This window comes from Phoca vitulina, unplaced genomic scaffold (genome assembly GCF_004348235.1).
Source record: "Phoca vitulina isolate PV1807 unplaced genomic scaffold, GSC_HSeal_1.0 scaffold32, whole genome shotgun sequence".
In the NCBI taxonomy this organism is placed as follows: Eukaryota; Metazoa; Chordata; class Mammalia; order Carnivora; family Phocidae; genus Phoca; species Phoca vitulina.
This window is the reverse complement of record NW_022589735.1, coordinates 1,219,990-1,361,437: the sequence shown is the minus strand read 5'-3', so window position 1 is coordinate 1,361,437 and position 141,448 is coordinate 1,219,990. Positions and strand designations below refer to the sequence as shown.

The 141,448-nt window shown below is 45.2% G+C and overlaps 5 protein-coding genes across 7 annotated transcripts in view; 2 read left to right on the top strand and 3 right to left on the bottom strand.

Moving 5' to 3' along the window:
* The window catches only part of DNAJC18 (DnaJ heat shock protein family (Hsp40) member C18), a 25,318-nt gene extending 22,798 nt beyond the window's left edge, over nt 1-2,520 (bottom strand). The window contains exons 1-2 of the mRNA XM_032425181.1: nt 2,401-2,520; nt 535-721 (exon numbers count right to left, since the gene is read on the bottom strand). Coding sequence (XP_032281072.1) covers nt 535-721; nt 2,401-2,440 — 227 coding nt within the window. The 5' untranslated portion in view covers nt 2,441-2,520. The remainder of the gene's footprint in view (nt 1-534; nt 722-2,400) is intronic.
* Nucleotides 2,521-7,526: 5,006 nt separating this feature from the next.
* On the bottom strand, nt 7,527-16,016 carry ECSCR (endothelial cell surface expressed chemotaxis and apoptosis regulator). The gene is made up of 10 exons (XM_032425182.1): nt 15,890-16,016; nt 12,757-12,801; nt 12,414-12,464; nt 12,194-12,253; nt 11,571-11,708; nt 10,306-10,419; nt 9,816-9,914; nt 9,596-9,632; nt 8,185-8,281; nt 7,527-8,015 (listed from the first exon to the last, which is right to left on the bottom strand). Exons 1-10 carry the CDS (start codon nt 15,948-15,950, stop codon nt 8,007-8,009), a joined length of 711 nt encoding a protein of 236 aa, XP_032281073.1. The 5' UTR covers nt 15,951-16,016; the 3' UTR covers nt 7,527-8,006.
* Nucleotides 16,017-22,534: 6,518 nt separating this feature from the next.
* On the top strand, nt 22,535-24,974 carry SMIM33 (small integral membrane protein 33). The gene is made up of 3 exons (XM_032425068.1): nt 22,535-22,592; nt 23,615-23,637; nt 24,310-24,974. The coding sequence occupies exons 1-3, from the start codon at nt 22,535-22,537 to the stop codon at nt 24,697-24,699; spliced, it is 471 nt and encodes a 156-aa protein (XP_032280959.1). The 3' UTR covers nt 24,700-24,974.
* A 2,554-nt stretch (nt 24,975-27,528) lies between these two features.
* STING1 (stimulator of interferon response cGAMP interactor 1) lies at nt 27,529-32,696 on the bottom strand. Of its 2 annotated transcripts, XM_032425179.1 has the most exons (8): nt 32,633-32,696; nt 32,206-32,306; nt 31,491-31,717; nt 31,181-31,364; nt 30,822-30,930; nt 29,674-29,912; nt 28,783-28,969; nt 27,529-28,224 (listed from the first exon to the last, which is right to left on the bottom strand). In XM_032425179.1, the coding sequence occupies exons 3-8, from the start codon at nt 31,715-31,717 to the stop codon at nt 28,034-28,036; spliced, it is 1,137 nt and encodes a 378-aa protein (XP_032281070.1). In that variant the 5' UTR covers nt 32,206-32,306; nt 32,633-32,696; the 3' UTR covers nt 27,529-28,033. The 2 variants fall into 2 exon arrangements, with proteins under 2 accessions (XP_032281070.1, XP_032281071.1); XM_032425180.1 differs by lacking the exon at nt 31,491-31,717.
* A 33,524-nt stretch (nt 32,697-66,220) lies between these two features.
* On the top strand, nt 66,221-123,024 carry UBE2D2 (ubiquitin conjugating enzyme E2 D2). Of its 2 annotated transcripts, none has more exons than XM_032425172.1 (7): nt 66,221-66,716; nt 107,627-107,690; nt 113,867-113,898; nt 113,977-114,054; nt 114,142-114,247; nt 120,082-120,175; nt 122,096-123,024. In XM_032425172.1, exons 1-7 carry the CDS (start codon nt 66,693-66,695, stop codon nt 122,139-122,141), a joined length of 444 nt encoding a protein of 147 aa, XP_032281063.1. In that variant the 5' UTR covers nt 66,221-66,692; the 3' UTR covers nt 122,142-123,024. The 2 variants fall into 2 exon arrangements, with proteins under 2 accessions (XP_032281063.1, XP_032281062.1); XM_032425171.1 differs by lacking the exon at nt 66,221-66,716 and adding an exon at nt 106,459-106,600.
* The last annotated feature ends 18,424 nt before the right edge of the window (nt 123,025-141,448 follow it).

Below are 141,448 nucleotides of genomic sequence, written 5' to 3'. Positions count from 1 at the left end.
CTATATATTTTGGTATGTTGTGTTTTCATTTTCATTCATCTCAAAGTATTTTCTAATTTTTTGTATGTTTTCTTCTGTGACCTATTTGTTATTTCAGGAATATATTGTTTAATTTTCACATATTTGTGAATTTCCTAAATTTGCTTCTGTTGTCGATATCAGAGAACATACATTGTATGATTTTAATCCTTTTAAATTTATTGACACTTGTTTTGCGGCCTAACATCTGATCTATCCTGGAGAATGTTTCATGTATATTGAGAAGAATGTGTATTCTGATGTTGTTGGCTAGACTGTTGTATAGATGTCTGTTTCGTCTAGTTGGTTTTCCCTGCCTCTCCAACACAGAAGCAGTAAAGTTACCTCAGATTGCACCCTAACACTCCACTCCCACCTAGTCTTGCCTCTGAAGCCAAGAAGCTGTTGTGCTTCCATAATAATAATAAAAGTACCAATAACAGTCAATGCTTATGTAACACATGCTGCCAGGAACTCTACATTAAAATCACTCATTGAATCCCACCACAGACTCACCTTTGTACGCCGAGCAGCTGTTCCTCAGTGTAAGTGGCACTTCCCTCACCCTGTCGGGTTGCATTCCACTCATGCTCAGACTTCTTTTCCTTTTGCACTTTCATGCAGTTACAGCACCCACAGGGATCATGACTTTCAGGAAGTCTATCTTCTGGGTATTTGTTTCTTCTAACTGCATCAATGTAAGCTGCAAAGCAATAGCCCCTCCGTTAGGCCTCAGTCTGATCTGCAATTAACTTTGCTCCCTGCCCTCGCTATCAGGGAGGCTGCTTGTGGCCATGAGTGTGAAGGCCAAACTACTGACATCATTATGACTTTTAAGCATCCATATAAAATTGAATGAACATCTTCCTTGAGAAAACAATATAGTAAATACGGAGGCAACCATGAAAAACTTATAATGCTAGAAATATGAAGCATAATAATGTCCACCATACGTACAGTGGTCATTCAACAAATAATTTTGAATCAGAGCCAGAGAAGGGGCTTAAGAGGCATCTCCTCAGTACCTTGCCTTTCAAAAGGTGTCTACCTTTAGTGCAGTGGAGGGGGAAGCCTATTTTTCTGTGATCCATGGTCAGAAGTCACATTGCTCATAAAATAATTTGTTGTTGTTGTTGTTGCCATGCTTCCCACCACTAAAATTTAAAGTAGGGGTGAGTTCAGTTCTTTTAAACTAGCAGTTATAGAACAACACACTTGGCTAGATATATGGGTAAGACCTACTTCTGACCACAAAGGGGTTATAGTTTAAAGGGAGAAGATTCGATTCATCATAACACCTGGAGAATGTAAAGAAGGCCATAGCAATCCAGTCAAGGAAGGCAGAAGACTCAGGTCCTGTCTGGAGGATCTGGAAGAGGCTTTAAAAATGTCTCTCTCCTGCCTAAAATCCCTTAGTGACTACCCACTGCTCCTTGTCCAAATTTCTTACAGGCTCAGCCTGCCTCTGCAGCCTCCTCCCTCACCACAAGCTCTTTTGCAGCCTATGCTCTAGCCACACCAAATGCCTTTCAGATCAGCAATGCTTTCTCTTTTCTCTGTGCCTTTGCACATGCTGTTCCCTCTGCTTGCAACATTCTTCCTCTAAGTCATCCTGACTAACTCCAAAGCATCCTTCATGTCATCATATGTCACACTTTCTTCCTGAGGCCTCCTCTGACACCCAGGCTGTCAGTGTGCTTCCCAAACCTAAGACCTTGCTGTGTAGCTCAGGACTTAGTGGCTCTGTTTCGTAATTGTCTGTCTACCTGTCGAACTCCCTCAATGGATTGTGAGTTTTGTGATCTCAGGGGCCCAAGTCTGTCAGATCCCTGCTGCACGATCAGCATAATGCAGGGTACATAATAGGTATTGAATCAATACTCTTTGCTTGACTGCAGGATGGAAAAGGCCGGCCTATCGGTCCTGATGTGGGCTGCAGGAACAGGACCAAACGGAGATTGAGAGTCAGGCGGCCTACTTGGGCGGAGCGAGGATAGGGGCCGGAAAAGCAAGCTGTGGGAATCCGCATCACCCTGCTGACCTCCCAGCCACCCTGGCACAGGCGGGACCTGACCACTGCGGGCCCTAAGCTGGGCAAGGGCCGAGACGGGGCGGGGCTGGGGGCCGGAGGCAAAAAAGTCATCACGGGTACTCTGGGCTCCTAGCCAGTTCCTTAGCCTGAGCCAGAGCTCCTGATTTTCATATCCCGGCCCCTGCCCTGGGCCGTCCCCCACCTAATTCGGAACCCTACTCAGGCTCAGCATCTCTTCATAGGCCTCCATCCTTCACCTCAGGCCCAGGGTCTCAGCCCTCAGTAATCTCAAGGAGCTCCATCCTTCTCCCAACTCTGCCCTGTCCCACCCTCCGGCAAGGACCTGGTACCTTCGGTCCAGCGCTCTCCGCTGCCCAGAGTCGCAGCCATATCGGTTCCCAATCAGCAGGTCTGCGGAGCCTCCCCAGCGCCCGAGGCTGAAAGGGACGGGGCGAGAAGCGCGGGGCATGCTGGTCATTGTAGTCCAACTCATAGGAGCCGCGGGACATTGGACTACAACTCCCGGCAGGCTCCGAGGGAGGGGCTGTTGGAGTTGTAGCCGCGTGTGGGGCTCGACCCTTGGAAGTGAGGTCTGTGGAGGTTTGTTGCTGCTGGTTGACTGCTGGGCGACTGCGGACCACACTTTTCCTCGTCTGTAGCGTGGGAATAGTGGCTTCGGCCTCACCTAACACTGGGGGCATTCAGGGAGGCGCGATGAAATCCTGCCTGGGAAAGGTTTTGCAAACTAGAGGATCACAGTATGACTATTCATCTCAAGGATGTCCTTTTAAAATATATGCTAATGCCCGTTCTGTGCAAAGTGTATGTTTGGTCCTGGAGACTGAGAGACGGGTTTTGGGGATGTGAACCCAATCCTGAGATTTTAAGAACCAAGAAAACACAAAAGTGAGGTAGATTTATGTAGAGGGCAGTCTGGGTATGCCCCTCTTCGTGCATTTGCTTTGGCACAGCATCATTCGAGGGACCTCTGGGGTCTAGGGGTAGAGAAAGAAGAAAGGGGCAGGTGTTGGAGCCAGCATTAAAGCCCCTATCTTTGCTGTTCCTTATCCTTCATCCATCCCATCCTACTCCAGGGCATCTCTGAGACTTTTCTCTTCTGTTCCACCCCACTCGTTTCCGTGGCCCATTTGCTTGTTTTCTGAAGGCCCTACGAAATTAGTAAAAGGAAAGTAAAATATTCCTGCGTTTTCCCACTCAGGTCTGCATGGGGCCTAGCAAAGATTAAAAGCAATTCTCATAGTGCCTTACTGACTCGTGCCTGCGGGTGAATTGGGATGGCCAAAGATCAGGTTTCAAAAGTGAAAAATGATCAATTCATTCCAAAACAGAATTCATTGAGATCTTACCCAGGAAGAACACATCAGTATGCCAACTATGATACCAAGCAGCAGCTACTTAGGCATTTGGGGTGGGACTGGGAGATGATCAGCCGGAGACACAAACTGATAGGGTAAATTCCTCCAGTTGTATGCAGTTCTTATTCCTTCCCTGCAGTTAGTGGTGGCTCTAGGATATATGAGCATCAGTATGCTAAGCCCTGTGTGCTTTGCAGACAAGGGACCTGATCAGGGATATACATTAGGTGATTAAACTTAAGAAGGAAATTTATTTGGTTTTGAGAAACTAGACTGCTCTAAAATATGGACAGGGGAAGGTGGGGTATGCCTTAGAGTCTAGGGGCACAGGGCTAAGGTCTGGAGGTACTCAGAAATGTCAGAGTGCTATGAAGTGAGAGGTATCTGATTGATAGTGGGGGTGCTAGAGCACTGTGGGGAGTAATTGGATTGAGAAGGGGTACTGTGAATTCTGGGGCTACTTAGGAGTAGAGTCCAGGTTCAAGAATGCTGAACAAGATTTGGGAAGCTGCAGCCTTTTGGAAATGTCTGGTACCTCAACAAACCTTTTCCATCGTCCTCTGAAACCTCACTCCCCACTTTTTTTCTACAAGACTCATTTAGTCCTAAATCAGTAAAAAATGGCTTAGCATGGTAACCTTGTCAGATATTGCCAGCACACATACCCTTTAGCTCATTTACACCTGAATTAACACTACTAGATGAATGTTTCTATGACTGTAGCACTAGGACTAACTTAGAACTCCAAACCTCAACATTTAGAACACTTCTGTGCCAGTTTTGGCTTAAGCACACCAACCACTCAACAAAACAATTCCCACTATCAAATTCAGTCTCTGTGTTTGTTAAAAGAGGAAGCTGTGGGCTCAGAAGGTTCAGGATGGAGGTGCCTGGGGAAAGTAACCAGCAGGAGGAGTGAGGAAGCAACTGGGAAGGAAATAAGGGAAGAGAATTTGGGAACTCTGAGGTGGTTCTCAAGGAGAAGGACGTAGGTATAGAAAGAAGTTCAAAGAGGTGATAAAGGACGTCCACAAATCCAGAAGGACACCGCTGAGCAGAGCCACACGATGTTGTCCAACAGATTCAAATTGAATTGATTAGTACTAGCCTGGCTTTAGGAAATTATATGCATGTACTAGGCCAAGGGGCCTGCAATGATCCTTCATCTGCTAAACCATTTTATTGAGAGCCGGCCTCTGATTTCTATCAGTTTTCTCTACTTTTAGAAATATTTGTTGAACTGTAGTGAATTTTTGCTGGTGATACTGAGGTTTGCCTTGTGCCCTATATGATTGAGATACTGCCCCATTTATCCCTGGAAGAAAGATACTGAGTAAATGTTCCCTCTGTCCAACTGGGCCTGTGTGCCTGAGCTGGTTTGTTAGTTGCCCTCCTATAAGATGGGGAAAGAAGCAAAAGAAGGACCCTTTACAGTAACCACCCCACCCCACCACCTGTTCCTGCTTTGGGGCCATCTAGTCCTGTGTTAGAATAGGGAGGAAGCTGTCTTGTAAATGGCCACCATCCTGTTGTCTAGACATCAAGGAAGAGACACTGTCTCAGGGAAGTTGCCGGGGCTGCAGAAGGCTGCACTCGGATTTCCTATCAGAGGTGGGTTCTTGTATTTGCATATATAGTAGGATCCTCTAGCAGAACTCCTTCTAAAGCAGTTTGCTGGAGAATTAAGTGAATTCATCCTTGCCCCCTTCTCAAAGGAAAGCTATTTAGCAACAGGAAAACCAACCTGGCTAATGAAGAACTGCAATGTCGGTTTCTGGGTGAAAGCCATCCAATCTCATATTCATACCAGTTCCCACCCTTTCCCCCGCATATAAATACCTTATGACTAACAGCTCATATCTGCAGGACATTGTCCAGAGTCAGGGGGAAGTTTGTCTTAGAATGGAGACATCAACTGAGTTACCTAGAGTGAACCTCATGTTCTTGACCTAATTTGTCCAGTATGATAAGCAGCTGAATGAAGTGCCCATGGCAGCCAGAATAACAAGAACAATTCAAACAGAATGTAGTACTTCTAGACATTGTTATGTCACCTGGAGAGTTCTATCACAATGATGGACTTTTTTTGTGTGTGCTGGAACTGGCTAGGAAGTCGTGCTTTTTGCAGTGTGGCTTAAATAAATATCTCTGAGTTATTTTTAAAAATGCTGTCATATTTTAGGGGCACCTGGGTGACTCAGTTGGTTAAGCATTTGCCTTTGGCTCAGGTCATGATCCCAGGGTCCTGGGATTGAGCTCCCTGCTCAGCAGGGAGCCTGCTTTTCCCTCTCCCTCTGCCCCTCTCCCCACAAATAAATTCTTTTTTAAAATGCTGTAGTATTTTTAAAAATGCTGTAGTATTGCTGTCATAGGTTGGAAATAGACTCTGAGACTCTGAGATTTGCATGCTGAGGGTTTATTGGTGAGTGCTCCTGGGAACAAGAGCTGTGAGGAGTAAGGGAAGCAGGATTGGACAGAGGGGGAAATTGAGGCAAGAGGTCCAGGTCTTTATCCCACCCCCATCAACCAGTCATCAGCCAGCTATGAGCCCTCAGCAGCCAATGCTCCTTTTTTTTTTTTTAATTTGAGCAGCCAACACTCCTAACAGCTGGGGAAACAGCACATTGACCTTGAAGTGAGACCTGGGTGGTGATACTCCACATTGTCTGCTGCGATTGCCAACTAGTACTTCTGCTTCCCACATGTCTCCACATTTACTATTCCATTTTACCTACCAAGTAGCTACCAAAGGCTAGTTAGGAATCATTCTTCCCTCAAGACACAGGGAAATCTTTTTTTTTTTTTTTTTTTTTAAAGATGACGGAGAGAGAGACAGCAAGAGTGGGAACACAAGCAGGGGGAGTGGGGGAGGGAGAAGCAGGCTTCCTGTGGAGCAGGGAGCCTGATGCGGGGCTCGATCCCAGGACACTGGGATCATGACCTGAGCCGAAGGCAGACACTTAACGACTGAGCCACCCAGGCGCCCCAAGACACAGGGAAATCTTAAGTCCAGAGAATGTAGAAGACTTGCCCAGACTCACCTAAGACTTGTCTCTGGCTTCCACCCAGGGTGATCTCTACTCAAAAGATTGTGTTCATTTTTTCTTACGTCTAGAGTTTATAGAACTGTAGAATATAAGAACCAGAAAAGATAGTGAAGACCAAATAGTCCAGCCACCTTGCTTTAAAAGTAAGAAAACAGGCTGGGAGCTGGGGAGTGATTTCGCCCAGCTGCACAGCTCAGCCTGTGATGACAATTCCTGCCCTCAAGAGCCAGTTTTTATGACCTTCGATGCGCTGGGCACCGTGTACCAAATAGGAGCTACAGACGTGACTAGATTTCAAGCCTTGTCCTAGAAGGTTTTAGAATCCAATAGGTTTCTTCAGTTCACTTGAATAGTTGCAAAGAAACAGAGTGAAGCTTTTTGTTCCAGGCTTTCTCTCTCAGATCACCTCGCAGAGCCAAATCCAGAAGCAAATAGCATATTGTTGCACGTTGTTCCGAATGTGTAAGCTCCTTGTAATCTGAACTGCCAACTAGCAGATACTTATAAAGTTAACCCCTCTGTGCAGACACACACAGGTGACTCTTCCACTGAATTTTCCCCAACCAAGATTCATTTCCAAACCAGTGTCATGGTGGAGATTTCTAAGAAAATGAGTAACTGCTTTTCCTCCTTCCCTTTAAAAGACTTAAGAGTGTTTGTCACCCTTTATTCTCTTTCTAGGACACAAAGATTACAGCTGTATGGGGTAAAGGGGGTGGGTTTTGGCTTTTGAAGTCACAGACCTACCCCTGTTCCAGACCTCCCCGGTGTTATTCCAATAGCTAGGACCAAAGCGAGGCATGTCTACCCTGGGGCAGGCAGAGGACATCTGCCCTCATATTACTCAGCTCTCCCTGCTGGACTTCCCTAGTCAGAATGCGCTGTGCCTCTCATGTTCTCACTCTCCAGGTTCAACACGTCTTTACTGGTGACGAATGGTCACTGTTTCCAGCTCCCTTTCTCTCTCCTCTCTTGAAGCGATTAGTCCCTCAGGACCTCATTCCTCCTTAATAATCCGGGGGAACTGAGGCAGACCTGACAAAATGTTCAGTCTACCTCGCAGGTTGCTCGGAGAGCTCCCCACAGGGGCAGAAACTTGGATCCATACCTTGCCTAGGAAAGGAGACCCCGCAGCTGCTAGAGCACCGTTAACAAACACGCACGAGAGCACAGACCTTAAAAGAAATTAGACCGTCAGCCAGAAAATAATTTTAATGCAAAGTAGCAAAGGCCACTCCACTTTGTCATTTTCCTTGCTCTTGCTCTCCAGACTCCCCCTTCCTGTGACAGTGAGCAGGTGGGAGGAGCAGGCTGTGTTTCCAGAGTGGCTGCCCATATGGGAAAGAGTCTCTCCTACTGGCAGCTTGCTCCTAGATCTGGAGGAATGCCAGTGTCCTTTTAGATCTTGGAGTAAGTGTGAAATAATAAAATAATTTATATGTGGTTCGTGCCTCTACCACTTCCATCGCCTTCCTCTTTACAGACACAGGGCAGCTGCGTCATCCTTTGACCCATGGGGACCCAACATTGCTTCTAAAGAACCTGCAAAATAAATACATCATGAAAAAGGGTGAACTTCTCAGGAGTGGCGGGTTAGGGAAGAGGAGAGCAGAGCCTGCATCTCTGAAAGTATCTCCTTTCTGGTTAAGGAACTAGAACCTGAAGGTAAGAAAAGGAGAGAGAAGGGAGAAAGGAACCAGGAAAAATGTACCTTCTCTGCTGTGGGGCATCCTTTGCTGTTATTCATGTTGATATTCTTCATGGAGATCAGGGTGATGCTGTCTTTCTCTCCATTGGCTGTAGAGCAGCTGGGGGTAAGAAAGGAACATGGGGGGGCGCCTGGGTGGCTCAGTGGTTAAGCGTCTGCTTTCAGCTCAGGTCATGATCCCAGGGTCCTGGGATCGAGCCCCATATCAGGCTCCCCGCTCAGCAGCGAGTCTGCTTCTCCCTCTCCCACTCCCCCCTGCTTGTGTTCCCTCTCTCACTGTCTCTCTCTCTCTGTCAAATAAATAAATAAAATCTTAAAAAAAAAAAAAGAAAGGAACATGGGTTGTAAAATGGAGGAGGAGGAGGGCAATGGGGTGGTCAGGCAGCTGTGGGGTTAAGTGTTGGAACTTCCACCTTTGTTTCGATAAACCTGTATTTTGGTGGTGGACCCTAATGAAATGGGAGTGTGCTTGGAAGCCTAAAAAACTTGTATCTAAATCTTAGTTTTTCTGCTTGCTACTTGCGTGATCTTGACCAAGTTACAACCTCTCCAAGTCTCAATTTGTTCAAATGTGTACAGAATGCAGTGTATCTGCCTTGAGGAATTGCTGTAAGGATTTGAGATAATATTATAAAATACCTACCATAGTGCCTGGCACATACAAGATGTTCCTTAAATATTTTCTTATTTAAAGGGTATATTAGAGGGGCGCCTGGGTGGCTCAGTTGGTTAAGCGTCCGACTCTTGGTTTCAGCTCAGGGTGTGATCTCAGGGTCATGAGATCCAGCCCTGCGTCGGGCTCTGAGCTCAGTGTGGAGTCTGCTTAAGTTTCTCTCTCCCTCTTCCTCTGCCCCTCTCCCCTCCTCTCTCTCTTTCTCTAAAATAAATCAATAACATTTTTTTTAAAAGCGGGGTATATTAGAATCTGAATTCCTACATTTTTCATGAGGGGGTTATAGAGGCTTAGCCCACAGGCTGAAGAGTTCCAGTTCATCTCCTGTCTCCTGATTGTTTCATTTTAGGGTCGCCCCTGTCCTGCCCATCCCTAGTCCTGGCCTCAGTGGTGGCTGTTAAGATTCCATGCATGCTTGTGGGAGTATATGCGCAGAAGGTTGGAAGTATCAGTTCTTTTTTTTTTTTTTTAAGATTTTATTTATTTATGTTAGAGAGAGAGAGAGAAGGGGGAGGGGCAGAGGGAGAGGGAGAGAATCTCAAGCAGACTCCTCACTGAATGCAGAGCCTGACACGGGGTTTGATCTCACGACCCTGAGACCATGACCTGAGCTGAAACCAAGAGCTGGACGCCCAACTGACTGAATCACACAGGCGCTCCAGGAAGTATCAGTTCTCTCCTGGAGTGGGGGACTGAGAGGTCAGATAGATGATTCCTCCCTTACACCTCTGACAATCTTACCTTTCAGATAGCCCCGGACTCCCAGGTTTCTGGGGATCTGTAAAATATTCAAAGGCACAAATTGGGGGTCACATGCTATAACTCAGAAGCCCACCCAAGTGGACTACCCTTCGGTCTCATCAGTGGTGCTTATGTGCCATTCTTTTCCTAAACTCCAAATGTAGCTCTTGGTCTCTTAGCAAAGAGGGGCAAGGGGGGCCCTGAGTGGCAGGGCATGTACCTTCAGACTCTTTGTTCTTCCGACACTTAAACCTTAGACTGACCACACTGACTAGGACGATCACCACAACCACCAGGATGACAATAAAGCTGATAACACCTGAACAGGGAAAAGGACAGGGTAAAGGAGAGGCAAAGGAGGGTCAAAAGGGGGCAACAGGAGTCCAAATTCCCCTCCCAGCTAAGTGCTGTGTAGATAGGCTCTGAGAGCAAAGTGAATTCCCCTTCTCTGCTGAATGAATGAGCTCTCAGCCCACTACCCCTGCCCAGAGCGAGCTCCACAGCCCTGCCTCACCCTCCCATAAGAACATGGAACCCAGCAGAGCCCAGAAGAGCTGACTGGAGGGCCAGTGGAGGCTCCTTCCTACCAGGGCCTTCTTCATCAGCCAAGCCCTCCTAGAACAAATAGGTGGGATTTAAACTTGTGTTTCCAGATCCAGAGTCCAAGTTAGTTCTTGGTTCTGCCACTCTTCCCACCTTCTCCCTCTTACCAAATGCAGCCACAGTGAGCACCGTCTCTGATGTGGGGCTGGGCAGGATGGAAGAGTCTTCTCTTGTCCTCAGACTCATGGTGGTTGATATGGGAGTAATATTTTGAGAAGTGTCTAAAATGGAGTGGGGATGGGTGCATCAGTGATGGGACTGGGATGGCCCACCAGAGAGAGAGAAAGCTAGCTCCCCTCCTACTTCCCCAGGTAAAGAACTCAGAAGGAGCTCATGCCCTACAAAAAAGACTTCCTCCTTGCCACTCAGACCAGATCTCATGAGGATGGAGGTCGGAACTGGGTAATGTGGGATCAGGTGAATGGCATTGCTGGTTGCTCATGTTACTAGCTCCAGGGGACTCCAAATATTCAAGATGCCCCCCCGCCGTTAATCTCTTCCCACCATCCCCTTGGGGCCCATTTATGCTCCAGAGATAGGGAGCCAGGCTGGGCAATGTAGAGCAATCTGTGTTTTGCCAAGGGTTGAAGTGGGCGGAAAAAAGCTCACTGGATGTTTATCCCCAGGCACCGATTTAATGAGGCAGGCTGCCAGTTAAGGGACACAAGTTTCTGGCCCTCTTAAAAAGTAGTACTATCACCCATCTCTTCCCCTCTTCAACTCTTTTTTTTTTTTTTTAAGCTTTTATTTTTAAGTAATCTTTACACCCAACATGGGGCTTGAACTTGTAACCCTGAGATCAAGGGTCACAGCTCCAGCGACTGAGCCAGCCAGGCACCCCCTCCTCCACTCATTGTACTGCAGGTCTGATCGCTGTCCGTTTCCTTATCCATCCCTGCACTGCCAAATAAGTCTGTGAGTATAAAAAATTCCCAGAGCCAGGGGGTAGGATGAGAGAGACGGTCAGGGTGCTGTGCTGGGCCTATGCCATGGACCAGCAGGTCCACCCCCTCCCAGCTCTTGCCCCACATTGGCGTGTGAAGGTCAACCTGCCCCAAAGAGTGTGTAGCCCTGGCCAAATGCCTTTTGCCTCCCTTGCCATCATTTTGGGTTCTACCTCTCCCTTTCCCCTCCATGCCTTTATCAGTCCCGAGTCCATCCAGGCTCCTTTTGCCTTCATTGTGACCAGGCCCAAGGCTGTGTCTCTACCTCCCACCAAACCTCTCTCATCCCCAAATCAGGCTGCCACTGATGTGGATCCTGGCCCTGTGAGGCCTCCTTGTGGGGCAGATCCTGGGTCTTCTGAGGAGGTGGAGAAGGACCCCAACCAGACATGACCCCGTGCTCTTGACCCTCAGCCCCAGGTACTCACCAAGTCCTGCTGTGTACTTCTGTGTCTGGGACTGAGTCAGGCCCAGCGGGGACTGGGAGTGACCATCCACAGTGCTGGTGCTCGGTGTCACGGGTTTCCTGGCTACCATGAGGACCTGTGAGGCCTTCTCTGGAGCTGCTGTGGATTAGGAAGCATGGGTAGGCCTGCTCAGGGCCTCAGCCAGCCTGTACAAGGGGGCCTCTTTAGTCCAAAATCTTCCTTTCCTTTACTGCTTTCAATTCCAGAAGGAGCCATCCTCTCTTCTAACTTTGGGCCTTTACCTATAAAGGCCTCTGCCTGGAATATACCCTACCACCCTCCACCCCACACTCCTCATCTGGTTAACTCCCTCTTGGGCCTCGGCTTCCGAGGTCACTCACTCTAGCATGTCTTCCCAGGCTCCTGAGTCTGAAGCGGCCTACGTCTGTGTCTGTCTTGGCCCTTGCAGCCCTTTCTGCTTATGCTCATCACAGCCCTTTCCCCCTGCTTTGTAGTTGGCAACATACGGTCCTGTTTACTTGTCTGTTCCCCCACCAGTCTGTATTCTCCTGTAGGGCAGCAACTGTGTCTGCTTCCTCACTGGGCCCTCCCTGGAGGGCATCTGGATCTGAGCAGCAGAGTACCTGGGGTCCCAGTGCTGGCCAGAGGGCTTGGGCTGCTGGGCTCTGAGGAAGGGCTGTCTCCTGCAAGGACAGAGGCAAGGGGAGGTTGGAGGGGGCAGGCTGGGTGACACCACAGTCCCTTGCCCACCTGAGAACCCTTGGGCTCCAAGCAGATCTGAAGGGCTGGGCAGGGGGCCGGGCGGGGACAGGGACCGGCCCCTCCGCAGCCACACTCACTCACCTATGTTGGAAGAAAGTAGCTTTGTGGTTAGACTTTGATGGCTGAAGGCTCCTGAAATAAATCATCTGAGGCTGAGGGTCACTGCTACGTATAGCTCTGTCTCCCTCTCTTCTTCCCTGTAGCCTGAGTTTTCTAGTCTTTCTCCCTTCCCCCTCCCCCCCCCCCGCCAGCCATTTATCTCTGTCCTCTTCTGAGGCTCATTAGCCTGGGTCAAGCTGGACTCAGCCTTCGATGTCCTGAGACCTCTGGCCCCGGCCCCCGTGACCTGAGCTCTGTGCTCCTCTTGCCCTTCCTAAGCTGCCAGGCCTAAATGCCAGAGTAGGCCCCGTGTGTTTGGTCTTACCCTGAGGGCGAGATGTCTGCATTGTCATGGGCTGGGAGTGGTGGCCTGCAAGAGAGAGCAGAAGACTTTGACTCGCTTGGTGAGTCTCTTGCCCAGCACAGAGCCCACAGAAGAGCTCAGGCTTTCTAAGCCCTCCGTGCTGGAAGGCAGACACACTTGGCAGAGGGCTGCAGGACGTGGCTCTGGCTCACCGGGCTAGCTTCCTCTGAAACCACCCACAACTCAATAGCACCATCACCACCACCTCATGGTTCAGTGTCCCAGAGTCCTTTCCTGTCTCTTTAATCCCACGTGGGTTTTATGCCAAGCTGATAGGAGGTCAGGGGAAGGTTATTTCAAACTAGTGATTTGTCCAAGGACAGAGGGCCAGTGACCTGTGACATCTAGGTAAGGACCTAGGACTTCAGGTTATTGCTGCCCTACCATTGAGCCCTCCATTTCTCCCTGTGAATATTGTCATCTTGGTCCTGCCCCCAAGGGAAAGGGAGGGAAAGATGTGGTGAATAAAATGAGGTTAGGGATTGGGGTTGGTATCTGGGCTGTCTCTCTGCCCGCCCCACCCCCCAGCTAGAAGGAGGGGTGCACACAAGAAGCGAGTTCTGAGGTATATATAGGGGGCAGGAAAGCTCTAGAACATGTGGCCAATTTTGCTTTCATAGGCAGAGGCTACTTCAGAAATGGCCCGTTGTTAGTCAAACCCAGGGAGGAGCCAGTTACCAGGAGGCCCCAGTCAGAAGCCCTCATTGGCTTTTTTGTATGGACACGTGTACGCCTGTGGGCCTCTGGGTCGATGTGTACGTGTGCTTGTGTGCCCCTATGTGTGTCCCCTGTGTGTGTGGGACCTGAAAGGTCAGGTTGTGTTTGCTCATTTTCCACAATGAAATCATTCTTGAAACCTGTGAACAATGTGAAAGGAAAACAACGTGGGGAAGTGGAGCCGCCCAACTGGGTTCCCGTCCCTCTGCCACGGCTGGGACCGCAGCCTCTGGCCTGGCCTTCGGCCTCCCAGGCCGCCGTCCACAGGGAAGTCCCAAGCCTGGGCCAGGGTGAGCCGAGGCGGCCGCAGCCAGGGCCTTCCCAGCCTGCGGCAGCCTGCCACTCTGTTTATTTTCCTTAGCCACTGCCTTCCTCCATGGGGCTATCACTTTGGATGGTGTGGGTTTAATGGTTTCCAAACCCAAGCTTGCCCAAACCCTGGCTGTGTTTTTCCAGGTCACCAGTCTCTGGTAGCCCCACCCCCGGTTTGGGTGGGGACATCAGAGGGGGATTAACACTTGTAGGTGCCCGAGGCTAGAGAGAACTCTGCCCGGCTGTAAATGACCCTGGAAGAACACCTTTCGAGGCACAGCCTGAAAACACCCGGCAGTTACTGATCAAGCGTGTCCTAGGTACCGACGGCGCTCTATCAGGTTGTAACGTTAGCTTTTAGCGAGTGGCCACACTGCACTGCCTTCCTGCAGATGTGGAAACAAAATTAGGGTCTCGGAAGGAGTTCCAAAGTCACAGGCTCCAAGTGCCAGTACCCTGTTCTCTGTCTTCTGGCCCTGTCCCCCTACCAGAACTTTCTGTCACCAGTGGATTCCTCTGTGAGTAGGGGAGAGACTTCAGGAACATCTGTTTCTGCAGGCCAGGGTATCTCTGACCACTGGGCCTGCAGACAGCCCAAGAACCCCACAACCCCGGCCACAGAGATTCTGATTTTCTTGCCTCTCCTCCCTAATCCCTACCTGCTTCATGACCTTCCAGCTTCTCCTTTCTCCCTCACCACCACCCCCGTCCCCTATTTTCCTCAGTAGCATAACTTAGTAGTTAAAAAAATCACAGCTTTTGGAGTCTGACAGGTGTGAGTTTAAGTCCGGACCCGACCACTTTCTCTCTGACCTGGGCCCCTTCTTTAAAATGCAAATGACTTTCATACCTCATAAGTGGTTGTGTGGATAAGAAAATTCATATAAAGCGCTTAACCCCGTGCCTGACAGACAGTCCACGCTCAATATATGCTAGACATTTTTATTTTTGCGCCATTCTCTCCAATCCTCCAAGTTTCTGTGTATCCAAGTCAAGTCTCCTTGTGGGCCTGATTAGCCTCAAAAGGGTTCCTCAAGGAGGATAGTAAGTGTGCTGAGATTTTGCGATGATAGATGAAGAAACTCGCAGGGCGAGGGGTGAGCATGGCTTATGCAGAGTTTACCCAGGGCATTTCAAGCCCTGCTGCTTGCCTGGACAGTGCCCTCTCACGAGTCTCGCCTTTTAATCTCCTCTGCCACTCCTGTGGTTTCTACAAGAGTCTAGCCCCCCCCACACACACACACACACCAGGGGAGAGCCACCCTCTCTCCCCGTCCAAGCATTTTGCACTCTTTGCTGCTGCCATGAGGGCAGGCTCATAAGTCTCCAACAGAGGACTGCTGGAAAGTGAGGTGGGGGTGGGGAAGGGATGACCAAAGGGAAGTTGCTGCCCTGTGAGTCAGAATCTCCTGGATTTCTCATGGTTCCCAGCAACTGCTCCCTAATTAGAGGACCCCTTCTGAGCGGCTTCACACCTCATCAGCTAGCAGAGTCCGGTCTCAGAGGTGTTATTTCCAGTCATCTCCTCTGGGTGTCTTCTCACCCAGCCCCCCACCGGGCGAGGGTGCTGTGTACATCCTCTCTGATAAACAGTTCTTTGTATCTAACCTGAGTCCCTCTGGCTGTGATTTGAGCTTCAAGTCAACATTTGGAATTCCCAAGTTGTTACTCCTCATGTGAAAGAAGAATAAGGATCACCTGTAAAGCCCAAGGTGCAGACAATTTTGTGCTAGAACACCCTGGAAGGAGCTTTCTGGCCTCAGTCTCATGCCAAGAGAGTCACTTCCCCACATTTCAGGAGGCCAGCCTCTGTGGGGACCGCGGTTCACCCTGGCAATTTTCCCACAAAAGGGTTTAACCACATCTCGACTTTACCTTCGCTCAGTAATGACCCCCCTCACCCCCAATTCAACTGGGTCCCGTCATGAGAAGGCTCTGGAATTTCCCTTGGGCACGGGCCTGAATGGAGAGCATATGCCTCGTCCATGGTGAAGGACGGACAGGCGCCCAGGACTACCAGCTGCGGGAGAGGAGCTGCTGAAGCAGAGAGGCAAGTGCCTCTTACCTGGGAGTAGGAGGAAGCCAAGGATGGCCCAGCACAGTGGCGTTGCTCCGACGGTGCCCATGTCAGCCGGGTCTGTGGCGGACAGGCAGCCGCTCCGCGGTGGCTCTGTCCATAGTGGAGAAGAGAGGGAGTGCTGGCGCGGGGTGGGGGGTGGGGGCTGGCTCTCCAGGAGCTTCCTGTCGAAGAATAGAAGGAAACAGATTGGGACTGGCTCCAGGGGCCCTGCTCAGCCCGGCAGCCCAGATGAGGATGTAAGGCTGAAGCAGCAGTGACTGTGTCCGGGGCTCTGCCCGTCCTGGGCTAGAGCTACTGGGGTGTCTGTCCTCCAGGGCCTTTCGACAAAGATCAGCGATGGCCGCGAGGCTCAATGCCCCCTCTCTTCCCCTCTGAGGGGGCCATCACGTCCCTCCACACACTGTCTAGAGGCTTTTGGAGGTTTTCCTGGAGTCTAACTCCAATCCCTCCCCATACTGTTTCAGACCAGGTCCCCCTCTCCCATGATTGAGCCCTAAAGCTCGGCCCACCAGCCATCCATGCTCTGTAGACGCTGAATGTTTCCCAGTCCTCTCCCTCCTCGGGGCTCCCAATGCAGATGGGACTCCCAGCATCTTTCGGGGAGGCCTTACAAACATTGTTCTTCTTTTTTCTTTTTTTAAGGTTTTATTTTTAGGTAATCTCTACAACCAACATGGGGCTCAAACTTAGAAGCCTGAGATCAAGAGTCGCATGCTCCCCTGACTGAGCCAGCCAGGCACCCCTCTGGTTATTCTTAACAATTCTTAATGTTGCAGGGCTGCATTCCCTCCCAAGGCTCTAGGGCAGTATCTTTTTTTTTTTTTTAAGATTGTATTTATTTATTTGACAGAGAGATAGAGAGAGAGCACAAGTAGGCAGAGAGGCAAGCAGAGGGAGAGGGAGAAGCAGGCTCTCCGCTGAGCAGGGAGCCTGACGTGGGGCTCGATCCCAGCTGGGATCACGACCCCAGCCGAAGGCAGACGCTTACCCGCCTGAGCCACCCAGGCACCCCTCTAGGGGAGTATCTGTTCCTTGCCTCTTCTAGCTTCCAGTGACTGTTGGACATTTCTTGGCTTGTGGTCACATCACTTCAATCTCTGCCTCTGTCTTCACATCACCTTCTCCTTTGTGTGTCTCTTTTTTTTTTTTTTTAAGATTGTATTTATTTTTCAACAGAGAAAGAGAGACAGTGAGAGAGGGAACACAAGCAGGGGGAGTGGGAGAGGGAGAAGCAGGCTTCCCGCTGAGCAGGGAGCCCGATGCGGGGCTCGATCCCAGGACCCTGGGATCATGACCTGAGCTGAAGGCAGACGCTTAACGACTGAGCCACCCAGGCGCCCTCTGTGTTTCTCTTATAAGGACACTTGTCGTTGAATCTCGTGACCATCTGGATAATCCAGGATGACCTCCTCATCCCTAAATCCTTAATTTAGTTACATCTGCAAAGACTGTTTTTCCATGTAAGGTAATATTCACAAGTTCTGAGGACCAAGATACGGACGTATTTTTGTGGGGGCCACCGTTCAGCCACTATGGCTAGCTTTCTCCCACTTTAAAGTTACTCTTTTCGGGGCGCCTGGGTGGCTCAGTCGGTTAAGCGGCTGCCTTCGGCTCAGGTCATGATCCCAGGGTCCTGGGATCGAGCCCCACGTCGGGCTCCCTGCTCGGTGGAGAGTCTGCTTCTCCCTCTCCCTCTGCCTGCCTCTCTGCCTACTTGTGCTCTCTCTCTCTCTGTCAAATAAATAAATAAAATCTTTAAAAAAAAAAAAAAAAAAAGTTACTCTTTTCACCTTTGTAATTAAGTATTATTTGTAAATAAGTACTTTGAATTATGTAAATATTACATATTACAATCATTTATTATTTTGATGCACAAATTGTCCCCATTTTGGTCACTGGGGGTCCCTTCAAGCTGGCTTTCGTGTCCTGTTGACATGGTTCCATCATTCTTTGAGCGCTTTCTTACTTTCTGGAATAACAAGGTGTTTCATGTTCATCCTGTGCCCAACCTTGGAATTGGCTGTTTCTCCAAGGAGCCCCAGTTCCTTTTAGTGGCAGATGGTATTTAGAAACTGAGATCCAGACACTGGGTGTGCTCATTGCTACTAGGGGGTAGCTTCTCCAAGGCCCTTCTCTCCCCGGCTTCTTTTTTTTTTTTAATAAACCAGGAATTTTTTTTTTAAGATTTTATTTATTTATTTGAGAGAGAGAGATAGCAAGAGAGAGCATGAGCAGGGAAGAGAGGAAGAAGCAGGCTCCCCGCAAGCAGGGAGCCTGATGCGGGGCAGTCGCTTAACCAACTGAACCACCCAGGCGCCCCTCCCCTCTTTTTTTTTTTAAAGATTTTTAAAAATCTTTAATTTATTTATTTTACAGAGTGAGGGGTGGGCAGAGGAGCAGAGGGAGAGGGACAAGCAGACTTTGTGCTGAGCGTAGAGCCCCATGCCGAGCTCGATCCCATGATCCTGAGATCATGACCTGAGACAAAATTGAGAGTCGGATGCTTAACCAACTGAGCCACCCAGGCGCCCCTCCACAGCCCTTCTGTTAAATCTGGCCTTACTTATGCTTATTTGATCACTCCCCTTGTAAATAACCTTCCATCTCAGCGCCACCCTCCCCTCATGGATACCTTCTACGCAGGCTCTCACCATTCTAGGCCCTTCCTCACTCCTCCTGGGCTCTGACACCCTTCTCTGTGACTCCCTCCCACCCCCATGGGCACATTGCCTAACTTGTTCTGCCTCACCTTTAGGACTGAATTATTCCAGAAGTAAAGGGAAAACAAGAGAAGGAAGATCTTTCCCTTTATTTTCAAATCATAAGCATTTTCTGCTGGCTCACAGTCTTCATCGTGATTATATTTTTTTTTCAGATTTTATTTATCAAGAGAAAGTGTGCCCATGGCGGGGGCAGGGGGTGGGAAGAGGTAGGGAGAGAGACTGGCCCACTCCACGCTGAGTACAGAGCTGGATCCCCCGACTCCAAGATCATGACCTGAGCCGAAACCAAGAGTCAGACTCTCAACCCACTGAGCCACCCAGGCGCCCCTCATTGTGATAATTTTTAATGGCAGCATATTTACTATTCTATGGTCTGTGTAACCACTTCCCTGTTTTTAAACATTTAGGGTGCTTCTGGTTTTTCTTTTTATGACTGATACTGCTGTAGACAGCTATAGGCTTATCACATAGTTCGTTTTAGCCATTCTAATAGATATGTAGTTTTTTATTGTGTTTTTTCCTTTTCGTTTTTTATTATTTTTTTAAGATTCTATTTATTTGAGAGAAAGAGAGAGAGAGAGTGAAGGGAGGAACAGAGGGGGAGGGAGAAGGACAAGCACTCCACAATGACTGGGGAGCCTGACACGGGGCCCAGGACCCTGAGATCATGACCTGAGCTGAAACCAAGAGTCTGACGCTTAACTAACTGAGCCACCCAGGTGCCCCTATTGTGGTTTTTTAAGAGCTTTATTGAGATATAATTCACATACCGCTAAAGGCTGAAAGTTTGTGTCCCCTCAAAATTCATATTAAAATCCTAACTTTCGGGGCACCTGGGTGGCTCAGTTAGTTAAGCGTCAGACTCTTGGTTTCAGCTCAGGTCATGATCCCAGGGTCCTGGGATTGAGCCACGCATAGGGCTCCCTGCTCAGCGGGGAGCCTGCTTCTCCCTCTCCCGCTCCCCCTGCTTGTGTTCCCTCTCTCGCTGTGTCTCTCTCTGTCAAATAAATAAATAAAATCTTTAAAAAAAAAAAAAATCCTAACTTCCAAGGTGATAGTATTAGGAAGTGGGGCCTTTGGGAGAGGATTATGTCATAAGGGTGGAGCCTTCCTGAACAGGATGAGTACCCTTATAAAAGAGACTGCAGGCAGAGAGCCAGCTTGCCCCTCTGAGGACACAGTGAGAAGGCACCATCTATGAATCAGGAAGTGGGCCCTTGCCAGACACTAAATCAGCTGTTATCCTGATCTTGAACTTCCCAGCCTCCGGAACTGTGGGAAATAAACTTCTGTTGTTTATAAGCCACCCAGTTTATGGTATTTTGGTATAGCAACCTGACCACACTAGACGCATACTATATAATTTACCAATTTAAACTGTACAATTCAGTGGCTTTTAGTATTATTCAGAGATTTGTGCAACCAGCACCACGATCAATTTTAGGACATTTTCATTACCACGCAGAGAAATCAGATACCCCTTATAGACCTATAGCTTTTAATAAGAGGGCTGGAAATAGGATAGGGTTGAGATGGGTAGCCCTTGCTCTCGGACTACTTCCAGTGATGCAGAAGTTAAGATGAAGCCCAAAAGGGAGCCAGGTCCCAGATGTCCCCTATCCTGGCAATCTCCTGCTGGCCTGCTCAGAATGTCCACCCAAGTCCCTCTCCTTCAGCTTCCTCGGCAGGCTCCTAACCATGACTTCCTTCATTGAGGAAAGAAGGAGGGAGGAAGGGCTGCTCCTTGCTTTCCTTAGGCAACAGGGCCACTTCTACCTCCCCCAGGGAGTTGGAAAAGAGAAATGACCCCAGTGTACGGAACTGAGTCAGGGGCCTCCAGGCCAGAGGGATGACAGTGGGGAGGACCCCAGAGCCTTTTCATCTGTGGTTCCAGGGCTCAAACATTGAAAGCCAGGACTTTTCTGCTCTGAAATAAGAGCAGATTCTTGATCATTTTAGAACCTGAACCTATCGAAGAGGTTCCATTATAACACAAAGCCAAAAAAGAGACAGAGGGAATAAGTCACTGAACACTTGTAGCTCAGAAGTGCCATCCTCACAGGTGAAGGGTGATGGCTTACAAACCTCCAGGACTCAGGATGGGGGTGGGGGGATGCTTCTGGTTTCCAGTTCTATTCCGCAACCTTTGTCCAGCACCTGTTGTGTAGTACCAGGCACTGTGACGGACTCTGGGACACAGACAGGAATGCCCTGATGCGGTTCAGAGGCTGGGAGGAAAAATGAGCGCCCACACACCTGTATGTCAAAGTGTGACAAATGTCAGGAGCGAGGGAAAAAACATACTGGTGTAGGGTTTAAGGAAAAGAAAGAAAGCTACCTCAGTAGAGTGGGCTGAAGACTATATTCCTGGCAGAGGTGACACTTGAACTAAAGCCATAAAAGATGGTTAAAGTTTAGATGGTGGGAATGGGGGAAGGGCAGCTCACAACAGTGAGCATAGAGATGGACAAGTAAAGGAAGGCTGGAACAATTGTCTAGTCCCAAAATTCCACCCCCTTATCTTTTCTGAGGCCTTTTAGGAGGTAGATCCAAGATTGATGAGGGAGGGAAGGGGGAAATGAGCCTCAGCAGGATCAGGAATTGGGCTGTTGGACTCAGGGACTGGAGCCTCAGTGGCGGGGCCTATAAGAGTGATGGGACATGTGCCTTGAGGGGGCAGGAACCAAAGAGCAGAGGCTGGAGCTCTGGACTGTGGCAGAGCCCATATTCCCTCTGGCTGAAGTCTAAGTGATCCAACGTGGGACATCCAGAGCCTTGGATGGCACTGGTAGGGGGTCAGCCTCCTAGCTGGCTTCAAGGCCAGCCAGCCATTGGACTCACTCAGTTGGCAGGTCAGGTCAGCAGCCCAGTGACCTGGGCTTCAGTGAGCTGGGAGCTCTGAGTGAGGTCCCTGAATGTCAGAGTGTGGAGAAGCTTGGCTGAGGGACAAGGAATCAAGAGGCTACATCTTGCCTCCTGAGATCAGACCACTGGGTGAAGGGATTCCAGGGGTCTCCTGGTCTCCAGCCTGGGATGGAGGGTGGTCCATGCACAGCAAGGGACAGAATGAGGGATGCTTGGTTTCATGGAGTTAGTTGAGACCAAAAATTATCCTTTATGAACTCTCCAGATAGAGGAGAAACTGGTGGGCACTTTTTTTAAAAGATTTATTTTTTTATTTTTTTATTTTTAAAGATTTTATTTATTTATTTGATAGAGGGAGAGACACAGCGAGAGAGGGAACACAAGCAGGGGAGTGGGAGAGGGAGAAGCAGGCTTCCCGCGGAGCAGGGAGCCCGATGCGGGGCTCGATCCCAGGACCTGGAATCATGACCTGAGCCGAAGGCAGACGCTTAACGACTGAGCCACCCAGGCGCCCCTAAAAGATTTTTTTTTTTAAGTAATCTCTACACCCAACGTGGGGCTACAACCCTGAAATCAAGAGCCGCATGCTATATGGACAGAACCAGCCAGGTGCCCCTGGTGGGCACTTTTTGTGACTTGGACACATTGAAGCACTCACATTCTCAAAATGAAGTTACATTCAGACAAATGCAAAGAGACATGTAGAATTCATATTTGTAAAAACCAAAGAAGAAAAAATCCAAAGAGAAAAAAAATACCTTGCACAAGAATGATAAACATCAAATTCAACAACATGGTTACCTGTGGGGTAAGAAGGAGGGGAGAGGTCAAGAAGTGGGGCTTCTTTTTTATTTGTAATATTTTGGTTCTTAAAAAATTTTGAAATAAATGTGACAAACTGTTAAGATGGACAGAGCTGGTGGTTATGCCTAAGAGATTTAGTATATTACAGTCTACACTTTTCAGTGTGTTTGAGATATTGCATTAAAAAAAAATCGAAGAAACAGTAACATCAGGAAATCAGTTGGGGTGGGGAGTGGACATGTCGTGGTGGGGAGTGGGGCGAGATGGGGGTGCTGGCAAGGTGTCTGAGAAGAGGGGTAGGCAGGCAGACCCAGGCTGCTGAAGCTAGCAGGGAGCGTGAAAGGAGGTGCCAAGATCAAGGTCCAATCACAGTTGAGGAAGGGCTGGGCCCAGAGGAGTCCCAGTATTCACGGAAGTGAACGCGAGGGAGAGACGTTGAGAGTGTGTGTGCAGAGGGTGTGTGCGCCAGGTAAGCCCTATAGACGTGGCAGCTCCGGGTAGGGGCCAAGCTGGGGTGGCAGGTTCTTCTTTGCAGGGCTGGCTGCCAGTCCCAGGAAGCCTTGCACCAGGCGGACAATGCACCAGGTAGACTCTTGGCTCATCCCCTCCTGCTAGGCTGCCTGACTCCCTGCAGGGACCCCAACCCTTTCACCAGCCTGAACTTCCCTTTTCCCCCTGTACATCCGGAGCTGCTTCCCCCCTCCCTCCCCTGCCCTGGGAGCTCTGTGGCCTGGGCCCCAGAGAGCCTTAGACTTTTAACTGGGGGTGAGTATTGGGCTTTCTACTTGCAAAGGGACAGTGTTGGGGATGACAGTGTGACTGAGAAACTAAAGAGAGAGTGTTCTGGATAGCCTTCCCTGGACCCCAATTGCCTTCTCTTGGGGCAGGGCCAGGCTGATGGCTCAGGTTTAGGGGAGAGGCTCCACCCTGGAGGGTCGGACCCATGATGGTCCAGCGGGCAAGGGGAGGCTAGGGAGAGAAGGCTTCTTGAGCCTGTGGTGACTTCATCAGCTGGCTCTGACGTTTATCGTTGGGAGGTTTGCTACCTTCATGGTAATCCATCCCACCCCTCCTCAACAGTTAGCAGAGCGGAGACAGACAGACAGTACCCCCAGGTTCTGGCTAGGACCCTGAAACAGGCCGAGGCTGGCGTGGGTTCTCCTCAATCCAGCCAGGAGTCCACACTGGGCACCCCCTCCCCTCCAGGTCCAGATCCTGAGACCCATAAGAAGATCCTATATTATGGGATGAGGTATCCCCTTTGCTTCACCCCAAGCTTTGGGGGTTCCTGCCTCATTTTCCTTTCTCCCTCCCCCAGGGTACCACCCCTCCACCTTCTGTGTGAGTTGAGGGTAGTGGGAACCTAAGACACAATGACTCCCTTTTCCCAGGACTTGAAGAACAGCTGCTCACTGCTGGAGGGCCAGGACGTGGGACAGCAGACAACTAGTGTGCTCAGATTCCTGACCTAGGACGTATTATCTATTGAGGAATTTTACTGGAGGCCTGGGAAGACAGAGCAGTGGGAGGGGACGGACTTGGGGGGGCCACACTTTATATGCCAGACTGTAAGGAAGCCCCTCTCCATCCCTTTCTGAATGACTTTGTCTCCCTATCTCTGTTTTTTTTTCTCTGTCTTTGTCTCTCTGCATCTATTTCATTCCTTGTCCTTTCTTTATCTCTCTTTTTCTTTGTCTTCTTGGCTTTGTGTTTTTCTCTTTCTCTCTGTATCCGCCCCACCCCAAACACACCTGTCTTTTTCTTTAATTCTCTCTCTTCCTATGTGCGGGGTTTTTTTGGGGGGAGGGTTGCTACGCATGTGTTTATCTGTATGTTTCTCTGTCTCTCCATGTCTGCACTCTGTCTCTTTCTTTCTTTGTCTATGTTTCTCTCTCCCTAAGTCTCTCGGTCTGTTTCTCTCTCAGTTCCCTTTGGGTGTCTGTCTCTCCATTTGGCTCTTTTTCTGTGTGCACATGCCCATGTCACCCTCTCTCTCTGCCACTCCCCTACCAGGCTGGCCACCATCCCTGGCCTTCTCCAGCTGTGAACGGCTCAGGGGGTCAAGAGCCCCAGAGGCAACTCCCAGAGGTGCCAGGTGGGGCCTGGGAACCACCGCGAGGGGATGGGCTGCCCCTGCTCACCGTCATTGTCGCTGCCTTTGTCCTGCTGGCCGTCTGTATCGTGGTGGCAGTTCACTTTGGGCCAAGACTACATCAGGGCCGTGCCACTCTCCCCACAGAGCCACCAACCCCAAAGCCGGAAGGCGGCATCTACCTCATCCACTGGCGAGTGCTGGGCCCCCAGGACAGTCATGAAGATGCCCAGCAGGAGCCTCCTGTCCCTGGCTCCTGCCCTGTGCCAGATGGGCCTAGGCTCAGCATTGATGAAGTCACATGTCTGTAGGAGGGAGACTTTGAAAAGTTGGACTGACCTGGCTCAGAACAAGAAACCGGACAGAGAATTAGGGCACAAGCAAATTGGGACCTGGACATCAGAGCTTTGGAAATGCACATATGGACTCAGCTGGAGCTGCTCTCTCTGCAGAATATTTATAGAGAAAACGCTGATGTGGACAGAAGAAATAAAAGAAGCTTGAGGGCTTTGCCTGGAAACACGCTCCTGTGAGCATTGCTAGGGCCCAAAGCTGCCCTTACAAAGCGACTCCCTGCTTTTCAGGGACCATCAGATCCCTGACCCTCCTTTACCAAGTCCTTACCTCCTCCTCTCACCCCTAATCTCCTTTGCTTTTGGTGTCAACATGAGTCCAGCTCGCAAGATTCCCCCACCCACCCTACCCCTGTGCAGGGATCTCAGAGTCTCCCTGTAGAGGTCCTGCCCCCAAAGCCCCCAGGTCCTGTGAGGGCTAGTCATGGAGAGCCACGGCAAAGAACCCAGGGGTCTGCCTTCTCTGGTACTCAGGAAGAGAAGGAAAATCTGTTGCCCTTCACCAATTGGAAGACATCCCTTTGGCTATTGGAGCTTATGCCTCATCAGCAACTTCCAAGGCCCTTGTAAAGCCCCAAGCACCAATTATAGCTCCCCACATCACTTTTGAATGCCTCCTACTATGTTGGGGCAAGATTTTGTCTTGGCTTCCCAAGATGGGATGGGGAATTTGGGGGTTCTCATTACATCCCCTTTTTTGTGTGTACCGGCCAGTTGGAGCCAGCCTAAAACTTATCCCATGACATTGCCCAAATCCAAAACCTTCCAGCTGGTGGGAAAACAAGAAAGGAAGAGGAGCTCCATGCAGCTTGTCTAAGGGAAGGAAGGAATGAGGAGAGGTTTTGCAGGGGGTGAGGGCATGGAGGTAAGATGCAGGAAGGCAGAGCTGAGCCTCCGGGTGGCTCTCTGGAAAGTCACCCTCTCCCTGACACGTCCACACCTCACTGATGTGCAGTCGAGAACGTAAGGATAGGCATTTATGGAGGGGCCTCTGAGTTCTTTACCCTGGGGAACACCTGAGGACAGCCGGTGCACCCTGGTACCGGCCTTGGCGAGACCCTAGCACAGTCAGGAAGGCGAGGATAGCAGACGATGAAGAGGAACAGAGGTGGAGATTGTAATGTGTACAGAGGACTGGCCTGCCTCCTTCGTGAGAGGCAACTATAATGTTCGTGGCTGCTCCTTGGGCCCAGCCCTGTGCCGGCCACCCAGCTCATCCGCCGACCTGTGGCTATCAGACCGTTCACTCCCCATAACAAGCTTGGGAGGAGGCGCCACTCTTGCCCCCATGTTATAGCGGAGAATATCAAGATCCCCAGGCAGACATGAGTACTAAGTGGTGAAGTCACGATTTGAACCTGAGCTCTCAGACTCCACAGCCTAAGCACCAGGTTGGGGGCTGGATGGGTGGGGGAGGGGCATTTTGGAAAGGCCCTTGATTCTGCCCTGGTTTCTAGTCACAGGAATGATTGGTGTAATGTTGGAGGAGCCTCAGGCCTTGGGGGCAGAATGGCTGGGAAAGCTGTGAAGAAGAGATTGTGTCCCCCTTTACTCCTTAGGCTTTGGCATCCTTGGGAGCAGTTGGTTCCTTCTGTCAAACATGTGTCTGTCTGTTGAACCTTTCTCCACAGTGATGTTGTACACAGAAATTCGTATTGAGCTTCTGTGATAAAAACAGAGGTGAGGGGCCCCTGGCTGGCTCAGTCAATAGAGCATCCAACTCTTGATCTTGGGGTTGTGAGTTTGAGCCACATGTTGGGTGTAGAGATTACTTTAGAAAAAATTAAAACAAAACCAAACCAGAGGTGGGAGGTAGGGAATAAGTCGTGGGTAGAACAGAAGGAACTGGTAGAAATGGGCCGCCTGCCCTCCCAAACAGGCCACTACAGCGTTGTAATGGCTCGGGTCTAACAGTGATGGCATAAGACACAGCAGTGCCCGGCTGTGTTGTCCAAGGCCTCCCAGAGTATATCCCGTCTCCTCACATGAACCCCCCCCCCCACCTCTTATCCCTTTGCAGGCTCTATCATCCGGGGACATTCATCCAGTGGCCCCTGCTCCTTTGAGTAGCCCCTTGCCCTGGACGCGGCTGTGTGCCCCTCATGACATCAGCGTGACTGCTCAGGCTGCTCCATATTCCCCAAGCCTCTCACTAGAGACAAGGGCCCTGCAAGGGCATGCAGACACCGTGGGGCATGCTACCCTCCATGCCCTCAGCCTGATTCCTGGGCTCTGTCCACAGTGAAACCAAACCCACCACCGCACCACCCTGTCCTAGAATAAGGAGGGTGTCTAAGGAAGTATGACTGTGCAAATGGATTTGGACATTTCAGATAATAAATGCCAATCACTTGTGTCAGTCAGAGTCCAGCTAGAGAAAGATGGCACGCTCAAATAGGTCATCTGAGTAGTGTTGAAAAAGGGGGCTGTTCAGGGGCGCCTGGGTGGCTCAGTCGGTTGAGCATCTGACTCTTGATTTCAGCTCAGGTCATGATCTCAGGGTCAGCCTCCCCCACATACACCCATGTATGCACTCTCTGAAAAAAAAATTAAAAAAAAGAAAGGGGGTTGTTTAGAAAGGGCAGGTATAAGGAAACCACAAGTGAGAGTGAGTGCTCCAGAGGGGACATTGGCAGAAAACCAGGACCATCGCTGGGTCTGAGCAGCATGGGGAAGGGACAGGTAATGGAACCTGGGGAGAGACAGAGTTACGGAGAACATGGCAGAACCATGACTTTAGGTCGGAGATGCAGAGAGCCCACAGTGACCTTGGTACTGCAGGGAAGGATCTGGGGGAATAACTACCCCAACCTCACCCCCCTCTTTCCCTCTGTTCTTCTACTGGGGCTTCCTGTGGACTGAACATGACCAGAATTCAGAGAGCAAGGGAGCCTGTTGATGCCATCCCAGGGCAGAGGAGGCAGGGAGGGGTAGACAGTCAGTCTGGAGGGTCCAATGGAAGACATCTGACACATCCCTTAAGTTTACCTGGCATTTATAGTTTACAAAAATGTTCCATACAGTCATAATCCTCACAACAACCCTGTGAAGTAGGTAAGACAGTGATTATAATCCCATTTCATAGATGATGACACTGAGGTTCAGAGAGGTAAAACAACTTGCCTAAGGTCGTCTTGAGATGTTAAGTTCAAGGACCTTCTCTGAGAGGCTCCCTGTGGGAGGAAGTGGTTCTGCTGGGCATCCAGCTGCTGAAGAAAGCCCTTCAATGCACAGTCTTGTGGATCAAGAGTCTTGGGGAGCACTGGGGGTTCAGGCCAGCAAGCCCTGAGCCTCAGAAGACATCCGTGCGGAGTGGGAGAGGCTGTTCCAAGCCACTGATGAGGAGCTTGGGCTCCTGGGACAGCGTGGAGGAACTGGGTACAACCGAGGTGTCCAGGCTGCCCATAGTGACCTCCCTTTCCTCCTGCCGCAAGTGCCGGAGAATCTCTTGGGACAGGGAGAAGCTGCTTCCCTCTGCAGGTTCTGGCACAAGGATGGGGAAGGTGGGGGAGGAGTGCAGTGAGGACCTCTTAGGTTCTCACTTGAACATGCCCTGAGACTTGGTGGGCAGATCTTCCAACCCTCCCTCTCCCTCACCTCCCTGTATCCCTCCCCATCCCTGGCCTGGGGCTAGAGTTTCCTGGAATTCTGGAGCTAGAAGTGGTTTCAGAGAGAACAGAATTCGACCTCCTCAGTCTTAGAGATGGTGCTCAGAGAGGGGCACAGACCTGCCGCTGAGGCTGCAGCCCCGGTCTCTTTGTCCTGAGCCTGGGGCTCTTCTGCTTCTTCTGGCAATCCCTAGATGACGTCAGGGGCTCCTAGAGCCCATCTCTTCACACTCCACCCAGGACCCATAGCCAGGTACCCCAGAAAGCAACTGAGTGTCCTAGTTGGAGAGGTAGGACCTCTCCCGGGGGAGGAAGAGGCCGGGCTCAAATGCCTTGACCACTTGGGAAGGCCCAGGGCATGGTGTTGCTCTAGCTACTTCTAACCCCTCGGGACATCTGCCTCTTCCTGCCTGGTAGCCTACCCAGTCCTCACCCGAGTAGACAATGAGGCGGCAGTTGTTCTGCGACTCAGGGGCATCTGCCAGGATGTCTTCCAGTATCCGGCAGAAGAGTTTGGCCTGCTCCAGCCGATCCTGCTGGCTAAAGCCAGCTCGGCCATCCTGGGACATGGCAAAAAGCGTCTGCAAGGGGGTGGCAAACTCCAGGACACAGATGCCCACCTGGAGGAGGCGAGAGGAACGCAAAACTCAGCCAGAGCCAGGGCAGACAGACTCTGGACACTGGTGCCACTGCTAGGGCCCTGCTCCCTCAGCCTGTAGAGATGGCGTTCTGGGAGGTGGCTACCCTGCTGGGATCTATGGTGTCTGGTGGCCTTTGCTCCTAAAATCAGCACCAGGACTGTGCTAGATTTATCTTCCACAGATCCTCCTTCTCGGATCCCAGGGCAAGGCCCACGGAGTCACCTGCCGTCAACTGCTCCTGGGGGCTGGGCTCTGGGGTTCAACCCTGGCCGGGGTTTCCCCCCCACCTATGTGAGATCTTTCAGATGTTCTCACATCTTGGTCTAGGACAGCTTTATGGTCAAGTGCGTGGCTTGTCAGGTTGAAATCGTCCAATTTCTTCCTGGTTCTCTGAGTCTGTACTCAGTTTCCTCATCTGTAAAGTAGGGGTCATAGCAGTCCTCACCCCACAGGTGTTGGTGAGGGTTAGATGAGGTGGTCAGATGAATAGCATCTGGTATGCAGTAAGGGCTCAATTAGTGTTACTGATCATTATCATCATTCAGAGCTGAAGCATGCCCAGCTGGGGAAAGTAAGGCTCAGAGAAGGGCAATGAATTTTTATCAGTGCTTGGCCAGGGGGCAGAATTCTGGTGCTCTGGGCCTGACTCCTCCTTAGCAGCACCCGCCTCCCCGCACACTCACCGGTTTCCCGTTTTCCAGAAGCTCATAGACGCTGTTGGTGTAAACCCGGCCCTTGATGCCAGCACGGTCGGCACTTTGCTGGGGCAGCTGATACAGGAAGCGAATGTTGGGGTCGGCCACACTCAGGTCATCAGGCACCCCACAGTCCAAAGGGAAGAGGATGTGCAGCCGATGGCTCCCTATGACCCGTAGCATGTTGGTCTGCAGCTGATTGTACATGCGTATCCGGGTTGGGAACTCTGGGGTGGAGAGGCCCGAGAAGTCATTCCTACAACCCTATCTCCCACCCAACCCAGGACAGAGACCCAGGTCATTGGTTCCCTCAATGTGTAGGTGCAGGAGAACCAAGGGTCCAGTCTACTTGCACTGTGCAGGAGCCAGGAGGAGCGGAGAATTCAGGAACACTCCCACCCCTCCCTCTACTCCCACCACCTCTCTCTCCCCTCAATTGTCCTTTGTCCAGATTTCTCTGCTCACCCCACTCCTTCCCACCACAGCTTTTAGGGCTCTGAGAGGCAGGAAGTGCCCTGGAAGGTGACATTCCCAGCAATCCCAGGTGCACGGGGTCTGGCCTCTAGCTCCAGACCTGTTTCCTAGCAGAAGCTAGGTGACAAGGGCAGACATCAATGAGATATGGGAGAACCACGGCCTTGGCCAGCAAGTCAGAAGAAATGAGACATGACACATGGGCTCACAGTAAAGTGGTCAAGGATCCAGGCTCTGGACAGACCTGGGTCCAAATCCTGTCTCCTCCGCTCACGAAGCTGTGTGACTTTGGAGAAGTCACTTCACCTCTTAGAACCACAATTTTCGTATATCTCTAAAACAGGGATGATGATTATCCCTTGCCCACAGGGTATGAATTAAAAGTGAAAATGCGCACGAAGGGCGCAGAACATACAGTCAATATTCATTGGAAGAATTCATAGTTAACCTGAAAGAAGTCACTTAGTGGCTCTAAGTGCCATATTCCTCCCTGAAAACCAGGCATAATAATATCCTTCATGCCTACAGGATTGCTTTGCAAATCAAATGATTCCTGAGGAATAAAAATGCTTTGAAAAATACAGCAGGTTCTAGAAACACAAGTTTTATGTCTTACTGTCTGTCATGAAGCCCTAGAAATAGGGGCATAGAGAATGGCTCACCTGGCAGGATCAGCCGCAGGTACCCAATGTAATATGACCATGCCAGCCCATGGGCCACGTTGAAGTTCCTTTCTTCACAGACTGCAGAGACCTCAGCTGGGGCTAGGGCCTGTAGACAGCAAGGTGGGCCTGGGGAGCCTCCACGAAGGATAACCAGAGCCCTCCTCCTCAAGAAGATTTCCCAACCAGCTACCAGCTTCCTCCCTTCTCTGCCATTGACCTCCCATTGCAGGACATTATAGGCTCTACTCTAAGGGCCGACCTCTAAACTCGTCCCACTCCCGATACCGAGCTCAGAGTAGGACACACTAGCTGCCGCTTCCACTTGGCTACACCCTCCGCCTCCCTCTGTGTCTTACCTGGAGCTCCAGGAGGATGTTCAGTGCCTGCGAGAGGCCCAGGAGCGCAAGCGTCCAAAGGAAGGGCCGGCCAGCTGGGTTTGGGAGGGAGCCATAGAAATAGCAGGACAGCAGCAACAGGGCCCCACCGCGAATGGGGCAGCCCAGGCAAGAGCACATAGCCCTCCAGGAGCTGCCCTGGTACCTGCAGGGGACAGTCAAGCTCCAGACTCCGGCCCAGCTCAGCCCGAGAGATTCAAGGAGGGGCAGGGCTGGGGGTCAAGAGAGTAAGACATGTGGGATGCCCAGTCGCCATGGGTAATGGAGTCACCTGGAATGGAGGTGGCACAGCTCCTCAGCCAGATGGCAGACCCCCTTGAAGAGCAGTCCCAGCTGCAGGGAGGCCAGGTGGAGCACCAGCCATCGGAGAATGTGTTCTGGTGGCTCCCCCAGCCCCCAAAGGACTGCCAGGCAGACGGCCAACAGGACCAAGGCTGCCTTCTGGGCCCTGGTCCCTCTGGGCCGCGGGATGGATGGGTGCAGGCTAGAGTGGGGCATCTGTGGGTACCAAGAAACCCATTGCTGTTATCTATCCTCTCCCTCTCCTACCGCTTCGGGACAGCTCTCTTTCTTCCTGGTGCCCAGCCGTAGTCAGAGGCTGGAGATGCCTCTAGGGGACAGGCTGGGCATATAGCATCCCAGTGCTCCTGTCCAGGAGAGATTTGTTGAAAAGGGAGCAGGGGGAGAGAGAAGTGCATGCGCCCATACATCTACAGCCTACCCAACCCCAGGAAGACCACAGGTTGTAGAGAAGAAAGAAGGCAGTGACTGTCCCAGACCCAGACCCGAAAATGTCCTGTGAGGTGCCACCCACCTAGGGACTGTTGGGAACCTGGGCTTCCCTCTCCCCCGAATCCACCCCAGGGAAGACCTTAGTCAGCAAAGGTGCCACCACAGTCCGCGAGTGCGGGCAGGGCAGACCCATCTCTGGGTCTCCGGGGGCCTCAGCCTTGGAGCCTATGCTCCACTCTCCCAATCCTACCTACCTTCTACCTCTGAGACTGCAGGTTGTTTCTGGAAGATGACAAGGAGAGAAGGTCTAGTGCAATGGCTTGCAGCGACCAAGGCCAGCCTCTCTGGGTAAGGCCTGAAAACGAAACGTTAAAAAACAATCTAAACTTTCTCCGCAGCATTCCAGCCCTGGAATTTCACCAGACTACAGCTTAGGAGAGGAGGGTATTTCCTGCTTCCCGGGAAGGGAGGAAGGGCCCTGATGAGCCATGCCCCAGTCTTGGTATGGGGAGGGCAGCTTGAGGAGGCCCTCGTTCCGTTGCCCTTTGCTCCCCCTCACTGTCCCCTGCGGCCACAACCCTGAACGCCTCAAGCCCCCACGATCAAACAGACTCTCCAACACCCAGGCAGGACTCCACACGCTCCCAGACAAAGGCAGAACACACACCACACCACACTGACCTGCCTGATTTTTATTCTGATTTCGAGACGCAGATCCTCTTTTTCTGAAGACTGTGGTATGAGGAAGGCGGAAGGAGAATGAAAGTTATTTCCTGTAACAGCAGCCTTTTGGGTAAAAGGTTTTATAGTAGCAGAGAGCCTTCAGGGGAGTGGGGCTTTGGCTTGCCCCAGCAAGTAGCCATGCCTCTGACTTGTCGGAGAGAACCCGGTGATTCTAGCCAAAAAAGCAGTCTTGGGGAACCTCACCATCAATCATCATCATAAAGTGTTTACCATGTTCCAGATATGATGCTAAGTGTTACACACAGTATGTTACTTAATCCACTGAGCCACTCTGGAAGATAGATATAGTATTAGTGCCCATTTTACAGGGGAGCCATCTGAGGCTCAGTGCGGTGAATGGCTTGCTCTGTGCCTTCCCTACTCGGGAAGGGGTAGGAGGTACCAGGACCAAGTTTCATGCCTACAGGTTCTCATGGGGTGGCCGAGGGTGTCTCTACTGCTCTCCGGCAAACTGAGAAGCTGATTTGATTTGAGGACGGGGCAGGCCTAGAGGGGGGATTGGGGTGGCCCCCACAGGGCAGCAGCAGTTCATTCCGGCCCAGGTCAGAGAGTCTTCGCCTGGACCCTTCCCCACATCACAGCCAGAAACAAGGTGGGTGACACACGCATTCATAGATGACACTGGCCTCCCAGGAACAAGGCTTCCTGAAAACTCTTGTTTGTGAAAATCACTTCCTATAAATGGGGGAGGCCCCTACAACTTCTCTTCCCTACAAGTGGCTCACAAAGGGACACCCTGAGGTGAGCAAGGGCTCAGCTACATCAAAACCAAAGAAAATCAAGGATGCCCAAAGGAAGGCCTGAGCAGAGTCCTCCCAGCCCCAAGAGCCAGCTCTGCCAAGTAGCCGAGGGCCTCCGGGCTACGGGGGACCCACTCCCCCAGGGGGCCCCACGGTTGCCTGCTCTGCGGCTCTACACTGGTCACTGTTTCCCCCAAACGTGTTCTTCATCCCATCCCTTCCTTCATCCCATCTCCCTAAAATAGAAGTTCCTCTATTTTTAAGGGCAGGTTGGTACTATGCCTCAGAAGCTTTAAAAAACACACTTGTCATCACGGACCTAGCAATCCACTTCTAGGAAAGCTTCGTCAAGAAATAATCAGACAAGGGGCGACTGGGTGGCTCAGTCGGTTAAGCATCTGACTTCGGCTCAGGTCATGATCCCACAGTCCTTGGATCGGGCCCCGCATCGGGCTCCCTGCTCGGTGGGGAGCCTGCTTCTCCCTCTCCTGCTGCCCTTGCTCATGCTCTCTCTCTCTCTTTCTGTCAAATAAATAAATAAAATCTTAAAAAAAAAGAAAGAAAGAAAGAATCAGACAAGGGCACAAAAATGCCTATTTTTCAGATGTTTGTAGCAGTATTGTTTACACCAGAGAAAAACTGAAAGGTATCTAAATGCCCAACAATGAGGACTTGTTAACTAAATTGTGATTCATCTTACAGTAGAAGGTTGCGTAGGCACCAAAAATGATGAGGTAATTTTGTATTAATGACCTTTTTTTTTTTTTTAAGATTTGTTTATTTTAGGGGAGGAGGAGCAGAGGGAGAGGGAGGGAGAGAATCTCCAGCAGACTCCCGCCCCAGCCCCAGCGCAGAGCCCAACACGTGGCTCGATCCCACAACCCTTAGATGTGACCCAAGCCAAAACCGAGAGTCGGACGCCCAACCAACTGAGCCACCCAGGGACCCCTGTATTTATTGACTCTTAAACATGCCTTTTATACATTTCTTACTAGAAAAAAAGCAGCATACAATACAGTATGATTGCATTTTAAGAAATATATCTTGCATGAAAAAAGGTCTGAAAGCACATATGTCAAAATGCCAACAATGATTACTCTATGCAGTAGGAATGTAGGTGATTTTGGGGCACCTGGGTGGCTCAGTCGTTAAGTGTCTGCCTTCGGCTCACGTCATGATCCCAGCGTCCTGGGATCGAGCTCCACATCAGGCTCCCTGCTCTGCGGGAGGCCTGCTTCTCCCTCTCCCACTCCCCCTGCTTGTGTTCCCTCTCTCGCTCTCTCTCTCTCTCTCTGTCAAATAAATAAATAAATAAAATCTTTAAAAAAAAAAAAGGAATGTAGGTGATTTTTAGCATATTTTTCCATGTTTGCTCATTATGTTTTCTTGGGTTTCTTTTCCCAAGATTGAACACGTATTGTTTGTTTCATGCTTGGAGTATGTCGTGAAAAGAAAAAAATCCCAGCATTGCCTCAGGGCCGACATGACACCCCCAGCGGGGGCACGGGCAGTGGGCATTACGCGACCGCACCAGGAATTAACTACATACAAATGTGGCGAGGGCTTCAGAGAACGCACTTCTGTTGCTGTCCTGAGGCGAGCCTGGAATACCCAAGTCTAGGCTTGCCTGAAGAAATGCCTTTTTTTTTTTTTTTAAAGATTTTATTTATTTATTTGAGAGAGAGAATGAGAGACAGAGAGCATGAGAGGGAAGAGGGTCAGAGGGAGAAGCAGACCCCCAGCTGAGCAGGGAGCCCGATGTGGGACTCGATCCCGGGACTCCAGGATCATGACCTGAGCCGAAGGCAGTTGCTTAACCAACTGAGCCACCCAGGCGCCCTGAAGAAATGCCTTTTAAGCTGAGTTTGGAAGGAGCAAGGCAAGGGTGTTGGAGAGAAGGGCAGGTGTAGAACCTTCTGACAGAGCATCACGTGTAAAAGGGTGGGAAGGAGTTGGGTCCGTGGAGGAACAGAGAAATGGCTGGTGCGGCGGGAGCGTGTGAGCATGTTGGGGTTCTGTATCAGATTCTTAGGGCTGCTCTACAGAAGCCCTAGAAATGTGGTGGCTTAAACCAACAGAAATTTATTAAACAGAAAGTGACTCACAGCTCTGGAAGCAAGAAGTCTGCAGTCAAGGTATTGGCAGGGCCATGCTTCTTCTGAAGTCTCAAGAGAAGGATCTTCCCTGGCCTCTTCCCCCTGCTGGTGCCCCGAGGTGGTCCTTGGTTTACAGCTACGGCTGTGCAGTCTCGGCCTCTGTCACACAGCGTTCCTCAACTTTGCGTCTCTGTCTCCACATGGCTTTTCCTCTTCTTATGAGGACACCCGTCATACTGGATCGGGGCGCACCCTAATGACTTCATCTTGATACACCTGCAAAATCGCTATCTTCAAATAAGGTCACATTCACAGGTGCTGGGAGGTTAAGACTTCAACATATCTTTTTAGGGGACGCAATTCAACCCCTAAGAGGGTCTGTGGTGTAGGAAGGGGATGAGGGAGTGGGTCTGTGACCAGGGCCTCAGAGCCGAGGGGCATCACACCAGCTGCGTGCCTGGGGTCTTCGTCAGCGCTCAGACGGACAGCTGGACTGACAGGCAAGGAACTCGAAGCTCTTCCAGACCGAACGCCTCGGTGTCCAAGGAGGAACCTAAGGGCCCCAGGGGGAGTTGAGGCCCCAGTTTCCGCCCCCGGCTCACAGGCTGCTTCCCTCAGGCAGGGGAGCGTGATGGCTCTGCTCCATGGGTCAGCTTGCTGTCGGGGCCTCCTCCTCACTTGCTGGTAGTTGCTTCTTCCCTCCAGACACCCCACGAGTGCTTGTCGGCCGGCGCTACACATTTCCATTTCCAGCCCAGTCACAGCTCCCACGGGTCTCCCCTGAAATGCGTCATCAGTGTTCCTGAGAGAGAAATAAACCCCTACACACTCATTTAGGGGACTTTGGGCCTGAGACAGAGTGTGAGTGGGGTTGGGAGACCTCTGGCCTCTGAGGAGCTGCCCTTTTGCCCACACAACCCCTTCCATGTTTACAGGTCCCTGATATTCATGTGTCAAGGTCCCTGAATCCTGCTAGGACAGGATTTTGGGGGGGATTTAAGATCAGTTAACTATGGTATACCTGGGATCCAATCTCGCCTCTGCCTCTCCTAGCTATGTGACCCTGGCCCAGTTATTTAAATTCTTTGAGCCTTAGTTACAATGGGGATGGTAAGTAGTAACTTTTATCATATCAGACTGTCAGGAGGATAAAAAGAAGCATTGCACTTGTAGACATGACTTGCTCTAGATGCTCAGTAATTACTCATTCTAACCACCGCCAGCAGCAGCAAAGGCAACACTGAGAGTCACACTCTTGGAGTTGCCAGCTTCGATCACCTTGGCCTCTAAAATGGGCTCAAGACACAGATTTGATGTCTCATCCATGGGTGGCTCTGAGCCTGACCCCAGCCACTTCCTTCTATTGCCCAATCATGGAGCCCAATAGTGTGTCATGATCTTTCTTGGACAGGACAATATCCAAGTAGATGTGATAGAGAAGGAGAGGCTGGAAGATGCATGATTAGGGGTGGGGGAGCATAGGGAGTGAATAATGGACCCATGTCCTCCCAGAAGGAGGTATCCAGCAGGGCAAAGAGATCTAGTTGCTTTTTTGTTTGTTCGTTTATGCTAACAGCTTTATTGAGATATAATTTACATAACATACAACTCATATATTTAAAATGCACAATTCAGGGGCGCCTGGGTGGCACAATCCTTTGAGCATCCCAGTCTTCGTTTGGGCTCTGGTAGTGATCTTGGGGTCGTGAGATCAGGCCCAAGTCGGCGGGCTCTGTGCTCGGTGAGGAGTGTGCTTCTGATTCTCTTTCCCTCTCCCTCTGCCCCTCCCACTCATGCTCTTTCTCTCTAAAATAAATAATTCGGGCGCCTGGGTGGCTCAGTCGTTAAGCGTCTGCCTTCGGCTCAGGTCATGATCCCAGGGTCCTGGGATCGAGTCCCACATCGGGCTCCCTGCTCGGCAAGAAGCCTGCTTCTCCCTCTCCCATTCCCCCTGCTTGTGTTCCTGCTCTCGCTATCTCTCTCTCTGTCAAATAAATAAATAAAATCTTTAAAAAAATAAATAAATAAAATAAATAATTCAATCTTAAAAAAAGTAAAATTAGGGGCGCCTGGGTGGCTCAGTTGGTTAAGCGTCTGCCTTTGGCTCAGGTCATAATCCTGGAGTCTGGGGATGGAGCCCCACAAAGTTGGGCTCCTTGCTCAGCAGGGAGTCTGTTTCTCCTTCTCCCTCTGCCCCTCTCCCTGCTCCTTCTCGCTCTCTCTCTTTCTCAAATAAATGAATAAAATCTTTTAAAAAATAAAAAATAAAATGCATAATTCATTACTTTTTAATACATTCACAGAATTGCGCAACCATCACCACAATCAATTTTAGAACATTTTCATCACCCCCCCCCCAAAAAAAACCCTGTAGCCATCACCGCCCAACCACCCTCACCCCAACCTCACCCCGGGTAATCACTAATTTACCTTCTGTCTCTACAGATGTGTCTATTCTGGACATTTCCTGTAAGTGAAATCAAACAATATGTTATTGCGTCTGTCTTCTTATGTTTTAAAGGTTCATCCATGTTGTAGCATACATCCGTACTTCATTCCGTTTTATTGCTAAATAATATTCTATTGTGTAACTACATCACATTTATTTATTCATTCATTAATTGAGGACATTTGAGTTGTTTCCATTTTTTGGCTATTATGAATGATGCTGCTATGAACTTTATGTGCAAATGTTTTGTGGACATACATTCTCATTTCTTTTGGGTATATACCTAGGAGTGTGGTTGCTGGGTCATATGGTAACTCTATGTTTAATTTTTTGAAGAACCTATTTTCCAAAGTGTCTGCACTATTTTGCATCCCACCAGCATTGTAAGAGGGTTCTGATTTCTCTACATTCTAGCCTATACTTGTTTCTTATCTATCTTTTTTGATTGTAGCCATCCTAGTAGGTGTGAAGTAGTATCTCATTATGGTTTTGATTTACATTTCCCTGATGGCAAATGATGTTGAGCATCCTTTTATGTGCTTATTGCCATCATATATCTTTTGCAAGAATTGTCTATTTGTATCCTGTGCCCATTCTTAAAATTGGGTTATTTGTCTTTTTCTTATTATAATAATAATTTATTATTGTAATTATCATAAGAGTTCTTTTTATATTCTAGATACAAGTCCCTTATCAGATATGTGCTTTGCAAAAATTTCCCCCATTCTGTGAATTGTCTTTTCACTTTCTTTGTGGTGTCCTTTAAAGCACAAAAGTTACTAACTTTGGGGTGCCTGGGTGGCTCAGCTGTTAAGCGTCTGCCTTCAGCTCGGGTCGTGATCCCGGGGTCCTGAGATGGAGTCCCACATCGGGCTCCCTGCTCAGCAGGAAGCCTGCTTCTCCCTCTCCCACTCCCCCTGCTTGTGTTCCTGCTCTCGCTATCTCTCTTTCTGCCAAATAAATAAAATCTTTAACAACAACAACAACAAAATTTATGAACTTTGATGAGATCTAAATATCTATCTTTTCTTTTGTCTCTTGTCCTTTTGGTACTATATCTAAGAAGCTATCACCTCATCAAGGTCACAAAGATTCAAACCTATGTTTCCATCTAGAATTTAATAGTTTTGACTGTTACATTTAGGTCTTTGGTCCATTTTGAGTTTTTCGTATGTGGTATGACTTAGGGGTTCACATTCATTCTTTTGCATGTAGACATCCAGTTGTCCCAGCATCATTTGTTGAAAAGACTATCTTTCTCTGTTGAATCGTTTTAGCACTATTGTCAAAAGTCAACCAACTGGGGGGCGCCTGCGTGGCACAGTTGGTTGGATGGCCAGTTCTTGGTTTTGACTCCGGTCACGATATTGAAATGCAGCACCACATTGGGCTCTGCGCTTGTCACAGAATCTGCTTGGGATTCTCTTTCCCTCTCCCTCTGCCCCTCCTGTTCATTCTCTCGTTCTCTCTCAAATAAATAAATAAATCTTTTTTAAAAATCAACCAACTGAGAATGTGAGAGTTTATTTGTGAATTCTCAGTTCTTTTCCATTGATCTGTATGTCTATCTTTATGCCAGTCCATACCATATTGATTCCTATAGTTTTGTAGTAAGTTTTGAAATCGGGAAGTATGAGTCCTCCAACTTGGCTCTTCTTTTTCAAGATTGTTTTGGCTATTCTGGGTCCCATAAATTTCCATATGAATTTTGGGATCAGCTTATCAACTTCTGCAAGGATGCCAGCTAAAATTTTGACAGGGATTGCAATGAATCTGATAGAGTATCACCATCCTAACATAAGTCAAGTCCATAAACATGAGGTGTCTTTCCATTTACTGAGATCTTCTTTATTTCTTTTTAGCAATGTTTTATAGTGTATAGAGTATAAGTTTTACACTTCTTTTGTTAATTTATTCACAAGTATTTTTTGGATTTTTTTTATTGTGGTAAAATAAATATAACATAAAAATTGTCACTTTAACCATTTTAAGTGTAAAATTCAGTGACATTAATTACATACACATTGTTGTACAATCACCCCACCACTACATATTTCTAACATTTTTCATCATCCCAAATAAGCTCTCTACCCATTAAGCAATAACTCCCTATTTTCTCTACGCCTCAGCCCCTGGTAACCTCTAATCTACTTTTTGTCTCTATGAATTTGCCCATTTTAGATATTTTATGTAAGTGAAATCATACAATATTTGTCCTTTTGTGTCTGGTTTATTTCACTTAGCATAATGTTTTCAAGGTTCATCCATATACAAGCATATATCAGACCTTGATTCTTTTCTATGGATCAATAATATATTCATACATACACACACACACTACATTTTGTTTATTCATTCATCTGTTGATGGGTGCTTGGCTTGCTTCCACCCTTTAACTATTGTGAGTAATGCTGCTATGAACATTCTATGAACATATGCAAGTATCTGTTTGAATCCCTGATTTCAATTCTTTGGGGCATATACATAGAAGTGGAAATGTTGGGTCATATACTAATTCTATGTTTAACCTTTTGAGGAAACACCAAACTGTTTTCTATTCTGTTCTTTTTAATGCTATCATAAATGGAATTGTTTTCTTAATTTCACTAGATCTGTTGTTTTGTATCCTGCTTTTTAACTAAGGAACATATTATTAGGCATATTTGTAGGGCAATAAAAATAAAATCATAATTTTTGGTGTATTCCCAGTATTCTATAGCATAGAATTATGAATCATGATTGAAGCAGTCACCTATTATTGGGCATTTAGGTTCTTTTAAATTTTTCTCTACTCTAAGAAACTTTGCAATAAACTTAAGGAGGTGCATCTTTGCACACTCACTTTTCTGGTTATTAGGAGCAATTCTCAGAAGTAGGGTTGCTGGGTTAAAGATTATGTGCATATTTCAAGCTTCTGATGAGTAGTCCCAAAAGGCTCACTAGATGTATGCTGTTTGCTTTAGAAGCAAGATAGAGAAAAATGAGAAAATAGGAAACAACCCGAACTTTCAACACCACGGGATCAGTTCAAATCATGATGGTACATCCATAGAGTGGCAGGGTGGGCAGGTACACTTGCCGACACTGAAGGACACTTAGAGTATGTTTTGAAGTCACAGAACTTGTTACAAAATAGTTCATATTAAGTAAGCACTGGTGCCTCCATTCAAGGAAATACTCTATAGCTCTTTAAGAATTGAGGCAGCTTCCTATATGCTGATATGGAAATATCTGAGCAATAATATAGTGAGGTGAAAGAGCACACTGCAGAACAGTGAGTGTGGAAACCAAAGAGTAGCTCTGCTTATATATTTGTAATATGCAAGAAGATGGTGAAGGTGGTGAGCATCAGGGAGGGCAGCTGAGTGGCTGGGAGCAAGGGAACGAGGGAGACTCACTTGCAGCTGCATATCATTTTGTGCTTTTGTACCTTTTAAATTTTATTTTGTGTGCATTATTACCTATTCCAACATTAAATAAAATAGCAGTAAACCACAGTACTTATATTATGATCCCATTTTTATTGTTTAAAGTAGATGTATATCTTTGAGTGAGAGATATTCTGGTTGTAAATACAACAAAATGTTCATAATGGTTATTTTGGAAAGAGATTTGGGGTAACTGGAGGTTTAAAAACATATCTGCAAACCCTCTTATGCTGCCGGTGGGAATGCAAGCTGGTACAGCCACTCTGGAAAACAGTATGGAGATTCCTCAAAAAGTTAAAAATAGAGCTACGCTATGATCCAGCAATCGCACTACCAGGTATTTACCCAAAGGATACAAATGTAGTGATCCGAAGGGGCACCTGCACCCCAATGTTTATAGCAGCAATGTCCACAATAGCCAAATTACCAAAAGAACCCAGATGTCCATCAGCAAATGAATGGATAAAGAAGATGTGGTATTTATGTACAATGGAATATTACTCAACCATCAAAAAATGAAATCTTACCATTTGCAATGATGTGGATGGAACTAGAAGGTATTATGCTAAGCAAAATAAGTCAATCAGAGAAAGACAATTATCATATGATTTCACTCATATGTGGAATTTAAGAAACCAAACAGAAGATCATAGGAGAAGGGAGGAAAAAATAAAATAAGATGAACCGAGGGTTGCTGGAGGGGGGTGGAGGATGGGGTAACTGGGTGATGGCCATTAAGGAAGGCACATGATGTAATGAGCACTGGGTGTTATATGCAACTGATGAATCACTGAACTCTACCTCTGAAACTACTAATACACTGTTTGTTATTTAATTGAATTTAAATAAAATAAAATTTTAAAAAACCAGATCAACAAATCTTTGATACTCCTCCCTTCAAAAGGTGGAGACTAATCCCCTCCCAAGTATAGGACTAACTGGATCACTCGTTCTGGGGACCGTCAGCCGCCCTGTCGTAAGAGACTCATGCAGCTATGGAAAGGTCCGAGTTGTGAGCTTCAAGGCCTCCTACCAGCCACCAGCAACATCTTGCCAGGCGTACAAATTAGCAACCTTGAAAGTGAAACTGCCAGCCCTGGTCAAGTCTTCAAATCACTGAAGCTCTGGCCGACAGCCTCATGGCAATCTCATGAGAAATTCTGAGCCAGGACCACCCAACTAAGCAACCCCAAAATTCCTGAATCTGAGAAACTGTGAGATAATCCGTGTTTGTTGTTTGAAGCCACTAAGTTTTGGGGTAATTTGTTACACAGCAATAGATATAATAACACAAGGTAATTTTGGATTTTCATTTTGTTTATTGTATTCAGAAATGTTTATTAAAATGAACACATATTGTGGGAGTAATCAAAACTGAGGAAGAAATGAGCCAGAGAACAATAAAAAAACAGCTCAGTCTGAGGTTCATTAATTCAGCTGTGTGATCCTTAGATGGGGACGCTCTGGCTTTTTAGCAGTTTGAGTGAAGCATCCTTAAGGGCTTTAGAGGACTTCAGGTGCACTTTGACTTGCCATCAAAAGGCCACTGCCTTCCTGGGCTGTGCTCATCGGAAGGTAGATCTGCATCATGGAAGGTGACCTTGTGGTTCCCCCACACCCCACATCAGACCAGATCTGGGCATTAGACACTGGTGTCTAGAAGCTGTTGAAGGCCTAGTAGTTGTCTCTTCCTTCTTTTTGGGGCCCTTTGTCTCATAGCTCCTTTCTCAGTTGTGCACCCCAACCAGACTGGGCCTTGTCAGCGTCCCAAAAAACTCCATGCTCTCTCTCACTGCCTAGATGGCTCTTCCTGTCCCCTGTTCTGTCCCCAACCCTGCCCCCTGCCACCCCATGATGCTATATTTCCCGGTGAGCAGACTAAGCTCAGGACATGAGCAAAAACTCTCCCAATTTTTCTTTATTTTTAAAAAAGATTTATTTATCCATGGGACGCCTGGGTGGCTCAGTCAGTTAAGCGTCTTCCTTTGGCTCAGGTCATGATCCCAGGGTCCTGGGATCGAGTCTTACATCAGGCTCCTTGCTCAGGAGCCCGCTTTTCCCTTTCCCTCTGCCTGCCGCTCCCCCTGCTTGTGCTCTCTCTCTCTCTGACAAATAAATAAAATCTTTAAACAAAAAAAGATTTATTTATTCATTTGAGAGAGAGAGAGAGAGCATGAGTCGGGGGAGGGGCAGACAGAGAGAATCTCAAGCAGACTCCCGATGAGCATGGATCCGGACGTGGGGCTCAATCCCATGACCCCCAGATCACGACCCGAGTCTAAATCAAGAGTCGGACACCCAACCAACTGAAGCATCCAGGCACCTCCCTAATTTTTCTTTAAAACTTCGGCGTTTGAACAGCCTTGTAGCTGCTCACCTGACCACAAGGAGATCTCCCCAGGAAGTCTTCCCAGACCTCATGCTGGGTAAGAGCCTTGCCTCCTGCTCTGTGTCAGTCCAGATCTTTCCTATTTGGCCTTGTGCATGCTTTATTGTTACTGCTGGTTGGTTGCTGGTTTCTATAAGACTATATGCCATGGAGGGCAGCATCAACCTTGCTTGTTCTCTGCTGTGGCCCCAAGGCCTGACACACAGTAAATGCTCTGTATGGAGTCATGAACAATAAACAAACAAACTCAGGAGACCTGAGCAATCTCTCCAAATGTCTGAAGGGCTGTATGAGGGAGAAGAGCCTTCCTCTTTGTAACCACAGAAGGCAGAACTAAGACAAATCAAAGTGTCAGGTTTTGGTTCTAAATCAGGAAGAATCTTCTAATAATATAGGCTGCCTATGAGGTAGTGAGCTGTGATCACCAAAGGAGTTTACAATAAGCATGGTAGGTTCTCTGTGCGGGATGGGCTGCAGAATTTGTGAGTTCCCAAGGTCCCAGGCAAGATGGGCTTTGAGGAAGTCATGAGGGTGTCTTTTTGGTGGGGGAGGGGCAAGGAGGTAAATTTGTTTTTTCCACTTGAGGAACTTGCTTGTGATTCAGACTGACTGAGCACAGCTGGTCAAGTTCAGCCACCCACACTTCCTCTTCCCAAGCCATCTCTTCTCATGCCCAGGAGAGGAGGTATGGTTGGCACTGGCGACACCTGGTGGCCATTTGGACTAGCAGAGAAGCAGCCCTACCACCTACTGGTCCATTTGGTTCGTGGCTATATCCCAGGGCCTACTACAATGCTTGGTACACAGGAGGCCCTCACCTTTGAGGAATGAATGAATGAATGAATGAATGAATGAATGAATACAGATGGTAAAGAAGAGGAGGAAGAAGAGATACTGCCTCTATGGGCCTGGAGACTAATCAAGAGGACCAACCAAAACTGCGGGAGAGGGCTGGACAATTCATCCGCTCAGGGATAGACAGACAGAAGGGCCTCTCATCTCTCTCCTTCCTCCCTCCTCCGTGTCTGTCCTGTCCTAGGGGCACATGCGAAGGGGGGGGAAGGGCTATTTTAGGAAAAGGCTAAAGTTAACTAAAAGCTGTTCCTGCATCTGAGCTTAATTGTGCTCTAGAGCTATGAATAGAGACCTATGGGCTGGGTTAGAAGTGCCTGAGTAAGGCTCCTTTCAAAGAGAGGACTTTGAGGCCCAGAGAGAGCAGGAACCTGCCTAAGGCCCCCAACCAGATTGTAGCAGGGCCAGGACCCCCAGCTTCGGTTCTTTAGGTCAAATCATAGCATTTGACCCCCTAAGATAGAAACAGGAAGGGAGCTGTTGGTGTGGAGCCTAGAGGAACAAGTACAAGCAACTTAGCCTGGCCAGCAGGGCTCACCAGCCATGGGTGGCCCCCCCAGCATGCATCTTCCCTTCCAGCTGAAGAGCTGGGGCACTGTCTCTACCCCAAACTGAAGGGGTATCCCCTCCCAACTCACTCAGAGCCCACCTCTCAGCCACTCTGCTTCATACCCATCGCTTCAACTGTATGGACAGGCTTCAATTCCCGGAGTCACATTTTCCTCATCTGCAAAGGGATTGTTGAAGGTGTGAGACAGGCTGCATGTCAAATGCTTAGAGCAGTGCCGGCGTATGGTAGGCATTCAATAAGAATCAGGGGGGTGGGCCTGGGTGGCTCAGTTGGTTAAGCCTCCGACTCTTGATTGCCTCTCAGTGTGTGATCTAGGCTTATGAGATCAAGCCCCGTGTCGGGCTCCTCCCTCAGTGGGGAATCTGCTTGTCCCTCTCCCTCTGCTCCTCCCCCAACTCATGCATGCTCTCTCTCATAAATAAATAAATAAATAAATAAATAAATAAATAAATAAATAAAATCTTAAAAATAAAAGAATCAGGGGTGCCTGCATGGCTCAGTCGGTTGACTGTCCGACTTTTGATTTCGGCTCAGGTCATGATCTCAGGGTCATGAGATGGAGCCCCGAATCAGGACCTGCACTGGGTTTGGAGCCTGCTTGGGATTCTCTTTCTCCCTCTCCTTCTGCCCCCACTCCCCTCTCACTTGCTCTCTCTCTCTAAAAAAAAAAAAAAAGAATCCCAGCAGCTATTACCATTGCTGTAGACCCAATACAAGTCCTTCCCACAACCCCCATCTAGATGGAGACATCTTTGAGGGCAGTGGTATAAGGATGTTTTTTTTTAAGATTTTACTTATTTATTTTTGTGAGAGAGAGCGAGAGAGAGCATGCATGGGGGGGGCGGCGGGGCAGAGGGAGAAGCAGACTCCCTGCTGAGCAGGGAGCCCAATGTGGGACTTGATCCCAGGACCCTGGAATCAGGACCTGAGTCGAAGGCAGACAATCAGTTGAGCCCCCCAGGCCCCTGGGAGCATCAGTTAGAGTACCTTGACTCTGTATCCAGAGAAGCCTCAGGACACAGCAGTGGTCTGTGTTGACTCTACAGGGCACCTGCTGGCTGGTTTCCTTTAGTGCCTTCCTTAGAGGTTGGACAGGGGGTGGCCCTGCTGTCTGAGGCTGGCTCTCTGGCTTTCCATTCCTTGTGGCTGCAGTGAATCATTTGTATGGAGTGGGCTTGGGATCTCTCCAGTAGGCCAAAAAACAGAGAGACAGGGTGCTGCCAGGAGTACAAAGATGCCATCCCCAGATGACCTGGATGGGAAAGGGGGACTCAAAACCCCCAGCAGAGGAGGAGGGATAGGTCCATGAAGCCACAGAGAAGAAAGCCGATATATAGGCACAGGTTCTCTTTGGCTTCCTTGGGAGGCGTGTGTCCCTGCACCAGACCCCTGTGGGTAGTAGTGTGAGGGGAACTGGAAGGGCCCACTGCTGCCCAATCATTCCCTCTCCTCCATCCTCAGGGCTCCTTTATTCTGGGTTGGTCTTCTTTCTCATGCCATCATGCCAGGTCCTAGAGTTACCCTGAGCTTAGAATATTCCCAGACATTCATTCACTCAATAGTCACCAAGTATTTATTGAGCCCCTTCTCTGCCAGTCACCTTGCCATTGGAGCTTACGTTGTGATTGGAGGGTCAGACAAAGGAGCAGACAGACAAAACTCCACTTAGTAAGTGCTGTTTTAGGAGAAAGCCCAGGGCTTGCAGAGGGCAGGAGAGAGGTGGCCTTTAAACTCGATCTGAAGGAAATGGGTGGGGTATAGTCTCTAGGCGGGGGGATTGTGCGTGCAGGCCAGGGGGGAAAGAGCCCTGGCATTTTTCAGGAGCTGCAAGAAGTGGGTCTCAACCACAGGAGACCTGTTAAACATGGGTACCACTTCCAGGGCCCGGGGTGGGTACCACTTCCAGGGCCCGGGGTGGGGACCCCGAACCAGCACAGTTAACAAGCCCCACTAGTGATTTTGTTACAGGTGGGACTGTGGCTCCACACGTGAGAAAGGCATTATGAAAGATGGGCTGGAGGTCACAGGGCCACGCTGTGAAAGGTTGGTAGGTCAGACGGAGTTTGGTCTTTATACCAAAGGAGCAGGAAAGCCACTGAAGAACGTTCATCCTGGGAACACCAGAATCTTTAGGAAGACCCCTCTGCAATGTGGAAAATGGGTGGAAGAGCGCTGTACTGCTGGCTGATGTGGCCTTCCAGCCTGGAGTGGATGTTGGCCTGAGTCAAGAAAGAGGCAGTGGGGACAGAGAAGAAGCCGGACTTGGGAGAGGAGGTGCCACTGGAGCATCCACAGGACCCCGTGATGAGACAAGAGAAGGAAAGCAGCCAGAAGGCAGGGGAATGTGTGGGAGAAACCAAAATCTGGTACGGGAAGTTGGAGGAGTGTGAAGCAGGGAGGAAGGGATCCAATGTGGAATCTGAGGGGTGACAGGGACAGACCGCTGTGGCCGTGCCTGCCGCCCAAGGACGCACAGGATAGGGGTGGGGAAGGAACGACACATCCGGAACCGGAGTCGGACGGCCCCACGCTCCGGCGCGCGGACTCCACAGTTGGACGGCGGTCACAGAGGTCCAGACTGCAGCTGGTTCCAAACCCTTCCTCTGTCCCTTTGGTCCCCCCCGCCAGCTTCTGCCATTCCCGGCAGGCCTCAGGGCGGTGACCTCATGATGCTCGGATGCCAAGGCCCGCGCCTCCGCTAGATGGCACTGCTCCCGACAGTCCTCGGCCCCGCCAGCAGCGCTCGGCTCTCGGGGGAGGACCGGGAAGACCCGCCCGGCCTGCCGGCCACCGCTCCGGCTCCGGCTCCGGCTCCGCTTGGCAACAGGTCCGGCCCTGTCCCGGCGGGGCCGTCAGCCTTGGAGCCGGGGCCACAGCCTGGCTGCCTCTGGCCCCCGCCACCGCGCTTTTGCCCAGAGAGTCTGCGTTTTTGCACGCTTCTGGGGTGCGCAGGGCCGAAAGCTTGGCTCCATCCCCGAGAGCGCTGTCATCCTCACACCCACATCCAGGCAGTCCTGGAGTCTGGCTGGCCTTTCTGCACTCTCCAGACCCTTCCCTGAACCCTGCGCTCTCTCAAATCCGCCAGCGTAAGTAAAGGAACGGACTCCAGAATCAACACCTAACTCTGACCTTGAGGAAACAATCTTCTCTTGCTCCAGTTTCCCTTCGGATTAGATGGAAAAGGTAATACCACTCATAAGATTGTTAGGAGGACTAAATTAATCATCTTTTTCACTATAAAGCAAGTGGTCAATACGTATCAGCTATCTGAACATTTCTCTTTCTGTTGCTGGAATACAGTCACTGACCCAGACTTTTCAATGGCTTCTGACTGCCCTCGGGATCCAGTCCAAACCTTTAGCTTGGCCTGCAAGGACATTTCAGTCTCATTTCCTGTCATTTCCCATCTCTTCCTCCCCCACATCCTTTGTTGGTTTTTTCATAGACTTCTCTGTGCCTTGACCTGAATACCCTTTCCCATTTTCTCTCTTCACTTTTGAGTCCCATCTCAAAAGCCTACCTGTCAAACCCCCCAACGATTCCAAAGTTTTAAGATGCCCAGAACTGGCATTATCAGAAACAAAATGGAAAGACTGAGGAACAATATGTCACAATTATGAATATGTTTGAGAACTCTGTGCTTAGTTACAGGGACAGAAATAGCTGGGGAGATGATTGAGCTGGGATATTAAAAGAGAAGAGGATCAGGGAGTGAGGAGCAAAGAAAAAGAGTTTCCCTCACCGTTTAGCTCAACAGGTGCCCAGGTCCTGAGGAGACCATCCATCCCCCCCCCCCCCCCCCCCCCCCCCCCCCCCCCCCGGCTCCCCCCCCAACCCCTTTACAGGTTCTTGGAGGCTATTGCTGCACACCTATTTGAGCAACTTTTCTGGATGTGGGAACGGATGCCACTAAGTCACCTGCCCATTGGCATCTGGTCCCCTGAAAACCAGAGGCAAGCATATGTGAGGAGACCAACCAGATCTGGGACCATGTGAGCTGATGGAGGTCTGAATCGACAGTCTCTGCGAGTAATCTGGACCCCAGCAGACTCCTTAAATAACCTGATATGCCCATATTCACACCCAATGTCCTTCAGCACTCTTGCACCAATCAGGTCATCCCAAGCCTCCACTGAACTGGCCAATCTCACAGAGGTGAAGGACGTGCAGTATTAAACTCCTTCCCAACCATCTGAGTCTTTCCCCAGGACTTACAAATATGTGTTCTAGACCTTGGGCTGAACAATGCTCGATAGGTGGGACAGATAGAACAATGTTCTTCTTGCGGTCTTGGGACTCAGAGTCTAATGACAGAGATGAGTCAGTCATCAGGACAAGATGTGACAAGTCTGAGAGGATTATGTGAACTAGGGACCGGCAATGTGGTGCAGTGCTTAGAGGCCAAAACCGGCATCAGATGATACTATGAAAGTGCTTAGTGCTAAACATGACATGCAGGGAGTAATCAGAAAATACTTACTCAAGAGGCTGTTGAAGATGCAGAAGTCTAGCATCCAGCTTATCCTCTAAGCCTTCTGCAGGCTCCCCAACAAATATGAACTACCCGCATTCGATCTCTATAGTCATCATTCACAGCACCCCTGAGTAGAAATGAGCATCCCCCTCTCCCCCTCGCAGATAGCCTGGGTTCATCACCTAAACAGAGGACAATGGAGGGGGGACAACAATGGGAGAAAGATCGAGGGAGGGGCTGCACCTCTGGAGGAGGTAGCTCAGACCTTTAGGTTGCCAGTGAACAACAAAGGGCCCTTTGAATGGAAGGCAGCTCCTTGAGGACTTGTCTTGGAGGTCCATTTGCATGAGAATGAGAAAGCATCAATTATTCCAATCAAAAAAAGAGAAGTGCCCTCCTTGGCCCTGCCTGGTGGTGTCCCCAACTCTCCAGATAACCAAACACACAACTGCTGATGCCAAAGAGTATCAAAAAGGAACCACAGAAGTGCTTGGGTCTTCTTTGTTGCTACTGCTTCTCCTTTGACCCAAACTTTTAGATCTGCTGGGGTTTCTTATTCTGGAGTTCATTGGGCCACAGGGAGCCGGGAATCCATCCGGCCCCTATATCCAGGGGCTAAATATAAAGCCAGTCCTTCAACTCCCATCTCTACTCAAGTTTTGCCAAATGTGGGCTTTTCTTTCTCATTACAGGATACATATACGCTTGGTTGCAAATAAAATAGAAACTACAAATAAGCAACAAAAAGAAATATTTCATATAAATTTTATCATTTCCCTCAAAAATATGAAAAGTTAAACAAAACATACTCTGAACATTTGCTCCTATCTCTAAAACCTTCTTCTGCGGCACAAATTGTAATGGCTATAGACTGTTGTGGTAGAGATAGATGTGTGTGTGTGTGGCCAATCACCTATCATTAGACACAGAGCTTGTTTCTGCTTATAAAGAACACGAGAGGACCATCCTTATAACAAAATCCTTGTGAGGTTCCTTAGTTATTTCAAGGTACATTTCTAGGTGTGGATTTGTTGGGTCAAAGGGAGTCCTTTTTAACTATATTGCCAAAATACAGATAGGCCTATTTAGTGTCAGATTGTAGGAGTCAAGGGGCACCTGGGTGGCTCAGTCGGCTAAGCGTCTGCCTTTGGCTCAGGTCACGATGTCAGGGTCCTGGGATCGAGTCCTGCATTGGGCTTCCTGCTCAGCGGGGAGCCTGCTTCTTCCTCTCCCATTGCCCCTCCCCCTGTTTGTGCATGTTCTCTCTCTCTCTCAAATAAATAAATTAAATCTTAAAAAAAAAAAGAGATTTTAGGAGTCAAGTTAGGAGATAAACCTGGTGGTTGGTGGAGAGGGGTGGACAGGAGGAGAGGAAGCCAGCCTGGGTTTGCAGCTATTTCTAGGGAGCCCTGGGATGTGAAGCTAGAAAATATTTCATATAAATATGGAACCAGTTAGCTCTCCTACTCCAACTTCCCTGTATGTTGTCTCAGTTCCCCACCAACCAGGGCCTCCCAAGGGATCCTTAGGAGGGGAGGGAAACCTATCCCTGGGGAATGGGAGATTAGAGCCAGTGGTGCTAAACTGATGACCTAAACTATTCTGCTTTTCCTCGGGATTTCATTTTAGACATTGTGCTAAATGATTTACAGGCATTATATGATTCAATTCTCACCAAAGCCTGAGGAGGTAGGTATTATCTTTATTCCCAGTGTATGGATAAGGACACTGAGGCACAGAGGAGCCAAGTGATTTGATTAAGGACATAGAGCTAGCCGGAGGTGAGCAAGAGCTCTGAAGATAAGAAGCTTCCCCCACGCTCAGCCCTGTGGGGTGGGCTGCCTGGGATGGATCCAGACTTGGCCACCCTGGGAAGGAGGAACTTGGCAAAAGAGGGCTTGAAGCTTCAGCCTAGGCCACCTCCCAACCTTCTCCAGGAGCTGACCCTGTGATGAGGGAGGCTTACCCATCTGGCACTGGTGACATTTGACCTTTAGGTGGATTGGCTAGCTCTAGAAAGGATGGAGGGGTAGCTGGATTAGAAGGGATTGGGGAATTAATCCCTTTGTGTCCCTAAGAGGGTCTTGAATAACTGGAGAGACAATGATTGATGATGGGGGCTATTGAAAATCCCAGTGGGTGGACCAGAGGTGAGAGAGAGGCCTGGGAAAAACTCCTGATACAAGGAGGTCAGGGGAATATGAACTACCAGCAGGAAGGTTTGGAAGTACAGCTGGCTTGGAGGCCGAAAGCACTGGTTACAGAGTCCCAGCCTGGGCTTTCGATCAGCCCAGCCCTTTGGGAGCCTTGTCACTTGGAGCAGTTAAGGACCCTAAGCCTTTTTTTTCCCTTGCCTGTAACAGTATCTTCTGCCCAAGATAGTTGTGAGGGGTTTGGTGTCTAATAAGCACGCAATAAAGGCTAGCTATTTTTATTACCAAGTGTTGAAGATCTGGTACTGTGTGTGGTAAGGAACCATAGTTATGCATTACTTGGCCATCTCTGAAGGCCCAGCCTGGATACTCCCTCAAAGGAGGCCTGAGGATCCTAAATGTGAAATCCCCTTAGGAGGCTCCAAACTCCTGTACCCTAGCCAGGAGGACCTTTATGATGATCATTAAACCCTAGACAGAGGCCCAGTTCCAAACTTAGCCCAATCACCCTACTGTCTCCTTCTCTGGAAGGGGTCAATAGTCCCCCTGGGCCTTCGCAGGAGAAGTATAAAGATCTAGGTGGATGGGATGCCTGGGTGGCTCAGTTGGTTAAGCGACTGCCTTCGGCTCAGGTCATGATCCTGGAGTCCTGGGATCGAGGCTCCCTGCTCAACGGGGAGTCTGCTTCTCCCTCTGACCCTCCCCTCTCTCATGTGCGCTCTCTCTCACTCATTCTCTCTCTCTCAAATAAATAAATAAATAAAATCTTAAAAAAAAAAAGATCTGTGTGGAAAGAGGTGAGAAAACCACACTCTCAAGCTGGGCCAGGTGAGAATGCACCCCCCCCCCCAACTCCCTACCTCCGGATGCCAGCAGACAGCACCTGGGTCTCCAGAGATAGGTGCAGAGTCAAGAAAGGGTGGCCGGTGCCCCCACTCCCATCCCCTTTGCTGCCTTCTCTCCGCCACAGCGTTTGACTGACTGTGCCTGGAACCAGGTGGAAAAAGCAAAAGCTACGGAGGGCCTTAAAAATGACATCCTCTTGGGGTGCCTGGGTGGCTCAGTCATTAAGCATCTGCCTTCAGCTCAGGTCATGATTCCAGGGTGCTGGGATCGAGCCCCGCCTCGGACTCCCTGCCCGGTGGGGAGCCTGCTTCTCCCTCTGCCTGCCGCTCCCGCTGCTTGTGCTGTCTCTCTCTCTCTCTCTCTGACAAATAAATAAATAAAATCTTTTTAAAAAAATGACATCCCCTCACTACAGAACTCAAACAAGTGAGCTGAACAGGCTGTAGAAACCGTTGAGATTAGACTGCAAGAGGGATTTTGTTTCCCTCCCATCATCCATGTTAAATGATACTGTTAGGGGAGGGTGTGGCTCACGAGGGGACACCGCACGTGCGCGCGTGTGCACACACACACACACACACACACGCACACACACACGCTTGACTTCTGGTCTGGCTTTAGTGTCAGCAGCTGGCCACACCGATCTTGCTCTGGTCGCCCTCAGTTCGGCCACCCATTCCCAGGAGCCTGGCAGCATTTGGAGGGACCTGGTACTCCCAAAGGGCAATCTGGTTGCAGGCTGTGGTCTGCAAGATGACGAAAAGGCCTTTGGGGGAACACAAGAAGAGCTGGAACAGAGCAGATGCTTGTTCTGGGACTTTTGAACCATGGAAGCTAGCTGCAGAAGGAGAGGCCACAGCTATTTCCCCCTGACTCACAGGCCTTTGTGTATGCTTTCCCTCCACCTGGAAAGGCGGCCTCTCTTCACCCAGGCCAGGTTACCTCCTACCTCTAATTTGGGTTTCAAATGCGACGTCTTCCCTTCCAAGACGCCTCTGAAACCCACAAGCTGGATTAGGACCCCTGCATTGTGCCGCATAGGTCCCTGTGCCTATCCCTACCAAAGCCTTAGTTTCTTCATCTGGAAACTGTTTACTCATCCATAAAATAAAAATAGTATTCCCTTCATAGGGTAGTCAAGAGAATTTTAATGAGGCAAACCTTAGAGTCAGGGTGCAGTAAAAACGATTGCTGTTTCTGCTGATGCTCTAAAGTTTATCCCACAGGATTAAAATCTCTTATGTATTTGTCTCAGGATTATAATTGCCCTATATATTATGGTCCCACTTAACCATGAGCATCTTTAGGTCAGTCTTATTCATTGTATCCCAAGGCCCAGGTACAATGCTTGGAACACAGGAGACACCCATTTGTTCATTTACTCAATCATTTATTCATTCATGGAACGAATATTTATTGACCCATCACCTGATATGTGCCAGGCACAGTTCAGGCGTTCTTAAATGCTCAGGAACTATTTGTTGAAAGAATGACAGAAAACTGAGCCACCCTTGAAAAAAATCATCCTCCATTTCAGGGTGGGGTGGTAGGATTCAGAATCTCCACTCAATTTCCTAATGTCAAATATTCACTGGGGGGATATTTCCCAGCCTTTGCGCTTTGGCCTTCCTTCTCAAGCACACCTGAAGCCAACAGAAAGCCGTGGCTACAAAACTTGCAGAAATGTAGCTCAGTGGGCAAAAGCACCATCTCTGGAGTCAGATAGACCTGGGTCTAATCCCAGCCACACGACTCCCTAGCTCTGTGGCCTTGGGCGTTTTACTAAAACCCCCCCAGCTTCATTTCCTCATCTGTTACTTGAGGAACATAACAGTAGAGAGATAATGATCTGCATAAGGTGCCAAAGCAAAGTGTCTGGCATTCTTGGTCAGTGTTCAATAAATGAGATTATTCAGGTTCTTGTTAGAAGAGAAGGAGGGTGAGTTGGGACTAAAAGCTTTATTATCTTTGTATCTCTTTGCAGGGGACTGATTATTCAGGAGCAGGATTGGATGCCGTAATCAAGGGAGAGTGACTTCAATGGGTTGCTTCAGTATGGCTTGACGATAGAGGATGATAAAGGTCAAGGGGAGATCAGCTGAGCTTTAGAACCAATTACTAGGTGTTCTTGGGCAGGATCAAGTGTCTGTCTATAACCCAATTACCCTGAGCTGTTTGGGTTATTTGTATGAAGATGGCATGCACAGTTGCTGAGGTCAGATGAAAAATTTGGGGAAGTATTTTTAACATGTATAAAAAAGGTGTAATCTTTTTTTATGTAAAAAGAGCTCTTATAAGCCCTGAAAATTCACAAATAAAAAAATACAGTTGGCCGGGGCGCCTGGGTGGCTCAGTTGGTTAGGCGACTGCCTTTGGCTCAGGTCATGATCCTGGAGTCCCTGGATCGAGTCCCGCATCGGGCTCCCTGCTCGGCGGGGAGTCTGCTTCTCCCTCTGACCCTCCCCCCTCTCATGTGCTCTCTCTCATTCTCTCTCTCTAAAAAAAAAAAAAAAAAAAATACAGTTGGCCAATAAATATGTGAAAAGGTGTCCAATTTAATGATAATTAAATAAATGTAAATGGAAACAATTTTTCACTTCATACATGGTAAAGAATAAAAGGACAAACAATACAATTTTAAAAATGAGTGAAGGACTTGAATAGATATTTCTCCAAAGAAGATATACGAATAGCCAATAAGCACATGAAAAGATGTTCAACCTTATTAACCATCAGGGAAATGTAAATCAAGACCACAATGAGATACCACCTACTCGGATGACTATAATTATATATATATATATAAAATATATATATTTTTAAGTAGGCTTTATGCCCAATGTGGGGCTTGAAATCATGACCCTGAGATTAAGAGTAGCATACTGTACCGACTAAGCCAGCCAGGCATCCCCATAATAATAATAATTAAAAAAAAAACAGGGGGGCGCCTGGGTGGCTCAGATGGTTAAGTGTCTGCCTTCAGCTCAGGTCATGATCCCAGGGTCCTGGGATCGAGTCCCGCATCGGGCTCCCTGCTCAGCGGGGAGCCTGCTTCTCCCTCTGCCTCTCTCTCTCTCCGTCTCTTATGAATAAATAAATAAAATCTTTTAAAAAAAAGAAAAAACAGGGGCGCCTGGGTGGCTCAGTTGGTTAAGCATCTGCTTTTGGCTCAGGTCTTGATCCCGTGTCCTGGGATCAAGCCCCACATTGGGCTCCCTGCTCAGCGGGGAGTCAGCTTCTCCTTTTGCCTCTCTGCCCCAACACTCCCCCGGCTTGTGATCCCTCTCTCGCTCACTGTCTCTCTCAAATAAATAAATAAAATCTTTTAAAAATAAATAAAAAATTAAAAAGAAAGATAATAAGGATTGGTGACAATGGAGAAACTAGAATCCTCATACACTGCTGGTGGGAATGTAAAATGGTACAGCTGCTTTGGAAAACAGTTGATCAATTTCTCAAAATGTTAAATATAGAATTTTCATAGGACACAGCAGTTCTACCTCCAGCAATCTACCCAGGAGAAATGAAACCATAAGTCTACACAGGTTTGGCATGTGAATGTTCATAGCAGTGTTCCTCACAAGAGCCAAAAAGTGGAAACAGAATTTATGTTGTTTATTAAACAATTTATTAAACAACTGATGAATGCATAAACAAAATGTGGCATATCCATATAATGGAATACTATTTAGCAATAAACAGGAACAAAATACTGATACATGCTACAACATGGATGAACTTCAAAAACATTATGCTCAGCGAAAGAAACCAGACACAAAAGAACATATGTTCTATGATTCCATCTATGTGAAATGTCTAGAAAAGGCAAATCTATGGAGATAGGAAGTAGACTCATGGTTACCTAGGGCTGGGAGTACGATTAAGGAGTGACTAGATAGGGGATGATAAAAGAATTCTAAAATTAGTGCCTGGGGTGTTTGCATAATTCTATAAATATACTAAAAATCAGTCTTTTACCCTTGAAATGAGTGAATTTGATGGTGTATAACTTATATTGCTGTAAACTTAAAAAAAAAGAAAAGAAAAAGATGGCTAATGACCAACATATTATTGCAGGTGTTAGGAAACAGATAACCTCAAGGATTTTCTAGAGAACAATCTCTCCATATATACAAAAATCTAAAACATGCACATCCTTCCACCTAGCACTTTCACTTCTAGGAATTTATTCTAAGGAAATAGTCAGTTACTTGGGCAGAGACATTTGTACAAGGATATTTCCTGAGGTATTGTTTAGTATATTAAATATTTGGAGACAATCCAAACGTCCTCTAATAGATAATTGACTAAATAAATATGGAAGGTTATGCAGCTCTTAAAGAGCATGAAGTAGGTCTTCATGTATTGACATGAAAATACATTTATTGGGGGCACCTGGGTGGCTCAGTCGGTTAAGCGTCTGCCTTCAGCTCAGGTCATGATCCCAGGGTCCTGGGATCAAGCCCCGCATCGGGCTCCCTACTCGGTGGGAAGCCTGCTTCTCCCTCTGCCTGCAGCTCCCCCTGCTTGTGCTCTCTCTCTCTGTCAAATAAATAAATAAAATCTTAAAAAAAAATATGTCTATTGATATGTATTTTTATTATTATGGAAAATTTTCAACATTGACAAAGGTAGAAAACATTATAATGAGCCCTTCAACAATTACTTGTTCAACAGCTTTCAACAATTACTGTGTTATAGGAAGTCTTGTCTCATTTGCACTCCCACTTGCTTATTTCTTGTATTATTTTGCAGCAAATCCCAGACATCATTTCATCTGTAAGTATTTCGGTATGTATCTCTGAAAGAAATGACTCTAACAAAAAAAATCACCCCAGGGGCGCCTGGCTGGCTCAGTCGGTAGAGCATGCAACTCTTGATCTCTGGGTTGTGAGTTCGAGCCCCACACTGGGTATAGAAATCACTTAAAAATAAAGTCTTGGGTGCCTGGGTGGCTCAGTCGTTAAGCATCTGCCTTCGGCTCAGTCATGATCCCAGCGTCCTGGGATGTCCTGGGATCGAGCCCAGCATCAGGCTCCCTGCTCCGCAGGAAGCCTGCTTCTCCCTCTCCCGCTCTCCCTGCTTGTGTTCCCTCTCTCGCTGTCTCTCTGTCAAATAAATAAATAAAATCTTTAAAAAAAAAATAAAGTCTTTTAAAAAAAATCACCACAGTATTCTCACACTTTAAAAAATAGTAGTAAATCTTTAATATCCTCAAATATCTAGTCAGTGTTCAAATTTCCAATTTTATCATAGTACCTTTTTTAACAGTTTGTTTGAATCAGAATGTAAGTAGGGTCCATACATTATGATTGATTGATATGCTTCTCAAATATATTTCACAGTTTTATTAATATGTAATCACATACCATACAATTCATCCATTAAAAGTACAATCTAATAGATTTTAATGTATTTGCAGATTTGTACATCCATCAGCACAACCAATTTTAGAACACTTTCATCCCCCCCATAAGTAACTCCCTCCCCTTGGCCATCACTCCCCAATTCTCTCATTTCTCCATATCTGCTTTGTATCTCTATGGAATTGCCTATTCTTACATTTCATGTGACCAGCTTCTTTCACTGGTTATGTTTACAAGGTTTTCACTTTCATGTTTACAAGGTTCATCTATGTTGTAGCATGTATTAATACTTCACTTCTTTTTCTTGCTAAGCAATATTTCATTGTATGGATATACTACATTTTGTTTACCCATTCATCAGCTGATAAACGTTAGGGTTGTTTCCATTTTTTGACTATTACTAATAATGCTCTATGAGTATGTACAAGTTTTTGGTGGGGATTTTTAAATTTCCCTTGATTTATAAGTATCCTCCATCTATGTGTTTATGTGTGTGTGTGAGAGAGAGAGAGAGAGAGAGAGAGAATGTGCTCATTTGCAATTTATTTGCTGAAGAAATTGTGATGTTTGTCATGCAGTTTCTCACAATCTGGATTTTCCTGGTTGGGTTTGAAGGGGTAGTCTTGACATGTTTTCCTTTCTACTCCTTGCTACTTTATAGTTGAATGTAGAGATTTGATGGCAAGATTGGGGTGCCTGGTTCGCTCAGTTGGTAGAGCATGCAACTCTTGATCTCGGAGTTGTGGGTTTGAGCACCACATTGGGTGCATAGATTACTTAAAAATAAAATCTTTCAGAAAAAAAAAGAGTACTTCATAATTGGTGTGGGGTACTTCTTTTTTTTTAAAGATTTTATTTATTTATTTGACAGAGAGAGAGGGAACACAAGCAGGGGGAGTGGGAGAGGGAGAAGCAGGCTTCCCGCTGAGCAGGGAGCCCGATGCCGGGGCTCGATCCCAGGACGCTGGGATCATGACCCAAGCCGAAGGCAGACGCTTAACGACTGAGTCACCCAGGCGCCCCAATGTGAGGTACTTCTAATAGAAAGCACATAGGGTCGGGCCGCCTGGGTGGTACAGTTAATTAAGCGTCTGACTCTTGGTTTTGGCTCAGGTCACAATCTCATGGGTCATGGGACGAATCCCGAAACCAGCTACCTGCTGGGCGGGGAGTCGGCTTGAGATTCTCTCTCCCTCTCCCGCTGCCCCTCCTGCTCATGCGTGCTCTCTCTCACCCAAATAAACAAATCTTAAAAAAAAGAAAAAAGAAAGCACATAGTGTCTGGTGGTCTCTTTCTAAAAAGTTAGCACCCACTTATGCTCCATGCCTCAATCAATTAATTCATTAGAGATTGCAAAATGTGGATATTCTAAAAAAAGAAAAATTAAGTACATTATAGAATGGAATACTACACAGAAATAAAAAGGAGCAAATGTTGTTACACACGTTGGATAGATCTCAAGGACTTGATGCTGAGTGAGAAAAGCCAATCTCAAAGGTATGTATGAGATACATACTGTATGATTCCATTTACTTAACATTCTTAAAGTGACAAAATTATAGAGTTGGAAAATAGAAATAGATTAGTAATTGCCAGGGGTTAGAGATGTTGGGGTGGAGGGTGGTCGATGTGACTATGAAGAGGTGCCTTGAAAAAATCGCTGTTGTAATGTAATAGCTCCGCATCTTGACTGCAACAGTAGTTCCAGGAATATGCACCTGGGATAAAATGACATTAAACGATATGCACATTATAGCAGCATCAATCTCTGGTTTTGATATTGTACTAGAAGGGCATGTTGGAACTTTCTGTGAATCTATAAATATTTCAAAAATAAAGTTTAAAACAGTGAATGTATAGAACCTTATGTGTAGTATGAGTCCACTTACATAAAAACATTTTAAGTAGCAGTTATTATTTATTATTATCCTCATCTTGTATTTGAGAAAACTGAGGTCCAGGTTAAGGGGTGATTGTCAAAGTCAGCTTGTATTCTTAACCACTATGTCATACCGTGTGTATATTTAGCCATACAATTGTTACATTAAAAAGTCTGGACAGGGGCGCCTGGGTGGCTCAGTCGTTAAGCATCTGCTTTCGGCTCAGGTTATGATCCCAGGGTCTTAGGATCGAGCCCCTCATCGAGCCCAGCATGGGGCTCCCTGCTCGGCGGGAAGCCTGTTCTCCCTCTCCCACTCCCCCTGCTTGTGTTCCCTCTCTCGCTGTGTCTCTCTCTGTCAAAAAAATAAATAAAATCCTAAAAAAAAAAAAAAAAAAGTCTGGACAAACATGCCCTCAGCAGGGAGGCTGCTTGAGACTCTCCCTCTGCCCCTTCCCGCCACTCCCCCCACCTCAAATAAATAAATAAATCTTTAAAAAAAAGAAAGTTTAGACAGACACACACCATTTGTTATGGTGGTTACGCCTGGGAAGGTAGAAATGGGGGAAGCGGGCTTTAATTTTCAGCTCATAGGTTTCTGTATCGTTTGACTCGTTTACAATACACATGTTACTTTTATAATAAAACCTATTAAAGAAATTTTCACTTTGGGGGAAAAAGGTAAAGCCCGTGCGGCACCCCCTCTTTCACGCCTTAATGATGGACGTGGGTTATCCACTAGTCACCACCATTATTCTGAAGCATAAATCTTGGCAGGGTGCGGCCCCGGTGCTCCTCTCTTTGGCTATTCAGCTTCCTTTGGGACCAACCATCCGTCTAAATCCGCGTGGCTCGTGGAGTGCACGGGGGACCGGCTGCAGGGGGGACGGGCTGCAGGGGGAGGGCGCAGTTCGGGTGGGGGCCCGGCCCCACCCCTCCCGAGCGCGGCAGTTGCCGGCGCCGGCGACCGGGGACCGGGGACCGGTCGGAGCGGGAGGCTGGAGGGAGGGGCCCGGCGGTAGAGGCTGCTTTCTCCCGCGCGGCTGATTCTTCTCAAATCCAGCCTCGCCTACCAGGGTCCCCGTGCCTGGCGTCCCACATGGCTTACTTTTACTGGACCAAGAATCTTTCCAAAGGAATGCTTCTAGGGCGTCGGTAACAATAGACGTTTAAAATGTGATAACGTTCACGCGGAGCTTCACCGCCGAATCCCAATTCTTTCCCCCAGAGGAGTGCGGATGTTACAAGGTCGTGAGACCATAGCATTAAAGTTTTGTCTGCTTTCTTGTTTAAACAAGATGGACTTCAACCAAGAAGTTCAATTTCCTCAGTGTAAATTGGAGGGCCATCAGCAACACCATCATCTAGACTGGGCACAACTGGCCTGAAGCCTTTGGTATGTTCTCATTTCGTGTTCTTTATCCGCCGAGAGGGAGGTAAGGCAGCATCAGTGGGGTGATTTAGGAAACCCCATGGAAGACAAAGAATTTTTTTTCTATTTCTTTTGTTGTTGTTGTTTTTAATAACAAAAGCAAATCATGCTTATTATTTTAAAATGTAAATAATGTTTTACCTAAGTGGACTCATACTACACATAAAGTTCTATACATTCACTGTTTTAAACTTTATTTTTGAAATATTTGCATGGGGCAAGTGAGGAATAAGTAATCACTGTTAAAAATTCGGTCTTCATCTGTCTAGATCTTTTTCCTAAAATTTATTTCTTTAATCTCTGCACCCAACATGGGGCTCAAACCCACAACCTGTAGGTCAACAGTCACGGGTTCTTTCCCCTGAGCCAGCCAGGGGCCTCTGCTTAGCTAGATTTTTTCTATGCACATTCTAACATATATACATACAGACACACACAACAGAATTTCATGAAGATAAAAAAAAAAACCCTTTTATTGAGGTATAACTTAAATTGTGCAAATCTCAAGTGTACAGCTCCATGACTTTTATATATATAGAACATTGAGACATTTTTTTAATCCACCCAAAGGGAATTATATCAACTACATTTCACTGCAGTTTTTTTTTTTTTTTTTTAACTCAACAGTACTGTGCTATTTCTTCTGTAGTGGGACATACAGATCTAAGATACTTTTCAGGCTGGCATAGTATTCTATAGGCTGAATCTGTGATCAGTACTCTAACCTCTCCCAGTTGACAACTAGTTAGGTTGTATCCAAGTTTTTGCTTTTACACATTATTAGATTTTAAAACTTTTACTTTTTTACTTTATGTAAGAATAATACATGCTCAGTATAAAACACTGGACGTTTCAGAAATGTGTGGCTTAGAAAGCGGAAGTCCTTCATAATTCCCTCTCAGATAACCACCAAATAAGATGTTATTCTCTGCGTACACCACATATATCATCTATATTGTGTCACTGCTCTACGCTATTGAAAACACAAGCAGGGCTGTACTATACATCTTGTTTGCTGCTAAAACCATTGGGTTTTGAATTCTGGGTCTTCTCCCACTTCCCAGCAGTGAAAAGGCTGGGCCCTTTTAAGCTACAGATTGTGAGAACCAAATCCTCAGAACTCAGGACTTTACTTGGCTATGCCACCTCTTCTGCCTCATTGTCCTTAGACATTCCCCCTCCAGGACAGCCCCCCTCTCCTTCTCTCCCAGGATCCCATACTCCTCTGGAATTCAGAGTCCTTTTCTGTTCTTATCTTTACAAATCTCCCCGCCCCCTGCCACGCCCACAACATGCATGCTTGATATATATATGACCTGTGCACATCCTTTGCTATGTAAGCCACTTTTACAGATAGGTAAATCCTTTATTTATGCAGTAGGCTTAAAACCAACAGAGTCACATTTTAAAATTGTTTAATCTTTCTCTTTGAATAATACCAAATAATAATGAGTAAGAGAGGGGCACCTGGGTGGCTCTGTCGGTTCAGCATCTGCCTTTGGCTCAGGTCATGATCTTGGAGACACGATCTCGGGGTTCTGGGATTGAGCCTCGGATCTGGCTCCCTGCTCAGCGGGGACCCTGCTTCTCCCTCTCCATTTGCTGCCCCCCCACTCGTGCTCTCTCTTTCTCTCTCAAATAAGTAAAATCTTTTTTAAAAAAGTAAATGACTAAGAGAGTTGGTGGACATCCTGTATATGCATAGCCTTCCATTCAAGTGTTCCTTATCTTCCCACCTCCTCTCCAGGACATGGAGTTTGGGGGAACTGTCTTTAGATTGAATGACCAGGCTGTTGGTTTTCCAGGCTGAAAGCCCCCAAGAAAACTTTAGGGAGTGCTTGAGAACAGCTGAGATAAATTACTGTCAAAAAGTCTTGATAAGGTCTTCCTGATGAATTGTATAAGGATAAAACAGAGTGTAATTGGGTAGCTAAATATTATAAGGAGGCAGAATTTAATCTTCAGAAAAGAGAAACTGTTGGTTACAACGAAACTTTTTGAGCTCCTTTTGACTCTTCTAGCTCTCAAATCCTTCAGCACATTATTGATATTTAGTGTAAGAAGGTAGTCCTTATTTTATATTTAAAATAATATAGGGGCACCTGGCTCGCTCACATGGTAGAGTATGCAACTCTTGATCTCAGGGTTGTGAGTTTTAGCCCCACATTGGGCATAGAGATTACTTTAAAAATAAAGAAAGAAGGAAGAATAATGAACTTAGTAATACAGTGCTTTATTTTTAAATATCCAGATTTTAGTGTACCATTACATTTTTTCCCATTTTTCTGTGAAGATCTGGTAAGCAGGAGAAAGTATAGGCCCTGAAAGGAAAAGTAAGCCAAAGATTTATTGGTCATACAATAAATCCCACAACTCACTATATATTATTTATTTTAAAAGTAGATTATCAAGGGGCACCTGGGTGGCTCAGTGGGTTAACCATCTGACTCTTGGTTTCAGCTCAGGTCATGATCTCAGGGTTGTGGGATCAAACCCCGCATCATGCTCTGCACTAAGTAGTGAGTCTGCTGGAGATAATCTCTCCCTCTCCCTCTGGCCCTCTGCTCCTCTCTCCCCCCAGCCCCCGCTCTCTCACTCACACTCTCTCTAAAATAAAATAAATAAAATCTATAAAAGTGATTATCAAAGATCTCACTATAAAAAAAAAGCAAGGCAACGGATATGTTCATTATTTTGACTGTAATAGTCATCTCACTATATATATTTTGTTTTTTAATATTTTTTTTATTTTTTAAAGATTTATTTGAGAGAGAGGGAGCGCGTGTGCATGAGCGGGGCGGGGGCAGAGGGAGAGAGAGAATTTCAAGCTGACTCCCCACTGAGTGTGGAGCCCAACACAGGGGTTGATCCCACAACTCTGAGATCATGACCAGAGCTGAAATCAAGAGTTGGGCACCTAACTGACTGAGCCACTCAGGCGCCCCTAATATTTTATTTTAAAGTAATCTCTACACCCAACTTTGGGCTCGAAGTTACAACCCCAAGATCAAGAGTTGCATGCTCCACCAACTGAGCCAGTCAGGCGCCCCTATGTTTATGTATTTCAAACCATCATGTTGTAGACCTTAAATACATACAATTTTTTTTTTTTTACAACAGGCAGATTACCAAATAGTATTATGGCATGATTCTACTTTTTTCAAATAAAAGTATGTATTTATATGCAAGGAAAAAGACTGGAAGGCATAAACCAAATGTCCAAAATGGTTAATCATTAAATGATGAGAGTATGGTTGGCTTTATTTCCTTCTTTTTGCTTATCTGTATTTCTTGCAAAAAATGTATAGTTTTTCTAATACAAAAAATGTTACTGTTGAAGAAAAGATTTAAAAAATCTGGCCAATGGGCATTTTTGTACCTATTCCATCACAATTCTTAGGATGAAAAGTTTTGGGACTGTGTAATGTTCATCTTCACCTCCAAGCTCAAATATACCGACCTTGGGCGACTGGATGCAGTTTTTCCCTCCTTTGATTTGCTGTGCCCACTGGGCCTGCCCTGCTGGTCCAACCTTTACTCAGTAGGTGAGGCAGTATAAATTTTGCCACTGACATACTGTGCAACATTTGGCAGGACTTTTCCCTTAGGAGCTCCAGTTTCTAAAATCTGTCTAAATTCAGGTTAGAATCAATGACCTCCAAGGTCCCTTCCAGATAGAGGAAAGAACACAGTTTTAGAATCAGAAACCCTTGGACGGGGACGCCAGGGTGGCTGTCAGTTAAGTGTCTGCCTTCGGCTCAGGTCAGGATCCTGGGATCCTGGGATCGAGCCCTGCATGGGGCTCCCCGCTGGGTGGGGAGCCTGCTTCTCTCTCTCCCTCTGCCTGCCCTTCCCCCTGCTTGTGTGCGCTCTATCAAATAAATCTTAAAAAAAAAAAAGAAAAAGAAAAAAGAAAACCTTGGGATGTTGAGAATGTGGGCATCACCCACCAGGAAAATAATCCTTATTCTCCAGTGTGTCTCCAGCCAGGTAAGTACCTCCTGGCCTAGGCCTGGTCTTTTATCTCACAGGTCGTGACGTGTGGCTCAACACACACTAGTTGCTCAGTGAATTAATTTTTGCCTCTACCTCCTAAAAAGCAACTGCAGAATAGGTTTTCTATGCTTGCTCCTTGACAGTGATCTGAAACGGTTTGTTTTAACTCCTGCGTGTTTTTTGAGGTGATTGGTGCAGTGCTTGTTTGTAACAATTCACCATGCAGAGCAAGGGCTGAGTACCTCTCCTATAAGTGACACGTCTGTGGCTAAGAGACATTCAAGTTGTCATCCTGCTGGGGCCTCGGTTAGAAAGGTCATCTCAGGGATGCCCGAGACATGCTCAAGGAAACACATTCCCAGCAGGTGCCCAGGTTGTTACGACGAGGCTTCTAGAAAGGGATCTGACAAGACCCTGGACTTCAGGGAAGTCCCAGCTTTGCCTCTGTGGAGCTGTGTGACCTTGGACAAGTCCCTTCCTTCTACGGGAACGTTGCAGTGGATCTAAGTACCTCCTTCCGGGTCAGTCTATGCTATGGCGCTGATCAAGTGATCAGAAAAACATTCGCCTTTAAACGTTTATGGATCTTCGATGACACACGCGTGCGGTACCAGAGGCAAGGGACTCAAGGGTCCCCGCGCGCGAGCATCTACAGCCCGCCCCCCGAATCTCGCGAGACCACTCCCCTGCGCTTCGCGTCGTCATCCTCTCGGCGGCCGTGGCGGCGAAGGCGACCGCGCGTAAGATACTCACAGGGGCGGCCCGTATCCCTCCGCCGCCGGCGCGGTCCGGCCCTCCCTCCCCTAGCCCGCCAATCCCCGCGCCTCCCGACCTGCCCCTCGGCCTGGGCCCACCCCGCGCTCCGGCGGCCCCACCCCGGCGGCGCCGCCCGCCCGTCCGCCCGCGCGTCCCTCCGTCCACCTGCAGCAGGCAGTCCCTCTGGCTGTCCGACTGAGCGGCGCCGGCCGAGCCCGAGGCCTGGGCTCTTGCTCCCCGGCGGAGGGATCCGCGGCGGCTGAGGAGGCGGCGCTGAGATTAGGAGGAAGAGGCAGCTACGGCCGCGGCGGCGGTAGCGGCGGCGGCGGCGGCTCGGACGGCAGCGCATAAAGGGGCCGCCGCCGGGTGATGCGGTGACCGCTGCGGCAGGCTCAGGAGCCAAGTGGGCCCCGGCCCTCAGTCCGTCCTGCCGGACCCGCGCTCCCGAACTCCCCATCTTCTCCGGCCGACCCGCGATCACCGAGGCGGCCTCGCGCCCCCTCGCCCCTTCCCCGTCCCTCCCCTGTCCCCGTCCCCGCCCCGGGGGCCACCGCCACCCGCCTCCCACGATGGCTCTGAAGAGAATCCACAAGGTAAGCGGCCGGAGGTCGGCTGAGGGTTCCGGTTGCTGGGCGGGCCAGCTGAGCAGGCTGCGGCCTGTACTTCCCGCCGTCGCCTCAGCCTGGCTCGCGGCCTCTTCGGACCCGGCTGCCGGCGGCGATGGTCCTGCCGGGCGCCCTTCACACCCCACTCCCAGTGATGGCGCCCGTGGAGGCCCCGGCGCGCAGCCCGCGCTTAGGCCGGAGGTGCGCTAGCCCGCTCGGCGTTCCTCCCTGGCCTCCTTTCTAGGCCCCGCGTGGTGTGGAGTCCCAGGGCCTCTGCCCGGCTTGGGACTGCTGCGCTAGAGGGCCATTGTCCGGCCATGCCGGGAGGGGGAGCCGGGGCTGGGGCGTTGAGCTGCCCCATTGACAGAGGTCGAAAGGGCTCCTCGCCCCATGTCTGCCCGTGTCCCCCTGCCCCCTCCCGCCCACACCCGCCCACCTGCCCTGGTTCCCTCCACAGAACCGCCTGAGCTTGGAGCCCATGTCTCAGGCAGACGGAGGAAGCCTTTTTGTCCGATCCACAAGTATTTCTTGAGTTCACTTACCCCTTGGCGGCCGCACACCTCAGTCCACTCTACTCGTCCAGAAACTCAGAGTAGGAAGTTCAGAAGGAAAACAAACCCTAACAGGACTCTTTTGAGGGAGGAGGGAAGTGGAAAGAGAAGCGTTTTGTTCTTTGAGGTTGCCAAATGTAGTCAGAAACTACACTTTTACAAATGGATCTAATAGAAAAGCTGTTAAATTTTCAAGGGTAGAGGTAGAAACCTGAACGTTGAAAACCACTGAAGGAATTACACAAAGTTTCCTTTTACAGTCTCTTCATACAGTGGATTTTAACGCTTAAATTACGTGATATGGTCAGGGAGATCGTTTTAATTCAGAAGGAATTCTGCTCGATTTTTCCATTTGAAAGGATGTCTTTGCCCTTTAAGATGAAGGGTTATTTAGTTGTATGAAGGTTTTCCTTATACTGCTTCTATATTATGGGCTTGGCTTAAAATTTAGGGTCCCCCCCAATATTGTAACACTCCTGGTGCCTCTTACTATCATGTCTTTTTTTAAAGGTGGGGAAGTACTACTGGTGATTTTTGTTTGGTGTTTTACTTGACTACTTGGAGAAGCTCTATTAAATCTCTAGCCACTTACGAGTAGATTCTGGGGTTATCCATAGGGAGGAATGGGATGGAGATGCAAGGGGAAGAGAACTAATACTCACCTTGCCCTAAACTCAGGGAAAATGCGGACTGTGGGACAATTAAAACACCTCAGTTGGCAGTCGATCTTCATTTCACTCATGATCAGAGACCTTTAATGTGGAATTAATCCCAGTGGTTACTGTAAATTAGGTTAGATCCTTACCAACTTGTTTGGACTTACTTGATTTCTAACAAATGAAGAAGGGCAGACTTCAGACAGAGTAAATCTTGTATTAAAATGAAGCAGGTTATTTGTTAAAAGGAGCTTGAAACTTCACCTAAGATTTCTTAACTATTTAAGGGGCAGGAGCACAGTGAGGAATCATCATCCAAATAAAAATATATATGGATTTTTAAGACTTTTAGTAGTTAACTCAGTTCTTATACAGGCTAATTGGGAAGTTATCAATTTGAGATTATAACTGTAGAAGACTGTGCTTTTTTTTTTTACTCCCCCTCTCCCCATGTTCTTATTTTAAAACCTGAAAAAGAGTAAGTACAGATCAAGAAGTATACCCTTTAATCTCTACATTAATTGATATGTGTTACATTTTTTCGGAGAAGAAGGTAACTCAAAACAGGTATTTTAATCTTCTAATATACTTGCTCCAGTAATGTGGTTTCTTTTGAGTTACTACATATTCTGTAGACCTTCTCTAAAATATCTTCTTATAAAGATTTTAATAGGGAAAATCAAGTTTAGGCAATGATACTTTGAACTTTTAAAACTCAGTGTTAGCCTTTTCCCCCCTGGTTTATAACCTAGAGCCCTCCGCAAAGTATGGCTCAACTTCTGAGACTGCCAGGGATTAGAAAAATAAAATTTATTTTTAGTATACTTGTCAGTAAGATTGTGAAAACAAAATGGATATTTTTTCCCCCAATTTTTTGTGTAATACCAATTTTAAGTTGAATGCAGACTTACCTAGGTATGGATAAGACTAGTCCTTCCTATCTTCTTTGCCCTAGTAATGTATCTACAATGGAATCCCCAAAAAAACTTAGTTGGCTTATATAATTGATGTTGGTCTTGAACCTTCCCAGTTATCAGTGTCTGAAAAAATGGTTCTACTTAAATACTCGGTTAACTTTAGATTCATGAACTGCTGCATCTTGGTTCTAATAAAATTTTGCTGAGAACAAATAAATTTGACATGTGGCATTTTTAGGAATTCAATATCTTGTTTCTTTGACAGGGAAATAGTGTTCTGTGAATTTGACAGTCCTTTAAATGCATTGTCTTTTTGGCAGAAGCTTTTGATGGACTTTATTTTGATACACACTTTAAAGTCTCCTGACCTATGCTTTAACAGAGTGTACCAGAGAAGGTCATTATGAATATCCAGTATAGTTCTGTGCAGGGATTGGGACCTCTGGGCTTGTTTGTATCTACACCAAATGGTCCTAGCCTGCTGTGTTTTGAGGTTTTCTGCTGACTTTATAGGTCTTCAGCTTTGATTTTGATGCTTTGAGTGTCTGCCTCTTGCAGCACCACCCCCAGCCCTTTTCCAGTTGGCTGCATCTCATCTGTTGTGGGCTGGGAAACCAGATCACGGAGCTTATTAAAATTATGTCTAAAATAAGATCCAGTAGGCTCTGAGTGACGAGGGCTTCATGTGTTCTGTGAACTGTGTGGTCTCTTTGACTGATCAGAGACCTTTTTTTACTTCCTGTTTTTCTTCTTTTGTTATACAGATGCAGGAGGCTTTGGGGTGCTCTTAGAGTGCCATAATATTGAAACAGGGTTAATTTCTTTATTCTGTGGAAGGGTAAAAGACTGAATGTCTTGCTTCATTGAGGAGTTGAAGACAGACCAAAGTTAGGATACTAAAAGCTATTTTCTTAACAGTAATAGTGCCTTGTATATTTTAGTGGTATCCTGTTATTTATAATTAACATTTGATATATATGGCTTTAATGCCGGGATAGTCACTTGATTTATTCTGTTTCTGTGATAAAGATTCTTATATCTAGCTTCTTCTAAGACCCCTCAAAAGATACCCCCCCAAGGGGGGGAAAATCCCCAACACCTCAGTAGAATAAAGATTTCAAACTCTAATAGCTCTAAAGGCCAAGCAGGTAACCAAAGTGAGCAAAGAGAATTGGGCAGAACTAGAAATTACATACGCTATCAGAAGAGGGCAGCTGCTACTCTACTCTCTCCAAGTGTTGCTATTACCAGGATCTGTGGGCCCAGTGTTCCCAGATCTTCCCTATTTCCCCCTTTAAAAGGAAACCCACAAATCCAGATTTTTGGCAACCAATTCAAATTAAAAACAATAACACATTTCTGGTAGGTTGGTAGGCACCAGTTTAATTTGTGAATTAAAATTAAAAGATGGAGGTTCAGTAAGCAATCAGGAGTATAAGGATTAAAAAAAAAAGGAGTTTAAGGATTAAATCATTTAAACCATACTTGGTATCTTTTTTAAAGTTTCAAAAGTTTATTGCTTTATGTAGATGGGTAAGATTAAGTAGTTTTTTTGTAAACTGTTAATTAACTTCCTTACTGAGGTTTTACTTGGTTATGTGTGAGGTCATAGGGAAAGCCAATTTAGTAGATGCATTGATCCCATAGTAAAAGTTTGTATCTTACTCTTCATTATGCTCTGTTTCATGTTGTGACTCATCTTTCTATATACTACATACTTTCAAAATGTTTTAAGATTAGGAGATTACAAAAGGATGATTCTTACCATTGTAACACTGTAATAGTACTAAATATAAAAAATAATTATTTTAGGAGTGCATGGTGGCTCAGCTGGTTAAATGTCTTTTTAGCTCAGGTCATGATCCCTGGGTCCTGGGATTGAACCCAGCAGGGAGTCTCCTTGCCCCTCTCCCTCTGCCCTTCCCCCGCTCATGCTCGCTCTCTCAAATAAATAAATAAAATCTTTTTTAAAAGTATTATTTTAAGGGCGCCTGGGTGGCTCAGCCGGTTAAGCGGCTGCCTTCGGCTCAGGTCATGATCCCGGTGTCCTGGGATCGAGTCCCGAGTCGGGCTCCCTGCTCAGCATGGAGTCTGCTTCTCCCTCTGCCCCTCACCCCGCTCGTGCTCACTTGCTCTCACTTTCTCTCTCAAATAAATAAAATCTTAAAAAAAAAAAAAAGTATTATTTTAAAATACTGTACTGTAAGTGTTATCAGATGTAATGATAAAGTGAATTCCTGTAAAAATGGCAAAACAAATTATCAAACTGTTCTGTAGAGTACTGTGAACTTTAATAAATGGTTGACTGAAAATGGCTGTTTGAATTAGATCTATCTTAGAAGGCAGATATACCTTCTTACTCCAAAAGATAAGGTTCTTAGAATCTCTGGAAAGATTTTTTTTTTTTTTCCATTAAGAAATGATTCTTTGCTTTACCTAAGTTCATTGGATTGAGAAACTTTCTTTGGCTCTTCCAGGTTGCTATTTACAGCCATCCATTGAAGGATAACTGTTAATCTAGGTTTGCTTTAAACTCTCAGTGTGTATACTGTACTGCTGACTGAAAGGAGGAAGTTTTGACAAAGTCCAATTCTGGATATTTTAAGCCAGAGAGAGGGCTGCTAAAATATCCTAGGCAGTTCCCAGGATAGGAATACCTGACTCATGCCTGATGCTGCCAGAAACCTCTGCAGCCTCATCCCAGAAATGCAGGAGCATACTTGTTTTTTCTGTAGAAATAAAGTTTTGGTGGTTAGATTCCCAGGCTAACCTTCAAAATCATATTTAACTGTGACATAGGAAAATAAAGTACCATTTGTTCTTCTGTCTCAGAGTCAAGTGAGAGTTCAATTAATAGAATCATAAAATATTAGAACTGCAACACATCTCAGAGCTACTGTCTGAAAAGGCCATGTGACTTTCTAGGGCTGGATCAAGAACCTGGGTTTCTTGACTATGTCCAGTGTCTTTTCTGGCAGACAATGTACCTTTATGTAGCTGTTAGATACGTAAATCCAAGGATGCAGTCTTTTTCTTTTGTTCAGACAACTGGGTATTCAAACTGTGCCTTGGAACCAGAAGATCTTTTCCTCAACATCTCTTATTAATGAAGAGGTGTGTATGAACTCCCTTAAAACCATACAAAGTTTGGATGTTCTGTCCTCCATATATCTTCCATCAGAGTTAAATGGGTTTTTTAATCTCTGCAAGATTTAGAATCACTCTTCTTCTTTTTTTTTTTTAAAGATTTTATTTAATTATTTGACAGAGAGAGACACAGTGAGAGGGAACTCAAGCAGGGAGAGTGGGAGAGGGAGAAGCAGGCCTCCTGAGGAGCAGGGAGCCCGATGTGGGGCTCGATCCCAGGACCCTGGGATCATGACCTGAGCTGAAGGCAGACGCTTAATGACTGAGCCACCCAGGTGCCCCGAGAATCACTGTCTTATGTCCTTAAACACTCTGTTTTAATGTGAGTTGGTGACCCAGTTACCTATTCTACAGAGAAAATAGAAATCTTCTATGTGAATTCTTTCAGATTTCCTTTGAGGCCTTTAAGAACAAAAACTAAACTCTACAGCTACCATCTTTATAGTACTCACTCAGTTTCAGAATTACTGAATCTTCTGAACAACCCTGTGAGAATTCTGTTCTCCCCAGGTTAGATGGGAAAACAGACACTTGGAGAAGTAAATGAATTTGCCTATGATTATATGATATGGTAAGAAGAGCCAAGATTCAGATTTATGCAGTCTTGACTCTAGCCAGCCATTACTCCAAATTTACCTTAGTCATCACTCTTCTTCCTTCTTGTCTCTGCAGAAGCTATACTTTTCCCTTTGTCAAGCTAACTTATGCTTTCCTATTCTTCCTGCCAGGTCCTTGCTCTTGAGTATTTTTCTCCGCTCTCCTAGTTCCAGTCTCTTTTAAGTCCCCTCCGCATCCAAGCTTATTCAAGATTACCGCATCCTAAAAAAAAAAAACCAACAACAAAAAACTTTTTAACTTCCCTAGTCCGCTATAGCTGATTCCTTCCTCTTTATCCCTCCCATCTCTGGCATTTCAGTGCCAAAATTCTTAAAAGAATAGTCTATTCAGGGGCGCCTGGGTGGCTCAGTCGTTAAGCGTCTGCCTTCAGCTCAGGTCATGATCCCAGGGTCCTGGGATCGAGCCCTGCATCGGGCTCCCTGCTCAGCGGGAAGCCTGCTTCTCCCTCTCCCACTCCCCCTGCTTGTGTACCCTCTCTCGCTGTGTCTCTCTCTGTCAAATAAATAAATAAAATCTTTAAAAAAAAAAAAAAGTCTATTCACTGTTCTGGGACCGCTTAGTAAGGCAATTACTTAATTGCCAGATTCAGTGGACACCTCAGTTTTTATTTAATTTTTATAACAGTCACGTTGTTATCATTCATTTCCCTTAGCTTCTGAAGATAAACTGCTGTCTCCTTCATATGTAGTGTTTCCCAACTTTATTAGAATGCTTTTCAAACTAATACTGTTGATGGATACAAATAAGAGTTTGTGAAACAGTGTACACTTGGATTAAGATTGACAGGTCCTGGGTAAATTAATTAAAATATGTAATCAAAATATAATATCAGAAGCACAAAATTTGGTAAATTAAAAAAATATATTAAAATGAAACATCATTGTCATTTTGTTGTGAAGGAGCAAACTAAAAATGGTATTTTTTTTTTTAAGGATTTTATTTATTTGACAGAGAGAGACAAAGCGAGAGAGGGAACACAAGCAGGGGGGAGTGGGAGAGGGAGAAGCAGGCTCCCCGCTGAGCAGGGAGCCCGATGTGGGGCTCGATCCCAGGACCCTGGGATCATGACCTGAGCTGAAGGCAGACGCTTAACGACTGAGCCACCCAGGCGCCCCATAAAAATGGTAATTTTCTTAAATGATAAGAGATCTTCATCAAGGGCTGCATTAAATGCGTTATTGTATATTGTTTTCATTACAGTATAATATGAAAATTTGTTTCAAACAGGTGCACCGTAGCAAAAGAATACAAATATATATTTGGCAGTATTTGTGCAGTTAGGCTATTATCAATATTAATTGTCTCATGGGTAGATGTAGATGGGTCACCTAATTAAAAAAGATATGCTTTGCTCATGTTTATTTCAAAATAATTTTATTTGGGGAGGGCGCCTGAGTGGCTCAGTTGGTTAAGCGACTGCCTTCGGCTCAGGTCATGATCCTGGAGTCCCTGGATCGAGTCCCGCATCGGGCTCCCTGCTTGGCAGGGAGTCTGCTTCTCCCTCTGACCCTCCCCCCTCTCATTTGCTGTCTCTCTCATTCTCTCTCTCTCAAATAAATAAATAAAATCTTTAAAAAAAAAAAAATAATAATAATTTTATTTGGGAGGCTTACGAATCTAAAGACTTTTTCTTTTTTTAATAAAGAACTTCTTTTTTTTAAGATTTTATTTATTTGACAGAGAGATAGAGCCAGAGAGCACAAGGGGGGGTGGTTTGGGGGGATGGCAGAGGGAGAGGGAGAAGCAGGCTCCCTGCCAAGCAGGGAGCCTGACTCAGGGCTCGATCCCTGGTTTCCCAGGATCATGACCTGAGCTGAAGGCAGACGCTTAACCAACTGAGCCACCCAGGCACCCTCGAAGGACTTTTTCATTTTAAACTTCCATATTTTAGGGACGCCTGGGTGGCTCAGTCGTTAAGCATCTGCCTTCGGCTCAGGTCATGAACCCAGGGTCCTGGAATCGAGTCCCGTATCGGGCTCCTTGCTCGGGGGGAGCGAACTGCTTCTGCCTCTGCCTGCTGCTCCCCCTGCTTGTTCTCTTCTTTCTGACAAATAAATAAAATAAAATAATTTCCATTTTTTTTTTAGGGGCACCTGGGTGGTGCAGTCGGTTAAGCATCCAACTCTTGGCTCAGGTCATGATCTCAGTGGTGGTGGGATCAAGCCCTCCATCGGGCTCTGTGCTCAGAGCAGAGTCTGCCTAAGTGTCTCTCTACTTCCCCCTCTGTCGTACCCCCTCCCTTTTGTGTTCTCTCTCTGGAATAAATAAAATCTTTAAAAAAGAACTTTGATATTCTAGTTATAACTATATGAGGAATGGGTTAGTATAGTAGGAATACTTAGTATATAGTAAGCTTTGATTAAATCTCAAATATATATTGAATTAGGACAAGAAACTAGATAGATTAGTGGAGTCAAATAGACGATAATACCCATGATTAAATGCAGTTTGTGCATCGCAACACAGATGGACATCGTTTGTTTTGTGTTCTAGTGTCTTGAGGCAAATTATTGCCTTAAATCTGTAGAAATATGTGTAGTATTTCTTAAAAACATGTATTAAAAGTGGATAAAATTTAGGACAAAAAATATTGCTACCTTTATTCCTGTAATACATATTAGTGTTTCATGAGAAATACTGCTGTAATTCAAACAGTTCTAATTGATCCTTTTCAGAATCATTTTCCTGTAGTCTTTGTGCTTTTCCTTATACAAAGAATGTCTTCTCACCCCACCCCCTCCTCTGAATTCTTTATTCATCCTTGGAGACCTAACAGAAATGGCTTTTCTGTGTAGCATGCCCCAGGCATGCAGGCAGTAGAGTTCCACTATAGAACTATTTCTTAGTACGTAGACATGATTGATTATTCTCCTTCTCTGGACTGAGCTCTCCTGGGCAAAGTCCTTGTCTTACTCATTATATTCCCAGTATCTGATGCATAGTAGGCATTCAGTTTTTGTCAGCAACATTCAGTGAATGCTGACAGCAAGTGATATGGTAGAAAAAAAATAGGATTTTGGAGTAACATGCCTATTGAGTCATGTGCTAGCTTCCTTGTCTATAGAATGAGGATAGTGTCACCCTGCAAACCTGTGGGGGATGAGTAGAAAGGAAATATGGACTATATAAAAGGTAGTTTTTAATATTAGTTGTTAACATGACGTCTCATCGACCCAAATACTTCAACGTATATTTCTTAGAAACAAGGACATTCTGCAACATAATCACAATATAGCGTTCAAAATTAGGAAATTTCCATTTAGATCTTATTGCCATATAGTCCTTAGACCCCATTCGAGTTTGCCAGTTGTTTTATAGGAAAGGATCCAATCCAGAGTTACTTGTTCCATTTTGTTATCTATCTGTGGTCTCTTTTAATTCCTTAGTCTTTTCTTGGCTTCATGACTTTGACACTTTTCAAACATTAGAGTCCAGTTGTTTTGCAGTGTCCCTCAGTTTGGGTTTTTTTCCTTATGATCAGATTTAGGTCATGGGTCTTTGGCAGGAATGTGACAGAAGCGATGTTGTGTCGCTCTCTTTCCATCCTATCAAGTGGTGTGTGATTTTGGTTGGATTCTTTTCGTTGCATCCTGTCAAGTGGTATGCAATTTCAATTTGACCCATTACTGAGAATTTTCACTTCCATCACTTGATTAAGGTAGTGTCTACCAGGGTTCTCTACTATAGAGTTAATTCTTTTTCTCTTTGTAATGAATAAGTAATTTGTTGGGTGGTACTTTGAAAATATGTACTTATCCTTCTTGTATTATTTATATATTGCTATAGAAGAAAGTACCCCAAAACTTAAACATTTACTATCACACAGTTTCTGAAGATCAGAAATCTGAGAATGGCTTATAGCTAGATGATTCTGGCCCAGGGTCATTTTTGAGGTTGCAGCCGAGCTGTTGCCTGAGGCTGCAGTTCTCTGAAGGCTGGAGGATCCCCTCTAAGCTCACTTCCATGGTTGTTGGCAGATCTCAGTTCCTTGTGGGTTATTGGACTAAGGGATTCATTTCCTTCCCACATGGGTCTTTCCATAGAGCTGCCTGAGTATGCTTAAGACATGGCTTCCTTTAGAGAGAGTGCAAGAATGAGCAACCACAGTATCTTTTATAACCTAATCTCAGAAGTGGCATACTATCACTTTTGCCATATTCTGTTGGTTTCAGAGACCACTCCTGGTACAAAGTGGGAGAGATGACTAAAGGGTATGAGTACGAGGAGTCAAGGATCATGGGGAGCTATTTTGGACTCTGGGTACCACACCGTTATGCAAAAGTTTTAACTTACTCATTTTTAAATGTAGATTTGTATGGACTCATGATTTTTTATGTTATTCAGGTAGATTATAATAATTTATTATTTATTTTAATGCTCAAGTTTTCTTTCTTTTTTTTTTTTTTCCTCATCATTCTTTGAGTACTTTGTTTTGGTACCACAAGATATCTCTGGCTTTTTCTTTTTACCCTGCTCTAGCCTTGTAATTATCTATTTTTCCAAGGATTCCTAGTTCTGTTTACTGGAAAATGGTATTTAGAAATCAAGATCTGGATGCTAGGTGTGCTCATTGCTCTTGGAATCTCACTGCTTTCAGGGTTTCTCAGTGTAATCGGTGGATGTAGTTAGGGAATATGTGTATGTATATACAGATACATACATAACAGTATACACATTTCCATGTATATTTACTTTTCTCTTTATATATAAAAAAACCCATTAGTTCACACTGGTACTTCTAATTCCCGTCTAATATCGTAGGGTTCACCCTATATTTCTTCCTTTCAGTATTCCTTTTTTTTTTTTAAGATTTATTTGGGGTGGGGAGGGGCAGAGGGAGAGAGAGGATGTCAAGCGGAATCCCCACTGTGAGGCCTGATGTGGGCTCGATCCCACAACCCTAAGATCATGATGTGAGCTGAAATCAAGAATCAGACGCTAAACAGACTGAGCCATCTGGGCACCCCCCTTTTGATATTCCTAATTCTTTTCTGACAGTGAGAAACCTGGCTTCTGTTATTCTTTATATATTTACTCATTTGATCAGTTTCCCAGTATATAATCAACCTCCCACCGCTATAGTGCCCCTGCATAGATACCATTCTTGCTCTCCCTTCCCTGGGGATGCCCTTAATTGTCCTGACTTGTACATCCTGCACTGGGTCATGCCCATCCCCTTGTAGATGCTCGCAGAATTAAAAAATAATAATAATAAAATAAAGGGCTTCTTATTTGGCATAAATATTTAGATAAAAATTATTTAAAGTAATAGTGCCAGTCATGTAGAACATTACTTAAAATAGATACAGGAAGTTCAACCCAGTAATTGTAACCACATAGCACTTTTTCCAGTTAGGGAATATGGCCCTTCCTTCCTTCCTTCCTTCTTTCCCTCCCTCCTTCCCTCCTTTTTGCTTCAGTTTTATACCCTTATTTGATAATCAGCCATTAGTTCTCATCCACATTAACTGTTTGTAGATTTTTGAAAGTGGTGACAGGTACATAGGGAACCAATGTATAGAGCTTGTTTGGCGAATCTTCATCCTCCTGTGTTTTCTGGACAACTGCACACAGATACGGTATTGAACATTCCTTATTCCTTTGGCCCAGATAGCTTTGTTGAGCCTGGTATCAATGTGCACATCTGGAGTTCCCATCTCCATCATGGCCAGTTTCCGGATCTCTCTACATGCCCAAGGGGCTTGCTTTTTGAAACCCACTCCATTGATGCGCTTGTGAATGTTGATGGTATATTCTCAGGTCACTACCTTATTGGTGGCAGAATGGCCCTTCTTGCCACCCTTCTTTACGGGAGCCATTCTGCCAGGCCCTGGTTGGAAAGGGAGAGCGCAAGGTATTGTGGGGTGGCCTTTTCTACAGCTATTCTTGGAGTAAACCAAGACCATAATTTTAATTTAGTGTTATTCTGAGCTAATTTTGATAACTCTGGTATCCTGTATAAATACACTAATCTCTATTCTTAGAAATATTTGGAAACAACTGTAAAGTCCTGAAATTTATCTTTTATTATGAAATACTTTATGCAAAAGTATAAAAGATTTTAGACACTCTTATGATCGACACCTATGTACTTGCTATCCAATTTAACATTCAGAAGAACTATCTAATTTAGCTCTAGTGTTAAAGTTTATTTAAAACTAGAATCTAGCGTTAAAGCAATAACTTCTCTCTTTTTTTAATATTTTTTTTATTGGGCACCTGGGTGGCTCAGTCAGTTAAGCGTCTGCCTTCGGCTCAGGTCATGATCTCAGGGTCCTGGGACGAGCCCCACATCAGGCTCCCTGTTCATCAGGGAGTCTGCTCCTTCCTCTCCCTCTACCCCTCCGCCTGCTTGTGCTCGCTCTCTCTTTCAAATAAATAAAATCTTTAAAAAAAAAAAAAATATATATATATATATATATATATGTATATGTATATATATTTTTTTAAGTAAACTCTGCCCATCTTGGGGCTTACACTCACAACCCTGAGATCAAGAGTTGCACACTCCATGGACTGAGACAGCCAGGTGCCCCGATAGCTTCTCTTTTTAATTTATGAGCTTAGCATCTTTGCATATTTAGAAATATTATTTATGTTTTGATAAGGGTGGTTATTGTAGGTGATGGGGAATTGCTTGTGGAACCACCCCTACTTCAATATATCATCACTGAGTTTAGTAGTAGGCCAGTTCAGTAGTAGACCAGATTATTTGTGTCTTTTTTTAAAGATTTTATTTATTTATTTGAGAGAGAGAACACACACAGAAGGAGAGTGAGACGGAGAAGCAGACTCCCCGCTGAGCAGAGAGCCCGATGTGGGGCTCGATCCCAGGACCCTGAGATCATGACCTGAGCCAAAGACAGACACTTAACCAACTGAGCCACCCTTGCGCCCCAGATTATTTGTATCTTTAAGCATTGTGCTTCAGTTTTGTTGACTATAAATAGTAAAATCCACTTTGAAATTATTGAGCTTACCAGCAGTATATCATACATATTTGTGAGCTCTTTTTAAAAGTGTGAATTACCATGATATTTAGTATATCTACTTCAAGGGTGATTTGAAACCATTTTCCAAATGTTTAAAATACTGATTAAATTGGTTTAAAACAAAAATTAGAATTCTTTCTCAAAACAGAAATAGTTATACTCTTTATTTTCGTCACTAGGACAAATCTTGAATAAATAAAATCTGTTTAATTTATAGTGGCAATCCCAAAACATGCTTATGCAGTCATTTATTTTTTAGTATACGTGTCTTATTTTAGTTCCTCTTTTGTTGAATCTACAACTTGATGTGGAAATTAAATTGAATGAGGTCACATGCAGCATTAATATAAGGTTAAGAAAAATTGTTCAGACTTTGAGGAACAACTTGAAACCAGCAGTGTTTATTGGTGTTTGGAAAGGAGCTGTTAGTTTCTTAGGCTGGACTGTAGACATGACCTGACCTGTAATCTTGGAGTCTGGGGTAAGGCCACTACTGTGGCACTGTTTTTACTTTTACAGTCAGTATTTTCATTGTCTCTTAGCTTCCAGTATTGCTGTTAAGTCCAAAACTATTCTGATTCCTGATCCTATATATGTGGCCAGTTTCCTTTCTGGAAGCTTATAGGTTTTCTTTGTCCCACATGTGGGAAATTTCATAAGTGGTGGTGTAGGTCAGTTTTCATTTGTTTTGCTCAAAATTCGGTTGGTCTTTTTGAGATTTATTTTACAAGATTTATTTATGTATTTGGGGTGGGGCAGAGGGAGAAGGAGAGACCATCTTAAGCAGACTCCACACTGAGTGGGGAGCCCTACATGGGGCTAGATCTCATGACCCTGAGATCGTGACCTGAGCCGAAACCAAGAGTCAGAGGCTTAACCCACTACACCACTTAGGCACCCCTCTTCCTTTTTTTTTTTTTTTTAAGATTTTATTTATTTATTTGACAGAGAGATAGAGCCAGAGAGCACAAGTGGGGGTTGGGGGGGGGAAGGCAGAGGGAGAAGGAGAAGCAGGCTCCCCGCTGAGCAGGGAGCCCGATGTGGGGCTTTATCCCAGGGATCATGACCTAAGCCAAAGGCAGATGCTTAACCAACTGAGCCACCCAGGCGCCCCTCTTCTTCCTTTTTTAAAACTTACTGGATGTTGGACTTCCTGGACTGCTCTCCCCCTGCTCCCTCCACACCCTTTCTACTCACATGGATTTCCCTATTCTGGACATTTTATATAAATGGAATCATACAGTATGTGACCTTTTGTGTCCGGCTGTATCCAAGTTACAGTTTATAGAAACTATGTCCAAGTTACAGTATGTATCAGTACTTAATTCTTTTTTTAAGAGAGAGAGAGAGAGAATGTGGGTGTGTGAGGGTAGGGGGGAAGGGAGGAGCAGAGGGAGAGGGTGAGGGAGAAAGAGAATCTTAAGCAGGTTCCACAGGAGAGCTGGAGGTGGATGCTGGGCTCGATCTCACAACCCTGAGATCCTGACCTGAGCTGAAATAAAGAGTCAGACACTTAACCAACTGAGCCACGCAGGCGTCCCCTTAATTCCTTTTTATGACTGAATAATATTCTTTTGTATAGGTATACCACATTTTCTTTTTTCCATTTATCAGATGATGGGCATTTGGGTTGTTTCCTTTTTTTTGTTTTTTGGTTTTTTTTTAACTGTTAAGAATGATGCTGCTACGAACAGTATTTTTCAGATACTTTCAATTTTTGTCTGAACATATACTTCCATTCTTCTTGGATATATACTTAGGAGTGGAATTGCTGGATCAAGTGGTAATTCTGTGTTTAACATTTTGGTTTTTTTGTTGGTTTTTTGGGGGGGGGATTTATTTATTTGAGAGAGAGAGAGCGTGTGCTCTTGTGCACATGTGAGTAGTGTGAGGGGCAGAGGGAGAGGGAGAGAGAGAATCCTTAAGCAGACTCCCCAGTGAGTGTGGAAACCTTCACAGGGCTCGATCTCACAACCCTGAGATCATGACCTGAGCCGAAACCAGGAGTCAGAAGCTCAATCCACTGTGCCACCCAGGCGCCCCGCCTCCCGCTGTGTTTAACTTTTTGAGGAATAAACAGTGTATGAGGTTTCTAGTTTCTGTACATCATCATCAACACTTGTTACTTTATTATTTTGATTATAGCTTTCCTAGTAGGTATCAGGTGATATAGTGGTTATGATTAGCATTTCTCTTTTTTTTTTTTAATTTTTTATTATGTTAATCCCCATACATTACATCATTAGTTTTATATATAGTGTTCCATGATTCATTGTTTGTGCATAACACCCAGTGCTCCATGCAGAACGTGCCCTCTTCAATACCCATCACCAGGCTAACCCATCCTCCCACCCCCCTCCGCTCTAGAACCCTCAGTTTGTTTTTCAGAGTCCATCATCTCTCATGGTTCTTCTCCCCCTCCGATTTCCCCCCCTTCATTCTTCCCCTCCTGTTACATTCTTCTTCTTCTTTTTTTCTTTCTTAACATATATTGCATTATTTGTTTCAGAGGTACGGAGCTGAGATTCAACAGTCTTGCACAATTCACAGCGCTTGCCAGAACATATACCCTCCCCAGTCTCCATCACCCAGTCACCCCATCCCTCCCACCCCACCCCCCACTCCAGCAACCCTCAGTTTGTTTCCTGAGATTAAGAATTCCTCATATCAGTGAGGTCATATGATACATGTCTTTCTCTGTTTGACTTATTTCGTGATTAGCATTTCTCTTAATTACTGAATGATACTGAGCATTTCTTCATGTGTTCATTGGCCATATATATATCCTCTTTGGAGAAAAGTATATCCTTTGCCCATATTAAAATTGGATTGTCTTTATTGTTGAGCTATAAGAATTCTTTGTATATTCTATATATTAAACCATTATGAGATAATTGATTTGCAGAATTTTTCTCCCATTTGTGGGTTGCCTTTTCACTTTCTTAATGGATATACAGAAGTTTTAAATTTTGATGGAGGTCCAGTTTATCTAATTTTTCTTTTGTTGCTTGTGCTCTTGGTGTCATAGCTAAGGAGTTGTATCCAAGGATACAAAGATTTACATTTATGTTTCCTTTTAAGAGTTTTATAGTTTTAGCTCTTACATTTAAATCTTTGATCTATTTTTTCAAAAAATTTTTTTAAAGATTTTATTTATTTATTTGACAGAGAGAGAAATAGCGAGAGAGGGAACATAAGCAGGGGGAGTGGGAGAGGGAGAAGCAGGCCTCCCGCTGAGGGGAGAGTCCGATGCGGCGCTTGATCCCAGGACCCTGGGACCATGACCTGAGCTGAAGGCAGATGCTTAACGACTGAGCCACCCAGGCGCCCCCCTCTTAGCCGTTCTTAAATAGACATTTCAGTGGTATTAAGTACACTCATATTGTTGTACAGCTGTTACCATCATCCATCTCTAGAACTCTTTTCACCTTTCAAAACTGCAACTATACCCATTAAACAATAACTCCCTATCCTCTTTCTCTCCATCCCCTGGCAACCTTCCTTCCACTTTTTGTCTCTATGGTTTTTGACTGGGTTCCTTGTATAATTGGAATCATACAGTATTTACTTTTGTGTGACTCTCTTCTTTCACTTTAGCACAGTATTCTTAAAGTTCATCCATGTTATCAGAATATCCTTCCTTAAGGTTAAGTAATACTCCATGCCACATTTTACCTATCCATTCATCTGGTGATGGACACTTGGGTTGTTTACATGTTTTAGCTATTCTGAGTAATGTTCTTAGGAACATGGGTGTACAAATATCTCTTCAAGACTCTGCTTTCAGTTATGTAGGTTTATACCTAGAACTGGAATTGCTAGATCATATGGTAATTCTATTTTTAATTTTCGGAGAAACTGCCATACTGTCTTCCACAGTGACTGTACCATTTTACACTCCCACCAATACAAGGGTTCTAATTTCTGTACATCCAGCCAATACTTGTTACTTTGTTTTTTTTTGTTTGTTTGGGTTTTGTTTTTTGTTTTTTTTAATAATAGCCTTCCTGATGGGTGTGAGATTGTGGTGTCTGGTCCATTTTTAGTTAATTTTTGTATATGATGTGAAGTAGGGGTCTAGGTTCATCTTTTGCATGTGAATATCCAGTTGTCACAGAACCATTTGTGGAAAAGACTATTCTTTCCCCCAAGTGAGTTTGACAACTGTGTAAAAAACCAGTTGGCCATAGATGTATGGGTTTATTTCTGAACTTTCTGTTCCATTGATAAATATGTCTATTCTTATGCGAGACTGTTCTTATGTCATACTGTCTTGAATACTATGGTTTTGTATTGTTTTAAAATCCTTGGGGCGCCTAGGTGGCTCAGTCATTAAGCATCTGCCTTCGGCTCAGGTCATGATCCTAGGGTCCTGGGATTGAGCCCTGCATTGGGCTCCCTACTCCGGGGGAAGCCTGCTTCTCCCTCTCCCACTCCCCCTGCTTGTGTTCCCTCTCTCACTCTGTCTCTCTGTCAAATAAGTAAATAAAATCTTAAAAAAATAAATAAAATCCTTAAGTGTGAGTCTTCTAAATTTATTATTGTCCACGATTGTTTTGGTCTTTGGGTCCCCTGCATTACTATATGAATTTAAGGATCACCTTGTCATTTCTGTAAAAAAAAAAAGGGGGGGGGGCATTTGGAATGTTGATAGAAATTACATGGAATCTGTAGATCAAGTTGGGGGAGTATTTGGATTAGTCCTCCTATATTTTCTATTTTCCATCTTTGTTTTTTATCTATTTCGTAGAAGACTTTCTCATTCTTAGTATGTTTTAAGGATTTTGCTCTTCTTTCATAGAAGCAATAACTTCTCTTACCTTTTAGGATATTCATGATAGTTTTTCTTTTGTTTTGACTTTTTCTCCTTGCATGGTCTTTGTTTTCCTTTGCTTTTTTCTATACATTGTTTTGGTGTTTATCTTTCTTTCTATTCTTTTTTTTTTTTTTTAAGATTTTATTTATTTATTTGACAGAGAGAGAGAGAGATAGCGAGAGAGGGAACACAAGCAGGGGGAGTGGGAGAGGGAGAAGCAGGCTTCCCGCCGAGCAGGGAGCCCGATGCGGGGCTCGATCCCAGGACCCTGGGATCATGACCTGAGCCGAAGGCAGACCCTTAACGACTGAGCCACCCAGGCGCCCCTTGGTGTTTATCTTGCATGTTGAAGATGAATGATTAGATGGCTGATTTCTTCATTGTCATTTATACTTATTAGGATCGGAGTACTAAAAAATTGATGAAAAAGTCTGAGCAGATACAGGTGAGGTTTGGCAACTGTGGAGTTCAGTTTACGGTTTGCTGGCTGGGCTATTTCTCTGGATGAACTATTAATATCAGTGAATGGTAAAGCTCTTTATCTTGTGCTGGTCACATTTTCCTGAGGATCTTGTAATCTCCTGCCTAGACAGTACAGACCCAGCTTCCAGTTTTCTCAGAACCACTGGAAACAAAGTTTGTATGTAAATGTTCACTCAACCTTCCTGTTTTTTGTACATCATCCATCCCCTTGATTGTGCTTATAGTCTCTCATTCCTGAGGCGTTCTGTTTTATTCTTTCCAGAGAACAAACCTCTAGCCTGTGGCTTGAGAGGAGAGGCATTCACTGGAGGAGTCCAGAGTCGAGGAAATGATCTAGACATCACTCTTACGAGTTTTAAGTTTTAAAGTTTTATCTTTATTATTCTTAAGATTTTTATCCATAAATAACATTAACTGTTTAGTTGTCAAAATTTATATAGATGTTATGGAAATGTATACGTTTTATTTTATTTTATTTCATTTTATTTTTTAAAGATTTATTTATTTGAGAGAGCGAGAATGAGAGAGAGAGAGAGAGTACATGAGAGGGGGGAGGGTCAGAGGGAGAAGCAGGCTCCTCGCTGAGCAGGGAGCCCGATGCGGGACTCGATCCCGGGACTCCGGGATCATGACCTGAGCCGAAGGCAGTCGCTTAACCAACTGAGTCACCCAGGTGCCCGGAAATGTATACATTTTAAATAACATGCATTTTCAGTGCATACAAATGTACCAACAATATATTTTTTTAAAATTTATTCCGCTGTGATAGGCATTGTTTCCAAGTTTTTGCTGCTACAGACACTGAAACATCAACATTGGTGCACATAGATGAAGGTTTCTTTTTATAGTCATTAGAGTTGTTCGGTTATAGAGTGTGCGCCTTTTCGTTTTGGTAAGATACTGAGGAATTGTTTTCCAACGTTTTTAGACACCCAACTAACAAGGTACAAGAGTTTCTAATTAACTTTCTTTCTTTTAAAATTTAAGTTATTGGGGCGCCTGGGTGGCTCAGTCATTAAGCGTCTGCCTTTGGCTCAGGTCATGATCCCAGGGTCCTGGGATCGAGCCCCGCATCGGGCTCCCTGCTCCGTGGGAGGCCTGCTTCTCCCTCTTCCACTCCCCCTGCTTGTGTTCTCTCTCTCGCTGTCTCTCTCTCTCTCTCAAATAAATAAATAAAATCTTTAAAAGAATAAAAATAAAAAAATAAAATTTACCTTATTATGAATATAACACACTATAGAAAAATGCACAAAGTAGATGTCTAATAAATTTCCAAGCACCCCATCACCCATCATTTTGTGTTATTTCTCAATTAACTCTTCCACCCTCACTGGATTATTTTGAAGTCAATCCCAAATATCACATCATTATATCTGTAAATAATTCAGATGCATTACTAAAAGATAAGTCAGTGGTTTTCAACTCTGGGTGATTTTGCCCACTAAGTGACATTTGGCATTGTTTGTAGACATTTTTGGTTCTCACAACTGGGAGGCTACTGGGTGCTACTGGCATCTAGTAGGTAGAGGCTAGGGAGCTGTTAAACATTCTACAATACATAGGACAGCTTCCAACAACAAAGAATTACCCAGCCCAAAATGTCAATATTGCCCAGATTGAAAAACCCTGAGATAAGAACTCTTTAAAAATCATGTGCATGATATAGTTATAACATCTTTTTTTTTTAAGATTTTATTTTAAGTAGTTTCTACCCCCAACATTCATCACTCTTGCCTTTTACTTTCCCAAAATTTTGTTGCTATTGACTCTTCTCCCATTCTTTGTCCTCTAGTGGCTTTAAGCTTTTTAAAAAAAGGTGTTGACTCCTTAAATATAGAAAATAAATAGATGGTGACCAGAGGGGAGGTGGGTCAGGGAATGGTTGAAATAGGAAAAGGGGATTAAGAGTACACTTATCTTGATGAGCACTGAGTAATATATGGAATTGTTGAATCTCTATATTATACACCTGAAAGGAATATAACACTGTATGGTTACTATGCTGAAATTAAAAATTTTTTTAAACTCTTGTTGACTCTTTTAATAGGATTTTGGAGAGAGTAAAAGTTACATGTTCAATCTGTCATTTTGCCTGAAAGTTTGAGATACTTTCAGTGGTTCTTATCTTTCTAATGCTGTATTGTTAGACCAAAATCTGTATTTCTAGGAATTGTAACTTAAACAGGTACTTCAAAAGTCATAAAGTACAGAAACCCTGTAGATCTAATTATTTTTATGTAGCAGATGAAAGTATTGGACATTTACCGTATTCTAAAAATATTTCATGATTTCCTTCTAGATCAATATATAACATTTAAAAATGGCTGTCTTGGGCGCCTGGGTGGCTCAGTTGGTTGAGCGACTGCCTTCGGCTCGGGTCATGATCCTGGAGTCCCTGGATCGAGTCCCGCATCGGGCTCCCTGCTCGGCAGGGAGTCTGCTTCTCCCTCTGACCCTCCCCCCTCTCATGTGCTCTCTCTCTCAAATAAATAAATAAAATCTTTAAAAAAAATAAAAATAAAAATAAAAATGGCTGTCTTCTATATTTAGCTAAGATGGCTAGCCTATTATTTACTTCATTTGAGGTTTTAGATGAATATTTATATCTACCAAGAATATTGTTTGGTGTTGTAAAGGACCCTGGATAATTTATTAGGATGTCAAATCTGGAGGGAAGTGGAAGTGGATCACTGGAAATAAACTACTTTTATCATAACTTCCTACCCTTAACAATATTTTAAAATATTAACAATTTTTCTTTTCAGCAAGTAGCTTTTGGTAACAAGGCAGTTGTGGGTTGGTTTTGTTTTTTATTGTTTTAGTATTTAGCAGAATTAGAAATTTGTGACTATTTTGGGGCACATGGGTGACTTAGTCGTTAAGCAGCTGCCTTCGGCTCAGATCATGATCCCAGGGTCCTAGGATGGAGCCCCGTATTGGGCTCCCTGCTCAGCAGAGAGCCTGCTTCTTCCTCTGCCTGCCGCTCCCCCTGCTTGTGTGTGCGCTCTCTCTTTCTCTCTGACAAATAAATAAAATCTTTAAAAAAAAAAGAAATTTGTGATTGTTTTGCTGAGAAATTGCTGTGGTAATAATTGGCAGGATCTATTATTCAGAGTCCTATTTTTTTTTTTTTAAGATACATTTATTTTAGAGAGAGAGAGGATGGGGGAGGGGCAAAGGGAGAGAGAGAGAGATTCCCAAGCAGACTCCCTGCTGAGCATGGAGCCCAACATGGGGCTTCATCTCATGACCCCAAAATCAAGAGTCGGACGCTTAATCTTAACCGACTGAGCCACCCAGGTGCCCCAGTGAGGGAGTTTTTAAAAGTTAGATTATTTGTGTCCTTCTCTGTATCCCTTCCCTTATCCCCCTCACCCCCACCATCTTCCTGGTTTCCTAATCTCAGGTTCTGACACTACCACCCCACCTCTGTCAAAGCCAGATAGCAAGGAGGAATCAACCTACTCTTTCTCCTTTATCCTCATGCCTTGCTCATTTGCTCTTTATGCTCAGATCTATTTTCTTACCTTCCTCCACTTTGCTCTTCCTGCAGAAGGCAAGCAACCTTTCTCAAGCTCCCTTGCCAACCAGCTCCTAGTCAGGGTTAGCCAGTGGGATTAAGAAGACCAGGGGAGGGCATTTCTTCCCTTCCCTCTTGTTGCTTGAGATCACTGCATCTCTTTCATGGTCCAGCTCCCTCTAGGCAGTCACAGCCCCTGGGTTCTGATGATACGACCTGCCTCTTTGGTCCCTCCAGTCTCAGGGATAGTAGCCCTGCTCTTCCTAATCTCGGGGTTTCCAACTGTTTCCTATTAGCCCTTTCATTTTTCTGACACCTTCAAAAATAGTTCCCCATGTTAAATTTCTTCTGTGAAACTCACTGGCATGGGTTCTGCTTTCCTGATTAGATGCTGACCAATGGAGTCCTCTGTATCCAATTAGTGACTGTGCCTTGCCAATTTTTGTCTCTGTTTCTCTTCATCCCTTTCTCAGTGCCCTAATTCAGGCCATCGTCTCTCACCTGGACTAATCTATTGTCCCCATTTCTAGTCTCTTGATTTTCAGTCTAGTTCCCTGTAAAGACTTTTTCCACATGCTGCCAAAGCTAGCTTTCTAAAACACAATCACCTTACTGTGACCTTGTTACTAACCTTCTTAAAAACCCCAGAGTGGCTCTTTATCTCATACAAGAGCTTTGAGCTCCTTTGCATGATGAGCAAAGCTCTTCGTAACCTCTTTACCCCTGCCAACTGCATCTCTGGCTTCTCAGTCTTCTGGTAACACCAAATTGCTTATAACATTGAGTCACATATGCATTCACACATATGTATGCACCCAACTCCTCACACACAAACGTCCTGCTTTTCCCCCTTTCTGGTGTTTCTCATATTGTTTCCTTCCTCCCTGTCTGGCTGACTAACTCTTCTTTAAAGCTCAGCTCAAACATGTCTCTTCCAGAAAATTTCTGTGATGATCCAGCCTGGGCTTCCTCTGAGCTTGAGTAGCATCTTGTGAATACTTTTATGAGTACAGTTACCATATTTTATTAACATACCCTGCTTATGCATCTCCTTTACCTACATGGAGTGCCTCAGGGGCCTTGACCATGCCTTCCTCATTCCTACTCTCTTTAGAGACTATATAGGGATATTTATCAGTTAGCTTTGCTGTGTAATAAATGATTCCAAAGTTTAGTGCCTTACTATTTCTCAGGATTCTTTGGATTGATCAGGCAGTTTTGGCTCATGTATTGTCAGCTAGGGTAATTTCTGTGGTTGTATTCAGCTGTCACCAAAGTTAGAAGGTTCAAGAAGACCTCCCCCACATGTCTGGAAACTTGATGCTCACTGTAAGCTGAAATGTACATTCCGAGCCCTCAAAGGGTCTTTCCAGCAAGATGGCCTGGACTTCCTATGTGATGGCTCAGAGCAAAAGAAGAAAAGCTGTCAGGCCTCTAAAACACTAGACTTAAAACTGACACAGTGTCATAATTTGCTCTACTTTTTTGGTCAGCCAGGATGCTCAGCCAGCCTGGATTCTAGGGGAACGGAAATGGATTTTTTTTTTTTTTTTTTTAAGAGAACAGGAGACGGGAGGGGGGCAGATGGAGAAGGAGAGAGAGAATCTCCAGCAGACTTTCCACTGAGCACAGTACTCAACGCAGGGTTTCATCTCACAATCCTGAGATCATGACCTGAGCCGAAATCAAGAGTCAGTTGCTTAACCAACTGAGCCATCCAGGCGCCCCTAGATGATTTGTTGATTAGAGGAATAGTATGTTCTTATAGGGATGGAGAGATTGTCGATAGCCATCTCTGGAGATTATTTATTGCAGGAGAAATTATAGTAAATGTTGTCTTAATGTATTTACTTCTTGGATAAGGTCATGTGTTATAAATTTAATTTAGTAGAATTTTTTTTGATTCATTAAAAAGAATTCTAATGGTTGAGTAATATTAAATTAACATTTTCCCAAATGTTAATTCAAAAGTTTTTCTGAAGATTTGTTAAGCCAGGGCGCCTGGGTGGCTCAGTTGGTTAAGCCACTGCCTTCGGCTCAGGTCATGAACCCAGGGTCCTGGGATCGAGTCCCACATCAGGCTCCCCCTGCTGTGCCGGGGAGCCTGCTTCTCCCTCTGCCTCTGCCTGCCACTCCCCCTGCCTGTGCTCTCTCTCTCTCTCTCTGTCAAATAAATAAAATAAAAGCTTTAAAAAAAAAAAAAAGGTTTGTTTAGCCAATCAGTAGTAGGAGGAAGGAAGGGAGGAGGAATAGATGAGAAGGGAAAGGCTTGTTGGAATAAAACCTAAAAATGTGATTGTTTGAGGAAAAAGATAGTCATTTATTTATAGGGGCCTGTTTTTTTCCTGTCAGAATAACTTCCTAAATTGCTTTAGTTATTTTTTCTTTTTTTCTCAGCTTTATTGAAATAGACAAATAGATAAACTTAGACATTAACATTGTCTAAGTTTAGGGGCGCCTGGGTGGCTCAGTCGGTTAAGCGACTGCCTTCGGCTCAGGTCATGATCCTGGAGTCCCGGGATCGAGTCCCACATCGGGCTCCCTGCTCAGCAGGGAGTCTGCTTCTCCCTCTGCCCCTCCCCCCTCTCATGCTCTCTGTATCTCATTCTCTCTCTCAAATAAATAAATAAAATCTTTAAAAAAAAAAAAAACATTGTCTAAGTTTAAGGTATACAGTGTTGATTTGATACACTTACATATTGCAAAATAATTACCACCATAGTGTTGGGTAACCATCCCCACATGTCACATAATTACCATTTCTTTCTTGTGGTAAGAACATTTAAGGTATACTCTTTTAGGAAGTTTTAAGTATATAATACAGTTTTACTAACTATAATCACCTTGCTGTACATTAGATCCCCAGATCTTGTTCATACTATAACTGGAAGTACTCTAACCAACATCTCCCCATTTCCTCCATCCTCTCCCTCCCCCAAGTTGCTTTGTGTAACCTAGTGCTGGGAGACTAAGAAAAGGAATTAAAAAGATAAAAGATAACTAGCATTTAAGTTCTAAAAAGCTATATAGATATTGGAATTAAACTATTTCTTGTAGCATTAAAATGTAATTACTAGGCTCTTTTGTGTTTTTTCACCTTATATTCTTTAAGTTTTTTCTGTAAGACTTTAAAAGCCTAAAGATCAAGGAGGTGGCTCTCTTCATGGTTGCCTGTTTGGAAATTGTTGGATAAAATTTGAATTACAGGGAGAAGGAATTTCATACTACCAGACTTGTTCCTACCAAAACTGTCACTTAACTCATGGTCTTGATAGCACATGTGTATTAAGAAACTTGAGGCCGCACCTGAAACTAATATTACACTGTATGTTAACTAGGGTTTTTTTTTTATTTTAAAGATTTTTTTATATGAGAGAGAGAGACACAGCGAGAGAGGGAACACAAGCGGGGGGAGTGGGAGAGGGTGAAGCAGGCTTCCCGCTGAGCAGGGAGCCCGACGCAGGGCTCGACCCCAGGACCCTGGGATCATGACCTGAGCCAAAGGCAGATGCTTAACGACTGAGCCACCCAGGTGTCCCTAACTAGGGTTTTTTTTTTTTAAGATTTATTTATTTATTTATTTTACAGAGAGAGAGAGAGAGAGAGAGCAAGTGCGGGAGGAGGGAGAGAGGGAAAGAACCTCCAGCAGACTCCCCACTGAGCGAAAAGCCTGTCGCAGGGCTTGATTTAACAACCCTGAGATTATGACCTGGGCTGGAGTCAAGAGTCTGAGGCCCAACCAACTGAGCCACGCTGGTGCCCCCAACTAACTAGAATTTAAGTAAAAACTTAAAAAACAGAAAGAAAGAAACTTGAGGCTGACTAGCTGTCCTTTTTTTTTTTTTCACTTGATTCATAATGTTTTCATACTCTTCCTATTGTCATACCAAAGAACTGCTGCTCTGCTTGCTACCCCTCTTTGTTAATCTCAGAAATGCTCTCAGAATCCTCAAGTACACCTCTGTAATGATTAGATGGGTTAAACATTCCCTGCAGGTTGCTTGGTCAGATCTGCCATGTTAAAAACTGCCTATGAGAGTTATGCTTTGTTCTTAATATCAGGAAGTATAAAATGTTCTTAAAACAGGTAATATGGGTGCCTGGGTGGCTCAGTCGGTTAAGCGCTTGCCTTTGGCTCAGGTCATGATCCCAGAGTCCTGGGATCAAGTTCCGGGTCAGGCTCCCTGCTCAGTGGGGAGTCTGCTTCTCCCTCTCCCTCTGCCCTTCCCCCTTTCTCATGCACTCACGCTCTCTCAAATAAATAAAATCTTTTTAAAAATAAATAAAAAATAAAACAGGTAATATTTATTGGTCCCAAACCTTTCCCCAGCCTAACTATAGACTTGAATTTTGTCTGGCCTTTTCCCAACTCCTGCTGCTGATGAAGTGGAAATTCTTTTAGAGTGTGAATTTCATTATTGGAAAACAGGAACTGTTCATTTTTCTTGTGATGGTTCTGTAATATCTTCCCCCAAGACACTAATAAATGCTTCTATTACTGTGTAGAAGATACTTGATTAGATGGCATCTCAAGTGATTTCAATGTGGACAAAGAGCTCCTATCTCTAAGCTTACATAAAATGTAATTTTGAAAAGACATTTCTTCAGATGTACCTATTCACACTTTTGTTAATACTGTCTAGTGTCTAGTTTTGAAGGTTGGACTATTCCATAGAGACACAAAAATCTTTTTCTGTCAGTTGGTATTTTGAATAACTTGGTTTGGGCTTTTTTTTTTTTTTTTTTTTTAGTGTATTGTATTTTCTGTGCCTTGATCATTACATGAGGCAGCTTTGCAAATATGTAGCCAGTCTTCTAGCATAGTAAAATTTAATAGTTGACTTTGATCATCCCATTTTATATCAGAGACTGTCAGTCTGTAGGAAGGCTGATTTAACTGGACAAATTCACCATTTTGAACTCCCTGGATTAGTGTTAGAGGACTTGTGAAATGGAAACTGACTATGCTTTGGGATTGAAGAGTAAAGTCTATGAGTATTACTTTTAAATTTCAAGGATTTGGGGTGTCTGGATGCCTCAGTTGGTTAGGCCTCTGCTTTTGGCTCACGTCATGATCCCAGAGCCCTGGGATCAAGCCCCGCATCTGGCTCCCTGTTCCATGGAGGCCTGCTTCTCCCTCTCCTACTCCCCCTGCTTCTCCCTCTCCCACTCCCCTCTCACTGTGTCTCTCTGTCAAATAAATAAAATCTTTAAAAATAAATAAATAAATAAATAAATTTCAAGGACTTACAGTTCTAGGTTAACAGTTTTTATATATTTCAAAACATCAGAGAACCAAAACTTAATCATATGCTACTTACTAAAAATAGTACATGTATTTTTTTAGGGGGTAGAGCATAGTTTTACAGAGTATAATGGGACAGGGCACCTGGGTGTCTCAGATGGTTAAGCGTCTGCCTTCGACTCAGGTCATGATCCCAGGGTCCTGGAATCGAGTCCCACATCAGGCTCCCTGCTCCTTGGGAGCCTGCTTCTTCCTCTGCTTCTCTCTCTCTGTGTCTCTCATGAATAAATAAATAAAATCTTAAAAAAAAAAACAAAAACAGTATAATGGGACATAAGATGTCATTTTTACCTCTTTTTGAGGTCCCCATTGTTCTGCCACTGGAAGTAGCACAGAAATACACCAAGATTAATTATATTAGTATCAGTTCATTTCCCTATTTTCTGTAGCTTGGGACTATGGTACATGATTATTGTTATGGAAAAGCGTGGTGGTGACCTTTGACAAAATAAGTTCTTTAGGTTTCTAGTTTGCTACATAGTTGTCAATTGAGGTGGAATCAGCTGGTGGGGTATACAAGATTCTGGTTACCTGAACGCTAAGAAGGGAGCTTTTCCTGGCCTTTCAGTATTTTCTTTGGAGCAGCTTAGTGAGTGGTGGAATCTTTTGGCATAGGTGCTCCACTAATTGTCTTTTAGCTCATAGACCCTTCCCATCTACCTGGCTATCTGCCACCCTCATTTTGGACATAGAGTACTGAAGAGCATGGACCACTGCTTTAGTAACTGAAAGGAGAGGAAATTTCAAACTCTGATAGGTACCCTGTATACAGTCTAACCTGCCCCGACAACCTAACTACCACTGCTCCTCAGCTCCAGGAGTTGTTAACTGTTTTGCTTTTGGTACCATGTGTGCCTCCTTAATATTTTTGTCCCCCGTTACCTAAGTAGTCTTGTAGAAGAGTTGTGCTTTCCCTGTCCTAACTCTGTCATTTACTAAGTCATTTTCTCCTTTGGCCCTGATTGCCAAAATTCTAAACTTGTACTTTGTTAGGTATAGGATCCCATGGCTGCAGTATCAGAGAATATTATTGCTTTTCCAAGTACTTTAACTTCATTGAATCTGATGCCATCAATTGAAAGATGTATCGTTATTGTATATACTACTAAGAAAGAAAACATACTGCCAATTAAGCTGACATGCCATTGATTGTAATATGCAGTTGGATTTCAGATATATGTATTTTTAAGTATCTTACAAAGAAAGATCTTGTGTTTCTCCAGCTACTTATAATTACTTTGTGTAATTGTAACTATTCTTCAACAGACACTTAATGGGCGCTTCCAGTGGACCAGGCATTGTGCAGAAAGCTAGAGGTCAAGTCCTTATTTTTCATTTAATGTCGAGAGACATTAAATAATCACACAGATAAAAATGAAGTAGGATGAGTTACTAAAGCAGCTTGCACTTCTCCATGATAGTATTTAACAAGAAATTGAGTGGAAATGGGGGATTTCCTAGAAGCACTTCTCCAAAGGCAACATTTGAGTGAAGACTAAAGATGCATGATGTGGGGGATGCAGAGTGTGGAGTATGCCAGACAGACTGTTCCTAGGATCTTGGACTGGTTGAAATTTTTTTCCCCAAGTTTTGAAATAAGTAAATGGTAGTTCATAAAGATAAAATATAAAGTCTAGGGGCACCTGGGTGGCTCAGTTGGTTAAGCGACTGCCTTCGGCTCAGGTCATGATCCCGGAGTCCTGGGATCGAGTCCCACATTGGGCTCCCGGCTCAGCAGGGAGCCTGCTTCTCCCTCTGACCCTCTCCCCTCTCATACTGTTTCTCTCTCTCAAATAAATAAATAAATAAAATCTTAAAAAAAAAATAATAAAGTCTAGGGAAAGTTCTTGATCTTCAATAATGAACAAAGAATATTGTCTTTACTTAGAACATTTCCATCTAAGTGGTTGCTGCCAAAGTGCTCAAAGAAACTTCTTGTTCTTTGGTGTCATCCAGTCTCACCCAAAAATACCTGTTCCAGGGATGCTTGGGTGGCTCAGTTGGTTAAGTGTCAGCTCAAGTCATGATCTCAGGGTCCTGAAATCAAGCCCCACGTCAGGCTTCCTGCTCGGTGGGGAGTTTGCTTCTCCCTCTCCCTCTGTCTCTCCCACCCTTCCCCCCGACTCTCTCTCTCAAATAAATAAGTAAAATTTAAAAAAAAAAAACAAAAAACCTGTTCCATTCAAGTTCAGTAATTAATATATTTTGTATATCACTGTGGACTATTTGGTGACATTATCATTGACTAAGCCAAATAGACTAGACTTCCTCTGGAAGTTTATGCGCTTTTGTTTATCTTCCCATTTGCAAGTGATTCTGTTTGGTACTGTGCTAGGCATTCATCCATTCATTCAAGCATTTGAGTGCCTCTTACATTCTAGTCTCTGGAAAATGGAGTAAAGAATATGATACATCTTATCTCTCACTCGAGGAATTTATAATTAAGGATTCAAGGGGTAGATGTGGGGGTATATGGAAGTTAACTTTTGAAAGTTACAGATGAAAAATTGAACATGAAATATTACTGTATGGTACTATATATGATACTAGATTTGTATAGTACAGTTAATGAATAATATAGCTGCTTGGAGAAAAACGGTTGTCCCTGGGAAATAAAAAATATTTTTTCATCCTGGGGTGCCTGGATGGTGCAGTCGGTTAAATGTCCTACTCTTGGTTTCGGCTCAGGTTGTGATCTCAGGGCTTTGAGATCTAGCCCTGCATCAGGCTCCACACTCAGCTCAGCATGGAGTCTCCTTAAGACTCTCTCTCCCGTGGGGTGCCTGGGTGGCTCAGTCGTTAAGTGTCTGCCTTCGGCTCAGGTCATGGTCCCAGGGTCCTAGGATCGAGCCCCGTATCGGGCTCCCTGCTCAGCGGGAAGCCTGCTTCTCCCTCTCCCACTCCCCCTGCTTGTGTTCCTTCTCTTGCTGTCTCTCTGTCAAATAAATAAATAAAATCTTCAAAAAAAAAAAAAAAAAGACTCTCTCTCCCTCTTCCCCTCTCCCCCTCAAATAAATAAATAAATAAATCTTTAAAATATGTGTAATGGTGCGCCTTGGTGGCTCAGTCGGTTAAGTGTCTGCCTTCAGCTTGGGTCATGATTCTGGAGTCCCGGGATTGAGCCCCACATCAGGCTCCTGCTCAGCGGGGAATCTGCTTCTCCCTTTCTCTCTTCCTCAAATAAATAAATAAGATATTTAAAAAAATAAAATAACAAAATAAGATATATATTTTTTTCATCCTAAAAAAAAACCGGTATGTGAACATTAATTTTCTTAATTGGAAGTGTTTAGTGTTGTTGTGTTTTAACAAAACCATAACTGTGCTATTGTGAAGACAGGTTAAAGTAAACTGAGTTCTTGCCTTTTTAAAAATAATTTTTAGGGACACCTGACTGGCTCGGTTGTTGGAGCATGTGACTCTTGATCACAACCACAATGAGATACCACCTCACACCATAAGTCAGGAAACAACAGATGTTGGCGAGGATGTGGAGAAAGGGGAACCCTCCCACACTGTTGGTGGGAATGCAAACTGGTGCAGCCACTCTGGAAAACAGTATGAAGGTTCCTCAAAAACTTGAAAATAGAGCTACTCTGTGACCCAGCAATTGCACTACTGGGTATTTACCCCAAAGATACCAATGTAGTGATCCAAAGGGGCACATGCACCCCAATGTTTAGAGCAGCAGTGTCCACAATAGCCAAACTATGGAAAGAGCCTAGATGTCCATCAACAGATGAATGGATAAAGAAGATGTGGTGTATATATACAATGGAATATTATGCAGCCATCAAAAAAAAAATATGAAATCTTGCCATTTGCAACTATGTGATTGGAACTAGAGGGTATTATGCTAAGTGAAATACGTCAATCAGAGAAAGACAATTATATGGTTTCACTGATATGTGGAATTTGAGAAACAAGGCAGAAGATCATAGGGGAAGAGAGGAAAAAATGAAACATGACAACACCAGAGAGGGAGACAAACCGTAAGAGACTCTTAATCTCAGGAAACAAACTGAGAGTTGCTGGAGTGGAGGGGAGTGGGAGAGATGGGGTGGCTGGGTGATGGACAGTGGGGTGGGTATGTGTTGTGGTTAGCGCTGTGTATTGTATAAGACTGATGAATCACAGACCTATGCCCCTGAAACAAATAATATACATTAATAATAATAAAAAAAAAAGAGTAGGTTGCTCAACTGACTGAGTCAGCAGGCACCCCAGACTCTTGAATTTTCTTATAAGGATGTGGATTATAAAATTTCCCAAACTTTTTTGACCCCTACACTTATAATTAAACCATCCTGTGTAAATTTCTGTTACAGTTTAACTTCCTTGTTTTACAGTTGTAAAACTCTGGTCTGGAGAAGTTGAATGACTTGCTTAAAGTTATCTAAGTTCAGAATAATGAAAAAGCATCAAAGAATGTTAATTAAGACTTAGAAAACCTGAATTCTGCCTTTTGTCCCTACTGATATTGGCAAGAACATAAACAGGTTATGGAATAACTGTTATCATTCTTACAGAAATTTATTTTCATTAATATGCTTACAAATGAGATGGTTGGTTTTCAATATTTGTAGTATAAAAATATCCATGTGATTTTTTTGGTAGACCTATTATTGAAAGGAAGGACATGTAGAATTTTTTACAAACTTAGAAAATAGCCATCCATGTAGACATTTAGAAGAAAATTCCACTTTAGTCATTGAAACGTTAACTATAGAGTTGATAAGACATTTATAATTAAAAAGAAGTTTCCCTCAAGCACCAACACATTTTCTGGTGATACCTAAGAAACATATATCCCAGATATCTGTAGTAGAAGGTGATGATTAAAGTGTTCTTACACATTTAATGATTGTGGGCGAGAAATGTGCTGCTAATCTGGACCTGAAGAAGCGTTATCAAATGGTGGTGAATGAAGGTTCAAATGGGGGACAGTGTCTGTCATGTTTATCTCCCATGTTTTTGGAGGTGAGCAGATGAATTGGTCTCCTAATTAAGCATGTTTTAGGGGTAATTTTCCCTTCTCTAGACATTGATCAACTTTGCAAGTTCTAATTTGTTGAACAGTGAGTACAGCACACTTATTTTTGCATATGTGTATAGATTGAGGAAATAATTTTAAACACCCATACATTATAAAGAGCATTATTGCATGGTTTAAAGTGGGATGTGGTACTTTTTCTAGTTAAATTGAAGCAGTATTTAGAAAAATTTGTGTATGCAAGAATAAGAATATTTACCAAAGCATTGTGATAGTGAAAAATAGGAAATAAATGCCAGTCATCTAAAGAAAGAAACTATTGGGGTGCCTAGGTGGCTCAGTCAGTTAAGCATCCAACTATTCATTTCTGCTCAGGTCATGATCAGGGTCATGAGATCGAGCCCTCATCCGGCTCTGCACTCATTGGAGACTCTGAGATTTTTCTCCTTTCCCCTCTGCTCCTCCCTGCTCACTCTCTCTCAAATAAATAAAATTAAAAAAAAAAAAAATTTAAAAATGGGGCGCCTGGGTGGTGACTCAGTTGGTTAGGCATCTGCCTTTGGCTCAGGTCATGATCCCAGGGTCCTGGGATTGAGCCCCACATCGGGCTCCTTGCTCAGCGGGAAGCCTGCTTCTTCCTCTCCCACTCCCCCTGCTTGTGTTCCCTCTCTCACTGTCTCTCTCTCTCTGTCAATTAAATAAATAAATAAATAAATAAATAAATAAATAAATCTTTTTAAAAAATAAAAAGAGAGAAAAGAAAAAGACCCACCACGAACCTACCACCCAGTTTTGCCCAATATTAATATTGCCATATTAACTTTTTTTTTAAGATTTTATTTATTTATTTGAGAGAGAATGAGAGTGAGAGAGAGAGAGAGCATGAGAAGGGGGAGGGTCAGAGGGAGAAGCAGACTCCCCGCTGAGCAGGGAGCCCAATGTGGGAGTCGATCCTGGGACTCCAGGATCATGACCTGAGCCGCTTAACCAACCGAGCCACCCAGGCACCCTGCCATATTAACTCTGATCTTTAAGAAGCTCCCTGTGGGGTGCCTGGGTGGCTCAGTCGTTAAGCGTCTGCCTTCGGCTCAGGTCATGATCCCAGGGTCCTGGGATCGAGTCCCACATCGGGCTCCCTCCTCGAGGGGAAGCCTGCTTCTCCCTCTCCCACTCCCGCTGCTTGTGTTCCTGCTCTCGCTATCTCTGTCTCTGTCAAATAAATAAATAAAATCTTTAAAATTAAAAAAAAAAAAAAAAAAGAAGCTCCCTGTGTATCCGTGAAGTAATGATCACCTTGAATTTAGTATTTATCATTTCCTTGCATTCTTTTTATTCTTCCATGTGTCCTTAAACAATGTAGTGTTGTTATCATGTTTTTAAATGTTTATTTTATTTTATTTTTTTAAAGATTTTATTTATTCATTCAAGACACAGAGAGAGAGAGAGAGAGAGAGCACAAGCAGGGGGAGAGGCAGAGGGAGAAGCAGGCTCCCCGCTGAGCCAGGAGCCGGATGTGGGGCTCGATCCCAGGACCCTGGGATCATGACCTGAGCCGAAGGCGGATGCTTAACCATCTGAGCCACCCAGGTGCCCCTAAACGTTTATTTTAAAAGTGTCACATTGGGGCACCTGGGTGGCTCAGTCAGTTAAGTGACTGCCTTCAGCTTGGGTCATGATCCAGGAGTCCTGGAATCCAAGCTCCCATAATAAGACCTTTCTTTTAATATTTTTTAGATTTCAAGGGGTGCCTGGGTGACACAGTCAGTTAAGCATCCAACTCTTGGTTTTGGCTCAGGTCATGGTCTCAGGATCGTGAGATTGAGCCCCACCTTAGGCTCCATGCTCTATGTGGAGTCTGCTTAGGACTCTCTTTTCCTCTCCCCCGCCTCTCCCCACCTCTCAGAAATAAATAAATCAATCTTTACTATTTTTTAGATTTCAAGGAAAGTTCAAATATAAAATCTTTTTGGAAATGAAGCATTCTTGGGGCGCCTGGTTGGCTCAGTCAGTGGAGAATGCGACTCTTAATCTCAGGATCATGAGTTCAGGCCCACTGGGCATGGAGCCTACTTAAAAAAAAAAAAGGAAGAAAGAAAAAAAAATTGAGTATTCTCTACCTTAACTGTCAGTGTCCTCCACCCTCTTTTCCTTAAAATTTTAAATATATGCTTTATTCCTCTCTTGTTCTTTCTACAGAAAAGTTTTTCAGTAAACAGATTCCTTGATTTTTGGTTTTGTCTTAGCCCCACTCTCATTCCCAGTAATGTATAATTTGCTGTTTGATATACAAGATGAATCTAAATACAGTTTCTTTTAGAATAAGAAGTCAAAGAAATTAATATATAGATATAAAGCCAAATGTTAAAAAACTCTCTGATATATTAGGGTATTTCTTCTGCCAAAGTTATCTGTTTAGATCAGTGCCTTTATTAAATTTTAAGATTCAATTTCAGTTTCATCTTGATGCAAAGACATCAAATTGTGTAGCTTCTATATTTATTCAATGTAACTGGGTTTTCACTATTTGATTACCCTCTAAATGGTTACAACTTTTAATAGCTGTTTTATTTTAATCCAGATTTACAGTCAAAACTGGTAATTTCTTTTTCAAATAGGCAATAAATACACTTGTTATACAATTTAAAAGGTATAAAGGAAATACATAGAGTTCCCATTCTTACCCCTAAAGCAGGCTTTCCTTCCTGAAGGCAAGTACATAATGAGCTTTTGGGGGGAGACAAAATTTATGTGCAAATTTTCAGCTGTGCAGGGGTTCGGTACTCCTAACCCCCAAGCTGTTCAGGGGTCAGCTGTACTGTTAACTAATTTCTTGTGTATTCTTAGGAGATATTTTATGCATATAGAAAGATGGATGGAGGAGTGCCTGGCTGGTTCAGTCGGTAGAGCATGGGATTCTTGATATTGGGGCTGTGAGTTCAAGCCCCATGTTGGATATAGAGATTACTTTAAAAAAAATAAAATCTTTAAAAAAAAACAAAAAAAGAAAGATGGATGCTTTAAAAAAAAAAACCTTTGATTTATATATATTACATACAATAAAATTCAACAATTTTAAGTATACAGTATGTTTGAGTTTTGATAAATATATACAGTTATGCACTCTGCCAAAATTATCATATAGAACATTTCCATCACCTCCCAAATTTTTCTCATGTCCTTTTGTAGTTAGTCCCCTCCAGCTCCCTCCAGCCCCTGGAACTATTGATCTGTTTTCTGTCTCTATAAGTTTGCCTTTTCTAAAATGTCATTATCAGTAGAATAATATAAAATGTAGTCTTTTTATATCTGATTTCTTTCACTTAGCATTATGCTTTTGAGATTCATCCATATCAGTGCCTTGAACCAAGGAAATGTTGAATGAGTGTTAAGTGTCTATTAGCATAAGTTTGGATGAGGTTTTTAAAATTAATTATATCATACTGGCTCATGAAACGGACTGATGGATCTTATATTCAACTTAGAGAAGTCTTAGCTCTTGATGTTAAACCTTGCTGTTCCTTCAAGATGGAAAAAGATGACTTAATGTGAGAGCAAAATACTAAAGCACAAATAAAATTCCATTTAATGTACATGGTGGGACGTCAGAATAACTTGTTTGGTTCAAGTTTTATTTTAATAGCAACTTATTACTATATTAAAAAAAATAGGGGCACCTGGGTGGCTCAATTGGTTAAGCATCTGCCTTCGGCTCAGGTCATGATCCGAGGGTCCTGGGATCAAGCCCCATGTCGGGCTCCCTCCTCAGTGGGGAGTCTGTTCTCCCTCTCCCTCTGCCACTCCCCCCGCTTGTGCGCACTCTCTCTCTGTATGTTAAATGAATAAATAAAATCTTTAAAAAAAAATAGATATCTGGGACACCTGGGTGGCTCAGTTGGTTAAGTATCTACCTTTGGCTCAGGTCATGATCCCAGGGTCCTGGGATCGAGTCCCGCATTGGGCTTCTTGCTCAGTGGGGAGCCTGCTTCTCCCTCTGCCTGTCGCTCCCTCTGCTTGTGCTCTCTGGCTTGCTCACTCTCTCTCTCAAATAAATAAATAAATAAAATCTTAAAAAAAAATGGGGGTCGCCTGGGTGGCTCAGTCATTAAGCGTCTCTGCCTTGGGCTCCCGTCATGATCCCAGGGTCCTGCTTCTCCTCCCACTCCCCCTGCTTGTGTTCCCATTCTCGCTATGTCTCTCTGTCAAATAAATAAATAAAATCTTTAAAAAAAAATAGATCATTTTCGGGGCACCGGGCTGGCTCAGTCAGAAGAACATGCAACTCTTGATCTCGGGGTTGTGAGTTTAAGCCCCATGTTTTGTATAGAGATTACTAAAGAAAATAATTTAAAAAATAGGTGACTTTATGTTTTAAATCAAGCAAGTGTTCTTAGTTATACTGACCTGTATTAGAAGTAACATTTGGGAATGGGAACTGTACAATGGGTTTTTTCTTTTTTTAAGTAATCTCTCCCCCCTACTTAGGGCTCAAACTCACAACCCCAAGATTCAGAGTTGCATGCTGTTCTGACTGAGCCAGCCGGGTGCCCCAGTTATTTTTCTTGAGATGGGCAAGGAAAAAATAAATAAACTTAAAAAAAAATACAAAACTTTCTTTCTTTCTTTTTTTTTAAAGATTTTATTTATTTATTTGACAGAGAGAGAGAGACAGCGAGAGAGGGAACACAAGCAGGGAGATTGGGAGAGGGAGAAGCAGGCTTCCGGCTGAGCAGGGAGCCCGATGCAGGGCTCGATCCCAGGACCCTGGGATGATGACCTGAGCTGAAGGCAGACGCTTAACGACTGAGCCACCCAGGTGCCCCCAGAACTTTATTTCTGTAGTCTGTGCTTTGTCCTCCAAGCTTACAGGTAGGACACTACAGAATAACTGATGTACCAAAATGACTGGTTGAGTAAGTTAACTCAGAGGAAGGGACTTATAGAAATAACTATGTGCTGTACATTAAAAGCTATATAATATTTGGAATGTTAAATCATACCTTCATAGAACTCATTAATAAGCTTCTAAATAGTTTTTTTTTTTTTTTTTTTTTTTTTAGATTGAAGTTTAGGCGACATACAGTATTATATTAGTTTCAGGGGTAGAGCATAGTGATTGGACATTTAAATGCATTATGAAATGCTCACCATGATAAATGTAGTTACCATTTGTCACCATACAAAGTTATTACAATATTATTGCCTATATTCCCTATGCTGTACTTCACATCCTTGTGATTTATCTGTTTCGTAACTGGAAGTTTGTACCTTCTAATCACCTTCACCTATTTTTGTCCACCTCCCGCACACCCCTCCTCTTACAGCTTCAGGTTTATTCCCTGTATTTATGAGTCTGTTTCTGTGTTGTTTTGTTTCTTTATCTGTTTTGTTTTTTAGATTCCACGTATAAGTGAAATCATATGGTATTTGTCTTCCTCTGTCTGACTTATTTCACTTAGCATTAATACCCTCTAGGTCTGTCCATGTTGTTGCAAATGACAAGATTCCATTACTTTTTTGGCTGAATAATACTCCATTGTATATATATATTCCACATCATCGTTAGCCATTCATCTATTGATGGATACTTTGTTCGTTTCTGTATCTTGGCTATTGTGAATAATGCTGTAGTAAACATTAGGGGAGCATATATCATTTACAGTTAGTGTTTTCATTTTCTTTGAGTAAATACCCAGAAGTGAAATTGCTGGATCGTATGATATTTCTATTTTTAATTTTTTGAGGAACCTCCATAATGTTTTTCTTAAAGTGGCTGCATCTGTTTACATTCCTAGCAGCAGTGCACAACAATTCCCTTTTCTCTGCATCCTCACCATGTTATGTCTTGTCTTTTTTTGTTTGTTTGTTTTAGATTTATTTGAGAGAGAGTGTACAACACACAGAGGGAGAGGGAGAAGCAGACTCCCCGCTGAACAGGGAGCTCTGTGTGGGGCTGGACCCCAGGATGCTGGGATCATGACCTGAGCTGAAAGCAGATACTTAACGGACTGAGCCACCCAGGCGCCCCTGTCTTGTCTTTTTGATACTAGCCATTCTGATCAGTGTGAGGTGTTAGCTCATTGTGGTTTTGATTTGCATTTCCATCATGATTAGTGATATTGAGCATCTTTTCATGTGCCTGTTGGCCATTTATATATCTTCTTTGGAAAAATACCTATTCAGGTCCTCTGCCCATTTTTTAATCACACTGGGGGTTTTTTGGTGTTGAGTTGTATGAATTCTTTATATATTTTGGATATAACCCTTATCAGATCAGTCATTTGCAAATATCTTCTCCCATTCAGTAGGTTGCCTTTTTTGTTGTTGTTGATGGTTTCCTTTGCTATGCAAAAACTTTTAAGTTTGATATAGTCCCAGTTGTTTATTTTTGTTTTTGTTGCCCTTGCCTGAAGATACAGATCCAAAACATACTGCTAAGACAGATGTCCAGGAGTATACTGCCTACGTTTTAGGAGTTTTGTGGTTTCGGGTCTTAATCTTTTAAGTCTTTAATCCATTTTGAGTTTATTTTTGTGTATGGTGTAAGAAAGAGGTCCAGTTTCATTCTTTTGCACGTAGCTGCCCAGTTTTCCATTTATTGAAGAGACTGTCTTTTCTTCATTGTGTATCCTTGCCTCCTTTGTTGTAGATTAATTGACCATATAAGCATGAGTTTATTTCTGAGCTCTGAATAGTGCTTTGTTGTTGTTGCTGTTGTTTTAGAGGGAGAGGGGGGCGGGAAGGGGCAGAGGGAGAAAGAGAGTCTTAAGCAGGCTCCACGCCCAGCACGGAGCTTGATACGGGGCTCAATATCACAACCCTGAGGTCATGAGCTGAAATCAAGAGTTGGAAGTTTATGGGGCGCCTGGGTGGCTCAGTCGTTAAGCATCTGCCTTCGGCTCAGGTCATGGTCCCAGGGTCCTGGGATCGAGCCCCACATCGGGCTCTCCCCTCAGCAGGAGGCCTGCTTCTCCCTCTCCCACTCCCCCTGCTTGTGTTCCGTCTCTCGCTGTCTCTTTGTCAAATAAATAAATAAAATATTAAAAAAAAAAAAGAATCGGACGTCTAACTGAGCCACCCAGGAGCCCCACGGGCTCTGAATACTTTCTATTGTACTTTTAAAATGCTAGATTTTACTGTTTTTACTTTTGTCATTTAAAAATATAATCTGGGGTACCTGTCTGGCTCAGTTGGTTGAACATGCAACTCTTGATCTCAAGGTCATGAGTTTGAGCCCCACGTTGGGTATAGAGATTACTTTAAAAAAAATTTTTTTAATTAAAAACATAATCCAGGGCACATGGGTGGCTCAGTCCATTAAGTGTCTGCCTTCGGCTCAGGTCATGATCCCAGAGTCCTGGGATCAAGTTCCGCATCGGGCTCCCTGCTTGACGGGGTGTCTGCTTCTCCTTCTACCCTTCTCTCCTGCTTGTGCTTTCTCTCTGTCAAATAAATAAATAAAATCTTTAAAAAAAATCATAATCTAAAACTAGCCCTTGTTTTTTTGTTTTTTTTAAGATTTTATCTTTATTTGAGACAGAGAGAGACAGTGAGAGAGGGAACACAAGCAGGGGGAGTGGGAGAGGGAGAAGCAGGCCTCCCGCCGAACAGGGAGCCCGATGCGGGGCTCGATCCCAGGACCCTGGGATCATGACCTGAGCCAAAGGCAGACACCTAACCGACTGTGCCACCCAGGTGCCCCACTAGCCCTTGTTTTTAATCTCCAATACCAAGCCAAGAGGGAAAGGAATAGAATATGATTTCCTGCCTTGTGGTTTTTTTCAGGAATTCCCACCCAATAACAATTCTCAAGTTTGTGGGCTCTTAATGTTAAAATGGCGAAGAAGCTGGTATCTGGTTGTAGAGCATTACTACAGGTAGATCTGTCTCTGACTACAAAATTTTGTGATGGGCTTTATTACTTCAGCCTTTTTAATATATCCAGCCTTTTCAGTATATCCCTTTTTAAATTTTTTCAACTACGTTTGGAACCCTGGTAGTCCATATCAGCTGAAAAGATACCAACATCTTGTCAGATTGTCTCATATCATTTGAAACATTGATGACTTCAAGAACTCATCCTAAGGGTAACCTAATAGTTTTCTGGTTCAAAAACTAGCCTTGAAATTCAACTTCTTTTTTGAAAACTAGTAATTTTTTTACTTTAAAACCATTGTTATAGCTCTTTAGTATATAATACATGTTTACTTTCCTTATAGTTACTTATTAAACTCTGAACAAAGCAAAGATGACCCACTTTTTAAACATACATTTGCATTCAAGAATCCAAAATACTGGGGCACCTGGGTGGCTCAGTCATTTAAGCGTCTGACTCTTGATTTCGGCTCAGGTCATGATCTCAGGGTTGTGAGATCGAGCCCCACATTGGGCTCTTTGGTGGGTGTGGAGTCTGCTTAAGATTCTGTCTCTCCGGGGCACCTGGGTGGCTCAGTCATTAAGCGTGTGCCTTCGGCTTGGGTCATGATCCCGGGGTCCTGGGATCGAGCCCCGCATCGGGCTCCCTTCTCAGCCGGGAGCCTGCTTCTCCTGCTCCCCCCTGCTTGTGTTTCCTCTCTAGCTGTCTCTCTCTGTGTGTCAAATAAATCAATAAAATCTTTAAAAAAAAAAAAAAAAAGATTCTCTCTCTCTCCCCTTCCCCCCCCCCCAAAAAAGAAGAATCCAAAATACTCTGGTTTCTCTTCAGATCATATAAATCTTTCGCCTTTGCCCAAAATACTTTAACTTAAAGATTCGCAAATCCATCCCTCTCTGACTTTGGAGGAGTATTCCTTAAAAAAAATTTTAGTAGTGGGATAGACAATATTGGTATGAGTGAAAATTTTATTAATTGGTTAAAGTTACATTTATGTTGAATATATTTCTTTTCTTTCTATTTTCTTAAGGAATTGAATGACCTGGCACGGGACCCCCCAGCACAGTGTTCAGCAGGTCCTGTTGGAGATGATAGTAAGTATTTAAAAGGAATGATGGAGTAAAACTGCATAACCATCTGCCTCTGGGGAACTCTGGGACTGATGAATATATCTCTTAAGATTATTTTTTGTGTGAAAACACAATTATGCTGCAGGAAGAGGCAGTGTTTACCCTTACTTATCCACGAAAGATGCAGTTCTATATGTATCCCATCTTCGGGGCGCCTGGGTGGCTCAGTCGTTAAGCGTCTGCCTTCGGCTCAGGTCATGATCCCAGGGTCCTGGGATCGAGCCCTGCATCGAGCTCTCTGCTCGGCGGAAAGCCTGCTTCTCCCTCTCCCCCTCCCTCTGCTTGTGTTCCCTCTCTCGCTGTGTCTCTCTGTCAAATAAATAAAACCTTTAAAAAAAAAATACTGTATATATGTATCCCATCTTCTTCTGTAGTATTAATTTTGAACCTTTTTTGCCAGATATTGTCTGTGTAGTTGTTCTAATCCCTTCCTACGTATCCTTCAACTCTTCTGGGTATTTTCCTGGGGTCAAATATTTGAGGTTTTACTTACAACTAGCTATTGTTCTTTAAGTAAAATAATAACAGGATGATGGGGGGTAGTGTAGTGTGTGTGTGTGTTTGTATATGGTGTTTGTCCTTCCACTGGTTCATGCTTGTGAAGACAGGTAGTTTATTTCTAATGTCCAGTTTATCTGCTTAATCCTATATAAAATAATTTATCACACATGTTGGATAATAATTATCCGTTTATTTAACTTTGTCTCAACAGTTTTTCCTCTTATACCTTCTTCTAGCCTCTTTTAAAAGGAGGATATTTGAACCAGACTGTGCTTTATGACACAAAACTGAATCACAAAAAAGTAATATTTAGCAAATAGGAAAAAAGAAGATACTTGGAAACAATTTTGTAAGAGAAGTATATACATTAAGACAATAAATAAGAGGTTATATTAGCTTGTGTTTAACATTTTTTCCTGATTTTGCTTAAGAATGTTGGTTTTAGTTTGCTAAACTTAAGAATCAAAGCAAGGGGACAAGAAGGAAAAATAAGATTAAAAACAGAGGGAGGCAAACTATGAGAGACTCTTAACTATAGGAAACAAACAGGATTGCTGGAGGGGAGGACGCGTTGGGGGGAAGGGATAATTGGGTGATGGGCATTAAGGAGGGCACTTGATGTAATGAGCACTCGGTGTTATATGCAACTGATGAATCACTAAATTCTACCTCTGAAAATATTATAACACACTATATGTTAACTAAATTGAATTTAAGTAAAATTTTCATTTTTTTTAAATAAAATTTTTTTAAAAAAAGATCAAAGCAAGGCCCTTTTACAGGGATTGCTTTACATATAAACAGATAGATGGTATAAATTATAAAGCTAAGTACATATGATAAAAAAATCCCATTTACATTATCCATATTTGTCCAGTATGAGTAACTATAGTGTTTGATACCAAACAGGATAGGCCAAGTAATTTAACATGCATTATCTCATTTAAGCCTCACAATAGGTCATTTAGGTGAGTGGAGTAGAAATTGTAAACTATTTTAGAGAAGAATCTAGTGAGAGAGGCTCATGGTGGTTTCCAAAGTGGGCTCATTCTCAAGTTTTCTTTTCTTTTTTTTTTAAGATTTTATTTATTTATTTGACAGAGAGATAGAAGAGCACAAGCAGAGGGAATGGCAGAGGGAGAGGGGGAAGCAGGCTCTGCACTGAGCAGGGAGCCCGATGCGGGACTCAATCCCAGGACCCTGGGACCACGACCTGAGCCGAAGGCAGACACCTAACCATCTGAGCCACCCAGGCGCCCTCTTTTCTTTTTTTTTAGGATTTTATTTAGGGTACCTGGGTGGCTCAGTCGGTTAAGCATCTGCCTTTGGCTCGTGTCATGATCCCAGGGTGCTGGGATGGAGCCCCACGTTGGGCTCCCTGCTCAGCAGGGAGCCTGCTTCTCTCTCTCCTGCTCCCCCTGCTTGTGCTCTCTCTTTCCCTCTTTCAAATAAATAAAATTTTAAAAAAATTTAAAAAGTATTTTATTTATTCATTAGAGAGAGAACATGAACACATGAGCAGGAAGGGCAGAGGGAGAGGGAGAAACAGACTCCCCACTGGGCAGAGAGCCCGATGTACATCTCCATTCCAAGACCCTGAGATTATGACCTGAGCTGAAGGCAGATGCTTAACCAACTGAGCCACCCAGGTGCCCCTCATTCTCAAGTTTTCTGATTTTAGTTTTGTCGTTTATGGTATCATACAGTCCACCTGCATCATTGTGGTCTTTCAGTTGAAAAAGTGGTTTTCTTTCCGGTACATTCCTCAAAGTTGAGAGTGGCTGATCTTTCATTAGAAGTGTTTGAAGTCTGGGGGCGCCTGGGTGGCTCAGTCGTTGGGCGTCTGCCTTCGGCTCAGGTCATGATCCCAGGGTCCTGGGATCGAGCCCCATGTCGGGCTCCCTGCTCAGCGGGAAGCTTGCTTCTCCCTCTCCCACTCCCCCTGCTTGTGTTCCCTCTCTCACTGTGTCTCTCTCTGTCAAATAAATAAATAAATAATATTAAAAAAAAAAAAAAGAAGTGTTTGAAGTCTGGGGCATAGAATTCATTTTTGAAGTTCTCTTCAGTGGGCTGAATAATTGGCCTTTGCTTCACATAGTTGTTATTATCACATTCCTTTCTCAGATAGAAAAGTTATTATCCTTGAGAGTTAAATAAAACTCCCCCAAAGCATAAGCAATTAAAAGAAAAAATAGGTAAATTGTACATTTTAATGAAGTCTAATTTAGGTGCTGCAAATGATACCATCAAGAAAGTGAAGACAACAGGATGAGAGAAAATTTGTGCAAGTCATCTCTCTGATAAGGAAATTTATTCAAAATATTTTAAAATTCTTTGTAACTCAACAATATAGAGATAAACAATCCATTATTGTTTTTTAATAAGCAAAGGATCTGCTAAAGAGGATGTGCAGTTGGCCAATAAGCACATGGAAAAGATGCTCGGTATCATTAGTCATCAGGGAAATGCAAATCACATCTGTGATGAAATAGCACTTTTTATGCCTTCTAGGATGGCTAGAATCAAAAAGTCAGATAATAAGTGTTGATGAGGTTGTGGAGAAATTGGAACCTTCATACATTGCTGATAGTAATGTAAAATGGTACAACCAGTTCAGAAAATGGGTGGTTCCTCAAAAAGTTAAACAGAGTTATCATATGACCCAGTGAGTTCACTTGTAGGTATATATCCAAGAAAAATGAAAACATGTCCACACAAAAACTTGTGCATTAATGTTCATAGAAGCAGCAGCTGTAATAGCCAAAATGTGGAAATAATCCAGATGCCCACCATCTGATGAAGGGATAAATAGACAGTATGTCCATACAGTGGTATATTACATGTCAATAAAAAGAAGGGGAGTACCGATATATACTACAACATTGATGAGCCTTAAAAACATGCCCAGTGAGAGAAGCCAGATATAAAAGGCCACATATTGTATGGTTCCATTATATGAAATATTCAGAATAAATTCATAGGACAGAAAATAGATAATGGTTGCATAGAACTAGAGATTTGGGGGGAATGTGGAGTAACTGCATATGGATATGGGGTAGGAATTCCTTTGGGGGTGATGAAAATTTCTAAAATTGTCGTGATGGTTGCCCAACTCTGTGAATGTTCTGAACACCACTGAATTGTACACTTTCAGTGGGTGAATTATATGGTATATGGATTATCTCTCTACAGCTATTTAAAAAATAATAGCTCTCCTTTAACTCCTAGCCTTTCTATTTAAGTGTCTTGATTCACCTACCACTGAACTGTCAGCAGTACCTACCTTCTAAGAGAATAAGGAAAATCTCCTTAGGAACAGAATAACTTCCTTACACTTGGTCATCTAGATAGTCTTTGCTGATATAATACTGAAAACTTCAGGGAGTGCTTGAGAACAGTTGAGATAAATTACTGTCAAAAAGTCTTGATAAGGTCTTCCTGATGAATTGTATAAGGATAAAACAGAGTGTAATTGGGTAGCTAAATATTATAAGGAGGCAGAATTTAATCTTCAGAAAAGAGAAACTGTTGGTTACAACGAAACTTTTTGAGCTCCTTTTGACTCTTCTAGCTCTCAAATCCTTCAGCACATTATTGATATTTAGTGTAAGAAGGTAGTCCTTATTTTATATTTAAAATAATATAGGGGCACCTGGCTCGCTCACATGGTAGAGTATGCAACTCTTGATCTCAGGGTTGTGAGTTTTAGCCCCACATTGGGCATAGAGATTACTTTAAAAATAAAGAAAGAAGGAAGAATAATGAACTTAGTAATACAGTGCTTTATTTTTAAATATCCAGATTTTAGTGTACCATTACATTTTTTCCCATTTTTCTGTGAAGATCTGGTAAGCAGGAGAAAGTATAGGCCCTGAAAGGAAAAGTAAGCCAAAGATTTATTGGTCATATGCTTCATTTTCTTTTGTTTTGAAATTTTGGTGAATCTGACTCCCTGGAGATCTGTATTGAATTCAAATGTAGTTCTCCTGAGATTCAGTCTCAAACTATAACAAATATTCTTGTTCCCTTTTAGCCTTAAAGCTTCATCTTTGAGTATCCTAAAGAGTAATCATTGAGCTGTGAACTTCACATTTAAACTCTCATAAAAGAGGTTGTAGCTTTTAGTTTCTGTAATTTGGTTTTCATCGTCAAACCAGAGTGGAGTTTTCGTTTGCTGGTTTTGGAACTAACAAAACTTTGTAATTCATTACCATTTTTTATTTCTAACAGCTGCTGAGATTGATCCTTAAATGAAAGGTTTTTGAGGTGTAGTTGTTCATATAAAATACAACAATATTTTATGCTTATGGCCACATTCTTTGCCTAGTAACTATTTCTGGAGAGTTCTTTCTACTTGGAACCTGTAGTGATTTTTTTTTTAATTTAAAAGATTTTATTTGAGAGCACGAGCGAGGGAGTACAAGCAGGAAATCATGAACAAGGAGAGCAGCAGAGGGAGAGGAAGAAGCAGAGAGCACGATGTGGGGCTTGATCCCAGGACCCTGAGATAGTAACCTGAGCTGAAGGCAGATGCTTAACTGACTGAGCCACCCAGGCACCCCATAATCTGTAGTGATTCTTGGAACTATTTATTACCAAACCATAGAATTTGAGTCAGGATTAGATATTCTCCCACTACCTTCTTCCCTTCTCTTTTATACTTCCACAAGGAGATCTAGGAGTGTAGGAGAGCTCCAGAGAGAGACCTAAGTCAGTGATTCCAGTAGGTATTCTTATAATTGACCTGTGTAGCAGAATACTCAATTAAGATTTTAATGGTAGGTCTTCAGATGCTTTTGTTAATTAAATTCCATCTTAATGTGGTTTTAGTTTAGTTTGTCTTTCTCTGCTTTGTTGATGTTGTAGATTCTAGATCATTTTAAAAAGAGACATAATTATTGATCTTTCATCTATTCGTGAGGGACTAGTAATTCTAAAGACCAATACATGAGTGCTCTCAGAAAATTTTTTTTTTTTTTTAAAGATTTTATTTATTTGACAGAGTGAGAGATAGCGAGAGCAGGAACACAAGCAAGGGGAGTGGGAGAGGGAGAAGCAGGCTTCCTGCCGAGCAGGGAGCCTGATGTGGGACTCGATTCCAGGACCCTGGGATCATGACCTGAGCCGAAGGCAGACGCTTAACGACTGAGCCACCCAGGCGCCCTTAGAAATTTTTTCTTGCTGTAAAAACGAGTCCTGATTTGAATATTATCTACTTTGACTTTACAGTCCTCCTCTATCCCAGTATTATAAAAGGAGTATATTATATACTAATGTGTTGGGGAAATGACATAACAAGTTAAAGAGTTGAATCTTTTGGTTCTTTTTTACCCTTATAGGTAAGAAATGCTGTTTAAAAGTGAAACCTTGGGCCTTGTCAAGAATTTTGTCTCCCTGATAACAAATTTTCATGATGTTCTAGCCAAAATACTTTCTCATTGAGTACCTTATCAGTGTTCTAGACTATACTAGTCATTTTCTTTTCTCTCTTCAGACTCAAACTTGATTTATATTCCTCATCTTGCCCAGGACTTATCATATTGCTTATAAATGAACTGGGTTAGACAGGGAATGATATGTCATTATGGTGTAGGTACATTGGAGATATTGCTTCATGGTGATTTTTTGTTCTTTTTCAGTGTTCCATTGGCAAGCTACAATAATGGGGCCAGTAAGTATTCAGATTGATTTTAGAATAAATGCTTATATAATTCACTCATTTTAATCCCACTTTTCTTGTTGTCAACAGAATGACAGTCCCTATCAGGGTGGAGTATTTTTCTTGACAATTCATTTCCCAACAGATTACCCCTTCAAGCCACCTAAGGTAATTGGGATATGGCACTTGTTTTCTTAATGTACATTCTATGATATTAATAAACCATTTTACAAAAAGTTTTCCTTTTTTCTATAGGTTGCATTTACAACAAGAATTTATCATCCAAATATTAACAGTAATGGCAGCATTTGTCTTGATATTCTCCGGTCACAGTGGTCTCCAGCACTAACTATTTCAAAAGGTAATGGAATGGGTATCTGATATTAAGATAAAGCAGTAGTGTTTTTTGTCTTTTATTTTTTACTTACTTGTTTTTAAAGATTTATTTATTTATTAGAGAGAGAGTGTGTGCACGATCAGGGGGAGGGGCAGAGAGAGAGAGAGAGAGAGAATCTCAAGTAGATTCTGCGATGAGCATGGAGTCCTACGCCAGGCTTGATCTCACGACCCTAAGATCATGACCTGAGCTGAAATTAGCAGTCGGACACTCAACCAACTGAGTCATCCAGGCATCCCTGTTTTTTGTCTTTTAAAGGTTACTTATTTTTTGAAATGATTATTCATATTCCTTTTAAGAGGAGGTAGTGGTCCCTGTTACTTTTTTTGAGTAGACCTAGAGACCACTGGAGGGAGTTGGATTTTCAGGCATAGGTATTCTGGTGTCTTGACAGCTCTGTCCGTTACGCTGTTCAGGCATAGGTTGGAAAATGGCCACTTGGTATGAATTTCTTCTAGAGCAAAGTTAAAGTAGAAAAAATTAATGCCTCTTCCAACCTTGAGATCCGTAAATGATAAGGATAGATACTGTTCCATAAGAGGAAATAATAGCCCTTTTAGAGGAATGCTTGTGGTATAGATACAGACTTTAGGTTCTTGAAGAACAAGGTATAGGTAAATTCATATTCAAACTCTGTAAGGTTTTACCAGCTCTTGTCTTGAGGTTTCTGTCAGAAACAGATTCATTCTCTAAGATGACCAGTTTAATAAAAAAAATTTTATTTGATCCTCTTAATCTTTGTGGTATATAGTCTTGTGTGTTTGAAAATGTATATTAAAAATTAGTTACTAATTTTGTGATGAAAATATCCAATAGTTCTAAATAAAACCTAATTACTTGAGTAGGTTGGGGATTTTTTTATGTCCATGAACTGAGTGGTTAACAAACATTTTCTTATATGCTGATTTGAAATTGTACAGCCCCTCAACATTATATCCAAATGAAATCACAAGTGAGATAAAAATTGTCAAAATACAAATGTAAGAAGTAGGCTGCAAATGAGATAAATGGGCTAATATGTTTAAAATAGGAAGAACATATATAAAAATCAGTAAGAGAAAAAGATCCCAACAGATGAATGGACAGAAAGGAGCTAAATAATCAAAGAAATGAAAATTTTCTTTTTTGGGGCACCTGGGTGGCTCAGTCGTTTTGCTTCTGTCTTCGGCTCAGGTCATGATCCCAGGGTCCTGGGATTGAGCCCCGCATTGGGCTCCCTGCTCAGCAGGAAGCCTGCTTCTCCCTCTCCCACTCCCCCTGCTTGTGTTCCCTCTCTCACTGTGTGTCTCTCTGTCAAATAAATAAATAAAATCTTTAAAAAAAAAAATTTCTTTTTAAAAAATTCCCATTTTTCACCTTTTTAAATAACAAAGATCTTCTAAAAAGAAAAGCAAATGCTGGTGAAGTACATTGAAATGGGTGCTTACATACTACAGACAGAAGTATAGATTTGTATAGCCCAGTCTGTCAGTATGTATTTCAAGATAAGAGATTTAATCATTACTTCCCTTTGATTCAGTAATTCTAGTTTCGTTCATTTGTACTAAGAAGACGGCCTCAAGTGCTAAAAAAAAAAAGTTTTGTGTCTTGCCCGCATCGGGCTCCCTGATCAGTGGGGAGTCTGCTTCTCCCTCTCCCCCTCCTACCTGCTTGTGCTCTCTCTCTTTCAAACAAATAAAATCTTTAAAAAAAAAAAAAAGTTTTGTGTGGAAATACATTTGTGACAGTGTTATTTCTGAAAATTAGAAGTTATAGGTCCAACAGTAGAGGAAGAAATAAATCAATTCTAGGACACACATTTAAAAGAGTATTGATCATTACAAATGTTGTGAAAAATACTATGTTTGAAAAAAGCAGAAAAGGGGCACCTGGGTGGCTCAGTTGGTTAAGCGATTGCCTTCGGCTCAGGTCATGATCCTGGAGTCCCGGGATCGAGTCCCGCATCGGGCTCCCTGCTCAGCAGGGAGTCTGCTTCTCCCTCTGACCCTCCCCCCTCTCATGCTCTCTATCTCATTCTCTCTCTCAAATAAATAAAATCTTTTTTAAAAAAGGCAGAAAAGAGCTAAATTTGTATACATTGTAGATTGAGTTATATAGAAAAGTGTGTTAAGTAGCTAGAAAGAAATAATTTGGGTAGCTAGAAAGAAAAAATTTGCTGTATGAAAATTCTTTTTTATCCTAAGTTATATTTTATCTTTTCTTTAATGTATAGCTTTAGACAAGAGGCAACATAGTTCCCTGGTAAAGAACATAGATTCTGGGGGCGCCTGGGTGGCTCAGTCAGTTAAGCGTCTGCCTTCAGCTCAGGTCATGGTCTCAGGGTCCTGGGATTGAGCCCTGCATCGGGCTCTCTGCTTGGTGGGGAGTCTGCTTCTCCTTCTCACTCTCCCTCTGTTCTCTCTCTCAAATAAATAAATAAAATCTATATTAAAAAAAAAAGAACATAGATTCTGGATGCAACTGCCTGTATTTGCATCTCAGCTCTATCTCTTATTGGATGAGACTTGAGACAAAACAGCTTCTCTGTTCCTCACTTTGCTCATCTGTAAAATAGGGACGATGATTCTAACTAATTCATCATTATTGTAAAGTTCTAAAAAAACAAAATGCACAGTTAATTGGTTTCTTGTAAACACTGAAATAACTAGGGTAAAGGCACTGTTGTAAAAAGTGTTGGATATTTATCATGTTAACTTTGATGTTATAAATGTGATAAGACTTGTATGCTTTGACAAATTTTTTAAAGGAAACAAAATATTCTGGGGGCATTAAATTAAAATTTATGGGATCCTAGCCAAAAATATAAACAAAAAACTAGAAGAACACATTTTTAAAAGTCGTGGCTGAGGGGCCCCTGACTGGCTCAGTCGGTAGAGCATGCAACTCATAATCTTGAGGTTGTGAGTTGGAGCCCCACGAGGTTGTGAGTTGGAGCCCCACGTTGGGTGTAGAGATTGTTAAAAAATAAAACCTTTAGGGTGCCTGGGTGGCTCAGCTGGTTAAGTGACTGCCTTCAGCTCAGGTCATGATCCTGGAGACCCGGGATCGAGCCCCACATTGAGCCCCACATCGGGCTCCCTGCTCAGCAGGGAGTCTGCTTTTCCCTCTGACCCTCCCCCCTCTCATGCTCTCTGTCTCTCAAATAAATAAATAAAATCTTTAAAAAAAACAAAAAATAAAATCTTTTAAAAAAAAAACTGTGTCTGAAATAGTTTTCCAGATAAGTGGGTCCTTTTCTTATGTAGGCCCTTACAATTCAAGGGCTGCTTGTGAAAATCTTGTTCTTACGATTTACTGGCGTGGTTATTCTTCCTTCAGCAAGTAGCAGTAAAGATAGAAATCTAGTAAGGGACCAAGAGAGGTAGAATTGTGTGTGCGTGTGTGTGTGTGTGTGAGTGAGAAGTTCTAGTAACTGGAATTGTTACCGAACATTTTTTCCTTCCCCCTTGTGTGCCTAGTGTTGATTTTTCAGTTACTCTAAATCATAAGGGCTCTTAGTTTATTTGACTTATGTTCTATCTGGATAGCTATCTTTAAAAATAATTGCAGTTCCATTTTGTTGAATTTGATTATATCAATGTACCTAAGTTTAATGTTTTAATGACTCCCTTTTGTAAATTGAATGTGTGGGCAAGCCAGTCTGTGAAAGGCCTGAATCCTGTATGTGATGATAATTACTCCTTTTTTGAGGGCAGTAGCTTTGACCTAAAATTCTTTCCACTTTGAGTATATATGTTAGGGATCTAAATATACAGAAAGCTTAAAAGAAGCAGTTAAGTGTGCCATAAAGCCACTTGATTATATGTTTTTAGAATTGTAAGTGACAATGGGTTATGACACTAATGAAAATGAGTGTATACTGATGAAAAATGTATATGTAGGTAAAAATTTAGTCACTTCAGTGGAGAGTCTCTGCAGGTTATAGAAATAGGAGTAATTCTCTTTATACAGAAATATAGTACTTTATAAAACAAAATCATTTTTTTTATGAATTAAAGGTCCCTGAGTAGTACAGTAAGAATCCTTTTACCATGTCCAGATAACCACCACCCCACCTTTCTTTCCTGGAAAGAAAGTTAGAAAAGTTATCTCTTCAAAAAAAATTTTTTTTGGGCGCCTGGGTGGCTCAGTTGTTAAGCTTCTGCCTTCGGCTCAGGTCATGATCCCAGGGTCCTGGGATCGAGTCCCACATCGGGCTCCCTGCTTGGCGGGAGGCCTGCTTCTCCCTCTCCCACTCTCCCTGCTTGTGTTCCCTCTCTCGCTGTCTCTCACTCTGTTAAAAAATAAAAAAAATCTTTAAAAAAAAAATTTTTTTTTTTAAGATTGCCTTATTGGAATAATTGGAATAGTAAATAAGGGAATTTGTAACAAATACTAATTTAGTAGCATGTCTGATTTTAGGTGAAGATTCAGTTGAACTCTTGCCAATTTGATGGGCTGGACAAGTTTCTTCTTTCTATAATCAATAATTCCATGAACATTCAAAAATCTGTAACTTCCTGTTGTCATTTCCAGGAAATACATGAAATCTTTCCTTATTGCTGTTAGAATGTTCTGTGCTTGAAGAGGGCATAGGTGATACACCTGACAATGGGAAGAGAAGATGTTTTGGGAATGCCATCTGCCAGAATTGTGGGCAACAGGAATGAAGAGTCAGAAAACATCTTTCCTGATGTTTTTTATTTTCCTTATACTCTTAAGGCAAGGAAATAGCTTTTTTGTTAACAAACTGAATGATTAAGGGCATGTGAACTTTTTCTTCACCTCTCAGAAGCCCTTGATCTCTATAGAATAGGTTTGGTAGGAAAATGAATAAATTATTTTCCTGGTGAATTTGATGTTTTGGGAATAAAGTGCGCTCAGAATCATTGTCTCCTGCTGCAGAATATTAGAGAGAAATAAGACAGCTAAGTTGTGTTGCATCAGAATAGAAGAATTGGAATTTATTTCAGTATGTCAGAGGCTCCTGGATTTAATGTAATTAGTGGCCTTGGCCTCCTGTTTGCATTCAATAAGGAATATATAAGTTGATAACAAATTTGAACAGAGGCAGTTGTACTGTTGAGATTTGTCTGCTATGTTCGAGCTTGTCACTGAGGAAATGGCTTCGTTGAGATTCTAAAGTGTCACTGAAAAGAATTTGAGACCTTGGTATGTTGTATCCTGTGTAATAAGTGTGGCCAGCCCCATTTGGGGGCAAATACTGGCCTTCATGTTCTTAGACTAAATTGTTTTCAACTAAAAATGAAATAAATCTATTGCATCTGAATGTAATACTTGTCATTGAGAAAACAGTGATTGTTGGATTTCATGGTTGTCAGTTCTAAGAGCATTCAGTAGTGTGGTTGTCTTTGGAAATTTGAGAACCATTTATCTTTGTACATGGGCTTCTAAAAATTGAATTTTACTGCCTATGAAAAGTATTGTTGGTCTAGGATTTGAAAGACCTGAATCCTAAGTCCACTCTAATTACTCACTAACCAGGAACATTGTGCAAATCACTTCATCAGCCTGGGCCAGCATCCTTAGGGGTTCAAGAGAAATCTTACATGAAAAAAAAAAAAAACACAACTTACTTTATATAGAGATATATATAGATACAGATACATATAGATAAATCTTACATGAGTTTTTGTTGATTATTGTAACTATCAAGTTAGGTAGAGCTCACAAATCTACTAGGCACTACAATATGAATAGGTTCTTAGAATTTTCTCATGTGTTGGCATCTCATGTTTCTTTCAACCTTTTGCTTTTATCCTCTACTAATTTATACGGTTTTTTTTTCCCCATTACAGTACTCTTGTCCATCTGTTCTCTGTTGTGTGATCCCAATCCAGATGATCCTTTAGTGCCTGAGATTGCTCGGATCTACAAAACAGATAGAGAAAAGTAAGTACGACTAGAAAAGTACCTATGGTGGGATGCAGAGGTTTGTGTCTCAGATCTTAACTCAGGGCTGAGTATGGGTCAGATACTTAAAATGAAGTTCTAGTATACTCACCTGGGGACAGAAAGAGTGTTTGCATCGGATATCATTATAAGTTGAGGATGCTGATCTTATTTCTAATTTTTTCAAATGACTCCCACTGTCGAAAAAACTCTATAGTGTATTTTTTAAGAGCCTTATGTCTTTTGCTTGGCTTTTGACATTAAAGCATTTTGCATCAAGAGCCCATCTGTCTTTGGTGTAGGTATTTGTAAATTAATGGGAATTGATTTTCTGCCATTTGGCATAATCTAAGAAGAAAGGGAGTGAATGCAACAAGACATGAAAGCCCCAAATTTCCTTTAAAAACAAAACTTAAGGTAGAATTTACATATTTTAGAATTGTACTATGAATTATTGAAGAGTGGTCAGGATATCGAAAAAGATAGTAACTGAAAGTGTTCTAATTTTTTAATTTTGTGTATTATTCGTTAAGACTATAGGAGAAAAGGGGCGCCTGGGTGGCTCAGTCGTTAAGCGTCTGCCTTCGGCTCAGGTCATGATCCCGGGATCTTGGGATCGAGCCCCGCATCGGGCTCCCTGCTTGGCGGGAAGCCTGCTTCTCCCTCTCCCACTCCCCCTGCTTGTGTTCCCTCTCTCGCTGTGTCTCTCTCTGTCAAATAAATAAATAAAATCTTTAAAAAAAAAAAAAAAAAAAAAAAGACTATAGGAGAAAATAGGTGGGAGAGAGTGGATAATTTTCTAAAGTTAAAATATAAAGGATTAAGAATTACTTGAATTCTGTTGGATTAGAGAGGCTTATAGATGGTATGTTTTTATTTTTTATTATTTTTACTTTTTTTAAGTTTTTATTTAAGTAATTGCTATACCCAGTGTAGGGCTTGAACTCACAACCTTGAGATCAAGAGTTACATGCTCTTCTGACTGAGCCAGCCAGGCACCCCTAGATAGTATATTTTTAAATGGAGCTACACCAAGAGTGGGGGATTGGAACAGCAATTGGTTCTTAGTTTAGTTTTGTCTGTGTTTAGCTCTGAATAGTATCTATAGTCCTGTATTTCTGGCTGCATTCAGAATAAAATTAGATCATACTTTTTTCTATTTGTGTATACATTCACAAAAAAATTTTTCTAAGATTTAAAAATTTTTTTTATTTTATTTTTTTAAAGATTTTATTTATTTGAGAGAGAGCAGGAGCGGGGTGAGAGGCAGGGGGAGAAGCAGACTCCCCACTGAGCGGTAAGCATGATGCGGGGCTAGATCATGGGACTCCAGGATCATGACCTGAACTGAAGTCAGACACTTAACTGACTGATCCACCCAGGCGCCCCTTAAAAAAATTTTTTTAAGTAATCTCTACACCCAACATGGGGCTTGAACTCACAACCCTGAGATTAAGAGTCGCATGCTCTGCCAACTGAGCCAGCCAGATGCCCCACACAAATTTTTTGATGAGAGAACCATTTTGTCCAATATCTAGGTGAGCATGAATGCCTTCCAAAAGGCATTTCCCAAGTCATTTGCTTATTAGAAATTTAGAAAGAGGGGCACCTGGGTGGCTTAGTCAGTTAAGCGTCCCACTCTTGATTTCGGCTCAGGTCATGATCTCAGGGTCGTGGGATCAAGCCCCGCGTCCGACTCTCCCCTCAGCACAGAGTCTACTTGTCCCTCTTCCTCTGCTTTCCCCCACACACTCTCGCACTCTCGGTCTCTCTTTTTCTCTCACTCAAATAAATAAGAAGGCTTTGCTTGAATAGTACTAGTTATTCCCCTCAAGTTTCAGATGGGATAATGAATGAAATCTGTTGCTTTCTGACTGACTCCTCACCTGTGTTAAGCCAAGCTTCTCTTTGTGTGTACAGGTACAACAGAATAGCTCGGGAATGGACTCAGAAGTATGCGATGTAATTAAAGAAATTATTGGATAACCTCTACAAATAAAGATAGGGGAACTCTGAAAGAGAAAGTCCTTTTGATTTCCATTTGACTGCTTTCTATGAGCCCACGCCTCATCTTCCCCTGTGCACATGTTTACCTGATACAGCAGTGCTGCGTGTTGTACATACTTGGAACAACAAACTAGAAATACTGTACTTCTGTACCAACATTGCCTCCTAGCAGAGAAGTGTGTGTGTGACAAGCCAGTTCTCCAGGCGTAACCTAGGTGTGAGACTAAAAATTTTCCTTATTGACTTAAATTTGGATAACGGCAAGGTGAGGGGTGGTGGGTATGGTGTGTGCTTGGATGGGGAAGAAAAGCTCCACTGACCTGTAGGAGATTGTTTTTAAGTGGAATCCTTTTAAACTCAGAACAGTTATGAAAAGCAAGGTGAAGAACACGAAGCTGTTTCTGTATTCATTTTTTTCCGAAGGACCTACGTCTTAGGTGAAAGTTATGACCAACCAGATTAAACTCTACCCACATCCTGTATTTTAAGGTCTAAGTTTAACTGGTCAACATTTAAATGGATTGGAGCTATTAGTACATAAAGTGTGATGGGCTTTGGTCCCACATCTTTTGCATCTCCCCACCCTTCAACCTTTGTCCTTTCAGCCCCTTTTTCTCTTCCACATTCTTTGGTTTGTATGTGGTTTCTCAGTTAATACATAGCTAATAGCTCTTATTTTTCTTATGTTTTTAACTGCTTAGGTCTATCTGGATGTAAGGGTGAAAATTCATTTGATGGAAATACTTGTGTATATTTAAAGACCCAATTGCTCCTCTGGAGCTTGTACGTTCAAGAATGATTAATCTGTGTAATAAACTGATTACTACAGTCATTACATATAATTTTGTGTGAATAGGCTTTTTGATTTTAAGAACTTTGTCTAGCAGAGATTAGTGGTGGGTTTTCCCCCCAGTACCTAAAATGTTTTCATTTATACTGGTTGCATTTCAAAATCATGAAACAATTCCAGTTTACATAGTCAAAAGGATATCTTGAAAGTAATTTTACTGAACAAGATAAGGGCATAAGCTTAAAAGCATTTCCATGAAACTTACATGTGCAGTATTCCCGGAACATGACTGTTAAACTAAATAAGAAATCTGCTTTATTAATGAAACTAAGCTGCATTTCACCAAAACCTTGTGACATTCCCTTGGTACATAGGACATAAAACAAAGGCATTGCTATTTGGTAAGTTAAGCTTCTGTGATTGTGATTGTAAAAGAGCAACATTGACCAAACCTGGGAAACATGAGCACAGTCTTGTATTGGAGAGTCTACATAATTACTTTGCACTGACATTGCAGGATATTCATCCTATTTTAAATTGTACTGTATGTGGCTTTTGAAGTCTTCCCTTGACTCTAGTAAATTGTAGTTTGAAACTTGTAAACAACTGTGTTTGCCAGAAACATCGTTCATGTGAACTAGGCAAGTTACCTTTTTTTCCCTCCTTCTCCTAATCTAATTGTAAACCAGGCCAGCCTGAAGGCCATGGCTGATGCTCTCTAGCCATCAGGTTCTTTCAAATGCATCTTTACACTCTTGCACAAAAATTGAGGAATAAATGTCCACTGCTTTTGGTTTTAAACTTGTTTAACTTGTCTTATCTCTCAGTGTCACTGTCCCTCCATCTCGGAACTAAGGAGTGCTATAACCTGAAACCTCTAACTGCTGCTTCGCTGATGGCTACTTACTAGCATTTCTAGCATTCTTGACCTTGCAGAGAAGGTTTGACTGTTAACAGGTGTGGGAAAAGGAGTTAGAATTGAGCTCTAACCTAGAATTACCCTGTATTGTCAGTATCATGGGCAGATGGGAATTCATCAGTTTTGGACTTGCTATTAACTAGACTGGTGACTGAGGTCAGTTGCACAGATCCTGAAAGCCCGCTCTTTGTCATCTTAGAGAGTGTAGCTAGCACATTACCAATGATTAGATCATAATGTAGATACTTTCACAGGAGTGCTCTTAAGTATTTTTAAGTGCTAAATAAAAGCCGTCATAGTGGGGTATAGGTGCCAAATGAAAGGGTTTGAATGGTCACAAACACTATTAGGCTCTTGAATGCAGTTTGGTTTTGCGTATTTGGATATAGAGCATATTTGTTCCAGTCTGCATGCATATGCCTTGGCCAGAACAAAGGCTCAGTGAGGGAGGCCACATTTCCCACTCATGAAGAAAAGTGTGTTAATCCGGGGTGGTTCTCATCTGGGATCACATTGCTTTTTTACGGGAATGTTTCTGGCTTTATCACATGTGAAAGCTTATTTGCAGTAACCTTGATAATCTTGGTGAGGCAGTGGTTACCAGGTGTATCAATATTGGAATATATTGCTTTGCCTCTTAATTCTTAACATGGAGTGTTGAGACAAGTTAGAGCTGGAGCAGTCCCTTTTGGTTACATGATTTCAGATACTTGCATGCTCTGTTGGCTAGTGGTTAAAGGTTAGCATTGTCCTGGTGGTTTTTACACTTTGGATAATACATAGACTTGGAAGGAGGGTTCTTGGGTTAGGGAATGGCAGGGAGGTATGTAGAGAGAAGGATATGATAGTGGTCAGAGTGAAGGGACCGTGTCCTCTGCCCTGACCTAGCAATGGAGGCATTCCTTTCCCGCTTCCATTGTCTACAATATTCCACTTTTTGAGTCATTCCTCTTTGCCTCAACAGGTTATTTTGAGCCTTAGGTAGAGAAATGAGTTATTTCCAAATTACAGTTGGAATGCCTTTAAACCGTCCCTTGTCTGCAATTAAGGTGAAACTGGCTTTTGTCTCAGTCTGCTGTATGATCCCTCCTAACACCGAATAGCTTTAATAGAAGAACTTTAGTTCCTGGGTCTTCTGAATCATGACCATATCTTTCCTTCCTTCCTACTCAGGAATAAGCATCTTTATTACCCTGCAGAAAATTGTCACTAGTGTTAAGGACCCATCTCCTTTTAATTCTCTTTGTGAAACACTTTATTTCAAGTGATGGGCTATTTTGATGGGTGTGCGGTTATACAAGAGAAAGATTTTTTTTTTTTTAAGATTTTATTTATTAGACAGAGACACAGCGAGAGAGGGAACACAGGGAGAGTGGGAGAAACAGGCTTCCCAAGGAGCAGGGAGCCCGATGCGGGGCTTGATCCGAGGACCCTGGGATCATGACCTGAGCCAAAGGCAGACACCTAACGACTGAGCCACCCAGGTGCCCCAAGAAAGTAGATTTTTAATAGAAAATAACTGAAGGTAGCAAACTTCCCAAGTATATGTTATTATATGTCCAAGAAGAGAAAATAAATTTCCTTTGGGGTGCTTCTGGAGCCTTTTTCCTATTTAATTTTACCTTATGTTGTGCACACACTTAGATGAATGTGGCTGTGAGTTCTCTGTGCCCCATAAAAACCTGCCTTAAAAGCCTTAAAAGCCCAAGCTGCTACATAGTTGGTATTCAGGCTCCTCTGAATATTTCCAGGCCAATTCCTGGGATGGGCCAGTTCCTGGGACTGGCTGTGGGATCACTTTGTCATGTTTAATACTCATTTTTGCCATATTTTCCCTTAGTTGATATGAGTGGAAAACTCAAAGGTTGGACTCTCGAAACCCTTAAAGCCTTGGGCCTTAGTGGCTCAATGTATAACATGATCACCAACCAGCTTTGGCCTTTCTCAGTGACTGCTCCTGGGCTGGTTGAGTCAGAGTTAGACAATTTTTGTGACAAATGGTCACTTCTCATCTTTGAATTATTTGTGGAGAGCGGCACCTGATTAGAGGCAGAGTATAATCTGCCTCTTAACACATGTAAAACTGTATGAATATCTTAGCACCAAGAGAGCCGCTTAATAGTTTTTAATTGAGTGGGATTTATTTGTTTTTAACCTCCTGTGTAAGTTGCTATTCGTAGAACGGCCTTTTCCAGGGCTGGGGATCCTGAGTGCCCAGAGTAAGCTGCCAGTGACTGCTGTCCAGGAAGAGCAGCGCCAGCCTTGATGAATATGCTCTGCTCCTTTCCAGACTTCTAAGGATATTAGGGGAAGTAGCTACCATTTTCTCAGGCACCTCTCTCCTTGCTTTGAGCTACTTGTTCTCCTATTTGAACGTCTTCCTAAGTACTTAAAAATCTTGACTCTTAAAAGGTATTCCCCTGATCTAAATTGTAGGGCCTCTAGTGAATGAGAGTGAGTAGGGAAGGTTTAGTTTTCCTGACCATAGGATCAACTGCTCCCCCAAATTGTGCTTTCTCAGCTTTTAAATTTTCCATAGGAAGTAAAGTTAACTTTGGAAGCTCCAAAGCTCCTTGGGCCCCCTTACTTGGAGGTTTCTAGAAATAGCTCCCAAATACAATCTGACATTTGAGCTTCAGAATCAGCACCATCTCATGGGTGAGAGAGACGTGCCATGCTTGCGGTAGTTGGCAAAAGCTAGGCTATCTACTGGACTGCGGGGGTGTCTGGAGCTTCCCCCAGCTAAATAAGGAGCAATACTGTTTAGGTCCTTCTGGGCAGTTTCCCCAGTCAGCACCTGCTACCATCTTTGAAAGGTGTGGCTGCTTGCAGGGTGTTGCACTGAGAGTTACGGGGACCTGGCCTGGTTAAAGAGGGCATCCAGGATTTCCAGTCACCTGTTCCCCTGTGATGGAACCAAGGCTTTCTCAGACCTGCCAGATAAATGGAGCTTTTCTAGAATTACGGCCCCAGGCCATCTCATCCTGGTCTTCTTTTGGAGGAAACAAGAAGAGGGCATAAGAGAAGGGGTGAAGAGAGGTTCTGGTGCATTGTAACAGGTTATGGGGCAGGTACTCTTTCCATGAGGGTGGGTTCAACCTCTAAGTTGGATAGAAAGGGCACTTCTTTTGAAGTTTAGGATATAAATTTTGTGGAGGTGGGGGGCAGGATTCCTTTGTGATTTCTCCTCTGACACACTGTCCCTGCTTATCCTGCCCGCCTGCCACCCTCTAACTTTAGGTGACAGTTGGATGGGTTTAAATTTCTGTGCCCACAGATGGAGGAGGTGACTAAAATGCATTTGCTTGGGTAAGGAGTGAGTTGGTATCTGAGTGGATGCTAGTGCCTGAGTGGCCAGCAGAGGGCAGCGGTGACCCACGGCTGTGACAACTGAGAGGCGGGTGGTCAGTAAATCTGCTTGGACAGAACCTGAGAGGGGCTTTTGTTGGGGTGGGGAGGCCTCTTTGGGCTTGGCTTTGTTCACAGTTTATGCAGAACTGGATGGGCCAGTGCCTAGCTCAGTCAGGCTCCATCATAGCCTTAATCACAGTGAGGGAACAGGGCCCAAGGCCTGCCAGAAGTGTCAAGCTACCAGCTCCTCTCTATCCTTCCCATTGGTATAGTAGCCATATCCCTGGGTTGTGGACAGATGAGTAGGGTCTAAGCCATGGCCTTTGCCCTTTGCCCACCTGGCTACAGGTTGCATGGGGGCAAAGGCCTGTCCATCACTTCATATGAATAAGGAGATCTCATATTTTTTGGCAGCTCTCTGCCTGGTGCCCACTGTTGCCTTTCCCCAGAGGCAGGCAGTCCCTGTCACCCTGGCCAAGCAGCCCAGTCTCATTTACCTGCTCACCTACTCTGGGCAACTAGGACATAGTTTTTCATACCCTGAGGGATGGAGGCCTGGACACAGGAGAAACAGGGCTGTCTTGTCTTACCTTGTCCTTTTTATCCTTTTTAATTTCTCTTGTGTTTTGGGGCTCCAGACTCCCCAGTCTTCCATCCCAACAGCTGTGAGCCTCCAGGGCCACTACCCGGAAGCCAGCTGCCTCTTCTTGGGGAATTCTTTGAAATTCCAGTCTTGGCCATCTGGATATGCAAATATTTCCAGAATTGCTGAACCTCCAAGTGGCTACACCCCAGGCAGAGTTGTGAGAATTAACCACCACTATCCCCAGATGGGGGAAACTGCCTAGGGGTTGTTGGTGCCTGGAACCCAGGTTTTCACCTACTGAGAAACCCACTGTAAGAGTGGGGGAGAGAGAGGAGTCTTGATGGCTCCCCAGGTCCTGCTCCAGTTCCTAACTATGTAAGGAATTTTGCATTCAGAGGAGGAATTGGGAGACCCCTGGGGTCCCTTTCTGGAGAGTGAGGTTCTGGGCCTAAGAAAGTCCCCAGAATAAGGACTGAAGCCTTGGGTCTATACTGGCCAGAGGGGTGGGGGCTACCTGCAAGGAAAGCTCCTGATTTCCTACCAGGCCAGACCCAGGCAATAGAGCTGAACTTAGGCAACCCAGAGTAGGGCCAGCAGCCTGGCCCCCAGAATGCCTCGCTCTCCCCCAGGCCTCCCCCTGGGGCTGGTTATCTGGCTGCAGCAGGAGGAATGTGTGCTCTGAGTGGGGAAGGCGGGGGCTCAGGGTCAGGGCGGAAACCTGGGAATGTGGACTCCCTGCCTGCCCCTGTCCCTGTTGGAGGGAGGGAGCCATGGAGAATGTGGCTGACAGGCCCCAGGCGTGGGAGAGTGTAGGTCTGCTTGTGTATGTGAATATGTGCAGGAGGGGGCTGCCCATGTGTATATGAACTTGTGAGAGAATTGTGAGCAGGGACATTCCTTAGTGTTTATGCATATGGGTGTGAGCCTAAGCTGTGTAGCCTTTGAGAAACAGGAGTCAAATCTGTGTTTGAATCACAGGCCATGACTTTTCAGTTGTATATTCTTGGGCAACTAGTTTTTCTCTCCTTTGCTTGGTTTTCTCATCTAGAAAATGAGCAGTTGGCCTCCAACCTGGCCCTTAGGCAATGCTTGGTGGAAAATGGCCTTACCAAGTTGAAGGCTATGGGTTTTGGGTGTTTATGGGTTCTCAAGGAGGGGTATGCATGGACAATGGGACATCTTTCCTGGATTTCTGTACAAGCCAGACATTTTCCCCTCTTTGAGCAGGGTCTGCTCCTGGGACACCCAGGGACTTGGGGTGGGCTGTGCGGGCCTCTTTGGGGCCCACAGCTCACACACCACTTAGCAAGGCCTGTAAAAATGTACCAGTAAACAGAATGGGTAGACTTGGATGGACATGCCTGGCCAGCCTGTGTGTCCCTGCCCAGGGTTTGTCCCTCTACTTCTCTTGGGGGTCAAAAAGGGAGTCCAACTACCCGTCTGGTGAATAAAAGCCTAGAGAGGTGGTGGGAGGTGTTGCCCCCAGCCACCTGGGAGTGGGAGGTCCTGTGGAAGGAGGCCAGATCTCTGCCAGGTGTTTCGCAGCCCTACCTGAAGGATGAGGGTGAGGGGTGATTATAGATTTGCACACAGCCCAGGATCCCTAGTTTCCCCCATCCTAGGTCAGAGGCTACCTAGTAGTCCTACAACTCTCTCCCTAAAGAGTATGTGCACGCACGCACGCACGCACACAAGAGGATATATGCATGTATATGTGCTTGTACACACACGGGATTTGGGGGTCACGAGGTTATTGGAGTCTGCAGACAGAACTTGGGATCCTAGCACAGAGAGGTTAGGGAATTAGCCAAGGCCACACAGCTGGGCAAAACTAGGGAGGGAATGTTGGGAGTCTTTCTGGGTAGAACCTTTAGGGGGAGCTCCCTGGCTGCAAGGGATTCTTGAAAGCCCCTGGGAGGGCCCAGGCTTTCACTGGAGGAAGTGAGGGCTACAGCCCAGCTGGCCCTATACTGGAACCACAGGAGTGGCCTATAAGGGTGTGTTGAAGGAATGACAGATCTTGGCCCTGCTCCCACACACATGCACTGCTGGGAATGGGGGTTGAAATTGCTGAGATCAGTGGCCAGCCCTGTTTCCTGCTTTGGATTTGGAGTAGAGAGGGCTTTTCCGAGGGCTCTGGAACTGATGTCTCAGTTTCTGTATGGGGAAATGGAGGAATGGAGAAATGGATTGATTAGGGATGGACCTCAAGGAGCTTATGTAAGAGGTCTGGGACCCTGTGTAACTGAGTGGATCACTGCTGGGTGGGGGGTTCTTTGTGTTCTACAACTTTGTGAGAGTGACAGGAAATGGGGCCAGTAGCTATATACTAGTTGAGTTGCACCTGGTGAGAGATTGGGGATGGTTTCCCTGCCAAAGCCCCAGAGCGTGTGGCAGGCCTGGCTCTCTAGTAGGGGAAGTGATAATGTGTGGCCCCTGTTGTGACTGAGTGTAGCAGTGTTAGTTGTGTTTGTGACATTTGAGTGGTGTTTCCCAGGTGTGTGTAATGGCAGAACAAGTTTGGTTGCTGGGGTGAATCAGGTTCCTGGAGAGGAATGGACCTATCTGGAGAGCGTGAGATACTATTAAATAGTTACAGTCATTATATTGATAGGCCATACTCGTCACTGTTAATGCTCCTAGGACCCTCTTTGTTTCGAGTGCTCACGCCGTGCCTGGCCCCGTGCTTTGCGCTCACCTGGCAGTAGCGCCGCTCGTCCTGTCCGAGCCCTGTGAGTTCATGCTGTTTGGCCTGTGCCCCATTATACTCACGTTTGGGGGTGTGACGTAGCTGCGTCTGTGTCGTACTTGCCGAGGTGCCACTTGTAGTGCTGTGTGGCCTCGTTACGTGCTCGGGCTCTCGACCCCGTTCTGTTGCCGGGATGGGTTGTTGCATAGAATGACACCCAGTTTGACAGCGTTCTTCGAGGTGGTGGTGAAGACATATAATTTGGCTGTGTGACTTTTTTGCTTTGTTGTGTGACTTTGTTGTGCAGCCATAATATGTAACTCCCTCCTGTTGCCTGGTTTGAGACCAGCAAGTGGAATGGATGACTCATTTTGTGTCCTAGTGATATTGTGGGTGTCTAGTGTAGGGTCATAGGTTGTGGTGGTGGGAGGGCCTGTTGTGGCAGGGTGAACTGGTGGTACGATGGTGTGACTGACTCTGTGGTTGTTATGTATCTGTGACACTATTGTGCGTGTCCAAAGGAACCATTTGTTTGACCCCGTTGTGTTGAGACTTGTGGCACAAACTGTTGTGTGGTGTAACTCCCGTGTAGTGAGTGTGCCTCCTTTGTGGTGGCAGTGGCCCTTAGTGGTGGTTGCCTGTACGGATTGTGTGTCCGTGTGACCCCTCTGTGCCGCTGTCCCCCTGAGCAGGTCTGTGTGTTGTTTGACCTCGGTGCGGATGCCCCCACCTCCGCCGGCCCCGCCGCCCCTCCCCCACGCCGTCCGCCAGCGCCGCTCGGCGATCGATCGCCATTGATTGTCCCTGACGAGCTGCTCCACTTTCCAGCCAATGTCAGGAGGGGGGATCTCCGCCGCCCTGGCGGTGTCATTTCCACACACTCCCTGGGCTGCCGCCAGCGCGGGCGCCGCCAAGAGCCGGCCTGGATCGCCTGGAGCGCGGACCGGACCGCCCACACCTTGCCAGGACGCCCCCGACGGGGCGGCCCAACCCCCCCAGCTGCCGAGCCTGTGGCCCTGCACCCAGGCCCCCCACTCCCCGGGTGGGTGGATGGTGTCACTGCAGGAGTTTGAGCTGAGCCCGAGGAAAAGGAGGAGGGGGGCCCAGTCGGTGCGGCCCGGGGGCGGGGGGGGGGGGGGCACGGCCGTTTCCTGAGGGGCGGAGGCGCCGGCGGGCCAACTTTGCCGGGGCCCAAACAGATGCTAATGATTTTCCGGGAGGCGCCGGTTATCTCTGGCCCCAGCCAGCGGCCAGCGCTGCCCAGGCACAGACACCTCCCCACCCTCCCTCTCACCCCCAAGAGACCCACCAAATGACCGCTTGGACACTGGGGGTCGTAGACTCTTTGAGGAGCCCCCAGAACTCTGGCTGTGGGGTAATGCTTGCTCCCTGTCCACCCAGGACGTTACTATACATTCTTATGAACCCTTTCCCAAAGCCGCTTTTCCAAGCAGGGGAAAGTAAGGCTCCGAGAAACCCTCCCCAAGGTCACACGGACCTAGCAGCTGCTCAGCTGAGTGGGTTACCCTCTCTTAGAGCCACCCTGTTGGGGACTCGACAGTCCCTCATCACCCAGGGGCTGAGCCAGTTTCCAGGCTCCCCGGTGGAAGTGCTGACGTGGCTCTGGGCAGCTGTCTGGGGCCGGGAAGCAGGGCAGATGTCACAGAGCCCAGGGGAGGAGGCGGCTCCGCGGGGAGGGCCAGGAGGGGGAGGGCAGGCAGGGCCTCTAGCCTGGCCAGACACGCCTCCTCCCCCTAGGCCTGGCTGGCTGTCTGGGGCTGGGGCACAGCCATGGGCCTGGCTGACCCGCCTCCAAGTCTAGCTCCAGGTCCTCTGTGTGGCTGTTGACAAGTGCTGCAACCTCTCTGGGCCTCGTCCTCTCCTGTCAGAGCGTAACAGCACCTGCTTTGGGCGGGTGTGAGCCTCATACGAAAGCAAAGGTGTGCAAAGCCTCCAATCCAGTGCTGGGCACACTGTTCCTGCTCAATAAAAGTCAGCTATTCTTGTTGTTGTTGTCTTTGCAAGTGGGAATTCAGTGTGTCCAAAGGCAAAACTGAGTCCTGAGGGTGCCAGCTGGCTTCAGAGGTCATTCCAGCCAGCCTCCTGCCTTGCTGCCCCCGGCCCTCTGCATTTCTCATGCCTGTCTAGCTTTGTTCCTTCTTACTGAAGTGTCAGCCCCCCTCAGCTCTGCCTGCTGCCAAGCTGCCCCCACTCCCTCTTGTTGGTGTGGTTCCCTCCTATCTGGCCGCCACATTGGGTCCCTCAAACAGCACAGCCCCCTGGGAACAGCAATCGATGGGGCGGAACAGCCTCCCTGACAGATGGACCCACGGAGGCTGGGCTGCTTCAGCAGAGCTCCCTAGGAAACCAGAGATAGGAGCTGAGCCACCATGGCTGCCTCCTAAATAGAAATGAGAGGGAGCGGGGAGATGAGGAGGAGGCCAGAGCTTCCAACCAGCTCCAGACTGGGCCAGGCCTCCGGGAACAGGCTTGGAGGGGCAGGGCAGCCCCTATGCTTTGTCATAGGCCCAGAATCCTCTTGGGGAGAGGGCCCTGTGGAGCTTACCTGGTAGGTGGGATGTGTCTGAGTCCCCCTTCATGGGCAAGGGAAGAGTTTTTCCAGGCCCCCTATCATGGGCAACAAACCCAGAGGATGGTGGGTATGTAGGTGGACAGGCAGGAGGCTAACCACCATTCCTCAGGCCACAAGGGGCTTTTAAAGCCAGAATGGCAGAAGTACCTTCTCTCCTCCCAGCGAAAGGGGTGGGAGGGCGGGCCAGCGGGGGGGGGTGGGGGGGGGGGGGGGGGGGGGGGGGGGGGGGGGGGGGGATAAGCCTTGACCTCAGAGAGAGAGAGAGGTGTGTGTGTGTGTGTGTGTGTGTGTGTGTAGAATGACTCCTGACTCCTGCCTCCTACCAGGCTCCCAGTTTAGTTGGGGAGGGTCTTTCCAGGGTTTTTTCAACCTCAGCACTATTGACATTTTGGGCCATTTAATTCTTTGTCCCATACATTGTAGGATGTTTAGCAGCATCCCTGGTCTCTACCCATTAAATGCTAGTAGCAGTGGTTGTGACAACCAAAAATGTCTCCAGACATTGTCCAATGTCCCCTGGGAAGCAGAATCAGCCCCAGCTGAGAACCACTGGTCTAACCTCAGGACCAGCCCCCTAGGTTGGAAGGGGTGGCCAAGACCCACGGGGATGCCAGAGATCCTCTGCAGTAGTGGAAGGGGAGGTTTCCAAAACGGCTTTGTCCCCAGCTGTCTCAGGCCCAGGAGGGTGGGAGACACCACCCCCCTCCATGGCCCTAACTGCCAGGTTGGAGGGAACCATGCTCGCCTGAGATGGCAGGGCTGTTGGCGTCACTGCTCAGCTGCGCCAGGCTTCATGCCAACACCTCACTGCTGAGACTACACAGCATGGGGGCGGGGGAGCGGGTGCGGTCATGGGGGGTACTCAGGCTGCCTGGGCAGCCTTCTGTCCAGCCAGTTTGAGATGGGGGGAGCCAGTTTGGATGATCAGCCTCCTCCCTTCCCTTCCCTTGGTGTCCTGGCAATGTCTCTGCTGCCTCCTTGTAGGCTGGTGTTGGGCTGGGGGTGGGGCTGGCAGGCCTCAGAGCCCGTGGGGGCTACTGCCTGGAGTAGGAGGATTGTGGACACAAGTCCAGCGGGCCCAGCCAGCTGACAGCTGGTCCACCTGAGTGCTGAGCAGGCCCCTCCAGGAAAGGGAGGGAGGAAGGCTCTGTGGGCTGGCTAAATGGTGCCTGAGTCTCCCAACCCACAGGCCCTAGAGCCAGACAACTGGGGAGGGGGCTCCCTCTGGAGTCATCTTCCTGCACAAGCAGGCAGGCAGACAGGCAGACAGGCCTTGAGGTGAGGGAAAGTTCTCTGGCGCAGTCTCACTGCTGGGAAGTCCCTATTTATGTCTAACCTACTTCCTTTCCTCCTATAGCATCTGCCCTATCCTGGACTGTGTGCTCTGGGCCCGGCAGAATAAGAGTCCAACATTTTGGGTTCTCTGGCCGGCATGTGTCCTTATTCCCAGGGAAGAGAACCCTTACCTGTGGGGAAAATTTCATTCAGAATACAAGTCAGTGGGTCCTTGTGTGGGTAGAAGAGGGTGCCTAAGTGGGCACGGCAGAGGGGATGGAGAGAGGCATTGGTGCCAGTTGACATACCAAGGCCCACAGAGAGCAAGGCTTCCCCAAGGCACACTGAACCCAACACCAGCCTAGGGGGTCCCGGAGTGGGGAGGAGGAAGTGGCTGGGAGAGGGGCAGTGCCTTTGTAACCAGAGATGACCCAGGAGGGCTGAGGTGGCAGCTTGGGGCTGGGGTTTAAAATAGCGCCTCGGCCTGGCCAGGATCGGGTTCGGGTCACCCACAAGGCAGCGTGGCCACAACCATCCAGCTCGGGTTTCTTGCCTTTCTTGATTTGATGGAGGACAGGACTACACAGGTAGATGGGCCTAAGAAAAGGGGTCCAGGCACTGCCGCAACAGTCCTGACCAGTCTGTGGCCTGTCTCCTTTCTTCTCCACACCCAACCCCGTGGGACACATCGGCCCAGCCAAATTCTGATGCCCTCCCTCCTCTTCAAAAAACATTTATCACCAGTTGGGGCCCAGGCCCTTGACAGAGCATGGAGATGAGTAAAGCCTGACCCTGTCCCAGGCCCCAGGAGTCCTGGCCCCCTGGGACTGCACAGAAGGGGGAGGGTGATCAGTATTTAGCAGAGACCCTCCATGTTTCACTGAGGTCCTAGCCTCACCCTGGAAGTCCTAGGACAAGGGAAGCAAGGGGCACAATGATCCCCACAGGCTGTGAGAGAAGAGGGTTAGCCTTCAGATAAGCCTTCCATTGGAGAAATGGAGGCGGATACGATGGGGAGGGGAAAATGTCCTCTCAAAAGCTAATGATTATCCTTGAAAACTCCCAGGGCAGTTTACTCCCCCAGTGTTCCCTGGAGAGAGGGACCAAAGAGAATGACTTGTCCCCTCCCTCAAGGCAGAGAGCCCTCAGACACAAGTCTGAGAGGGCATTCTGGTCCAAGTAGGGTGTCTACTTCCTCAGGCTGACCCAGGGAATAGGAAAGGGGTCAGGAGATAGGAAGGGGGAAGTCCCCTTTTTAGTTTTTCAAAAGAAGTAGTTAGTTCTAGCCCTGCCACACCCCATAATGCCATTGGAAAGGGGGAAAGCTACCTCAAACAATGAAAAGTTCTATCTAACCAGAATCCTTTCTGCCCCACTCTCCCTTGCTAGAGTTTCTGGGCCCCTGGGGCCTGGCAGGTAGGCTTTCTCCGAGCTTTCCCTTCCTTCCGCAGCCGTGGGTTTGAGTGGGAGCAGTGACACAGGAGGCCGTTAGCTCAGGGCCCAGTCCCCTCTAATGGAGCTCACGTATGTCTAAAAAAGTCTTGTGTATCTTAATGATTTCTCAACAGCCCCTGATTGAAGCATGCCCAATTTAGCCGTGCCGTAAGTAACTTTTTATATTTCCTTGGGGAATCATTTCACTTATGAATCTTTTCTGAATCTGCAATCTCGATTAAAAGTTGTTTTTTTTTTTTTTTTTGGTCTCCATCTCCTAGCGAAAGGGGTGGTAGCACCATCAATCCTCCCTCATTAGCCTGTCTAAGGCAGGAGAATTCTTGGGGGGGGGGGGTGTATAACAAACAGCGGAGTCTGCCCTGTGGTAGCACCTGGGGGGTATGTGGCCTAAGAGGCAGCTGCAGGAGGGGCTCACAGAGGTGATGGGGGGTACTGCCGGTCTCCTGCCCAAATCACACACATACACGCCCCCCCCCCCCATTGTTTCACTGGGGAGGATTGTCCAGCCCATTCTGCCTTAAGGTTGTCTCTTCACCTGTAGCTTAGGAATTTGAGGAGGCAGAGAACCCTTCAAGGGCTCAGCTTGAGAGCACAGAGCTGGTTCAAATCCTGGCCCTGTTCCTGTACTGCTGCCTCAGCTTTGGTAAGTCCTCTCTTACAGCCTCCGTTTCCTTACTTGCAAAACGGGAATGTGATTACTAAACGGATAACCAAGCACAGCGCCTCCAGAAAGACAGCCTTTCTTATTTCCCTTGGGGGACCCCAGCACCAGGAAGCAGGATGGGAACAGTGCTGAGGGTCCTATCCCAGTTCTGAACAGTATCTAGCTCTTTTCCTCAGCCCATTCATTATCTAGTCCTGGGGACACTCCTTGAGGTGGAGTTGGTGGGACTAGCGTAATGACCTCCCTGGGGAGAATAAGGGTCTGGCGAGGCTGGGCCTTGCCCAGGGGCTGCCCCAGGAGGCCCACCCAGAGCTCCTGCCTCTCCTCCCTAAGAGGCAAAGGTCAGGGCTGCAGCAGGAAGGCTGGAGGGCAAACAATAGGGAGCAGCTCTGAACTTTGAGAAGGGCCTCCCCATGGACACCCTCCTTGACACCCCCCGCACCTCCCTCCGGATAGTCAGGGGAGGGACTTCCCCAGGTGCTGGGACCTCTGGCTCTGACCTCTCACCTCTGACTTCTGGCCCCAGGTAGGCGCTCTGAGAACCAGAGTCACGACTGAGGAGACCGGAGAGCAGTGGCTGTGGCTCTGGGAGTTAACGATTTACAAGGGGCCCCTTCCTGAGGCCTCCCTCCTCCCAGGCCCGGCAGGCAACCCGTGACTGCCCAGGCGGCTAGACACAGAACCAGTCCCGCCAGTTCAAAGAGGAGTTCGTCCCAGGCCCACCCCCAGGCACTTGCCTGAGCACCCCATTCTCTGGAGTCTGAAGGCGAAGGCAGAGTAGAAGTTGGTGGGTGGGGTCCTCTGGTCTGAGGCTAGGTCCTGTCTTCAAAAGTCCCAGTGTAAGGGGCATTTCTGACCCTGCTTTGCTCTCAGGGCCAGGTCTGTGAGCCCCACCCCTCCTCCTCTAGCAGGGCTTCCCCATACCACCCCACCCTAGCCCGCAGCTCTCGGGTAAAGCATTTTCAGGCCAGGCTGGCTTCTGGATGCCAAGGGCACCCCTTCCTTTGGGCTCCGTGTAGGGCCTCCAGGTTTAGGACTCTCCGCCTTCCCCCCTCCAACAAGGCCCCATTCAGTCACCTTCTGGCCCCTCCCTCTTCCTGATGGGGTGGGGAGGGTGCAGGGAGCCATAGCTTTGGCCTCAGGGACCTCGCAGGCACACTCCCATAGTAGAGACAGTTGAACCATGAATGTGCCTAGAGAAGTCAAGGGCGACTCTCAGAGGCCTGATGTTCCCCAAACTGTCTCCACTCCCTTTCTTCCCTCCATACACAGGCGGAGTTCCCTGTGCCTGGCAGAGAATGGGCCTATGTTTGGTTGTCTGGCATGTGCGTAGCATGTCTGCAAGTCTGTGACAAGGGAAAATACAGAGTGTGAGTGTGTGTGTTGGCCTGGTCTCTGCTCCCTATCAGCTTCACCCCAGAGTTACTTTGTTCTGTGACTGGAGTTCCCCCTGCCCCCCACAATGCCCCCCTCCCTTCTCGAATTTATACAGCTTAGGTCCCAGCTGGGGTCACCAAACTGACTTCTCAGGGATGAGTGGGCCTTGGCCCCCTAAGAGATAGACCTGGCTTTTCTGAAATTTCTTTTTAGTTTCACACCTCTCTTGTTCCTTCAAGGGTCATGGTGGCAGGACCTAAGGGCCAATAGTCACTACATGAGGGCTGAGACCCCAAAGGCCTGAGCCTGTGTCTCAGCAGTTAAGCCTCTTTCTTCCCCTGCCCATGTCTGCACCCCCAGTCCTGCCCTGGGATTTTGGTTGAGGTCACAATCCAGTGTGACCCCACTGAAGATTATCCTGTACCCTGCCCTGAGATAGGGCTCCAAATGCCCTTGCTCCCATCTTCTTTGATACAAGTGAGGGAAGCAGGGCCCAAAGAGGGATAGACATTAGAGCAGGCTTAGGATTGGCCATCTTTATTGGAGACCCTAATGCCTACACCCCTCCCTGTGCAGCCACTTCCTAGTCTTTGGGTGTTTAATCAAGGACCATCATTAGTTGATAAATGACAGTCCTGGAAAAGGCAGATCCCTCAGACAAGGCATGGATTTAAATCCAACTTTTGCTACTTTGTAACCTTAAGCAGGTGTCTGAGCCTGAGGATTAAATAAGCATATGCCCAGAAAGCAATTAGTGTGGGGCCACACACATAGAAGGTGCTCAGAACGATGTGGGCTACGATTGTTACTACTGGTACCAACTTAGTGCCAGGCTTTAAGTGCAGGGCAGATAGAAGATTCTCCTTTTCACTCAGAGCTCTCATGGGTGCTGGTAGTGAGGGGACAAGGAGACAAAGGAACAAATAAAAACTATGTGCAATGTGGTCACTGTGGCCGCAGGAGGGGACAGATGAGGGGCCCCAAAGCCAGGCCACAAACTACAGTTCTGCACATGCACTGCAAGAAGGCACCTGGTAAAGAGAGTAGGGACACTGAAAGACAGTCCATGATCTGCTTTCAAAAGGGTGTACCTCAGTGGGGCAGCTGGCTGGCTCAGTGGAAAGAGCATGCGACTCTTGATTGCCGGGTTGCGAGTTCAAGCCCCATGCTGGGTGTAGAGATTATAAAAATAAATAAATAAATAAGAGATAAAAAATAAATAAATAATAGATGTGTACCTACATCTGCCAAAGGAGGGTACTTATTTTTGTGTGTGTGTGTGCTAGGGCTGGTGGTAGCCCTGTGAATACGGGGCCAAACTGAGGCTGGGAATGGAAGTCAAAGAAGCGGGAGGTGACACATGCTCTTAGTCTTCCATGAGGAGTTCCTGAGATATGCTTGATTAAGACCCTCCTGGCCGGAGGGAACAGTACATGCAGCCACAGAAACTTGAGTGGGACTTTTGGGGACTCTGAGGGGAACCACCAGCGTTGGGTGGTGTTGGTCAGCGGGGCTGATTAGGGAAGCCAAGCTGTGCCGGGGTTGGGGGTGAGGGGTGGGGGGTAGGGGGGGTTGGGGCTTGGGCGGAACCTTATGGGTTCTGAGGATTCACTATAGGAAGCGATGCAGGTGAATCCCAGGGCAGATTTGTATGCAAGAAGCTTCACTAGGAGCAACTTTGGGGCCAGTCTCATGTACGTTTCCTCATCAGCTACTACTGCTGAGACTGAGGCAAGGATTAAATGAGCTAATGTACCTTAGCTGTTTAGCCTGATGCCCTGCTCAGGGTAGGGCTTCATAAACACCAGGTAGGGATATTATAACCAGGATCCAGGGGAGCAGTATCCAGGGTCCTGGACTGATAGGGAAGGGTACAGGGCTCCTCTCTCCCCTCAAGGTGCTGGAGACTTAAGAAATTTGATAGCTGAAGCTAAGCTGATTGGTTGAGTAACACTGTGAAACCTAAATATTCCTCTTTGGAGGCAATGAGAGAGAATAGTGAACCAGGGTAGCTTCAGTTCTTGTGGAAAGGGTCTGGGGTAGGGATGATATCCCCCAAGGCCAGAGAGCTCCCAGCAGTCCTTCCTGGGTGCCCCCACTTGTCTCATTTGTTATGGGGAGAGTTCTATGTGGATGGCTTGTGATGTTTCCTCTTCATGTTGTATTCTCCATACAGATGATTCTGCCCCTCTCCTTTCTGGTCCTACCTGGGTTGAATTGGTGAGGGTCTGACCGAGTCTCCCTGCAGTTCTTAATTTCCAGGAGAAGGGGAAGGCTCCAAGATCCAACCTCTAAACTGGGCCTGGCATATGCCAATACCCCTTGCCTGAGAAAGTCACCATCGGGATCATTTGGCTCATCTTCATTGCAGCCTGCAGCCCCTTGGCCTCTGCCCTCCTGACTTGGGAGGGTGGGGGGAGGGAGAGGGTTGCAGAGGTCTTTAAAAAAAAGGGGGGGGGATAATTAATAGTAATTCCCTTAGTTGGGGCTACTACCCACTCTCCCCCATGAATCCCAGCATGAAGCTTTTTTGGGGTGTGCAGAACCTGATTCTGCACTGACCCTCGACTGGAAGAGCCCTGCAGGGTTGAGTTTCATTTCTTTGCTCCTACTCCTCTGAGACCTGCTGCTAACTCCTGGGGAATAGGTCTCCCCTCACAGTCAGTGCTCAGCTTCCCCAGAAAGGTAGGTAGAGGTGGGCTAAGTACTTGGAGATCCTGGAGCATCCAGACAGGGGACCCTGCCTCCTTTTTCCTTATATGGTCATTGCCTAATACCGTACCTGACATTCAGAGTGCTTAAACTCTTTAAGCAGTTTAGGGGTGATAATCTGGAGGTGTTCAGTTGTCTTAAATCTGTGTTCCCATAGCAAGTACCTTGCTTTTTACTCACATGGTATGTTTGCTTGGGGTGGCTTTGAGGAAGGGTGCTGGAGAGAAGAGGGGAGAGGAGTGGAGAGGAGAAGAGAGGAGGGGTTAAACACCTTCCTTTGGTGCCATTCTTGGCACTTGGTTAAGGGTAGTAGGACACTTCTCAGCATTTGTGGAAGGGAGGTAGTGTCCATGATGCGTGGAGAGGGGTCTCTGCCTGTGGCTTGGGAGGCCAGGATGCGTAGAGAAGCAACACATTTCAGATGAACTCTGCCCTTGGACACCTCCCTAACTCCCCTATGCCTGGCTGGGTCAAGGTCCCAAGGCCAAATTTGGAATGCTTGGAGAATGGGCACCAGTGGCTGCTCCCGGAAGACCCAGGCCCCAAGGCCCTCTCCAGGCTTGGAGACAGGCTGGCCACATAGAGCAGGAGAGGAAGCAGTGAGGTAGGAGCTGGTTTCGGTTCTCCCACCAAGGCCGTGCCTGTGGCTGGAGGCACCCAGTAGAGGCAGTTAACTCCCTGTTATCTGGGCCGCAATCGATTTGGGGCTGTACATTTAACCCTAGGCAGACTTCCCCAACTGCCCTGCCCCTCCCCCATTAGGGTCTCCAGTCTTTTTTTTTTTCCTGCCTGGAGGAAACATAAACCCACCCTAGGAATTCCACAGATTCAGAGAAACTTCCCACTTTGGGATTA

What these genes read in the sequence shown, in the direction of transcription:
- ECSCR (XM_032425182.1), bottom strand. Translation starts at nt 15,950, where the DNA reads ATGGGCACCGTCGGAGCAACGCCACTGTGCTGGGCCATCCTTGGCTTC. An exon ending in GCTACTTTCTTCCAACATAG is followed by an intron (nt 12,254 to 12,413) that starts GTGAGTGAGTGT and finishes CTGTCCTTGCAG; the next exon opens with GAGACAGCCCTTCCTCAGAG. An exon ending in GGCCAGCACTGGGACCCCAG is followed by an intron (nt 11,709 to 12,193) that starts GTACTCTGCTGC and finishes CCTAATCCACAG; the next exon opens with CAGCTCCAGAGAAGGCCTCA.
- SMIM33 (XM_032425068.1), top strand. Translation starts at nt 22,535, where the DNA reads ATGTCGTGGTGGGGAGTGGGGCGAGATGGGGGTGCTGGCAAGGTGTCT. An exon ending in CAAGGTGTCTGAGAAGAGGG is followed by an intron (nt 22,593 to 23,614) that starts GTAGGCAGGCAG and finishes TCCCTCCCCCAG; the next exon opens with GGTACCACCCCTCCACCTTC. An exon ending in ACCACCCCTCCACCTTCTGT is followed by an intron (nt 23,638 to 24,309) that starts GTGAGTTGAGGG and finishes CTCCCCTACCAG; the next exon opens with GCTGGCCACCATCCCTGGCC.
- STING1 (XM_032425179.1), bottom strand. Translation starts at nt 31,717, where the DNA reads ATGCCCCACTCTAGCCTGCACCCATCCATCCCGCGGCCCAGAGGGACC. An exon ending in CTGTGCCACCTCCATTCCAG is followed by an intron (nt 31,365 to 31,490) that starts GTGACTCCATTA and finishes TGTCCCCTGCAG; the next exon opens with GTACCAGGGCAGCTCCTGGA. An exon ending in ACATCCTCCTGGAGCTCCAG is followed by an intron (nt 30,931 to 31,180) that starts GTAAGACACAGA and finishes TGCTGTCTACAG; the next exon opens with GCCCTAGCCCCAGCTGAGGT.
- UBE2D2 (XM_032425171.1), top strand. Translation starts at nt 106,559, where the DNA reads ATGGCGAAGAAGCTGGTATCTGGTTGTAGAGCATTACTACAG. An exon ending in ACCCCTTCAAGCCACCTAAG is followed by an intron (nt 114,055 to 114,141) that starts GTAATTGGGATA and finishes TTTTTTCTATAG; the next exon opens with GTTGCATTTACAACAAGAAT. An exon ending in TACAAAACAGATAGAGAAAA is followed by an intron (nt 120,176 to 122,095) that starts GTAAGTACGACT and finishes TTGTGTGTACAG; the next exon opens with GTACAACAGAATAGCTCGGG.